At 40.2% G+C, this 111,701-nt stretch overlaps 1 protein-coding gene across 1 annotated transcript; it reads right to left on the bottom strand.

Moving 5' to 3' along the window:
- Nucleotides 1-15,549: 15,549 nt before the first annotated feature.
- On the bottom strand, nucleotides 15,550-97,907 carry tmprss3a (transmembrane serine protease 3a). Its single transcript, XM_041259959.1, has 10 exons — nucleotides 97,502-97,907; nucleotides 96,122-96,238; nucleotides 94,974-95,097; nucleotides 80,328-80,453; nucleotides 60,547-60,593; nucleotides 47,769-47,934; nucleotides 33,119-33,288; nucleotides 18,929-19,024; nucleotides 17,023-17,165; nucleotides 15,550-15,714 (listed from the first exon to the last, which is right to left on the bottom strand). Exons 1-10 carry the CDS (start codon nucleotides 97,905-97,907, stop codon nucleotides 15,550-15,552), a joined length of 1,560 nt encoding a protein of 519 aa, XP_041115893.1.
- Nucleotides 97,908-111,701: the final 13,794 nt, after the last annotated feature.

Here is a 111,701-nt window from a genome sequence, read left to right as displayed (position 1 = left end):
CCTTCCAGTGACAGGCTTCAGTCCTCCTCGAGTCAGCCGTCAGGCATCAACAATCAGACATCAGTCTTCCTTGAGTCAGGCGTCGGGTATCAGGCATCGGTCCTCCGAGTTTTTTTTTTTTTTTTTTAATGGGAGAGTTAGTCCATTTTTACTGTTCTTTGGTTGCATTTAATATGTATATTTTAAGCATTTAAAAAAATGTGTTAAGTTACAATGTGCAATTTAATTATTTGGATTCACTTGGGTTTAAATTGTAGTCAAGTCTTCTCAACATATGACGTCAGACATAACCCCTTTCATTTATCAAATATGAAACCTAGAACTTTAAATAAATTATCCCACAACAAATCAACGTGTACAAATAAAATAACGTACCTTTCTGCAATTCTCCCCTAAGCTTGTAATACTGTTCATTTACTTGATTTAACTTACGTTTTTTCCACTTTTAGGTTGAAAAATAGAAATAAAAACATTATTAAAAATATAAAGTAGATAATGTCCGACCATTGAATGTGCTAGATTAAATGTAACAAAAAAACTGTAAAAATGCATCAACTAATCAGCAGCTACACTGCATTGTTAGCAGCTAGTTTCCATCTTAAATTATACAATCCTATTTTCTTTAATAACTTCTTACTCCCCCACCATGCTAACTTATGCCAACTACTAATGATTCATTGACATTTGTGTCATCCCATGGAAACATTAAATGTTTTTTGATCTTAAAAAAAAAAGAGGACTGACACCTGATGCCTGGTACCTGATGACTGACTCAAGGAGGACTGATGTCTGACACAGGAAGGAGTGATACCTGAGGATGTCCAAAAATGGACTCCATACATAGACATTTTTCAGAAGTATTATAAGCACATGTACTGACCTAATATAAACTCCTCTTTATCACCTTTGTTTTCCTTATGCATTTAACTACTGTGATAGGAAAGTGGTTTTGAAGGGGTACATCAGTAGAACACAAGATAGTAGGAGTAAACATAGCTCGTAGTTCCCCCTTTAGCCAGGAAGAAGCAGAAAAGGGAAACATTACAAATATATACCAGCTAGAGACTACACTTCCCAAAAGCCCTAGTAAAACCAACCACTGCATTATGGGTAACGGCGGCAACTTTAAAGACTGCCAGGTTCAGTGAACTGAGAGGGTGAGAAGAAGCAAAAAGCAGACATTAGAAAAAATACCATTCATGTGCGGGACGTGAGAGGAAAGGAGTACACTGCATTACCAGGGATAGTGACGAAGAATACTAATCAAATAGTCAACCTCAATCACAGCTGTAATTTATGAAGTAAGGTAATGATGGAGCAAACACAGCACTGCTACAAAAGTTGTACAGGTGCAGGGGCTGTAATACATCCATTGGAATACAGAGGGAGGATTCACCAAAAGCTGCAAGGAGTCATAGACGTGGAGCAAAGGTGAAGGACACGGAGCAATCTTCTGTCGTGCATAAATACGTTCTATATGTCGAAGGGTTATACACGGCCCAGAATCCTTCTGGCTAAATTTTTAATGATTAAAGCTTTGAATTTTATGCTTGCAAAAGTGTCCACTTTCAAACAAAACAAACCACAGACAGTGTGAATTTTATTACACAAAACAGATCTCTAGATAATGTTTCAAACATGTTTTAACTAAACATAGGCAACTTTTTCCAAATTAAAAAATATATTTACCATTGATGAAATACAGAAGGTTGAAAAGGTCTGGTTGCAACAATTCAGGTCTAAACTCAGTCAATGACGAATTCCACTTGCGTAGCAAAAATCCCAATGGTTAGCCAAAAGTTTCAAATTTGTTCCAGGTTTTGTCAGTGTCTTTGAAGAAGGAAGTGGTGTTCTTTTTTAATCAAAGTTACTGAATATCCCACATTGATCTTCACTTTTAATTTCACGTTTTTAATAACAGTGCTCCTTATTGTACATAGTACATGAATAAATATAATAACTGTCCAGCTTACGCTACCCAGCAAAGTTACCTTGGCTGACAATATTAAATTAAACACAATTTGTTTTACCTTTTCAGTTTTCAGAGCTTTCAAAGTTTCCTTTAATAGTTCAGTTTTCTTCCAACAGTTTTCAAAAATTTGAGCAGAGTATCCACAGGAAATGGTAGTTTGGTCCTCAAAACAAACGGTCTTAGGTAGATGGATTTTTTTTTTTTTCAGACATCCATCTAGTGCACAAAACCTTTTCTTAAACTTTCGCCAAAGAGGTGTGTGACAGGATATGTCTGAGTGGTGACGTCAAGTCAGATGCCAGAAGAACAACAGACAGGTACTGCAGGCAAAGGAGGCTTGCGGCATCGTTTATTTAAAATAACAAAAAAATATATAAATATATTTAAACAAACAGTGCTCATGGAGCACAGAAACAAAAAGGTGAACAAAAATAATCACAAACACAAATAGGTTGGGCTGGGCAATCGTCTTCACTGTTCCTATATCATTTTTAGTTTTAAATTAATCTCTCGCTCCTCGCTCCCTCTCATTCCTCCTTTGAACACCCCACCCAGAGAGAGGAGAGCTGCTGGGTTAAATACAGGTGACCATTTCTCGATTTAGCAACAAATTAATCATTTAATTCGGGAGATTGCCACCTTCTACACAAGGTTTTTAATCATTCCTGGCAGAGGAGGAGTTTACAAACCTCGCCTCTGCCAGAACATGTTTCAACATAAACAAAACAAATGCACGCACAGCTACGCCGTCATAATAATAACAAACACAACTAGAACTGCCAGGCAGTTTTACGGCTCCCAAGCCCAGTATCAGTACCCGTCTAAGCGAGTTTAGTTCTCAATGTGCCAAGTTTAAAATCAACAACTTCAACTGTTCCACAGAAGAATATTTTGAAAGTTTTTTTTTTCAAAAATGCATCAGGCAGCCATCTTGTTTAACGTGAGTTTCTTAAAAGTCAGTTGTATTGCTACAGTGTCAAGGATGATGCTTGTAAAGTTTCTAGTTAGTCAAGTAAACCCTTTGTCAACTGAGGCAGTTTTAAATTTCAGATGAAAACATACACCTGGTGGCCATCTTGTTTTAATAAACATCACCATTTTGACATAGTTGTATTCCATTGTTACTGGGATAATAACTACCATTTTTGGAGTTTGTTGGTCAAACGGTTTTCAAATAACAACAGTTTGCGGTTAAGGACACATTTCGATAAGATTTGTGGCAGCCATTTTGACATTAAAATTTATTGCAGAAACTTCTGCTTTGCAAACTTGATGCGGGTTTGGATGCTGATGATATATGCCAAGTGTCAGATCAATCGCTTCACCGGTTCCCAAGTAGAAGATTTTGAAAGGTTTCTAAAAAAATGCATCAAACAGTCATTTTCATTTCCAGTCAACACAATTTTTTAAAAGTCAGTTGTATTGATACAGTATCAGGGAAGATGCTTGTGAAGTTTGGAGTTAATCATGTGAATTGTTTGTCAACTGATGCAGGCTTAAATTTCAAATGTAAACATATAAGTGATGGCCATCTTGTTTTATAAAACATCACCATTTTCACATATTTGCATCCCATTGTTACTGGGATGATAACTACCAAGTTTGCAGTTTGTTGGACAAACGGTTTTCAAACAGAAGCAGTTTGTTGTTAGGGGCGTGTTTCGATAAGATTTGTGAAAGCCATTTTGACGTTAAAATTCATCACACCAACTTCTACTCCGCAAACTTGATGTGGGTTTTGATGCTGATGATACATGCCAAGTTTCAGATCAATGATTTCACCCGTTCCCAAGAAGATGATTTCGAAAAATTTTTTATCGAAAAATGCGTCACGACGTCAATTGCAAGGACGCAGCAGCAAAATTTTTTCATCATCTTACAGCCAATGTATACAGCTTGTTACCTGCCAAGTCAGAACCTGATCAGGCACACAGCCTCAAAGCAGCAAAGACCTTGTTCTAAAAATAACCAAACAAATGCATGTACAAGGCTCCTCATCCTGTTACAGGGTGTGTTTGCACTCTCAGCCAATCACTGTCTTTCTCAAAACTCCTGCAGCGAAATTGCTGTGGGGAAAGGTGGTCTCCTGACCTCTCCCCTGTTTTTCATAGCCGGCAGCTCCCTTTGATGGGGCTCCGGCCACACTGACCCCTGCGGCCAAGCAGAGCTGACTGTAACCCTTGACGAAGCAGTTCCAGCGCCCAGGCAATGCGGAGCGGCTGGCAACCCCAGGTGATGCGGAGCGGCTGGCAACCCCAGGCGATGCGGAGCGGCAGGCACCCCAGGAAATGCCAGACAGGCATCCTTGGGCGAAGCGAGGCAGGCATCCTTGGACGAAGTGAGGCAGGCATTCTTGGGCGAAGTGAGGCAGGCATCCTTGGACGACGCGAGGTAGGCATCCTTGGGCGAAGCGAGACAGGCATCCTGGGCGAAGCGAGGCAGGGAGTCAGGACAAGTTGGTGTGCGGGTGTTGGCCCTCTTCTCGGCCACTTTGGCCGGGAGGTTCTTCCCCGTGCTTCCCTCAGCAGCCTAGCAAGCTGCTGAGGACCGCCAGCATCTATTCTTGGTCCTTCTGGTGCAGGAACAGGCAGCTCCTGCTCCTCTCCCCTGATGGTGATGGAGGCAGAGGCAGCTCCAGCTCCTCTCCTCGTGATGGTGGGGGAAGTGATACCAGCAGGCATTCATCCTCTGCTGGTGGGGGAAGTGATACCAGCAGGCATTCATCCTCTGCTGGTGGGGGAAGTGATACAAGCAGGCATTCATCCTCTGCTGGTGGAAAGGGACCCAGCAGGCTTTCACCCTCTGCTGGTGGAGGTGGCGGAGGCAGAGGCAGCTCTTGCTGCTCTGCTCCTGCCAGTGGAGGTGGAGGTGGTGGAGACAGAGGCAGCTCCTGCTGGCTGCTCTGCTCCTGCTGATGGAGGTGGCGGAGGCATGTAGTCTCCTGCTGACGGAGGTGGTGGAGGCATGTAGTCTCCTGGCGATGGATGTGGGGGTGCAGTGTAGTCTCCTAGCGGTGGAAGTGGGAACGGCGTGGACGCACGGGCTCCTCCCACACAGGCATTACTTCCTCCTCTGTATATTGCGTGGGGTAGATGGCCAATGTGTGCCCATACGCCCCACAACTGGGGCACAGCTCCGCCGCGAGGTTCTTTAAAAAAAACCTCCCAACTGCCATCGCTGACCTCTTCCTGCTGTTTCTGTGGCTGCTGCTGCAGATTTTTTCTGCCCCTCCTTCTCCTCACCTTTCTCTCCTGGGCCAGTTCCTCCTCCTCCTCCTCTTGGAAGGGGCAGAGAGCCACCACGTGCCTGTACACCCCACAGACAAGGCACCAGCCTTGGTGCTCCAGATCACTGAGGAGCTCCTCCAGGTCCGTGCAGCCATCATTGCAGCCTTCCATTTTTTTATTTATTTTTTGTTTAAACAAGAAACTACAGTTCCTGCTCTGGTCTGATCTAGGAGGCGCTGGTAGTCCCGGTTTTGACACCATGTGTCACAAAGACAGCTGGAAACAGAAACCCGGAAATAAATGACAGAGAGGTGGAGTTGGGTGGAGCTGAGCACTTGCTTGCGCTCTGCATTTAATGAATTAACAGAACAGTAAATAAAAAGGCTGTTAACAAACAAAAACACAGGACACATTTGCCAAAACAAAAGAGACAAACAAAACAGACTACACAGACAAACATGATGAGCTTCTATTTTACTTTACGTTATTATTGCTGTGCAATCCTCGTGCCTAAATACAAATATACATTTTAAACACTTGTGTTACACAGACCAATTTATATCCCGTGTACCAATGACTATACACCAACATTAACACACAACACATAACACGAAATACACACATGGGCGGGCACTTTGTCACACTATACATCGCCATCTGGTGGGGAACCTGGAAAGAGACACAAGGACCACAGTACAAAGCCAATGCCAGGGAGAAAACGTAGTAAGATAACAACTCACCTGGGGTCGTTGAGCGTGAGTGTCCACTGAAGAGGGGATACGAGCCAGGAACCACTTTTGGACTGTCTTATTGTTGTTTTGAAAATAACTTTAAGAACTTCTGTGTGTTTATTTTGCTTTAGTTTTGGAAAACATTAAACACCTTGTTAATTACATTCCTGGTCTCTGGCACATCTTTCTGCACCAAGTCAGACATAATAGCAAGTCCCACCTATATGTGGAATAGTCTGGTTCACACTACCTAATAATTCATTCTTGCCACCACAACTACCTACACATGTCCTAAAAATGTTTGCATTCCTTATTTTAAAAATAAATCATAAAAATTTAATAAATTCTGTGCCTTAGCAAAGAGGGTATTAAAACAACAAAGCACTTTATGAACACCCACAGTTTGAAGCGTGCATGTAGTCTATTATTATACCTGCTAAACAGTGCAGTCTTAACTTTTTCTATTTTTGGCAGCATTTATCAGATGAATAAAAATATAGTAGGCAACCTAAAGACATTAGGTGAATTGAGAACACATCTAAATCTAAGGTATATGTGTTCTGAGAAGCTGCAAGAATTGTTTGGCTTTCCAGTTTGTGGTTTCTCTTGCACAGCATCACTTGTGATCCAGGCAAACTCAAACTCACACATTCTATGCATAGCATACATAAGGTACAGCAATATAGAAGAGGTACAGCAACTCTTTTCCTGCAAGAGGTGAATTAAAGTCATTTGTATGCCTGTGGACAGCACAAATCTTTCAGTAATGCCCATTATTGTTTAGAAAGCCACCTTAATTATATACATTTTTAATGCATTAAGTAACCACCACAGCATTCTTTCTTTGTTCGGAATACAATCTTTCATATACATTAGTTAATGCCAGTAACCACCACAGGCATGTCGTTGAAACACCTTTACTTGTTAAAATGTTGATCACAACATGTTAAGACAGACAGGTTCCCAGAACAACAGCGTGACTTCAATTTTACACAATACTATTTTAGTGTACAACGTTTTTTCAAGTTAAGATCACGTGTTCACCGTGACATGACTGGCACTGTACTGAACTAAACTTTTTTTTTTTTTTTTTTTTTTTTTTTTAGCTTTATCCCCATTTTTAGTTCTTTGTTTACAAGTTTGCAGTAGGTAGGCTGTTTGGTTGTATAAAGAAAATGTTCTGAACTCAAAACAGTTCATAGTAAACAAATAACAGGAGTTGACAAAGTTAACTTTAACTAATAAGTCAAGCACATCACGAAATCAGGACACAGTTAGAAATTAAATGGAACTAGACTTATGACAGAGAGTATGAGAAAGTTCTCACACAGTGGTGAGGCTTTGGAATGGGTTACCTAGCCATGATGTTGATGCTGAGAATTTTTAGATCAATTAGCTTGAACAATACAAATACATACAATTTACAAAACAATTTGGTATTGTGAAAAAATAAACATGTTTTATAAACGTTGAAGTCGAAGAATAGGTGATGAACATTCAGAAAAGTGCCTCTTCTCTCTGTAAAATAAAAATGTTAGAAAACTGAAAACAAAATCTTAGCCTGCCAATTTAACTGAAACAACTAACTTCCATGTTTTAATTGATTACTAATAAACTATTTGAGTATATTCACCAAGACTTTTTAAATTATTCGTATTCGTCAGTAGTAGTAATCGTCTGTTTCATCTTTCTTTTTAGGCAGGTCAACTAACTTGAAGTACTTTATATGTTAGCTTTCGCAGTTCGGGGGGCATGGAGCTGGGGGTCTCTAATTTCCTGTCAATTAGTACCTATTTTCTATTAAAGCCCTGATCACTTGCACCTTCACTGTCTAGTGGTTTGTTTTGTAGCAAACAATCAGACGCCGTCATTTCGTGCTTCACCGCTAATGTCTAAACTCTGTTGCCTCGTTCCTTTCACTGCAGGTCACTTCTCTGCACAGCGCTGCCAAGATATTATCAGTTATTTTTCTACCTGCTCAGGTGATTCTTCTCATCATTGATTTCCTCTATTCAGCTCCAGGAACTCCAATCTATTCATATGTCCACTCACCCTCTCAATAGTACGAGTCTGGAAATCTGTCTTGATTATGAGTTAAGGAGCTCCACTATTAGGAGAATGACTGGAGTTGTGAAATCCAAATCTCTGAATGCGAGTTCACCTTTTCCATTTCAAGCAGACATGATGGTAGCAAACCGCTGATCGATCCAGTACTAACTAACAAATAAGATGATTGGCATCTCATTTCGTAAATACAGTATAATTGTAAATCTCAAAAAACTACTCACTTCTAAATCTTTTGTAGTCTTTTTTGTATTACTTTAGTATAAATACATGTTAATTTGGATTCATATGTTGTTTTGTTCTGACTTTATGTGAACGAAAAGACACACATTTGGCCGTTTTCCCATTGGAAATAGTGATATTTTGAAATATCACTGTCTTGGTCACAAAAGCAAAGTTTGTGGGGAATAATAGCCATTTTCTATACTTTTGAAGCATAAGCAATTAGGAAATAACACTTACTACCCAGGAACAAAAAAAAAAAAAATGTTACACGGTGTTATTAATGTACAGTCACAGATAACAGTATTGGAACCCTACACTTAATATAAGAGCATTAAAGAAAGTGTCAAATACAAGCATTTAGTGAACATTACCCACTAATAATATGATAAAGACCAAAATACACAATTTCTGGCAGCGTAACAATCTTTATAAAAATAAAAAAATAAAAAAAAGCTGCATTTTAAAGTCAATAGCAAGACAAGGGGTCAATTATTTCAACATCTGTTGAAAAAGAACGTTTTCGTAACACAGCAGATGATGGTCAAGACAAAAGAGTTGGATTCACGTTTGAGAACAGCACTGGTAGCAAACTACAACAAAGGAAATGGCTACAAAACAGTAACAAAGAAATGTGGAATACCAAAATCCACAATCAGAGCAATAACCAAGAAGTACCACAGAACAAATACAACTGAAACGTGGACATCCAAAGAACATTACAGGTACAGCAGGTAAAAGAATAATTTGACAGCTAAAAAAAATCCAAGATTTAATGCAAGGGACTTAAAGAAAGATTTAGAAGCATCAGGCATAATACTGCATGAAAGAACTGTACAGACACATAAGAGCTGTATACACTTAAGCATCACTGCACACCACTTTTAAAGAAAATTCATAAAGAAAACCATCTTAAATAAGAACATAAGAACATAAGAAAGTTTACAAACGAGAGGAGGCCATTCGGCCCATCTTGCTCGTTTGGTTGTTAGTAGCTTATTGATCCCAAAATCTCATCAAGCAGCTTCTTGAAGGATCCCAGGGTGTCAGCTTCAACAACATTACTGGGGAGTTGATTCCAGACCCTCACAATTCTCTGTGTAAAAAAGTGTCTCCTATTTTCTGTTCTGAATGCCCCTTTTTCTAAACTCCATTTGTGACCCCTGGTCCTTGTTTCTTTTTTCAGGCTGAAAAAGTCCCTTGGGTCGACACTGTCAATACCTTTTAGAATTTTGAATGCTTGAATTAGGTCGCCACGTAGTCTTCTTTGTTCAAGACTGAACAGATTCAATTCTTTTAGCCTGTCTGCATATGACATGCCTTTTAAGCCCGGAATAATTCTGGTCGCTCTTCTTTGCACTCTTTCTAGAGCAGCAATATCTTTTTTTATAGCGAGGTGACCAGAACTGCACACAATATTCAAGATGAGGTCTTACAAGTGCATTGTACAGTTTTAACATTACTTCCCTTGATTTAAATTCAACACTTTTCACAATGTATCCGAGTATCTTGTTAGCCTTTTTTATAGCTTCCCCACATTGCCTAGATGAAGACATTTCTGAGTCAACAAAAACTCCTAGGTCTTTTTCATAGATTCCTTCTCCAATTTCAATATCTCCCATATGATATTTATAATGTACATTTTTATTTCCTGCGTGCAGTACCTTACACTTTTCTCTATTAAATGTCATTTGCCATGTATCTGCCCAGTTCTGAATCTTGTCTAGATCATTTTGAATGACCTTTGCTGCTGCAACAGTGTTTGCCACTCCTCCTACTTTTGTGTCGTCTGCAAATTTAACAAGTTTGCTTACTATACCAGAATCTAAATCATTAATGTAGATTAGGAATAGCAGAGGACCTAATACTGATCCCTGTGGTACACCGCTGGTTACCACACTCCATTCTGAGGTTTTTCCTCTAATCAGTACTTTCTGTTTTCTACATGTTAACCACTCCCTAATCCATGTACATGTGTTTCCTTGAATCCCAACTGCGTTCAGTTTGAGAATTAATCTTTTGTGCGGGACTTTGTCAAAAGCTTTCTGGAAATCTAAATAAACCATATCATATGCTTTGCAATTATCCATTATCGATGTTGCATCCTCAAAAAAATCAAGCAAGTTAGTTAGGCACGATCTCCCTTTCCTAAAACCATGTTGACTGTCTCCCAGTACCCTGTTACCATATAGGTAATTTTCCATTTTGGATCTTATTATAGTTTCCATAAGTTTGCATATAATAGAAGTCAGGCTTACTGGTCTGTAGTTACCTGGTTCAGTTTTGTTTCCCTTTTTGTGGATCGGTATTACGTTTGCAATTTTCCAGTCTGTCGGTACCACCCCTGTGTCAAGAGACTGCTGCATGATCTTGGTTAGCGGTTTGTAAATTACTTCTTTCATTTCTTTGAGTACTACTGGGAGGATCTCATCCGGCCCAGGGGATTTGTTTATTTTAAGAGCTCCTAGTCCCTTTAACACTTCTGCCTCAGTTATGCTAAAGTTATTTAAAACTGGATAGGAACTGGATGACATGTGGGGCATGTTGTCAGTATCTTCCTTTGTAAAAACTTGTGAAAAGTAATCATTTAACATATTTGCTATTTTTTTTTCTTCCTCTACGATTTTGCCATTTGTATCTCTTAAACATTTAATCTCCTCTTTGAATGTTCTCTTGCTGTTGTAATATTGGAAAAACATTTTGGAATTGGTTTTAGCTCCCTTAGCAATGTTCATTTCTATTTCTCTCTTGGCCTTTCTAACTTCCTTTTTGACTTGCATTTGCAGTTCTGTGTACTCTTTCTGTGTACTTTCTTTTTGGTCCCTTTTTAATGCTCTGTAAAGTGCCTTTTTTCGCTGAATATTTTTTTTAATTGATCTATTAAACCATTTTGGCAATTTAGTTTTACATTTAGATTTGTCTACTTTAGGGATATAATTGTTTTGCGCCTCTAGTACTACATTTTTGAAGAACAACCATCCTTCTTCTGTGGGTGTTTTCTCTATTTTACTCCAATCTACTTCTGTTAGTCTCTGTTTCATGCCTTCATAGTTTGCTTTTCTAAAATTGTAAACCTTAGCTTTAGTCTTTACTTTTGAGGATTTAAAAAACACTTCAAATGAGACCATGTTGTGGTCTGAGTTTGCCAGTGGTTCTCTGACCTCTGTTTTAGTTATTCTATCTTCGTTATTTGAAAAGACTAAATCAAGGCATGCCTCCCCTCTAGTGGGTGCCTTCACAAATTGTGTTAGGAAGCAGTCATTTGTCATTTCCACCATTTCTATTTCGTCCTTCGCGCTACCCACCGGGTTTTCCCATTTTATTTGGGGGAAGTTGAAATCCCCCATTAGTATGGCTTCTCCTTTGCTACACACATTTCTAATGTCATTGTATAACAGATTATTTTGCTCACCGTCTGAATCTGGCGGTCTATAGCATGCTCCTATTATTATGCCCTTTGAATTTTTGTCTGTTATTCTGACCCATATTGATTCGGTTTTATTTTCTTTGTCCAGGTTTAACACCTGGGCTTCAAGACTGTTTCTTATGTATAGCGCTACCCCTCCTCCTCTTCTGTCCTGCCTGTCTTTCCTATACAGTGTATACCCACAAATATTATATTCGTCCCCATCACTCTCAGATAACCACGTTTCTGTAACACCTATCACATCATAGTTACCTGTTAGTGCAGTAGCTTCAAGTTCTAGAATTTTGTTTCTGATACTTCTAGCATTTAGATAAACACATTTAATGGTTGTCTTACCTGAGTTGTTGTTCTTGTTTTGATGCGGTCTCCCTTCTGTTTTTTTGTTGATTTCTCCCCCCTTCCTTTCTAGTTTAAATGCTTCCGAACCTGCTCGAGGATCTTTTCTCCAAGTAGACTAGTTCCCTTGTTATTTAAATGCAGTCCATCCCGTCTATACAGATAGTCCTCGTTGTAGAATGTGGTCCAATGATCAAGATAGGTGAAGCCTTCCCGTGTGCACCACGTCTTCAACCATTGGTTTTGATTTATTATTTCCAGCTGTCCATATGGTCCTTTGCAAGGTGCGGGTAGTATACCAGAAAATACCACAGTTTTGGTTTTCTCTTTTAATTTCCTTCCTAGCTCTCTGAATTTGTTTTGCAGGGATTTTGGTCTGTCTCTTCCAATGTTGTTTGTACCGATGTGGACGACTACTACCGGGTCGTCTCCTGTTCGTTCTAGGAGCCTGTCCACGTTCTCAGTGATGTGCTTGACCGAGGCTCCCGGAAGGCAGCACACTGTTGTAGTAAGGGGGTCCAAACTGCGAACTGAACTTGCTGTGTTTCTCAATATGGAGTCCCCAACAATCATGACCTCCCTTCTTTTTGCTGTCTGGTCACCACTGTCAATGGGGTCCTGGATGTTGTTCCTTTCATTCTCTTGTTGTTGGTTCTGCTCATCAAAATTCTGAAGTGACTCAAATCTGTTGGTTGTTTTGATTTCTGGTGGTTGTGTTTGACGAAGTTTCTTTTTTTCCCTGCTTCTGCCTACCTGAACCCAGCTGTTCTGACCTTCTATCTCCCTGGTGGCTTTCAGTCTGTTAGGGGTGATGCAGACTTCCATGAATTGTGGGTGTGCCAGTTCCTCAAGATCCTGTTGCTGTCTCACTTCTTCCAGCTCCATTTCTAGCATGCTTACTAGTTTATGCAAATCCTGGATCGCGCGGCACTTTACGCACACTTGGTTTAGCTCCGCTGGGTTTTCTCGGATTTCCCACATCAAGCAGGTGTCACAGATTACTGGCTTGAAGACCATGTTGAGGTTTTTTTTTTTTTTTGAAGTTTAGTTTCTTCTGCAGCCGTCAACCTGCTTTCAAACTGCTTCGAAACTGCTCTGTACTTTTCCACGCCTGTACTTCTCCCACTCGCTGTCGCTTCCACTCGCTGTCGCTGGGAAGACTGCCTCGTTTAACTGCGTTGTTCTGCTGTGCTGTCGGCTCCTCCCCTCGCCCGTGTCTCAAAACGGCGCTGAATTTGAATCAGCTGCTCCGAGTTTCAGCTTGTTTGTTATCACAAAAACACACGCGGCTGCTGCTGTGTTTCCCCAATGTCCTCTGTTTTCTGATTAAAGCAATTCAAGATGCAATTTCTCCTTTCTGCTTCGAAACTGCTCTGTACTTTTCCACGCCTGTACTTCTCCCACTCGCTGTCGCTTCCACTCGCTGTCGCTGGGAAGACTGCCTCGTTTAACTGCGTTGTTCTGCTGTGCTGTCGGCTCCTCCCCTCGCCCGTGTCTCAAAACGGCGCTGAATTTGAATCAGCTGCTCCGAGTTTCAGCTTGTTTGTTATCACAAAAACACACGCGGCTGCTGCTGTGTTTCCCCAATGTCCTCTGTTTTCTGATTAAAGCAATTCAAGATGCAATTTCTCCTTTCTGCTTCGAAACTGCTCTGTACTTTTCCACGCTGTACTTCTCCCACTCGCTGTCGCTTCCACTCGCTGTCGCTGGGAAGACTGCCTCGTTTAACTGCGTTGTTCTGCTGTGCTGTCGGCTCCTCCCCTCGCCCGTGTCTCAAAACGGCGCTGAATTTGAATCAGCTGCTCCGAGTTTCAGCTTGTTTGTTATCACAAAAACACACGCGGCTGCTGCTGTGTTTCCCCAATGTCCTCTGTTTTCTGATTAAAGCAATTCAAGATGCAATTTCTCCTTACTGCTTCGAAACTGCTCTGTACTTTTCCACGCCTGTACTTCTCCCACTCGCTGTCGCTTCCACTCGCTGTCGCTGGGAAGACTGCCTCGTTTAACTGCGTTGTTCTGCTGTGCTGTCGGCTCCTCCCCTCGCCCGTGTCTCAAAACGGCGCTGAATTTGAATCAGCTGCTCCGAGTTTCAGCTTGTTTGTTATCACAAAAACACACGCGGCTGCTGCTGTGTTTCCCCAATGTCCTCTGTTTTCTGATTAAAGCAATTCAAGATGCAATTTCTCCTTTCTGCTTCGAAACTGCTCTGTACTTTTCCACGCCTGTACTTCTCCCACTCGCTGTCGCTTCCACTCGCTGTCGCTGGGAAGACTGCCTCGTTTAACTGCGTTGTTCTGCTGTGCTGTCGGCTCCTCCCCTCGCCCGTGTCTCAAAACGGCGCTGAATTTGAATCAGCTGCTCCGAGTTTCAGCTTGTTTGTTATCACAAAAACACACGCGGCTGCTGCTGTGTTTCCCCAATGTCCTCTGTTTTCTGATTAAAGCAATTCAAGATGCAATTTCTCCTTTCTGCTTCGAAACTGCTCTGTACTTTTCCACGCTGTACTTCTCCCACTCGCTGTCGCTTCCACAATTAAATAAGGCAAGAAACATGAACAAGAATTCTTCAACAACATTCTCTTGTCCAAGGAGTCTAAAATAGAACTTTTCCTTAAAAATTGACATAGTATGTTTGGAGCACAAAGGGGAAATTCTTCAATGAAGAAAACCTTGTACCTATAGTTATTCATAGATGTGTTTTATTCATGATATGGGTTGTTTTAGCAGTTCATGGACTGGAGACATGGATGTGATTGAAGATTGAATTAATACAGCCATGTTTCAAAACATTCTACAAAGTAGATACCCTGTGCTCAGAGCTGATTGGCAGACAGTACCACATGGCATCAATCCAAAGCATACAGCTAAGTCACCATTGTGTCTCCAGTCTGTCTGAGCTAAAGGAAATATGCAAGACACAATGGGTCCAGATATCACCAACAAGATGTAACATAATTCTTAAACAGTATAATAAATGTCTGAAAGCCATAATAAAAACAAAAGAAGGACACATTAAATGCTAAACCAGGGGTGCCAGTACTTTTGTCAGGAACACACATTTGAAATTGCTTTAGTTTTTTTATAGATTGTTTGTTAATCAGAAATTGTGTATTTTGGTATTTTTTCATTTAATTAGTGACTTTTGTCTGTGACTGTCTGCAGTATCAAATATATGATTTATCATCATATCTTTTGCAACTCACAACATACATTTACTATCTTTATAAAGTATCTATGCAGAAATGATAAGGGAATTTCATATGAATTAAACAATTGCAAAGGCCAGTTTCCTGAAAGGAATACAATTAAATAAATGGTATAAAATTAACAAAAAACTACTCAGATCAGTCGTTTCTTGTTCCTTACTACAACTAAGTTTGAAATTGTTTTATTTAAAAAAAAAAAAAAAAAAGCATTTACTCTTGCTTTAAAATAGGGCCCTGTTATTAATATATTTCAATGTTATTGAAGTAGTGTTGAATAAAGTCAGTAGTTAAGTGTGGGGGTTCAAAAGTTACTGGACATGCAAAAGCCACTGAAAATGATCTTTTCCTTCATCCAAAAGCCACCATCATGTTTTTACCTCCATCTGCTCATGAATCCAATCAAGGCATTTAGTGATTCTGGTGTAGACTCCTGGTTTGTTTTTTTCTGCACATCCCAGTCCCCAGCTTGTAGCTCCAACTAACTTCCAGACATTTGAATCTTCGCAAGCCAATGGTCCGCCACTGTCTCCCTTTGTTACACAGAAAAAAAGTGCCTCAAACAGAGGTTGTCTTTCTGCATAATGAATGAGTGCTAACCACGTTTTTAAAATCCTTTAGCACTGGCAATATCATCATTGGCCCCCCTTTCCTTCTGAAGATCTGTGGCTCTTTGCTTGTGTTTTACTTTAATCTGAAATATGATGCATCTTACATTGACAATACCACTAGGTGCTAGATATCAATATTGTACTGTTGCATGCTATCCTTGGGTTACACATTTTGGCATTTTTGTGGCAGGATTGGTCTGCATCATCCTATGAACCAAAACCACAGGTTGTATTTCTGGAATATTTTTGGTAATGAAAATGAGAACAACCACATTGATTGATATACTATACACTTTTATGTTTTAGTTTGTCTTGACCTCAGTAAGGCAGGGTTATTTTTTCTTGTGCAATACTTACCCAAGGTGTATACTAAGTATAGGTCCAACCAAAAAGTGTCGTGTCCGTCCCGTCCTGTCCCCATTTAGTTTTTATTTTAAAGGTAACAATTTATGTATGCACTGAATCTTTGTAAAGAATACATTATCTAATGTTTTATGCCAGTAAAAACAGTTTATTCCAGCCCCAAGCATATTTGTATCTTATTTAATTGACACGTGAAACTGTCTAACCTGAAATTCTGAAGGATTTGTTTGTTCTCCTTGCATAAAATTAATTTAAACTCAACAGTGAAGTTTGACATCAAGTTGTTTGATTTTTAAAAAATCAACACATTAAATTGACAATCGATTTCACTTTAGCAAACCAGCATTTCCCAGTGAAATGGGGACTAAACTTATATGGCACTCAAACTGCATTAAGGGCTTTGTCACATGTTGTACATGAATCATGCAATATGTTTTTGAGAAAATATGCTCGTAGGATGTAGATTTAACTACTACAGGCCGACCAAGAAAAAGACATTGCTTAACAAACAAATATGTCATGCCCAGGAATGAGAAGACTAATATCAGGGTTTAACAGAATGTGATAGGAAGATACATTGATAGAACCAACTCTATTTAAAACAAAAAATGATTTTTTTGGGGGGGGGGGTTGGGTGACAACACTTGCTAACCCTAGCCCATACTTTAAACTCAGTGCAGACCCCAGGTCACAGTTGGAATTAAGTGGGGACTAACTTTACATAGAGAGTGTGGCAAATCATTGGAATACTTAAGACCCAAACTGACCCAAGTTTTTGGATTAATCAACAACTACAATGGCCTTGTATGTTCTTATCTTAAAGATTTTTTGGGTTTCCAAATATTTAAATTATTAAATAAACCATACCTGGCAGGAATCTACACCACCTTCTAAATATCCAGCACAAATCATTGTAGGAGCTATAAAGCCTTGGTACACATCAGGCTGATTGCACTCTTTGTTGGACAGCAGAGGTATCTGGGCATAGTTCATAGCAACTGTACCTTCTCCTATAATGAAAATAATCAAGTATTAATGTGTTGATAGCAGATCAATTCAATGCATCAGTTAGGATACAGTCAAAGCATGCATATGGAAGCATTTGGATTATTTTGAGGCTTGATGGAAGGAAAGCTTTACACAATTATAACACTGTATATCTGAATGTAACAGGGCGAGCAGCCCTGTACAGTGTTTATTTTAGAACGAGGTCTCCCCCTCCGCCCCTGTGTTATTTTGTATTTGTTTATTGATTTATATTTGTAGTTATAGATGACGGCGAACCACCGTGTGTTTTTTGTTTGTTTATTATTTTGTATGACGGCACAGCCGTGCTTTTTTGTGTTATTGTTTTAAAAATGTATTTGTGGATAAATGACGGCGAACCGTCGTGCGTTTTGTTTTGCAGCGTGGATGGGAAGCCCATCCACGTTAATAATTAAAACCCGTGCTGAAGGTGGCAATCTCCCCAATTAAGCGATTAATTTATTGCTAATCGGGAGATGGTCACCTGTATTAAAAGTCTGCAGCTCCATGTTAGGTGTGTGGGTGTTCAGAAGTGGAGAGCGAGTTAAAAAGAATATAAGGATCAGTGAAGGCAGCTGCTCAGCCTGACAATGATCATCAATTTGTATTAAATGTAATTAAGCTGTTTTATCTTTCACCTGAGACATGAGATTATTAGACAATAGGGCTTATTGCTTAATTAACACAATAAAATGTTTTGCTGCACCACAGTGCTCGTTAACACAGATACCAAATTTCCTTTATTTAAACTTTTAAAATTATAATTTTGACTCTAATGTAATACATTTTAAGATGACGGTGTGTAGGACTTAAATAACATAACAGGGCAAAACTCATATTGTTTCACCCCTCTTTATAATGACTGCAATCATTTTGAAGCGTTTTTCTATTAATAACACAGCTACACATGCTGAATATGCCATGTGTAGCTATGTCCTTTCACTTTCATTGAATTTACATTGAACTGTGCAGTGTAGAAAGGGACCAGATTCAGATGTGGGATATGTATTTAACACATTTTCTCAAAACTGGCTAATTAGGACATATTAAGAGCCCAGTCTGTAAGTGTGGAGATAGAAATGCTCTTCCACTGTTTTACAAACATATGCTTTGCTGTGGTTATTGCCAATATTATCCAGCAAGTTTGATATTGTATTAAATCAGACACCTCAACATAATAAACTGAATAGGTAACTGAAGGTAAAGGTAAAAAGGTTGTAGCTGCAATCTGCACGTGTCAGTGCCAAAGGGAAAGCAAACTATTCTGTACTGAGGACTGCTGCCCACCGTAAAGGACAGATATCTGTAATAAAGAAAGTAATATGGCTAATGAGCCACAGCTTTTTGTTTTGAAGTATTGTTTATTTATGTATTTACTTATTTTTCTCATCTAGAAAACTATTAAAGTGCACAGAAAATACTTGCTTGTGTTTGGACTTACATTTTGTGATACCTGCTATCCTGACCATTTACAAAGGCCAATAGAGTCTATACTCTTATTGCTCAGCAGCTTCTCCAACAAGATCAGTAGCACCTTCAAACTAAACCAAGTGTAATCTTTTGGACTTCAATGCATTATTCTGTATAGGGCACTGACTACCATGTTTGAATTGTTTCCCCTTACATGTAGGAACAAATTTAAAATTAAAAGGACACTTGAACATTGATTTAAGTGTATGATTCTTGATTTCAAGGCAATGATTATAATTTTAGTATTTCCATGCTTTGATTTTCTTGATGCTCTTACCTCCATCATACGTTGCACCCCAGCCTGAAATCCAGCACATTTTTCCCTCTGCAAACTCTTCACCATAATTTGGAAGGCATATTGGCTCCACATTACCTTATTTAGGACAACAGATTCACAACTTAGATTAGTACATTGCAATTTTAAATAATTGTTTATTCTTGTTGAAAATAAATTCTGTGCACAATTTATAACTAATGCTGTCCTGTTTGTCAGTTTTTTTTTTGTTTTTTTTTTGCGAAATTAAATAATAGTGTAAAAAATAGCCATTGGTATTAATAGTAAACCCAAACGCACCAAGGAGAGGTTGATCACCTTATTTTGCCCTCAATAAAAACACTAAGGGCCTCATGCACTAAACAGCGGTAACCAGTTTACCACACAGTAAGTCCATTACTGCTTGGTCTATACACCTGCATAACCAGCGGCAAATGACTTTGCACACGTGGAAAAAGATATCGCGTGAGAGCCATTTACATACAATTAATAATGGTAATCCATGGAAATGTATTAAAATGATCTCCCCTAATGCCGCAAGGAAGGGTCTTGATATAAAAAACTACATTTACTTAACACTAGAACTACCAGAGCTGTCTTTCTGGCGCATCATATTTTTTTAAATGCATTTTTCTCCACTGATTTGGCAGCTAGGCACCTGTGCTTTTTTTACTTTTATATATATATTTTTTACTTTTATTTATATATATAGCTGCAGGAGACATTTTCAGACGTGATCAAGGGTTGTAAAAATACTAATTTTCTAGTTAAAATTAATAGACCAATACAACACAGGACCGCACAGCAAGTCTTAGGCGTGATTATATTGAAAAAATAAATACTGTATAATAGTGTACCAAACCAGCTATTGCAAGACTGGAGACATTGCACAGCTAACCGAGTTGAACTCAGGCACAAAATAAAAGGGTAAACAGAAAACACTTGTATCAAAAAGTCAATAATCAGGGTGCAGAGAAAGAGTTCCCAGAAGGCCATGGGGCTGACAAGCCTCCAATTAGGAAATTATCACATGTGCCTGGCTATGACTGCAAATTAGAGCCAAGTGCATGGTTTATAAAGAGTGCAGCCAGTTTGTTCCGGGCTGCTGTGTGGAGAGCCCGCTTGAAACAAAAGGTACTTTGTGAACCTTTTGGTGTTTTGTTTGTATTTATTTAGTGTTTTGATACTGGTAAGCAGCTTAGCTGCCCAGTTTGTTAGCTTAGGTTTTTGTTTCTGTTTTATTTCTTTTGTTATTATAAATATTAAAAATAGTGTGTCAGTGCTGATAAAAAATTCAATTTCAGTGTCCTGCGTCTGCTTAAAGGGGCAACCAACTGCAGAGAGGTGCAGCTCATTTACTATATATATATATATATATATATATATACACACAGCTCTGGAAAAAATTAAGAGACCACTGCAAAATTATCAGTTTCTCTGGTTTACTATTTATAGGTATGTGTTTGGGTAAAATGAACATTTTTGTTTTATTCTATAAACTACTGACAACATTTCTCCCAAATTCCAAATAACAATATTGTCATTTAGAGCATTTATTTGCAGAAAATGACAACTGGTCAAAATAACAAAAAAGATGCAGTGTTGTCAGACCTCGAATAATGCAAAGAAAATAAGTTCAGGTTCCTTTTTAAACAACACAATACTAATGTTTTAACTTAGGAAGAGTTCAGAAATCAATTTTTGGTGGAACACCCCTGATTTTCAATTACAGCTTTCATGCGTCTTGGCATGCTCTCCACCAGTCTTTCACATTGATGTTAGGTGACTTTATGCCACTCCTGGCACAGAAATTCAAGCAGCTCGGCTTTGTTTGATGGCTTGTGACCATCCATCTTCCTCTTGATCACATTCCAGAGGTTTTCAATGGGGTTCAGGTCTGGAGATTGGGCTGGCCATGACAGGGTCTTGATCTGGTGGTCCTCCATCCACACCTTGATTGACCTGGCTGTGTGGCATGGAGCATTGTCCTGCTGGAAAAACCAATCCTCAGAGTTGGGGAACATTGTCAGAGCAGAAGGAAGCAAGTTTTCTTCCAGGACAACCTTGTACTTGGCTTGATTCATGCGCCCTTCACAAAGACAAATCTGCCCGATTCCAGCCTTGCTGAAGCACCCCCAGATAAGTCCAATTTTCAGCTTTGCCCAGCACCTGGTCATCTAATGGTTAGACGGAGACCTGGAAAGGCCTACAAGAAACAGTGTCTCGCACCCACTGTGAAATGTGGTGGAGGATCGTTGATGATCTGGGGGTGCTTCAGCAAGGCTGGAATCGGGCATTTATCGGCAAATGTGTGCAATATCATATAAACACATTGCACAAAAAAAAAGAGTAAACACTTTCTTAACTGGTGTATTGAATCGTCACTGCTACACAGCTCACCTCTCTTAAAAACTTAAGAAAAGTAAACCATGATGGGTAAATCCATTTATTAAGATGGGTATTAAATATGTAATAAAATGATATCTTTCTATTAAATCAAAGGGAGCAGCTTCACAAATAGACTACAGAGAGGCCTATAGAGACCTTAAAAAGCAGACTAGGAGAGTGAAAAGGGAATTAGAGAGACACGTGGCATCAGACAGTAAACTTAATCCAAAAGGGTTTTTTCAATATGTTAATGCGAAAAGGAAACTGAAAGAGGAAGTCAGTAGTTTACGTGACAGCAGTGGTAATTTAGTGACTGAAGACAACCAAATCGCAGATGTACGTAATCAACATTTTGTACAAGCATTTACAAAGGAGGATGTATACAATATAGCAATGTACACAAACATCATTACCAGAGTTTGTTTACAGAAGAGAATGAAGTAAAAAGGGAGCTACTTTAAAATAAACAAATCCTGAGAATCTAACCAGGAGTCCTTACAGAAACTAGAGAACAGATTTTTAAACCAATATGCTATATATTCAATAAATCTATAAATAATGTAGCCATCTCATTGGCAATAAATTTGAATCTGGGAACTAAAGACCTATAAGTTTAACATCAATCATATGTACAATCATGGAAACTATAATAAGGACAAAAATGGAGGAATATTTATATAGTAACATAATATAAGTGACAGCCAACATGGCTTTAGGAAGGGCAGCTCTTGATAAATTTACTAGATTTCTTTCAGGATGTGACTACTAGAGTTGACAAGGATAGTGTGTATGACATCATCTACTTAGATTTTCAAAAGGCATTTGACACTAATGGCTATATCTAAAGATTAAATCAGTAGGAATAAATGGTAGAATTGCAGCATGAATTGATAACAGGTTAAAAAATAGGAAGCAGAGAGTTATAATTAAAGGCCAGGCATCAAACTGGAGTAATGCAACAAGTGGGGTACCACAGGGATCAGTATTGGGACCATTGCTATTCTTCATCTATATAAATGACTTGGACCAAGACATAATCAGCAAACTACAAATTTGCAGACGGCACAAAACTGGGAGGGGAAGCCAACTCCCTATCAGCAACTTTAATAATACAAAGAGATTTAGACAAGATTCAAGCTTGGCTGAAATTTACTGTGAAGAAATGCAAAGTCTTGCACATTGGGTGCAAAACCATTACAGGCAAGTACAGCATGAATAATAATGAAATAGACAGTGCTATGTATGAAAAGGACTTAGGGGTAGTAGTGGATGAATCTCTTAAGCCAACTAGACAGTGCTGAGAAGCTATAAAAAAGGTAAATAGAAAGTTAGGTTATATATTCAAGACAGTTGAATTAAAATCTAGAGAAGTTATATTAAAATTATACAATGCACTGGTATAGAACATTGTGTCCAGTTGTGGTCTCCATATCATAAGAAAGACATTAAGGCAATGGAGAGAGTAGAAGAGAGCAACACGATTAATTCCAGGATTGGAAGGGCATGTCATATAAAGACTGAAAGAGCTGAATCGTATATAGAAACAGAAAGAAGGAGAGCCAGAGGCGTAATAGAGGGATTTAAAATTGTCGAGTACATCTCACATGCCAAGTTTGGTGGGTCTAGCTGGTTGGGAAATAGGTCAAAAAAGCCAGTTAGCTATTTGGTTAGCTATTTATTCACTGCACAGCATCATTATAGGTGCCACAGCAATTAATAGCAAGCTGGAAACACTAACAGCAAGGAAGGAAGGAAGTAGGCAGTGTAAATACCGAAGGCGGAACTATGTTCCATGGTGATGTGGGCTGAGGCAAACCCGAAAAGCTTCCCCTAGATCAAGGATAATATTATACATGTTTTTATATTACTATCCTAGATGTGTCTCTACTTTTTTTGTGATCGGGCACTGCAGATAGTGAATAGTTTACTGGTGCCCTCAAATTCTGTGCATTCAGCCAATAGGAAAGCTTGTGATTCCTGCAAGCAGACATGGAGCCTTCCCAGTGGTGTGGCAACAGCGGTACGAGCTGCCAGTGACTGATCAGGGGGCTGCATGGTCTGCAGCCTCAGTGACAAGCAAGTTACCAGATGAGATAGAGTGGAGTTAGTAAGAGGTGAGTCGCTCATCATTTCCACAATGTCTATATTTTTGTGCACAATATAAACTTAAGCAAAATCAAGTGTTCCTAATTTGGACCACAGATTTTTTTTTTTTTTTTTTTTTATATATATATTATATATATATATATATATATATATATATATATATATATATATATATATATAGATAGATTATATATATCTGCTCGTACATCTCCCCCAAAAGCGAAAGAAAATGAATAGCAAGCTGTAAAAATGAATAGCAAGATGGAAAAAATGAATAGCAAACGGGAATAGCGAACTGCAGGCTGGATTAGCGAGCTGGATTAACGAGAGCTGGAATAGCGAACTGCAAACTGTGAACCGCTTGCTAACTTCACTAATGTTCCATCACCACCCCCAAGCCTTGTGTCAGTGCTCGTGTTGTAACAGGTTTCCCTCACGTGTAACAAGTAGGCTGCAAAAACTGTGTCACAGACAATATCCTGAAGGAAAGCAAACGCTAGTTTACCTACCGTAAACCTGGTTCCCAGAAAGAGAAGATGGCCACCAAACATCGTTATGGGATACACTCCTGCCTAATGGTAGGTGGCACTGAGCTACTATATCAAAGCTGCCAACCTTCCCCCAGTGACCTCCTCGGTCCCGCCTCCCGAGGGTATTTAACCGTCATGCAGGGGAGGATCATCCTCTTTCACGAAGAAACCGTGATGTCGACCGAGCGACCTCGCGGTTGGTGGCCATCTTCTCTTTCAGGGAATCAGGTCTGCGGTAGGTAAACTAGCGTTCCCTTTCAATTCGAAGATGGCCACTGTGACAGGATGACAGAGTGTTGAGGCTCAGAGACACAGTGTAAAGGCAAAATAAAGTTCTTTATTAAATAAAATAATCAAATAAACAGGCACAAGGGCCAACAAAAAGAGGTTCAAAAATAAATAATCAAAATAAACTTACAAAATAAATGGTCAGGTTCCAGGTCTTTAAACAAAATATTCCTTTCTTTTAAAAAATACAAAACTCTCCAACACAAAAGCAATCTCCAAACAAAAGAACACACCCCAAACAGAAAACACACACCCTACTCACTACTCACACTCTACTCTACTCCCAGCCAGGGCCTCTCCCCTGGCTTTTATCCCCTGTGGCTGGAGCCCAATTAATCAATAATTATTCAATTAGGGCTCCAGCCACATTCTCACATGTTTTTCTGGCAGGGAGAAATTTAACCCCCTCCCTGCCAGTTCCAAGCATGTTCATATAGACAGGGAGTTCCCTGTCACAGCCACCAAACAACGTTATGGGAAACGTGTACCAGAGCCGTCGTGAGGGAGAAAAGAATGGCAGCATATGAGGGACTCTAAGTCCTGCCTGACCAAGGTCAGCGACGTGAGCATGCAACCTCGAGGACCCTACTGCCCACAGAGGACAATTAGGGATCTACCACATTCAGGTAGTAGAACATAGGCAAAGGTATGTGGGGTAGCTCAGCTAGCCGCATCGCAAATTTTAGCCATGGAGGCACCTCGGAAGAGGGCCCATAACGTAGCCACACCTCTTATGGAATGTGCGGCTGTCTGCCCAGGTGGGGGTAAGCCAGCACTATTATACGCAGTCGAGACTGTGACCGCAGACTGTCCCAGCGTCCGTGTTCCATGGCACTTGAAGAGCTGGTCAGACTGACGCAGCGCTGTTGTCCTATCCACATAACATCTCAATGCCCGAACTGGACAGACAAGGTTCAACTTTCTATCCTCGTCCGTCGCAAACAGAGGAGGATGGAAGGACACCAGTTCCACGGACTCACGTGAAAGGCTGTAACCACCTTGGGGAGAAAAGTAGGGTTTGCAAGCAGTGACACTATACTACCATCATCCCAAATTTGCATACAGGAGCTATGTACAAATAGTGCCTGCAGCTCACTAACCCGCTTTGCGGAGGTAATAGCCAAGAGAAGGCTGTCTTCATGGACAGGTGCTTCAACTCAATGGCGCTCAAATGGGGCTGTGTGACAGCCTCCAGTACAATCTCAAGACTCCATTCTGGGAGAGTGGTCCTCCTATGAGGGCACAATCGCCGAGCGCCTCGGAGAAATAGGATAGCCAAAAAATGCGTACCTGGGGACACAGCGTCAACAGCGGCATGACAAGCAGAAACAGCCACTAGACAAACCTTCAGTGTGGAAGGTGATCTACCAGCCTCAAGTAGATCTTGCAGAAACTGCAAAATGGCTGGCATGGGACAGGAGATTGGATCATGACCGTTAGAACGGCACCAATCTTGAAACTGTTTCCACTTACAGGCATACAGTGACCTAGTGGAATGCGCCCTAGCATTCTGCAGCCTACCCACGACCGCCTCTGACAGCCCTAAGGCTGACCAGCGGTCCCTTTCAGGGACCAGACCCATAGCTGGAGCCTGCCCAGCTCCGGATGCCAAAGTGTGCCTCTCGCCTGACTGAGAAGATCCTGACAAAGTGGAATTTCCCAGGGCGGGCCATTCAATAGCTGGCACAGGGATGAAAACCAGATTCTCCTGGGCCACCTGGGGGCCACGAGGAGAACTGACGCCTTCTCCAACCAGATCTTCTTGAGAAAAGCCGGGAGCAATAGCAGAGGTGGGAATGCTTAAAGGAGCGCTCTGGGCCATACGTGGGCTAGGCGTCGACGCCGAGTGGACCGCCACAGCAGTGGAGGGAGTACCATAGAGGGCAGTGTGTTGTCTCTGCTGAGGCGAAGAGATCGACCTTCCCGAAATGTTCCCAAATGCGCTCCACCACCTGAGGGTGGAGCCGCCACTCCGAGGGGCATGGGCCCTCCTTCGAGAGGAGGTCCGGAGCTCGATTCTCCACGCCTGGAACATGCATCATCCGAGGGGACAGTAAGTTCTGTTGGGCCCAAATCAGGAGCCTGAAGGCTAGGCGGTACAACCTTGGAGACCGAAGACCACCCTGTGGTTGACATATACCCCCACTGATGTATTGTCTGTGCGGATCAGCACATCTCTGTTCTGCACCACGGGTAGGAAGTACTGGAGGGCAAAAAACCGCTTCCAGCTCCAACCTGTTGATATGCAGGGATGTCCTGCTGCTTGACCAGGGTCCGCTGACTCCGCTGTGTCCCAACCTGAGTTGGAGGCGTCTGTCATCACTACGCTGTGGGTGTAAACTGCGCAGGGCCGCATGCGTAATAAACCCAGCTCGATGGCTGATCGAGAAGTTTTTGGCAAAAAACAAGGGACACCTTCAATCCCTGCTGAAACAGAGAGAGGTGGTGTTGTAAAGCTGCTACCCTGTCGTCCGACAGTTATGCATGCATCGTGGTGGAGTCTAGCCGGAGCCCCACATACATTGGCGTCAGCCGACTCTTGGCATCGTTGATGGTGAGGCCCAGCCTCACTAGATACTCCGTCACTAGTGCCGTGTGGGCCACCGCTCCCTCCCACGACTGGGAACAGATCAACCAGTCATCGAGGTAATTCATCACTCAGACTCCTTGCAGCTGCAAAGGGGTGACATACGGGGAGCTAGGGAGAGGCCGAACAGCAGCACAGAAAACTCATACGCGTTGACCTGAAAGGTAAAGCGGAGATATTTCCTGTCCTGTGGGAACAAAATATGCGTCAGCATGTGGAACCCCTTCTGCTTTAGAAACCGGTTTAGAAACCACAAGTCCAGGATGGGGCGAAAGCCACCATCCTGCTTTGGTACCAGAAAGTGTCTTGAGTAGAAACCCTCTCTGAGAGAGGTAGGATCTACGAGACAAATGGCGTGCTTGTCCAGCAAGGCTGCCACTTCTGTCTGGAGCACCGAGGCCTGAAGCAGGTCCGTTATGAACATAGTCATGACGCTTTGAAAATTAGGGGGTCCCAAATGAAACTGAAGCATGTAACCGTATTGTACGGTTGTGAGCACCGACACATCGGAGGTGCAAGCGTGCTAGTAGTGCAGCTGTTGTGCCGTGAATCGGGTCTGAGGTCACCAGCCTTCAGGGGCCCTGTCGGGACCGCTGAGGCTGGGGCGGGGCTAGCGTGGGCGGGTGTCTAGGGTGGAAACCCTGGAATCGCCATCGCAGTTGTTGCTGCGTTGGCTGGCTATGGCCACGTCCACTACACTGAGGGAGGGTTCTGCCTCTCGCCTGAGATTAGGCTTGTAGGCGGTGCCTAAGGTCACCTGGCGGTGCTGTGGGAACCGGCACTGTCCAGGTGACCATACATGGCTGCGCCGGGTGCCAGCGGCTCGACCTCACCTGCGTCGGAGCGGGGGTAGGGAGTAATGCGCCTACCAGCCTCGACTCCTCGCTTTCTCGAAGACTCTGCCGAAGGATCTCCTCCACTGCTGGACCAAAGGTGTTGCCTGGAGATATGGGCTCTTCCAAAAGCGTGGCCTTATCAGAGTCAGGCACCCGCGCCTGCGACAGCCACAGCTGTCTGTGCGACCACTAGGCCCGCCAGGCTTCGACTCAGGGTCTGACACTGCAGGCCAGAGATCTGGAGCAACGTGTGCGACAGAAGTCGCAGTTCCGTAGCCACCGACTGTAGTAGTGGGGCATCACGCAAAACTCCGTCCAGGTATGCAGTGAGCATGCTGGATGTGTTCGCTAGGTGGGTACTTTGAGCTCCCGCCACATATGCTCTACGGACGTGTGTCTCCGTTATCCTGCACTGCAGGTTAGGGCACACGGGGTCCTTGGGCATACCTCCCACCGGCGGAGCCTTAACCAAGGCTGCAATGGTGGAGTCCACAGGGGGAAACCCGGCCAGGACCAGCTTCTCTGCCCCTTCCAGTGAGGCCAGAGGAGAACTATGTCTCAATTGTGCTGGCACTGTAGAAGGGGGGTTCCAAGAGGAATGCACCTCCTCCATAAAATCGGGGAATGCTGGGAAAGGTTAAACTCGGGGAGCCACGTCATGCGGTCAAAAGACGGAACGGCGTGGCTCTGTTTGTGCTGTCCAGGGGACCTGCAGGTATGCCTCTACGTGCGCCATAAGCTTAACAGCACAGAGTACGAAGTGCATGGAGTACCGTGCAATAATAAAACCGCAGGTTAGAAAACACTGCGCTTTAACACCGTGTGCGCCTCATGCACGGAGCACTGTGGGCACCGGGGGTAACGTGGCACTTGGTAAAAAACACAGAGTACAGTGCAATAATAACACCATGTGCATCGAGCACCACGGGTTACCACTTGCACCGCACGCACCGAGCCGCACTGGCGCGCTAGCCTATTTATTGGTACAGCGACAATGTGTACCGAAGTAGCACGGGCAGAGTCTTACGCATCGTGGTATTAAAAAACACCGGGGCAGCTAGGCATGGTGCCTACTCTGACCACGTGGTCTCACGTCTGAGCAGCGCATAGTGTACAACAGGGGGACAGGGCCGAAGCCACGGTGGGTTGCAGTCAATAAGCACTGTGCGCACCGTGGTACCATAGTAGCACGGGCAGAGTCTTACGCACCGTAATATTAAAAAACACAGAGGCAGCTAGGCGTGGTGCATAAAGAAGCAGCCTGACATGTGGAGTGCAGGTGCTGAAAGTCAGAAAAAGGCTACGATTTATTAAACTACTGATTCCGGAAAAGCGGCGATGCCAGCTTTCAGCACAAAGTGCAGGGGTACTAGCAGTTGCTTATGTGGCACTTTTTGTAAGAAGACAGGGCTCAATGGAACACAGAGGTCTTACCTTACCAGTGTGAGAAGCGAAAGAGAATGATACTTCCCCTGCATGACGGTTAAGTACCCTGGGGAGGCGGGACCGAGGACGTCACTGGGGGAAGGGGGGCTATCAGCAGCTTTGACATAGGAGCTCAGTGACACCTACCAGTAGGCAGGAGTGTATCCCATAACAATGTTTAGTGGCCATCTTCAAATTGAAAGGGAACAATAACACCAAAACATCTGATTTACAAAGAAATTATGGGAAAATACAAGTGAGGAAATCAGAAGGTAAGCAATATGTTTGGTATGTTAAAATAAACACACTGTTTTGACTACATTTAACACAGAACAATTTCGCAGCGTGCAACGTAAAAAAGTCCTCTGCGGTAGTTCTAGGTATGTAAGCATGCCCAGTAGTTCTATTGTTAAAGATGCTAACTTTCCTAAGTGTCTCAGTGCGTGTTAAGTTTACCGCTTATTGAAACCAGGCGGTGTCTGTCTAAATCACAATATAAAAAGAGCCGACCACAAGTAGTGCTGCGTGGGAAACAAGATAAACACATATATCTGCTCAGGTACTGTATAAAATTTTTCCCAGGATAAACAATTGCCTGTGTTCCACAAAACACTACAAATAAAATGTAAAATATAGGCTACAAAGGATGTACAGGTAGTGGACACAAAAATTAAAACACCTAGGTAAATGAGGGACACCAAGTATACTGAAAGCATGGGCTTCCACACAGGTATGACTCATGAGTTAATTAAGCAAATAACATCCCAGCATGCTTAGGATCATATATAAAAATGCTGGACAGGCCTGGTTGCCTATAATTAGGGCTAGCTTGGCCTATCCTGTTCTCCACTCACCGAACGCACAATCCCGAGTATGTGAAAACATGCTGCTTTTATGCAGCTGTACCGAGACTCAACCTCTAATCAATCATTCAATTGGAGTCGCGGTACAACTGCATGTGAATTAATAAAGTTTTCCCCGTGCTCACATATTACATTTTACTTGCATGTGAAGTGCTGTGCAATCCTCATGCCTAAATACAAATATACATTTTAAACACTCGTGTCACACAGACCCATTTATATCCCGTGGACCAATGACTATACACCAACATTTAACACACTACACGCAACATATAACAGAAAATACACACAGGGCGGGCACTTTGTCACAGGGGGTGATTGTTGAGGCACGTTTGGCAGGAGCTTCAGTGACCAAGACAGCTCAACTTGCTGATGTTTCACGAGCAATGGTGTCTAAGGGGATGTCGGCATGGAACTCCGAGGGAAAGATATCATCAGCAAATGGCAGCAGTAGGTGGAAGCGCATACTCCAGGATTGTGATATCTGTGCATTAATTCAAAGTGCAAGGCAAAACAAGCGAGCAACTGCAGATCAATTGACTGCAAATTTCAACCTGGGGCGCGAGCAATCAGTTTCATCAAAAACAGTCCATCGAGAACTCTACAGAGCGGGATACCATAGTCGGGTTGCAGTGCACAAACAGCTCATCACACCTGGCAATGCACATTTGCGAGTCCAGTGGTGCAAAGAGCACAGACAATGGACTACCGAGCAGTGGAGAAACGTGATATGGTCAGATGAATCATCCTTCACCACGTTCTCAACAAAGGAACGAATGCACATGTGGCACTAACCTAAAGAACTCTACAGCCCTGAGTGCTTGGTTCCAACAGTGAAGGGTTCTGGTGGTTCCATAATGTTGTGGTGTGCATTTTCCATGGTTTGGGTGCACGCATTCCTTACAAGGCAAGGTCAATGCTAATTGCTACTTAATGGTACTGAGTGATCATCTTCACCCCATGTTGTAGCATTTCTTTCCTGCCGGGGGGTGGGGGTGTCTTCCAGGATGACAAAGCCCCCATCCGCAGAGCACGTGTCGCCCAGTGGTTTGATGGGCATGACGTTATCCATATGTCATGGCCTTCTCAGTCACCAGATGTGAACCCAATCGAGCATTTATGGAATATTCTGGAACGACGCCTGAGACAGCGTTTTCTACCTCCATCAACCAGATTTTGATTGAATTTCTCGTGGAAGAATGGTGCCGCTTCCCTCCTGCAGAATTCCAGAGGCTTGTAGACTGTATGCCACGCCGCGCACAGGCTGTACTGGCCGCACGTGGAGGCCCAACGCCCTATTAAGTGACTTTACATTGGTGTTTCCATTTTTTTGTCCACTACCTATATTTCGTTGGTTTTGTGGATTAAGAGCAATATTTTTACATACGGTTTTGTATTACTTTACATACTGATATGATTCTGAAAGTGCAACTGTACGTGAACTGTATTGCATAATCATTTCCTTTATTCTGATTCCAAATATGTTGCTAATGCAAGATGCCTTGTAGGAATAGACAGTGCTGTAGAAAATCCCACGAGGTACTGCATTCTTTTCCATTATTACGTTGTACATGAATTACACTGAATTATTTCGGCCCTGAAAACATTAGCATTTTTGTCATGGAAAAGACCAAAGGGAGATAAAGGTGAACAAACAAATATTTGTTTTAATTTAATTATTTTCTGTTTCTCCACTTTGACCTTCAAAGCAAAACATTTCCGGTGTTACAAAGAATTCTGTATCTCTGCATGAGTCCATGCCTTTGCAGATGCAGTTTTTCAAGGCTGGACGTGGATGTGTAATATTCTTGTGCCAGAGTCCCGTTGTGTTCTTAAGCACTGCCATTGAGTTCTGCCGCACAATAAAACACAATAAAACAGTAGCACAATAAAACAGCATATTTCGACAGTACGCTCAGCCTCCTGCGTTGCTCAATACATGAATCCCTTGATTACAAGTAATCTTATAAAACTGTATTTTTCTTTTAAAACACATTAAAATGTTATTACATGTAAATACTGTTCAGAAACATTAAGCGTTCACGTATTGAGATCTTGACCTACGCAGGCGTCAAAACTAAGGGGATTCCCCTCATCCTACGAAGACCCCACTGAAGATGTAGTTGGTGCCGGCTTCTGTCTCCTTGGTCGCTGTCATACTAAAATAAATGGTGTGTAACGCGTGCAGCATTCCGTGCGTTATGATAGCTGGCAAATGAACCATTTAGCTCGCTTTATTCGTGTATATTATTATATCAGTGAATAGAGCAGTCACGCCTTCCTTTTTGTGTGCCGTATGCGGTTTTCTTACCACGCAGTATTTCAAGTAATTTAACACTGTTTGGTGCATGAGGCCCTAAATTGTAACGCACAAATAGAAAAAACTCCAGAAACTACAATAGTTTACACCAAAACATTAAGTATTGTAATTACTGCGGTTGATGTAGTTTAACTTGTATTTCTTTCTTTTTTTCTTTAACTCTTGAAAAGAACAGACAGACAGGTGCAACTCTCCGTGGAGCCTTTTTTAAAGCACTCCGTGACACACTAACGGTCCCTGTTTGGGCCAGGACCACACCATCAAAAAAAGAAAACCCACTAAGAAAAACCTCAATTCTATCCTGAGGCTCCGGCTGTCATTTTTCTATCCTCTCTCCTGTATTCCCGCTTGCAGTAACCCACAGTTACCAGATAACTGTCCAACTTTTTTCTTGTTATCTCTCTCAGTCGATCTTCCTCTCACCATCTCTTTTCACTCACCCCCCTCCTTCCCCCAAAACACTTCCTCCTCCCCCAACCAGACCACTGTGCCTGCCCCCCCAGCTTCCTCCCACCAATCACTGTGCTGTGCCGGTCCCCGTCATGTCACGTCTATACCCCCCCCCAGTCTAGGCACCTCAATCTCTCACACATTCCCACACCCAAGCACCTAGAGACATCCACACCCACACACGACTTCCACTATGGCTCTCCCATCTGAAACTCTCCCAGAGCCTCCCCATAGCTAACTAACACCCCCACCCCCTAGATGGTGTAGCCCGTGCACCTTACAATAACAGCAAACAATAACAGTGACGCAACAGCAATAACAGTGTCCCTCTGGAGCGCTAGTGCCCATACCGCGATCTCTAGGCCAGGTAGTTACAGTATGATGGAATAAGATGACTTACCATCAAATGTAAGTGGTGTAGTCAGCTTCATTAGGGCAATGTCATAATGTAAAGTTTTGGGTCTGTACTTTTTATGATGCATTATCTTCTTTACAGTATAAGCCATGATCCCTGTCACAGGTTGGTCAGTGATACCAACATGTACTGTCCAAGAAGAAGGGAAAGCAAATCTGAAAGGAATATCACAAAAATAATTATTAGTACGACTCATGAGGAATTCTTCATTTTTATTTATTCTACAAATATTACTTAATTTTGAGTGATATTACCTAAAGCATGTTGGCCATACTCTGAAATTCTTAGCTCCCAAATAAATTCATCTGACAGCCACTTTGTGGTCCCGTCACAGTCGCCAATTCTGTAAGAACTTCCGCTATAATGTTTAAATAATTTTCCGGAATGAGGTTTATAATAAGGCACAAATTTATAATAAATTATAATATCATTGTAATTCAGGAAAGGTTTAGACACAACACAAGTCACCAAGGTTCAGAAATAGATTTATTATCTCGTCTTGTGAGCCTAGTACACACTTGGAAAACGCTCGTTTAGCTTCATGGCTCTGACTCTTTGGAACTCTCTCCCAGCTTTGGTTTCTGATGCTCCCACCGTTGCTTGCTTTAAATCAACTCTCAAGACCCAGCTGTTCTCTTTTGCTTTCCATGCTCTTTAAGCCTGATATCTACTATTAGCTGTTATGTTGCCGCTACTATTTAATGTATTATCCTACTGTCATGCGCGTTCCACTGTATTTAAAGTATTATGGATTTTCTTGTTGTTGCTTCATCTTGTAAAGTGCTTTGTGATGGTGGTCCGCTATGAAAGGCGTTATATAAAATAAAGATTGTTTGATTGATTGATAGTCCATTTGTCACTTTTAGAGATCCTATTTCTACAGTGGCTAACCAGTTAAGTGAGGTGTGGGAATAATAGCAACAGATTGAGAAGATAAAGCTCCTATGAAAGGATTACAGTATCAATCTCGCTAGTATGGGACAACCAAAAACCAGGGACAAATGCTTAGACTCCCCAGCCATTGTGGAGTTGTGTGTCTCCATGTAGCACTGGCTTACCATTCCTTTGAAAAATAATTTCTGAAAATGCACACATAATCCAATCAGTGTAAATAATTTCAAATGCCAGTAAAGAAAAATCATGTTATGTTTCTTTGTTATGCTCCCCTGTAACTTCATTGCTGGAATTCGGCTCACCAATTCCCCAGAATCAGAAACATGACAACTGAAGACAGAGCGTTTCGTTTAAAAAAAAAAAAAAAACTTTCAACAGCTTACATCACCTGCCAATTGTTGTCTGCTTTCACTAACCTTGCAGCTTGCTGCATGCATGTTCTATCATTTCCTCTGCTTTTTGCAACTGCTGTGAAAAGTAAAAAATTAAGAGAAGGAAGAACGTGATCCTCCAGTGAGACCTAGCTCTGCTGCCTGCTGCTGTTGACTCAAAGACTCTGGGAGATCTCGGCATGCCCACTCACTGTTCACGGCCTAGTGCCCCTACAGGTTGTGAATTACTATTGTTTTTTCATTACTGCTTACAGTAAAAAAATAAAATAAAAACTACATGCTTCCTCTATTAGGCCTGGTCCTACTGTTGAGCAGACCCTACGCTCATTCAAACCACTCACCCATAAAAGCGGTGTGTAGGTCCAATATTAATAATGTAAGCTGCACTGTAAGCTTCACTCTGCACTGGTTGTGTGACTGCACTGCAGCTGTCTGAAGGCTACGCTCCACACCGTTGCAAGCTATGCGCTGTTCCTGGTTGTGTGACTGCAAGCAGCCCAGACAAAGACACACAGCTCAGTGCCTTGGTGCTTCGGCCTCAGTGTCTAGGCCTCAATGCCTGTGGTACCCTGGGGTCCTCAGTGCCTCAGTGCATCAGTGCCTTGGCATCCTCAGTGTCTCGAGGACTATATGCCTCGGCGCTTTGACGCCTCAAGGCTTTTTGAGACCTGTGCAGCAGCGCCTTTGGTGCCACACTGCCCCAGAGCCTTGGTACCTCGGTGCTTCGACACCCTCGGTGCCTTCGAGGCTTTTAAGTCCTGCGCATCTGCGCCCTCGATGGCCTTGGTAGCTCGACACCTGCTGACATCGCAACTGCTCTAGATCTCCCTCGAGGGGTAGGAAGCAAAAAAAATGCGGACCAGGCGAGGGACATTTCTGAATTAAAGGGCCAGATAGCCCAAATAGCTCTTGGCAGGCAGCAGGCTCTCTTCCTTGCACCTGCCACAGCCCACCACCAGCGCCTGCCCCACAGGAGACCCTGGCTCTGCTGGTGGTAGCTTCAGACATTTCAGAGCAGGACATGGTCATGAGCGAGGAGGAACAGGACGTACTTTCTTTAGTGGCTTCCTGGGATGAGCTTGCCTCAGAGCCTGAGATTCCAGTGCCCTCGAGCTTGGTTCGAGCACTTATGGAGTGAGCGGCTAACTTCCTCCCAGTTCCCTAGAAGTCAGTCTCTGACCAGCGCAGGTCTGTATTTAGACCAGTGCAGACATCGACCCCCCAGCCTTTTACGGTGTTCCCGGACTTTCTGGAGGAGTTCAAATCCTGGCAACGCCCGGCCTCAGCACCCAGTGTGTCCAAGAGCGTGGCCGCACTTTCCTCCATGGAAGGTGCAGAGGTGACAGGGCTAGCACAGTTCCCTCCGGTGCACTCCACCATAGCGGCCCTAGTGCGAGCTCCCCTAGTAGATGGTCTGTCCAAGGATCCTGTATGCCATAACGGCCACTGCAGGATCACGGAAGCCCACCTGAAAAAGGCTTACCTGCAGCGCAGGTGATGCTCCTTGCCAACACAGGAGGCCTCTTGACCTGGTCGGGCCACTGGACATCCCTGCACATAAAAGCACCAGAGCTGAAAGCGATTCACCTTGCACTGCAACATTTCCTCCCAACATGTCCTTGTCCACACGGACAACATTTCTGTAGTTGCGTACGTAAACCACCAGGGTGGACTTCTGTCCCTGGGATTACACCGCATAGCCCTTCAGCTGTTGATCTGGGCACAGAGACACTTTCTGTCCCTCCGGGCTGTACATTTCCCGGAGTGGTGAACTGGGCAGCAGACCTCCACTCCAGGGAGGGTCCTCACCTGTCAGAATGGCGACTACACCCTCAAGTGGTGCAGCGCATATATGAATGCTTTGTGGAAGCCCAGGACAATCTCTTTGCCATGGCAGAGGCGACCCATTGCCCCTTGTGGTTCTCCCTCTGCAGCTGAGGAGGTCCACTAGTTATCGACGCCCTAGCCCATGAATGGCCCAAAGCACTTTTGTATGCTTTTCCGCCTATACCGCTGCTCCCTGCCTTACTCAAGAAGGTCAGGAGAGACGCGGTGACAGTTTTCCTGGTGGCCCTCACATGGCCCAGGACATCTGGTTTTTGAACCTCTACCAGCTGCTGCGAAGACAGCCTTGCGAGATTCCTCTGTGCATGGATCTCCTCAGTCAGACAAAAGGTACCCTCTGGCACCCAGAACCGGGCAGACTCCAAATGTGGGTCTGGCCCCTGAACGGCACTGTCTGTCCGCCTTAGAGCTCTCAGATGCAGTAGTCAGTACACTGCAGAATGCTAGGGCTTCTTCCACAAGAGTGTTGCATGCCTACAAGTGGAATTTTTTCAAAATTGGTGCATGGCAGAGGCCATCATCCCATTTAATGCCCTATAGCAATTATTTTACAGTTTCTAAAAGATCTGCTAGAGGCGGGTAAATCCCCCTCTGCGTTGAAGTGTACCTAGCAGCCATATCTGCATGCCATGTTCTCATTCATTCAGTATCTCTGGGCGCTCATATACTGGCGACCCATTTTCTAAAGGGTGCTCAGCCGCTCGTCCTCATAGAAAGGACGTCCTCCCCGAGTGGAGTCTAGACGTGGAGTCTAGGTTATGTGGATAGAATTAGAGCGCTGCGTCAGTCTGACCAGATCTTCATCTGTCATGGTGAAAGGACCTGAGGTCAAGCTCTCTCTAAGTAGTGACTGTCCCATTCGATTTTGGTCTAATGCTGGCCTGCCCACACCTGAGAAGGTGGCTGCACACTCTACCAGAGGTGTGGCTACGTCACGGGCCCTCTTTAGAGGTGTCTTGTTGACCGATATTTGTACTGAGGCTAGCTGGGCTACTCCGCATACATTCACCAAGTTCTACTCACTTAATGTCGTAGATCCCTCTATGCCTTCAATAGGCACTAGGGTCCTCGAGGTTGCACGCTCACACCACCAACACTAGATGGTGGTAGTGAGATGTCCCTCATATGCTGTCCACTCATTCACCCTCGTGACGGCTTTGGTATACTTTCCCAAAAGTACTGTTTTGGTGGTCATCTACAAATTGAAAGGGAACGATAGGATACAGATGTAAACCCGCTTCCCTGAAAGAGAAGATGATGGCAACCTTGTGAGATCGCATCATTCGCATTCGCGGGTTCAATGTAAAAGAGACTGAAGTCTCTATGCAGTGACTATTCATGCTCAGTGAGGCGGGGCCGAGGACATCTTGGAGGGGCTTATCGGCAGCTTTGATATAAAATGCTCAGTGAATACCGGACAAGCAGACATATTTGGTGGTCATCTTCTCTTTCAGGGGACCGGGGTTACATCTGTAACCTATCATTTGTATTTGTGTGTTTTGGTGGCTGCCATCATTACTGTAATAAAAAAGAAAGGTCCTGAAATTTTATGGCCATATTCATCAGGCATGTGCAAATTGGAGTTAAGCATGTTTGACTAAAAGGGCTTTCAACAAAACTTCAACTGGTATTCATAAAATGTGTCAGTCACACTTTTAGCTACTGGTATGCAAATGCAAGTAGTATTCACCAGCTGCCAGATACTGTCTAAGATCCATCAAATCAGTCTGTATAAATTCCATTTCTAGGCTATCCAGCATATTTCCAAGAACAATCTGTGGGAAAAGCATTGCAAGCTGGAAAATGTCTCCCGAGCTTGTTGTGCTTTGGCTACTTGGTTGAAGAATGCGTACTACAGAATATATATATATATATATAGTGAGATAGCAGGGAGGGGGTGAAAATCCTTCCCTGCTAAAACATGTGAGAATGCACATTTGGGTGTTATTGGGCTAATTGTTTAATTGTTTTATTGTTTAGTAATCCCCTGCACCTGGTGGTAATTGTAAATTAGAGCCAGGTGCAGGGTATTTAATAGAGACAGTCAGTTTGTTTGTGGTGGCTGAGCGAAAGGAACAGAAAGTGTGCTTTGGTTCTGAGCAGCCGTGTTCAACTGTGTGGATTTTTGTGTTTGGGTACTGGTAAACAGCTTAGCTGTCCAGGATAGTAGTTAGGGAATCCTGTCTGTATAGTTAGTGCTCCAAGAAGGAGCTAGGTGTTTGTTTGTTTTGTTTAATTTTTGATTTTGTGTTTATTAAAAGTGCGCGTCATCGCTGAAAAAAATCAATTTCTGTTTCCTGGGTCTTCTTAAAGGGGCAACGAACCGTGAGAGTGAAAGGATCTTTCACAATATATATATATATATATATATATATATATATATATATATATATATATATATATTGCCTATAGAAAGTCTATATCCCCTTTCACCCCCTTTGTTGTCTTATAGCCTGGAATTAAAATGCATTAACATAGTTTTTTTTTTCATTTATCTACAGGATAAATTCAGCAGGTCCTGTAGGTTCCCTCTGCTGGTTAATGCTTTCAAAAGAACTCCGGGACAAAGTTGTTGAAAGGCACAGATCAGGACATGGGTATAAAAAAATATCTAAGGCGGCGAATATCCCTTGGAGCACGGTCAAGACGAGAAACGTGTATGTCACCACCAAGCCCCTGCCTAGATCAGGCCGTCCCTCCAAACTGGATGACCAAGCAAGAAGTAGACTGATCAGACAGGCTACCAAGAAGCCAATGGCAACTTTGCAAGAGCTACAGGCCTTTATGGACAAGACTGGTCAAAGTGTGCATGTGACAGCAATATCTCAAGCACTCCACAAATCTGGCCTGTATGGTAGAGTGGCAAGAAGGAAGCCATTACTCAAGAAAGACCACCTTGAATCCGGTTTGAAGTATGCATAAAAACACTCAGGAGATTCTGTAGCCCTGTGGCAAAAAAAAGTTGTGGTCTGATGAAACTAAAATGAAACTTTTTGGCCTAAATGCAAAGCGTTATGTTTGTGGCAAACCCAACACAGTGCATCACCCAAAGAACACAATCCCTACTGTGAAGCTTGGTGGTGGCAGCATCAAGTTATGGGGCTGTTTCTCATCAGCAGGGACTGGGGCACTTGTCAGGATAGAAGGGAAAATGAATGGAGCAAAGTACAGAGTCAAGTCCTTGAGGAAAACCTGCTGCCCTCTGCAAGAAAGCTGAAACTGGGACGGAAGTTCACCTTTCTGCATGACAACGACCCAAAGCACACAGCCAAAGTTACACTGAAATGGCTAAGGAACAAAAAGTTAAATGGCCTTGAGTGGCTCAGTCAGAGCCCTGACCTAAATCCAATCGAAAATTTGTGGCATGACTTGAAGATTGCTGTCCATCAATGCTCCCCAAGGAACTTGACAGAGCTTGAACAGTTTTGTAAAGACATAAAATATTGCCAAATCTAGGTGTGCAAAGTTGGTAGAGACCTAATCCAACAAACTCACATCTGTGATTGCTGCCAAAGGTGCTTCCACCAAGGTGCTTTCCTCCTTGCCTGACTCCTCAATTTGGATGGATGGTCTGATCTATGCAGTGTCTGGCTGGTACAATGCACCTTCCATTTCTTGATGATTGAGTAGACTGTGCTCACAGAGATATTCAGAGACTTCGATATTTTTTTGTACCCTGCTCCTGTTCTGTGCTTTTCAATGACTTTATCTCTGACTTCCTTTGAAAGCTCCTTGGTCTTCATGGTTGAGTCTTTGCTTGAAATTCACTACCTGACCAAGGAACCTCACAGAGACAGGTGTTTTTATTCTGAACCTAAATAACACAGATGGTTAAAGATTATTATTATTATTTATTATTATTATTATTATTATTATATTATTATTATTATTACTACTACTACACAATGCACTTTAAAATGACCTTTTTGTAATTTTTGTTTATCTTGCTTAATCTGCATTGATTGCAGGTTTATACGCGACCTTTTGAAGCAGGAATTGATCACCGTGCCTTCTTTTTTGTAACCAGATATTTGTATGACATATTTTTGTTTTTGATTAAGTTAGCAATTTAAGTTGTGCTGCATTTTTAAGCAGGGTATGCTTAAAATAAGAATTTAACAAATGTTGTTAAATTCTTTTTAACCAGCGCTCTAGTTTTAACCTCTACACTCAGCCCTATTTCTTCTTGTTTTTCACTGTTTTCATTTACAGTGCCTATAGAAAGTCTACACCCCCTTGAACTTTTTTCACATTTTGTTGTGTCAGCGCCTCAGAGTTTCATACATTAAAATGAGGATTTTGAAGGGTCTGAATACTTTTGCAAGGCACAGTATATATATATATATATATATATATATATATATATATATATATATATATATATATATATATATATATATATATATAATGCCTATAGAAAGTCTACACCCCCTTTATTTCACTTTTTGTTGTGTCAGTGCCTCAGAGTTTCATACATTTAAATGATGATTTATTTCCACTTATCTACACACCATACTTCACACTGTTAAGGGGAAAAATGTTTTTATTGAGAAAAAACATATATGTTAAAAATACAAAACTGAAAGGTCATAATTGGATAAGTCTCCACCCTCCTGAGTTAATACTTGGTGGAAGCACCTTTGACAGCAATTAGAGCGCTGAGTCTGCTGGAATAGGTCTCTACCAACTTTGTTCACCTAGATTTGACAATATTTCTTCTTTACAAAACTGTTCAAGCTCTGTCAAGTTCCTTGGAGAGTGTTGATGGACAGCAATCTTCAAGTCATGCCACAAATTTTCGATTGGATTTAGGTCAGGGCTCTGACTGAGCCACTCAAGGACATTTACCTTTTTGTTCCTTAGCCACTCCAGTGTAGCTTTGGCTGTGTGCTTTGGGTCGTTGAACTTCCATCCCAGTTTCAGCTTTCTTGTAGAGGGTAGCAGGTTTTCCTCAAGGACTTTTCTTCTACAAATTTCTAGAATATTTTTTTCACTTGTAAGTTGTGGGGTAGGATGTGTAGATACTTGAAAATAAAAACTATTTTAATGCATTTTAATTTCAGGCTATAAGACAACAAAAGGTAAAAATTTTGAAAGGGGGTGTAGACTTTCTATAGGCTGTATGTATGTTTAACTACTGGATAGTTTGTACTGCATGCATGTAACATATCAAATGAAACAACATTTCCTTCAGGATCAGACATACTATTTGGTAGAGATAAGAATATATGTAAAAAAGTAATTTTTTCATTTATTTTCAAAAAGTTTTTTTGCTTGGCCACTGCGGTGACGATATATTATATATATATATATATATATATATATATATATATATATATATATATAGTTCAAATATGGCTAAAAAAAAAAAACAAAACACTGCACCATTGAACCTCAATATGAACTCGATAAGAAGCTTTCCAATGACACCACCCCTTTCAGACTAGCTGATACAATGATGGAGCAATAGACTCAAAACGAAACCTAAGCTGTCAACTCTGTTACAGGAGGAAAGGCTTAACTTCACGCGATCATAGTTCCGGCTAGGATTACTGCATACACACACTGAATACGTATTTGGAAAACTTTTAAAGCCAACGTAGTTCAGGGGGCGTGCAGCTGGGGGTTTCCAATTTCCTGTCAATTAGTACCTATTTTCTATTTAAGCCCTGATCACTTGCACCTTCGCTGTCTAGTGTTTCGTTTTTGTAGCAAAGACTCAGACGCCGTCTTTTCATGCTTCACCGCTAATCTACACTTCGTTGCCTTTCACTGGAGGTCAATTCTCTGCGCAGCGCTCCCAAGATATTATCAATAATTTTCCTACCTGCTCCAGTGATTCTTCTCATCATTCAGCTTCTCTATTCAGCTGCAGAAGCTCCAGCGTTAATCTTTCCAGCTTCCAGCCCAGCAACAGCACTGTCCAAACCACTGCTTCATTACTCAACTTGTCCGCGTCTTTATTAGACAGACTGGCCCTCCACTAAAACCTCCAAAGCTCCTTCAACAAGACATTGACATTCCCGTCGTCAGCGTTTGCCTTGCCATAGCTTCTCTATTTAAATCCACCACAAAACTCTGTCAGCTGAATCTTTCTTTACTCTTCGCTTGCAATCAAGCGCCCCTCCCCTGCTCCCACAGCCAGCACAATTTCCCATTCCTTCAGAAGATCCTGCCCTGGATTTCTATTAGCTGCGTTCAACGTTTCAAAGACCTATCCAGCCCATTTCATACTCCATTTCAACCTGTGGCAGCTCGTGCTTTCGACTGGTCACAACATGCTCCAACGACACTGCTGCCTGCAACTTTTCCACCTGCGCCTTTCAGTCCATGGCTACCACGGCAACGCCCTCATTGAGTGACTGCGGGGAGTGGTAAGTTGCCATGGTGACCAGGCAGCTTCATCTGGCACTACAAGCTCCGTGCCTCAGTACTTCAATTTTCTGGCTTGCTGCTGCGCTTTCACAATCTGTGAGGGCTTGTTCAACTCGCCAAATTGTGACATCTAAATACTGTGTTAACGTATTTATATACATGACTAACTGTCCTAAAACATGTAACAAAGATATTCAAATCTAAAAGAATACACAATTGTTGTTCTACACCGACAAGGATTTTAATCACAATAACCAAATATTCTACCCGGCCTGGCTCAAGCTCATGGTTAATTCCAATCATAACCGCTAGATGACAGTATAACACCACAAATTCTATACAATCTTTAAGCTGGTTTGCTATCACTGTGAAGCTTGCACACTCCAGTTTTTCTATACATTCCTGCCGTTTGTTATCACGCTGAGGGATTCTCAGGAGTCCCCCTCCTCCTCAACCTTTTGTAGCAACTGACATTCTCCAATTTCAACTATTCCCCTCTTCAAGGACCTGGTCATGAAGCAACCTTACTCAGCTACTTTTGAGATGCTCAGTATCTACCATCACAGTAACGTCCAGCTTCCCTGCATCAGGCATCCATTCCTGCGAATTATTCCTGTTACCAGATTCATGTTTCCTCATCTGGCGCTGCTCCTCCAATATGACCAGCTTCATCAATGAAACTTATTCAACTTTCAAAGTCATCATTTCATCAACGTGAGCCGCCAGTCAGTCACGAAACCATGTCCTACGATTATCAACATTCCAGTCACGGTCCTCCTACCCCCAGTAGACAATACTCTCAAACTGCTCCCGATCAATCAATAGGTTTTGCAGACGCCTCAGAGGAACACATTCTTCATCCTCTCGGGTTCTGCAGTGGTCTCAGATCTCTGCATTTTTCATCTCTCCCAAAAGCAGCCCCATCTCTAACACCATCTAAATCTGCCTTAACACTGAAAGACCAATATCTACTGCATTCAGCAGATCCCTACTCTCTGCAGAAGACCTCCGCACTCTACCGATGGTAGTCCTCTGTTCTCTATTGCAGATCTCTGGTCTCTACAGCTGGGCCTCTGCACACTACTGACAGCACTCCATTGTTTTCTTCCTCAGACCTCTGCTCTGTTCAGCAGATCCCGCCCTCTACTGTTAATCGCTCCTCACTACAGTAGATCTCCACTCCCTCTTCAGATCTGCTCACTACTGCAGCATGCAAAATTAGCTCTAGTTTACTGTTTAAATCTGCAACTGCACTTCTCCAGAGCCTCCAATGCTCCAGCTTTTCTCCAATACGCAGATCGTGGCAGTATTCCCAAAATCAAGGCTAACGTGAATCCTCATCTAATCAAAATATGGGGCACTTCCTCAGCAATCTTATTCATATCTCCTCTAATCCTCTCAAATGTTACAACAGTTCCATACTCTGCCTCAATTTGGGACGTAGCTATTCCGTGCTCGAGTCCCATACTAACCTCTAAGCCTTGTTCTTATTTCAGGTCTCAAGCAGTGTGAAGTCTCAGCCAATTGGAGGTCTAACAATGCCCCTTTACAGAAGTCTCAGACGCTGGGTACCTCTCCCTCTCTATCTCCTTTCGTGTCCCAGTCTTCCGGGACCGTCTTCCTTCCTTGGGTCGGCTCCCCCAGTCATAACCCTCGTATGTGTTTTCGGTTGCTGGGTCCTTTGCCCCTGCGTTGTGTAGGGATCGCCGCTCTCAGTCAGTGACCATCTCTCTATCCGATTTCGGTTGCTGGGTCCTCTGCCCCTGTGATGTGTCGGCATTGCCACCCTGAGTCAATGACTACCTTCTATCCTAGCTTCCTTGTCCAGCTTCGCTGGTCTGCTACTAGAGTGGGCCTCGCCCGCTCTTCTATCCTAGGTCCGGTCCTTTCTAGCCGGCACTCTGTCCTACTTACCGCTCTCTTCTGCTTCTTCTGCCCTATCCTTACACCCCCATTTCATGCCCCGTGAAACTCGCCATAAACCAGGTAGGTGGCTTTTACGGTGCCTGAGTAATATGTGCGTAACCTTCAGTGCATTGACGCCACAAAATGAATGGGGCTGAGTTTTAAGGGTTAAAGTGAAAGTCACTGCTTGCAAAACAACACCTAGATAGACTTAATATTGTCTTTTTTTCAAAACTGTTTACTTACTGCAGTGTACTGAGTTTCTATAATGCTTAAAGATAGCAGCTGAGAATCACATATGAGAGAATAAAGTCTTGCAGCACTTAAAATACCCAGCACTACTTTTATTTATTTATTTACTTTAACCAGAACTAATCAGAATGTGGCTCACAGTGCTTTTGTCACTGACACCCTCTTCTTTAGACCGTTGTAGCATTTCAGGCATTCTAAATTGGGTGAAAAACACTGTAGCTTGGTGTTTTAAAATACCTCTGCTGGATTTTACCGCACTGAAAGTTGCAGATATGCCAGAGCAACTTGGAAAATGCGCAATTCCTGCAATCCTGCGCTGAAATTCAAGCCATGGTTGACATTGTGTAGGCTACATTTTATAGGTCGAAATTATAATACGCAATGTTTGACAGTAAGTGGATATACAAGTTAATGTGTTATTTTTGTGTGACTGTTATTAAACATTTAATAAACTCATGCAGATTGTGGCTGAGGGGTAATAGAATAATTACGAGCTAGTTAAATCCCTCGGCCAAGGTATAAAAAGCCTGCAGTTCTACATGTTCCGAGTGGAGGAACGAGAGTGAGCAAGGAAAGAGAGAAGAAATTTAAAAACAAAACTTAAAGGAACCGTGAAGGTACTGCCCAGTCAGACCTTAAGTGATTTCTGTGTTTGTGACTTGTTTTGTTTATTATTTTATTTTGCTCTGTGAGCAGTGTTTTTTGTTCTAATATTTTATTTATTTTTGTTTGTGTTTAATAAACTGCGCACCACGCGTCTTGCACCAGAGTACTGTCTTTGATATTCTTCCTGCATCTGGCCTGACGTCACCACACACGTCCGTCCTGTCACACACACACATATACGTGTTAACATACGCGATCAAAACGTATAATATGAAATACAGATTTGTTAAGGTATCTCATGGTCAACAAATACATAATATATATTGAGCATCAAAACAACCATATTATATTTGAGCATCAGAACAACCGTATTATATTTGAGCATCAAAAGAAACGTATCACTTATATTTGGATAAAATTCACTAGATGTGATCGAAAAATGACAAAGTCTGTTTTAGAGCAAGTGCAGTGACTTTTTATTGTGCTGATTAACAATTGACATCACAAAGTTGCTGTAAAATGATCTGTCGATCTTAGGCAGGTGTTGTGACTCTTGGTCTCCCAGTTCATGGCTTGTCATTGACAGAGTGTGTCTGGTTATACCGGCTCACCAGGTTTGAAATTGCTGGCTGTGAGCACCCAAGACAGCGAGTTGGAGTATGCTGCCCTAGTCCAGCCTCCAACATGCCAGTTGCACGAAGGCACTGTTCTCTTGACAGACGTGGCATATTGTTTTTTTTTTTCTGTGATTTTCTTTATTGCTTTTATTCAAGCTTGCAATTCAACAGCTGAAATCACTCCATATCCAGGGCCCAATCAACTGTCTCACTAATTAGGTGATTAGTGCATATGCTTCAGTCATAGTCACTGAAGCGTGTCATGGTCAGGGATGAACGATTGGGTGATTAAAAAGAAACCAAAAACATTTCATCAAGGTCCATCATTTATATACTTTATTATTTTCAAAAATAAATGTGTTATAATAGTGATAAGTTACTTTTGATGCTCGGTATGTTTAGCAAGGAGTGCAAAGTTTTTTAGCAGGTATCTAAATAAATAGATTACCGCAGGCTTGTTTCTTAACAGTAAAACAAACGTGGTCATGCAAACCTTTACATGCTACTTTCTCTTACCTGTTTATTTTAGAACGGGGTACCCCTCCGCCCCTGTGCAGTTTAGTATTTTGTGGCTATTATGATTTATTATTTGTATATATGACGGCGCAGCCATGTTGGTTTGTTATTGTTTTATTAAATGTGACGCCGAAGAGCCGAATGTTTTGTATTGTTTTGCAGCGTGGATGGGAAGCCACAGCCACATTAAAAACCTGTGCAGAATGTGACCGAGGGATTTTCAGATAATTGATAGCTAGTTAATCCCTCGGTCACTAATATAAAAGCCTGAGGTTCTCGCTGCTCTGGGTGGGCATTCAAAGGAGAGCGAGAGTGAGAGGAGTAGCAGTTTAAAATCCAAACTAAATATAGGGTCAGTGAAAGTGATTGCCCAGCCTGAGCTGTGTTTTTGTTCGAGATTTGTGTTTGTTTAATATTTATTTTGCTCTGTGAGCACTGTGTTTTTTGTTAAAATATTTTATTTATTTTTTTGTATTTAAAATAAAAACAGCGCACGCTGCGCCTTTTGGCCCGCAGTATTTTTCCTTTGTTTTTCTTCCTGCACCTGGCCTGACGTAACCACATGGCTACCCTGTCACATGTTCCCTTCTGTTTTCCTTTCCCATAGCCACAGAAAGTGAGTTCTAATTAAAGTTAACCACCGTTTAAGAAAAAAAAAAGTTAATACACAACATCACGTCGCTACACTGAGGACATTAAAAAAAATTGGCAGCTTTATTTTTTCAGAGTAAAAGTAAGGGGGCCAAACTATATACTTGCCTTGCCTCGCCCCCACCACCCCATTGGAAAAGTGCAGGAGCCATGGCCGCCCTGGTGGCGGTGCCCCTGCAAGTTGGTATACTGTAGATGTTTTATATAAAGTTTAAAACTACTTTCATTTTTTACATTTTAAAAGGTAAGGTTTTGCTGTGATCAAAATATGGCCTTAATATTTAAACATTATAGGGGAAATTGTTATGATATAATTCCAAAATCCTTTATGTGTAAAGCCTATATTTTGGCATAACAAATTGCTAAGAAAAAAACAAACAAATCTTTGTCCCTCTCTATTTTGCATATTAGGGGTCAGATCACCTAACTACATAATTCAAAGGGCCCATTGGGGTTGTCTGGTATAGGTGCCCCTTTTTAATGTCGGCCCCCATGAAGTTATTTATAAGGCCTTCTTTAGAATTGCTACTAAGCTAAAGTATAGCAGGACAACATGCAGAGTTAAGTAAAAATAATTCTTACCCGTAAACACAGTGAGCTGCTGTTAGTATCCATCGCGATGTTATGATTGAACCTCCACAAAGGTGCTCTCTCTCAAAGTGCAGACTAACTTGCCATGGGAACTGCCCCACTTTGGATTCATTGCCTCCAACAATCCGAGGGCTGTATCTGGGCCTTGAACCGCACTCTGCAAGGATTCAAAAAGTTACATATTCACACATTACAGAATAATATTGGTGTTTTTATACAATATTTATATACATAGCACATTTTCTGGAACCATCTCAAAGCACTGTAAACATGATTACGCTAAGAAAGCCTTAGCAAAAAAGCTTTAAGTCTTGATTTAAAGATCATAGAAGAATGTGAAAATTCCGCAAGCGGCACAGTGAATAAAGGCTCTGCAACCAAATTTTCAAGCACATTTTCAAGCAAGCCTAATGAGTATAGAAGTGTGCTGCTTATGATTACAACGACTTGTGGCACCCAGAATGGAACTTCTTTTTGTAGAATTTCAACAAATCTAAATAATGTCAAAACAGGTTAAGCTGCTTATACTGTACATTTTTTTACATATAAATTATAACTTATATGTACAAATTGATATACATGCCTCCAGACTGTGGCTGACAAATCATTGAAACCACAGCAAGGAGCTGAGCTCTACGTTTAGATCAAGCATTAAACCCTTAACTTATATAGCATAGCATAGAATTGAATCCCACTGTTGAAAAATACTACTCTCATAATAATTCCAGTTAGTTATAGCCTTTCTTTGAAAATTAACCCTGTGAAGCCTTGCATAAAAAATATTTAATCAAGTTGTGTAATATCATCCCCAAAAGCCTGTTGCATCGTTGCGGATACATTTTTTCTTCCATCTTGTGGATTATCGGTGAATTGCAGACACTGCTTTGTTTTTACCGTACTTGTAATGGCTGCTTCTGTCAGAAAGGCAAGCAAGAATTTTTGAGGAAAATTTTAGTGATTTTGAGAAAGTTAGGATACGAACAGAATTAATATTGTTAGTATTGTCTGAATATGAGTAAATAACAAATTTAAATAGCTAATTATAGAAAATTGAGTAGTTTGCATTATAATAATATCGTGGTGAAAATGTATGTATCAGATTTGCAGGTATTAAGTCTCACAGCAGATTTATCAATAAATCGTCATAGTAGTGAATTTTACAACCATTTCTAATTGTTTTTAAAGTTGTATAATGTTTTCTTAATTTAATAAAATTATTTTAAAATTGTATTTGGATTTTTGTTTAGATTTGAAGCACCTCAAACTGCTGAAAAACAATTCTAATACCGGTAAGTTATATTGACAGTTTAAGTGGAGATATTTGGAAATAACAAAACATAATATCAAAATGCCTTTATGGGTTTACAATAATCAGTTTTTGGTGTGTATTGTTTAGATGCCAGACAAGTTAAATGTCCAGGAAGTTCCCAGTCAACTTTTAGATGGCAATTCAAGTGACACCAAGCTGCAGGAGAAGATGAGGATGTGAAGAATGTGTGCCTAATGTGTCAGGTGAAAGCTCAGATAGAAGCAGTGATGAGAAAGACTTGCTTAATGAAGTGAAACTCAGACCTGTGCAGAACTAGATGATACAACAACAGATCCTCTGCAGAAAGCAGCTAGGGGCAAACAGAAAAGGAAAGTATAGGTGCAGAAAAGTAGAGGGGCGCTACAAATTTAGCTTCAAGTCTCAGAGATGGTATATGTACATTTGGTGGCACACTGTCAAAGTGGCACTCATCAATGCAAGGAGCATCTATAGGAGACTCCAGAAGAAATTAGAGCCCCAGAAGAAACCCATGGCCCTGCAAAGGTTTCAGACTTCTGTTGCTGCCTCTCTGACAAGTGCTGGTAAAGGCAAAAAGAATCGTGGTAGACGAGCAGCCTCCGGAGAAGCAACCACAAGGGCTACACCTAGCATGTGAGAAATGATGGCTGTGGTCATTTGCCAACATGGGGAAGCAGACAGATGCATGTATTGCGCAGGCACTTATTTCTCAAATGTGTACTCTGATAAATGTAGTCACTTGCCGGAAAAGGAGATGTCACTAGCTGGAAAAGGACATGTCACTTGCCGTAAAAGGAGATGTCACTTGCCGGAAAAGAAAAACAGCAGCTACCTGTCTCGAGCTTGCAATTTCAAAACCGATCAAAACATTTTTTTTGAGAAACAGAACTTATATATTCAGAGAGATTCTGAATGTCATTAATAGGCAGGAACACAGTGACACAAACTGTTGAAATGGAATTTAAAGCTATTTACTCTTAACACTTTGAATCCCAGCTTTGTTTTTCACTCTTATTCTCCAAGATTCTACTTAATACAACATACACTGACTGCATCTCAATATAAATTGAAAAAAAAACTTTGAACTAGGGATTTGAGGTATTCTAAATTACACTGTAATGTCTTATCTCTCACTGCTGCATGTGACGTCAGGAAGACTGCAGCCTTGCTGTCTATAATTTAGCCCAGGGAAACACTGAAGAATAGGTGTCACTCACTTTTATTGGGTCCACCGTGCTGCTACCTGACTGGAAAGAATAAGACCTTGATTCCAGGACATGAGAAACAATGTAATCACTGGAACCATGCTTCAGGATAGATAGAAGAGCAGCAGTATCCTTTTTGTAGCAAGGTGGCCAGAACTGAACACAATACCCTTGGTGAGGTCTTACTAATGCATTGTACAGTTTTAACATTACTTCCCTTAATTAAAATTCAACACTTTTCACTATATGTCCGAGCATCTTGTTGACCTTTTTTATAGCTTCCCCACATTGTCTAGATGAAGACATTTCTGAGTCAACAAAAATTCCTAGGTCTTTTTCATAGATTCCTTCTTCAATTTCAGTATCTCCCATATGATATTTATAATGCACATTTTTATTTCCTGCATGCAGTACCTTACACTTTTCTCTATTAAATGTCATTTCCACGTGTCTGCCCAGTTCTGAATGTTGTCTAGATCATTTTGAATCACCTTTGCTGCTACAACAGTGTTTGCCACTCTTCCTATTTTTGCATCGTCTGCAAATTTAATGAGTTTGCTTTCTATACCAGAATCTAAGTCATTAATGTAGATTAGGAATAGCAAAGGACCTAGTACTGATCCCCGTGGTACCCCACTGGTTACCTCGCTCAATTGTAAGGTTTCTCCTCTAATCAGTACTTTCTGTTTCCTACATGTTAACCACTTCCTAATCCATGTGCATGCATTTCTTTGAATCCCTACTGCGTTCAATTTGAGAATTAATATTTTATGCTGGAGTATATCAAAATATTTCTGGAAATCTAATTAAATCATGTGATATGCTTTGCAGTTATCGATTGTCGATGTTGCACCCTCAAAAAAGTCAAGCAGATTAGTTAGACATGTCCTCCCTTTCTTAAAACCATGCTGACTGTCTTCCAGGATAATTTTTCATTTTGGATCTTGTCATATGCATATCATATGCAGACAGGCTTAAATAATTGAATGTTTTTACACAGAGAATTGTGAAGGTCTGGAACCAACTCCCCAGTAATGTTGTTGAAGCTGACACCCTGGGATCCTTCAAGAAGCTGCTTGATAAGATTCTGGGATCAATAAGCTACTAACAAGCAAACAAGCAAGATGGGCTGAAAGGCCTCCTCTCATTTGTAAACTTTATGTTCTTATGTTCATCATACAAGACTTAGTTCTTGACTTCACTTTAAGTACTGTAGAACAACAGCTATATTCGGAAGCAGTCGACTGTGCGTGACCACTTAAATGTGCTTTCTTAATATAAACAATCATTGGGCACACTTAACTGTTGTTTCTAAATATGGCCATTAGTGATTGACTCAGCCTCTTAGACCAGACACTGGCTGTGTTTCCATTGGAGATTTTAATTAGTTTAAAGGAAATGTTTAAATGAAAAAAAGTGTGATTAGTCCAATGGAAACAGGATTCATTCTCATAAATTTAGCTATTATGCAAATTTCAAAAAAAGTATTTTGGAAATTCAGTTAGCTAGTTCGTCCGAATTAAGACACATAAATTCAATGGAAATGAGAATATTCGCTTTTTTTTTTTTCATAGCCACCCTGTCTCCCACTGTTAATAAGCCGTCTTAAAACAGTATATATAAAACTAAAAGGCTATGTTAAATTAGGTTAAAAGGGAATTAACATACAATTTAAAGCAGCATACTTAAAGCAAATAGAAAGGTAAAAAACCCTTTGTACATTACAATACTGAAACCAAATTTTTTAAATATTAAATATGGTGTGTGTACAGCTATGCCAAACGTTTTGCATCACCCTATAAAATTAACACATTTTGTTAAATAATGTTACGTGAACATATTGCATTACATACCGGCTTATTGTTTTCTATATTCTTATCATAAAACTTTTAAAAAATTGAAAAATATGACATCGAAACATTGAAATCTAACTTGAAATACCGTACTACTATTATGGCTATCCTTTTGTAGTTTAATTGTTTACAGGATTTTTCCTGAAGAATCATCCATTTGTCTGTTTGTAACAAGTTTGATTCATTCATTTACCATAGTAGAAGGATGTGCTATCACTGAATAAACATCATGTTGAATTTGGTATGGGGTCTGTGAACAGGATGACATCACTGGCAAGCGATATTAACCAGGAAGAGACTAAAACACACGAAAGCTGCAGGTGTAAACGCAAATGCACACATTAATCAAAACTACAATCCAATAAACAAAACACAGGAACAAAACAAACCTACACAGCAGCCCAAAGTGGTTTATATCACTTATAACAAGGTTTCCTGTCATTTGTGGGAAGAAAAGTAATTAAAATTATTAAAACACATTTAAATGACGACAAAACTGGAAACTTTTATTGTGTATACATCCGCAGTGTCCCAAATTTAATTTAATTTAATTAATTGTTCGCTTATTAAAAATAAATTGCACACACTCGTTTATTGTGAATTTCTGCATCAAAAGTGCCATCTCACTAGAAACTGGAGGACTAAATACAAGCTGTGATGATGGGCAGTTTCAAATGAGACTAGGAAGTAAAAGGAGCAGCTGCAATAGAGACTGAAACTGGACCTTGAAGTGAGTTTGTGAACTCGTTATATGCAAGGCACACATATTCTAATATGTTTTCATCCTTTTGGATCACAAAATATGTTTTTGTTAGTTGTCGGACACCCTCACATTCAAGTCGTGCCAGATCTTATGCATCAATCCAACCGCGGTATCAAGGGACAGTACCTCAGTTTCCCGCAGACACTTCAAATCCAGGCCGGTAATTCGGTGGGTCGTGTCTGGCCTTGTCTTTACCTGCTTTTCTAAGAGTTTTCCTGACTGACAGTTATACATTTTTGCTAGTTTTAAACTCGTTGTTAAACATTACTGCTAAAATATGTATTTAGTCCAGCTCAGCATTATAAAACTGGAGACTGAATACTGGTCCTCAGTTGAACGTCTTGCACTGGCATAAAATTCCCATATGTCTGTTCAATTTTTTGGATAAAAATGAATGCCCACATTTTTTTCTTGCATTTATTTATTTTTTTTATTTGTTTGTGTTTTTTTTCAATCTTTTTTTCCTATATTTCATTTAGCTGCTCCTCATCTACTGTTATGTGTCTACTCTAGCTGGTGCACTTATTTATTTTTTTCAGATGGACTGCTGTCTTCATTCAGAAAGTTGGTGTTGTACCAGTTATGTGGAATTTCATCCCCAAATATATTAAAGGAAATAGATGAAATGACACTCATTTTTGGCTGTTTCTCACTGATAATTTACCCTTTCTCAGTCAAAACGGCAAGTTTCTCAGTATCTAAAAAGCTTAGAGAGAACGATGCTGATCTGTGTGGATCTAGAGCAGTCCCTGTTACAACAGCGCCAGAAAGTGATGGTGGATTTCTTCTGGGATGGACTACACTGGCTGAGGCAGAGTGTCGTGCAGCTGCCCCTGGAAGAGCGTGGGCAGGGCATCATCCATATCACTAGCCGTACTGCTGCCTTTTGTTTACAGGCCCTGCAAAAACTCCTTTATTGCCCCGTGCCCCTCCTGGAGAGAGCAAGCTCTGTCTACTCTGCCAAGCTGGAAGCCTGGGTCTGGACAGACACAAACAAGATGAACTGTTCTGGCTTATCAGAATACTACAGGGGGATAGCGAGGGCATGGAAAAGTTACAGGCAGAGCAAAGTAAATGAACAATGGACTTTTATTCTGTGTTTGAGGAACCCATTGTTTGTTTGTTTTTTTATTTAGCTGTCACCAATTATTATTTTTTTTATTATTTTCTACCCAATTTAGTCATGTCCAATTATTAATTTTTTTAGGCTCAGCTCACCGCTACCACCCCTGTGCTGACCTGGGAGGGGCGAAGATGAACACACACTAAGTGTGTGCTGTCAGCCGCCCTAATCTTTACACAATACAGATTCAACATGCAGCAACCAAGAGTGGCCAGAGACAGACTCGATTTTAACTTTTATTCTATGATGCACAACTTGGTGTATGGGTAGGGTTGTGTTTATAACTGAGGAGGAAATGCTAAAATTTTCTTTTTTTTTAAATGTGCTTTCTTTACATTTTAGGGTGATAAGATAATTGAATTACATGTTATATCAGATTTTTGGTAATAGTAACATGAATGTGTTTTGTTTTTTCTATTTTTCTTTTGATATTTGTTAAAATAAAGTATATTTTTAAAAAGTTAAAAAAAAAAGTATATCTCTATCTCTGTCTATCTATATCTATATTGATATAGATATACAAGAGGGAAATTCTCAACAAAAAAGTGCAGGTACTTGTATGCACAGCTTGGGGGTAAACATTTTTAAAATGTAGACAATTCGAGTGCCAATGAATAAATACTTTTAAAACATATACATATTGGTACACAATACATTTTTTAATACAAAATAAGCTTTAAAAAATAACTGATAAAATATAACCAATTCACCAAAAACAAAGAAGCTGAAAATACTGAAAGCTTTGTACTCGCTGCATGTATCACTCAGTCATGTACTGTAATATAACACTTAAGCTAAACCTTAAAATGACAAGCACTAAGAAATATTACACCATGCAGTAACTGCTGAACAAAGGAGTTTTGTTTCAAGATATCCTAAAAAAGGAAAGTTATAAAAAATAGTATTAAAATAATTATGTGCAATGAAAAAATGATTTGGCATTGTACAAAGAAAAAACCTCACCTCACCGTTTTTGTTTATTAGTCTTCATACTGGGATCACAACAAAACCAAACGTTGATCACAATACTTAAACTGTATTTTGCAAGTTGGGCCCGTGTTTGAAAAGCGTGAAGCACACCTAGATCTGTATCCCGATTCTGAAGCAGCACTTTGTGGATCCTGTTTTTTTAATGTTAATCCCTACTGTCCCACACATCACTTGCCATTTTAGAAACTTTCGTGCAAATTCTGTCAAGGTAGTAAATCAGTGCAAGCCAAACTGCATTATGATAACTATTTCTAATAACTATGTAATTTATGGTGGAAACTGACGTGGATGTCAGTCTCTCACATTGATTTTGAGGAAATTTGCTTCAACTCGGTGACATTTGAGGGCTTCCTTGCATTGACAGCTCGCTTCAGGTCCTGCCACAACATGTCAATGGGGTTTAGATCCGGACTTTGATGAGGCCATTCTAAAATGTGGAATTTCTTTTTCTGCAGCCATTCTTTTGTAGATCTGCCTGTATGTTTGTGTTCATTGTCTTTCTGCATGACCCACTTTCGGTTCAGCTTCAGCTCATGGACAGATGGCCTGACATTCTCCTCTAGAGATACAATGCAGAGTTCATGGTTGTGTCAATGATAACAAGCTGTCCAGGTCCTGAGGCAGCAAAGCAGCCCCAAACCATCACACTCCCACAACCATGCTTGACGGTTGGAATGAGGTTCTTCTGTTCGAACGCAGTGTTTAGTTTTCACCAAACAATGTTTCTCATTGAGGCCAAAAAGTTCATCTATGTGCTCTTTGGCGAACTTCAAACGGGCAGCAATATTCTTTTTAAAGAGTAGTGGTTTCCTCCTGGCTATCCTTCCATGAACACCGTTGTTGTTCAGTCTTTTTCTGATAGTTGAGTCATGAACACTCACATTAGCCAAGGCGAGGGTGGACTGCAGATGCTTGGATGTTACTCTGGGGTTCTTTGCATAATGCAAAACCCAAAAAAAAAAACGTTTAATTTTTCAGCAATAGCAGTTACATAGAGCGCAAGCAAAGGCACGACAGCAGGACAAGAAGGCAAGAAATAAAGAGGCAAAACGGATCTGTTAAACTCGAGCCTCAGCCCACTACAAGCCTGCATGGAGGCAAATGGTTGTCAGTCTTATGAACTGTTTATCAGCAGTCAGCCAAATACTGTACATACTTTCATCAAATACTGTTTTGCTATGTTTTAGTCACAAGATCTATAGTAAGGTACTGTACACACCTGTTTATGTTTTACTGTTTTAGTGTACTGTTTTACAATTACTTAGTTTATGCGGGCTGTTATGTACTGTGCATTATTTTACTTTTCATAGTGTGTGTTGCCAGAGAATAGTGTTCTTTGCACTGAGCTTATAATGAATTGCTTTATTTTTCTGAACTTGTTCAGTATTTTAAGTTACCTGTAATAAAAACTAGTCATATACACAAGTGAAGCTATTGTCATTGTATCCCATTGTATTCCCTCACTCCTGTTAAGTGCATGACCTCACACCGGTCCCGAGCCCATGCAATATATATATATATATATATATATATATATATATAATAATATATATATATATATATATATATATATATATGTGTGTGTGTTTTAGGAACCTAAGCCAAAATACTACCCCATCAGGATCAAAGTGAGACACTTTCAATTACCGATCTGAGTTCCCTTTCAATTCGAAGACGACCCCCAGAGACATTACATATGGGATATGCCTGCTCATTGGGTAGGTATTGCTGAGCTATCTACACCAGAGCTGCCGATAGGCCCCTTCCTGGGATGATACGCTCAGTCCCGCCCACCAAGGGAATAAAACTGTCATCCCAAGGAAGCCATTTCTCTTTTCTCTTCTCAAGACGGTATGGAAGACCTCTGTGCTCTCAAAGCCCAGATAGCCCAGGTCCTGGAGCTCTTGGCCAAACAGGCACCTGCAGCCCTGTAGTCCAGACTCTGTTGCAACCCCAATTGCCATACCCTCCTCCCCCAGGGGAGTTCAGGGTGGATGGTAAGAGTTGTCCCAGCTGGTGCAAGAGGATACTCTTTGTATAGCGGCCTCTGAGGAGGGGGCCTCCTTCTCCTCTGACATGCAGGTAGACGAACCCCCTGCTGAGGAAGAACCTGGCTTCGAGGTAGCCTCGATAGCCAGTGCTCCCCTGTTGTCTAGCTCAGTTTCGGCACTTTTGGGGCATGCTGCAGCCTTCCTGCAGGTCCCCTGGGTGCCAGCGGCAGAACCATGCCGGTCCGTTTTCCGGATGCAGGTGATGGCTCCTCACCCTCAAAAGTTCCCGGCCTTCCCAGATTTCATGGAGATCGTCCGGTCTCAGGTCCTAGTGTGCTAAAGCAGGCTGCACCACTTGCCTCTCTAGAAGGCGCGGAAAAGCTTGGCTTAGCGTGGTTCCCCCCCAGTAGACTCCACCATTGCGGCCTGGTTAAGGCCCTGCCGGAGGGTGGGTTGGCTAGAGACCCTCAATGCAAGGTGACAGAAATGCACCTCAAGTGGACGTATGCAACAGAGGCACAGGCAACTCTCATGTCATATGCAGACAGGCTAAAAGAATTGAATCTATTCAGTCTTGAACAAAGAAGACTACGTGGCGATCTGACTCAAGCATTCAAAATTCTAAAAGGTATTGACAATGTTGACCCAAGGGACTTTTTCAGCCTGAAAAAAAAGAAACAAGGACCAGGGGTCACAAATGGAGATTAGACAAAGGGGCATTCAGAACAGAAAATAGGAGACACTTTTTTACACAGAGAATCGTGAGGGTCTGGAATCAACTCCCCAGTTGTTGAAGCTGACACCCTGGGATCCTTCAAGAAGGTGTTTGATGAGATTCTGGGATCAATAAGCTACTAAGAACCAAACAAGCAAGATGGACTGAATGGCCTCCTCTCGTTTGTAAACTTTCTTATCAAACACAGAGAGTGTGCTCACAGCTTATATGGACGGTGTACTGCGCAAGGCCCTGCTCCATGAGCAGGTGGCCATGGAGCTACATCTCCTGTCCAGCACACTACTGCAGATCCCCGGTCTCCAAGGGCAAGTCCTTGGCTGGAGCCTGGCTAGCTTGGTTGTGACTCACAGACAGCTGTGGGTGTCAAATTCTCGGAGCAGTAAACTGGGCAGTGGACCTTTTCTCCAGGAAGGGTCCGCATCCACCAGAGTGGCGACTCCACCCTCAGATAGTGGAGCGCATTTGGGAAGGCTCAGGTTGATCTTTTCACCTCGGCAGAGACGACTCATTGCCCCCTGTGGTACTCCCTCCACCGCTTAGGTGGTCCACTCAATGTAGATGCCCTAGTGCACAATGACCCAAAGCTTTATAAACACTGCTTTCTATACGGCTGCTCCTGGCCTTTCTCAAAAAGGTCCGGTTAGAGGAAGCATCAGTTCTCCTAGTGGCCCCCAAGTGACCCAGGAGAATCTGGTTTTCGAACCTGTGCCAGCTGTTGCATGGCCAGCCCTGGGAGATCCCAATGTGCATGGATCTCCTCAGTCAGACGAAAGGCTCTCTTTGGCATCCCGAACCGGGCAGGTTCTGGCTATGGGTTTAGCCCCAGAAAGAGACCGCTGGTTAGCCCTAGGACTATCAGATGTGGTTGTGGGTATGTTGCAGAGTGCTAGCGCATACTCCACTAGGTCCTTGTACACCTAGTTTGGTGTCTGGCTAGAAGCCATGACCCCATATCTTACCTCATGCCAGTCATCTTACAGTTTCTGCAAGTACTGCTTGATGCTGGTAGGTCACCTTCCACGCTGAAGGTGTATTTAGTGGCTATCTCTGCATGCAATGCCCCCATAGATTCAGTACCTCAAGGAGCGCATTTCTTGGCTGCCCGATTTCTTAAAGGCGCTCGGCGATTACGCCCTCCCATGGAGGACTGTTCTCCCTGAATGGAGCCTTAATATTGTACTGGAGGCTCTCACAAATGAGCCCATACACTCCATAGAGTTGAAGTACCTGTCTATTAAGAAAGCCTTCCTCATGGCTATCACCTCTGATAAGCGGGTCAGTGAACTACAGGTGCTGTCTGTGCACAGCTCCTGCATGCGTATTTGGCAGCAGGGTGTCTCTGCACACCAACACTGCTTTCCTCCCCAAGGTGATCACAGCCTTCCACATGAATCAATCTGCAGAACTGGATTCCTACCATCCATCCACCTCTGCTTGCTTCAATCGAAGATGAGAGACTGAATTTCCTCTACCCGGTGCGGGCATTGAGATGCTACGTGCATAGAACAAGAGCTCTGCGTCAATCTGACCAGCTGTTCGTCTGTCATGGGACACGGATCCTAGGACAGCCCCTCTCTAAGCAGCGTCTGTCACATTGGATTGTGGACACAGTCTTGACTGTGTGTAATGGTGCTGGCTTATTGAGAAGAGCTTTGCAACAGAATTAAAACTTATAAGTGTAAAAAGTTGTCAAGATGTTAACAATGAAAAGAAAAAGGACAAATATGTTATTTAAACCATTATAGCAACAAGTGGGGAAGTGTAACATCACCTCCTCTTCCTTCTTATTCAGAAACATCTGACTGATTATATAGAGCTTACAAATGTTATGTAACTTTTGTGTTGCCGGTGACATACACCTTAAGTTTATTGAAAGATCTGAAAACGTACAATCTAGTGTTAAAAAGTTCAATTGTACAGAAACATTGTAAGTACAAGTGGCATTGTCAAAACCTATGTACTGCAGTTTACTAACAGGCTGAGCCTCTGTCTGGAACAAGCAGCAGTGTTTGTGTCTGAACAAAATTGTTTCAAGAGCAAAGCAAGACTCCGAGGTGAACTCTTTGATTTTCTCAAAACATTTAAATGCTGTTTTGGTATTGGGAAAAGACTTTTGGTTGATGGTGCTCATCTGGGGAAAACATGTGCCTCCTCAATGTTGTTTAGAGCTACAATCTCAATAAGTTCTGGTAAAGTTTGCATTTTTTTTTAATTTATTTTTTTCTAAACAAAATTGATACATCTAATATTATGCTATGGCTTCATTTTGTAATCTGGCTATTCATTTTACAGTTTTAATTTGTGAGAATACAAGTGCAATCTCAAAATATAATTTTCATTTATTCCTGAAAACTGTTGCTCCCCCCAGCTATCCCCCACCCCCCACACACTTTGGAAAGGCTTTGGCGTCATTGTCAAAGATTCAGCTATACATATCTTGTATCATTTTGCACAAATATATTTCAGAAATGAACACATAACTATTTTGCAGCTTTCCATTTGACTTTAAAACACTGATATTTTAAAGATAATTATGTTCTTCTCAAAACAAACACACAGGATTGCTTTCACATCCATTTATTTCTTGTTTGCAGGAATATGTGCAGATCCCTCAAGTCAGATTTTTTTCTTTCTTTTTGAAGCAAAACAGAGACATTAACTTGTTGCTTTGAAGTTTACCTACCTTTGGATCACAAGATAAAATTAGCATTCAGAGTTAATAATTCACTGTGCATTCCAAGTGTCAGTGCTTTTAACATGGTGAGATGCTGGGGACCTGCAGACAGGGTTTCAAGTGAAAAAAAAATGTAAATAACTTACCTAAACATTTTAATGACGTCACTTTGCCAGAGGTACAATGGGTCCTGCTGGATACAAAAAAAAGTGTTTAATAAGAATTTACTGTTAACATAAAACAGGTGTAATATCATAAATTCAAACACTCATATAATTCAATGAAACTAATGCTAAAAGGAGTTTTCTTTTATTATCATACTTACAGACCATTGAATTAAACATTTAATGTAGAATGATAGCAATTATGATAGTAATTCTCATATATCCATGTAATTTATTTTATTGGCTTCCAATTCTCTCATGGTTATATTTAATCATATTACATCATTAAATTGATTTATTTTTAATTTAGGCTCACCAAAATTCAAAGCCACATATAACCTACTCTTGAAGACCAATCAGCTATGCAGGCCTGCTGACAATGTATTGTTATGTGCTGTTCCAGTTACTTTTTTAAAAATGTTTTTATTTATTTATTTATTTATTTTATTTAGGTGTGACATCCTTAATATCAATTAATAATTGATAATTTAATATCTGGATGATTAGTTCTCTTACCAACAATATTTCAATTGACATGTTCTAAAGATCGAGGATTTACTATGAATAACATTCACTCGCAGACATAAGGAATGGTTAATAAATAGTATTTTATTAAGTACACAAATAATGAACATAAATCAGAAAAGTTAGAATGTAAATCTTAGTCTCTAAGCACAAAACACACCACCTGTCTCCTAACACCTCAGCAGCAAGCAAGCAGGCTGTGATGTAGCTAGTCGCTTACACACACACACCCACATCCAATGCACAGAGTACATCTGAGAATACAGACAATCTTAAGAATATATCACATTAAACTTATTAGTGTTACATAGATTAAGTATATGGCAAGTTTACTTTTAAAGAAATTCTTCGTATAATAATATGAGGTAGGTTACTTATAGTTACTTCATCAACTTTCACTAAAACTTATGCCACACGCAAAGTGTGCAAACTAAATAATTAACAATTCAATTCTATTTGAATGTGTTACAATTAATTAATTTAGTTTCATGAATTGAAAATACAACTGGAATTATACTCAATGGTTCCTTGAAACGCTTAGACATTTGGTCCATTGGTTTGGAAACTCAATCCATTGAAGTGTCCAGTACAAAACTCTCCTCTCAGCAACAAAGTCTTCAATCCCACTTTCGATCAAACTCTGCAACAAAGTTTCAATTCTCAATAGACTCAACAAACAGCTGCAACAAATTCTCCAGTCCTCAGTATAGGATCCACAACAGCGCCCGTCCGCTCTGCCCTCTTCGCTGAATCTTTAGCTACGCAAAGAGCAGAGCCCCTTTAAACTCCAAGTCCTTTGATGTTTTAATGACCTTTTCCACCAGGACATCGTTAGCTTATATCTTCCTTGCATCAAAATGATTGTTCTTGCACGTGTGAATTATCTTACATAATTCAATTGTCCGCTCAGCTTAATCCATTTCTCAAGACACACAGTTTCATTAATGAATTCAGTTACATTTCTAATACACATTCATGTATTATTATCAAATTCAGTGAATATTTCCTACAATACCATACCAGTTATATTTATATTCTTTACATCTAATAAGAATTTTTTTTTCTTATTAGATGTAAAGAATATAAATATAAACCCAGAGGGATTAGAATGCAAGGCTGACTGTACATAGTATGGAGCCTGTGTTGTTTTTCAGGCACGCTTTGTATAAAAGCCAAGATAAACAGCAGTTTATCTGAGCTACATTTTCATCACTGAGATGCTTGTGTATTTAAAATCAAAGAGAGATCAAAAAACATACACAGTAAACTGCATTTTTCAATCTTTAACACGCTCCTCATAACATTTGTGGAGCTTGATCAGTTGTATTTTGGTGACATTGAAATTACTACTGTAGTGGACTTTCGCGTCAGGATGGAAGTCCACTTGTACACCAACACAAGAAAGCAATACAAAAACATGTGGTGACGCAGTCTGCATTTGAACGCACTTTTATCGTTCTCAAATAATAACACAACCAAAAGTAAAACAAAAACCTAGCTCTTCTTCACACCCTTACTTGAACAACAAAAATAACTTGTTTCTAACTAGTCCTTCTACTCCACCGACAAAAGTACAATTATGGTATGCAAATCTTAAACTGAGTCCAATACCCAAACAAAGGTAAAAATCTAGACAGACAATTTAACCTCACCCCAACTGTGAGGGTGCAGGAACAGTGTGCCCTATAGTGGATGGTCTGGCAGTTCACTCCAGGGTCAGTCGGAAGCCAGCCATCCAGGAAGGGGGCGGAGTCACAATGCCTGAAGTCATCGCCTTAGTAAGGTAAGCGATGTGTCAGTCATGGATTGGAGGATATGTGATTGCACTAGCTATCGAAGGGGACATGACTGAAGGGATTTCGGTGGATGTGACGAAGCAATCTGTTCCTTTTTTTTTGGTTACTGCAAGGACCTGTAAAGGCTAACACTAACTGGGAGCTGTGGCTACAAGCCAGCATGGAATTACACTGCACCACTGTTTCACGATCATTGTCTTGCACCATACTTGCACAAAGAGCACTCACTGTCTGGAGAAGTGACTGTGTCTGTGTTGTGTGTTGTTACTATTAGTGTCTTATTATTTCAGGACTGAAACCCTTATTTTGCACAGAGCAATACACATGTCTGTGTAGAGCCTGTGCTTATTCTTTAAGTGTTGTTGACATGCAACCCAGCCAAATAAAGAGCTGTTTAATTGTGAACTGTCTTGGGTTTGTCATTTCCTGCACACTGCATAATCACTGCACCTGCACACTGCAAACCACACGCTGACAGTGCTTATAATAAAATTAATCAGTTTGGAATTCATTATTTCCCATAGATATGAAGTATAAGCTTTATTTCATAAAACAGTTTTTATTTAAATGAAAGCTATCTTTTTAAAAGCAGCAATAAGTTTATCAAGCTGGGTCATCACATATATCCTTGTCATGTGATCTACTAGACATATAAAGCTGTGTGAGTAATGGAAAAGCAGAAGGATCTCATATACTTCAAAAGGTACATGATAGTGGGTGCCTGAGCAACCTGCTTGCCCCTCAGCTCAGTGGCTCCATTGACAAATGTATCCATCAAGACAGTCTTCCTGGAATGGTAACACTGGCAAAAAAATACCACCGGAAAGCAAAACTCCAGTTGCAAGTACGTCAAGAATCAATTCGTTATATTTGAAAATACCAGGTGAATGATATTTTGCACCCAAGTGTAAAGAGTTAATGAAAAAATTATAAGTACAAAAGTGCAGCTGTGCAAAGTATGCTGTTATCTGGCTGCTATTAGGGAAATAATGTAGGAATTGTTGCTGACACACAGAGATAAGCTAGCAACTAAGCTTTGCACGTAAAGGGTGTACAAACTGTATAAAACTGCAGGCACTTGAGAAGCACAAAGCAGCACTGCATTTGAGAAGCACAAAGCAGCACTGCATTTGAAAAGCACACAGCAGCACTGTGTCCAATTGCTTCTTCCAGAAATTGGTAACTAATTTAATTGCTTAATTTGTGTTAATAACTAGTGGCCTCATTATTTTGTATAATGATAATGATTACACTGCAAAAGTATAACTTTTGATTATTGGGATGAATAAAGAAAATTTGTTATATGCTGCATAAAACCTTGTTGTGTGCGTTCCTTCACAGTGAAATACATACGTAAATAATTTAGTTTTCTTACATAATGGAGACCATGAAGGGACATCCTTTTAAAACAGATTTATATCTTGGGGTCCCGAACTTTTGATTCCATAATCGAATAGTTGCATGGTTATAATAATTAGGATCACAACCTAAATTATTACTACTTGGTAAAGGATCTAGACGTAGCTTGAGATAGGATGTCTGGGTTCATTTTGAACCCCCTAGTTCAGGACATGAGGGAGGATGATTTTACAGAACTTAGTTTTGTAATTTAAGACAGATGTCCAAGGATATGGTAACAGTACGATCCATAAATAAATCAGAGAAATAAAACCAGAGTGAAATCTGGTCAAACAAAAGTCAGAGACAAACAGTAGCACTTGAAATTTAAGCTGTGTAATTGAGTCTCATTTCAGCACCATGTGGATCGTACTTCTGTTGCTAGGGCTCCTGGCCAGAGCCTCTGCTTCATCCTGTCTGGACTACGTACTAAGTCATGAAAATTGTCTTTTGTTAAATAAGATTCTTGGCACTGTTGTGAATAATGTGATCTATGACCTGGTTGCCTAGTTACTCTAAACTTTTCATCCTGGGATCTCTCACAGGATAAGAAATATGGTAAGACTACAGCAGCAAAGTTTATTGTTGTAAAATATGTTGCAGATCACGGAGTGGGTGATTTTGCGATGGACGCAATTCAAAAAGCTGACCCTTGGTCATACATTTTCAAATACCACATTTCCATCAACCACATAACCCGGGTATGTGCTCCATGTCCAGCGTTTCTTTTCCTGTTCTGCATACCAGTCTGCCAAATGTACATGTAATGCGTAAGCATCTCTAGATGGATTTATCTTTTAAATTGCTGACAGCCGACTGCAGTGAATTCACGTCTTGACTTTTAATTCGCAAGTATTTCTGGGGAAAATCGGTAGTATTTCCTGCCCAACTATGTGATAACTTGGGTAATTTGGAAAAAGCATGGAAACACCACCTTTTTCTCAAACTCATGTTGGCCATCAACTCAAGTTCTGGGAGAATTCAGGCCAATTGGAGAACATTCGAGTTGACTGTCCATCGAACAAGGCAAAAGACAAAAGAAAAGAGGGATGATGATGTAAGGATTGCATACAGTCTGCAATGCATACAAATTAAATTGGACCTATAAAAATAACTTATAAAACTAAATAAAAAAAAAGACACATAATACCATCAAAGATGGTTTTAATTCTAATTGAACTCTCAATTACTTAACTAAGCCTTTAATTAAACTAATAATTTGCTTTATTAGACCTTTTTAATTGTTCTCAACTCCTAAAGCAGATTTCAAGCTACTTATACGATTTTACAGTTAACTTGAACTCTCCAGCTGTTTAACAGCTGAAAACAATTACAAAGTCTAATTAAGGAAATTATTAGTTCAATTAAAATGGTCTAATTAAAGTAATTGAGAGAGCTCAGTTGGAATGAAAACCAGTAGACAGAGGGGGTCCTATCACGGAGTGACCCTAAAACCCTTCCGTTACACAAGGTGCGAGAACCTTTTTTGAGCGAAAGGTACATGCGGCCGAGATGTCTGACTCTTTGATAGAAACAGTTAGATTTATTTTAAGTCTTCCCACTGACAATGGGAATGGGAATGTAGAGATGGGAGCCCAGCTAACAAGATTTAGGTTTTTGTAGGTATCAAGTGAAGGTCCTGGTCCCACACCTCTGATGTAAAACGTTGGATGCACAGGCCTGTCATGTTCGCAGAACCAGCCCGAGCTGAGCCTAGTGCAGAGTTTGAATCCTGCTGGGAATGTGCTGAGTTATTAGACATGAATTGGATGATTTAAACTAGCCTGTATTGATTGAAATAATATGATATTCTCTCTGTCAATAATTATATTAATACTGTATATACTCCTTTCAAATAGGTCGTAAAACCAGTAGAAAATATTATTAGCAGATCTGTGAAAGCACCTTGGAAGGATTCAAACTTGGCAGGCTCTTATCATAAGGCCTTGTTAACATATTCCAGTTTTATGAGAAAAGGTAGCCATTTTCTTTCATTACTTCACTTTCATTACTTCATGTCTCATATTAATCAACACCAAAAAAATGGCAAAAGGCTAGGATGTCTTAAAACCTGCTTCAACTGGATTTTGTGTGAATAGAAAAAGGGGTCAGACTTAAATCCGTAAATTAATATTAGCAACTGTTATACTGAAGTAACTGAATTAGAAATACATGTTACAAAATAATTTAAATTTAAGCTGTTATACAAATAACATTATTATTGTTGAGAAACATATTACAGTTACAAACGAAAGAAGTTCAGTACAACTGACACTGTCTAAACACGGAAGCTCGATATTGGAGACGGATGCAGGAAATTAACGACACAAATAAGCAAAGTAAGTAAAGCAAACGGTACTGTGGTAATAACCAATACAAATGTGCTGTCAATCAGATGTATTTCATTCTTTTAACACTCTCTTATGTAAGACGCCAAGGAATATTGGACGGATGGTTTCAGAAACAATGCGTAAGGACACCCCCACTTCTGACAAGGCAAAATAATAACCACACATGACAGGCACTTGATCTGAGTTGCTTTCCTTCGCTGGGAGTGGGGCATATCTACAAATGTGATATGTTAAATCCTTGTTGTGTGCGAAATAAATAATTTTTCCCTGTACAAGACACCTGCGAAGTGTGATTGCACCTCTAAAACTGTGTTTCAGATTTTCCGCATCTAGTTCATATACCATTTATTGTGGTTTATTTAACTAACCACATAAATCATTTTTCACACAGACATTTTAAGTTTAATAGTAATGTGTATTTTAAAAGGCAAATGCTAAATGCTCCCATGGTATTCATATAAGATGTTTGAAGGTGCATATGACTTGTCTCAGGAAGGAAGCACGTGTACATACATACTTAGATGTGTACATGTATTGTATTGTGACAAGCAACAGACATGCTACAGTTTCTTTGTACTTGTGTTAATTAACATATCACTATAGATCAGTGGTTTCAACCTTTTTTTAAAAATAACCTTTCTGTCTAGAGGTGTGAGCACCCCTTTACAATTTTTGCTCTACTGAATGGTATTAAAGCTGCAATAAAAAGTTGAATAATCTGATTAACAATTACTCTTTTTTTCTGCAATTAAGAATCTATTTTTTGACTCAAGAAACGGTACACGGGATAATTTAGATGTACAGTACAAACATCGAAAACAAATTTAACCAGCTACTATTGTTGTTACTAAAATGCCTAATAAATAAAACAAAAACCATCAAAATATTGTGATTATTATTTATGCTTATCGGAGCATACTTCTAAATAATGCAGAAAGATTGTGCTTTACTGATTTGTATTTAATTATACAATGAGTTAAAAACTGCAAAGTTCATGAGCAGCACAAAGCACTCTGGGCAGAGCTCTCCATAGGCAGACGTCTGCTTAACCCATCTGGGTGGAAATCCACTTAATCTAAACCATGCATGCTTACAGGTGGATGATAATTTTGAAATTATTTCTGTGACACTGCCCTTTGATCTTTTGATTGATTAATCAACCACCGGTTAAACGAGCACCCCCCTAAAAAATCCCAGGGGTCACAAGAGGGGTTAAAAAAGAGCACCCCTTTACAAAATCCCAGGGATCATAAGAGGGGGTAAACAAGCACCCCCTTAAAAAATCCTAGCGGTCACAAGAGAGGTTAAACAGGCACCCCCTTACAAAAACCCAGGGGTCACAAGAGGGGTTAAAACGGGCAGCCCTAACAGAAGACCCTAGCTGAAGAAGGCGGCGAAGGGACCACATCCACCACAATCCCGACCAACACCTGTTTCCCGACCCAGAGAGTCAGAGCCCTTAACCCAGGCTCCCAGACACCTGGCATTTGTGTCCTGACCCCTGGTCACTGGGTCTAGCTCCTGGGTCGTTGCATCTCCAGGCAGTCGGTCGCCTGGTCTCCTGCTCCAAGGTCGCTGCGGCTTGCACCTCTGCTAGGGGGAAGCACCAGAGTCAGGACCAATCCACCCTCCAACCCATTCACAAGAATCCAGAGGGGAAAAGATGGACAATGTGGAAGGGGGTTGGTGTTTCCGGGGGGTAACCGGTTATGGCCATGTTTGCTGCGCACGAGGGCAGAAGCACTGTCAGTGTAAATAGTGTGATGTTGTGAATGTAAGTTTGGCAGGGATGGGGTTTAAATCCCTCCATGCCAATGATCACTGGTTGAATGTGGCCATTTCCTAATTAGGATTGTGGAAGAGCAAAGCTCTGCCCTTTTTAAATTGGCAGGGATGGGGTTAACTTCCCCTACCTGCCTTGGTTCATTGTGTTCAGGTGGCTGGGCGCTGATTGATCGTTAATTAAACTAATCATCTAATCAACCCCAGCCACCTGAACACAATGAACCAAGGTAGGTAGGGGAAGTTAACCCCCTCCCTGCCAATTTAAAAAGGGCAGAGCTTTGCTCTTCCACAAGGATATTGAGAGCTAAATGGGGATTGGTCACACTTTGGCAGATGGTGTTTGGAGGAGAGAAGATAGTGAAGGCGTTGCTTAGTTTATTTGTATACGTTCCTTATGGTGATTTTTTTTTGTTTAACTCTTTATTTTGGTTCTCATGCCCTGTTTGTTAGGGGTTTTGGTCTGATTGTAAATAAGTGCGCTCTAGTGCTTGAACTGCAGAGTCTCCCTTCTTGACGGAACATCTTGGGCCACAGCGCTATCCTGCTACACAGTGTAACAGATTTCAAATACAGTGCTGTGAAAAAGTATTTGCTCCCTGTCTGATTTTCTGCATTTCTGCATATTTTTGACATTGAATGTTATTAGATCTTCAACCAAAATCTAATATTAGATAAAAGGGACCCTGAGTGAACAAATAACACAACATTTTGATACTTAATTTATTTATTAAAGAAAGTTATGCAGCACCCATGCCCATGTGAAAAAGTAATCGCCCACTTAGACTCAATAACTGGTTGTGCCACCTTTAGCAGCAATAACTGCAACCAAACACTTCCTGTAGTTATTGATCAGTCTCTCACAGCGCCATGGAGGAATTTTGGCCCACTCCTTCATGCAGAACTGCTTCAACTCGATGACATTTGTGGGTTTTCGAGCAAAAACTTCTCGTTTCGAGCATAAACTTCTGCCACAACATCTCAAGGGTGTTTAGGTTTAGACTTTGAGTAGGCCATTCCAAAACTTTAAATTTCTTGTTCTTCAACCATTCTGATGTAGACTTGCTTGTGTGTTTCGGATCATTGTCTTTCTGCATGACCCAGCTGTGCTTCAGCTTCAGCGCACGGACAGATGGCTTGACATTCTCCTGTAGAATTCTCTGATACAGATCAGAATTCATGGTTCCTTCAATGATGGCAAGTCGTCCAGGTCCTGATGCAGCAAAGCATCCCCAAATCATGACACAATCACCACCGTGCTTGACCGCTGGTATGAGGCTCTTACTGTGGAATGCAGTGTTTGGTTTTCGCCAGACATAACGGGGCCCATGTTGGCCAAAAAGTTCCTCTTTTGACTCATCTGTCCATAGAACACTGTTCCAGAACTCTTGAGGATCATCCAGGTACTTTTTACAAACTTGAGATGAGCATTCATGTTCTTCTTAGTGAGCAGTGGTTTCCACCTTGCTACTCTGCCACGAATCTCATTTTTGCCCAGTGTCTTTCTTATGGTGGAGTCATTAACACTGACCTTAGCCAAGGCAAGCGAGACCTGCAGATCCCTGGATGTTATTCTAGGGCTCTTTGTGACTTCCTGGACGATTTTACGCCTTGCTCTTGGAAAGATTTTGGCAGGACGGCCACTCCTGGGAAGAAGAAGATTCACTACTGTCCCAAACTTTCTCCATTTGGACAATATGGCTCTGACTGTGGTTTCGTGGAGCCCCAGAGCCTTAGAAATGGCTTTGTAACCCTTTCCATACTAATAGGTATCAACAACTTTTTTTTCCCCCCAAGGTCTTCAGAAATTTCTTTTGATCGTGGCATGATGTGCCTCTAGAACTGACAACTTCACTTTGATGGGAAGTGCCAAAGTTAAACAGATTTATATTAGGCAGGGCCTTGCCCAAATCAGGCCTGATTTTTAACCAAAGTATTCAAACAGGTGACCCTAATTATCCCTTTAATTGGGTTGAGTTAACTAGGGGCAATAACTTTTTCACACCTGAAGATTGCATGTTTGATTACCTTGCACACCAAACAAATGAAAGAAGCACCAAACTTTGGTGTCATTTTTTCTCTCAGACTCCCTTTATATACTACGACAACTCACAAAAAGATCTGACCAAATTCAATGTGAAAAAATGTGCAAAAATGCAAATACTTTTTCACGGCACTGTACATACAAATTGAAAACGTAATACCGATCCACAAAAAGGGAAACAAAACTGAACCAGGTAACTACAGACCAGTAAGCCTGACTTCTATTATATGCAAACTTATGGAAACTATAATAAGATCCAAAATGGAAAATTACCTATATGGTAACAGAGTACTGGGAGACAGTCAACATGGTTTTAGGAAAGGGAGATCGTGCCTAACTAACTTGCTTGATTTTTTTTGCAACATCGATAATGGATAATTGCAAAGCACCATGGTTTATTTAGATTTCCAGAAAGCTTTTGACAAAGTCCCGCACAAAAGATTAATTCTCAAACTGAACGCAGTAGGGATTCAAGGAAACACATGTACATGGATTAGGGAGTGGTTAACATGTAGAAAACAGAAAGTACTGATTAGAGGAAAAACCTCAGAATGGAGTGTGGTAACCAGCGGTGTACCACAGGGATCAGTATTAGGTCCTCTGCTATTCCTAATCTACATTAATGATTTAGATTCTGGTATAGTAAGCAAACTTGTTAAATTTGCAGACGACACAAAAGTAGGAGGAGTGGCAAACACTGTTGCAGCAGCAAAGGTCATTCAAAATGATCTAGACAAGATTCAGAACTGGGCAGACACATGGCAAATGACATTTAATAGAGAAAAGTGTAAGGTACTGCACGCAGGAAATAAAAATGTACATTATAAATATCATATGGGAGATATTGAAATTGGAGAAGGAATCTATGAAAAAGACCTAGGAGTTTTTGTTGACTCAGAAATGTCTTCATCTAGGCAATGTGGGGAAGCTATAAAAAAGGCTAACAAGATACTCGGATACATTGTGAAAAGTGTTGAATTTAAATCAAGGGAAGTAATGTTAAAACTGTACAATGCACTTGTAAGACCTCATCTTGAATATTGTGTGCAGTTCTGGTCACCTCGCTATAAAAAAGATATTGCTGCTCTAGAAAGAGTGCAAAGAAGAGCGACCAGAATTATTCCGGGCTTAAAAGGCATGTCATATGCAGACAGGCTAAAAGAATTGAATCTGTTCAGTCTTGAACAAAGAAGACTACGTGGCGACCTAATTCAAGCATTCAAAATTCTAAAAGGTATTGACAGTGTCGACCCAAGGGACTTTTTCAGCCTGAAAAAAGAAACAAGGACCAGGGGTCACAAATGGAGTTTAGAAAAAGGGGCATTCAGAACAGAAAATAGGAGACACTTTTTTACACAGAGAAGTGTTTTAAAGAATTTTCCGATATCAGTTACACCAGTATATGTGCGTTTAAGCTGACACCCTGGGATCCTTTCCTTCAAGAAGGCTGCTTTGATGAGATTTGGGATCATTTCCCTGACTACTACCCAAAGTAAAGATGGTAACCCTATGAAAAAAATGGCCCTCTGTAACACTCATCTTCGTTTGTAAACTTCTAAATGGACACTTCAAAAAGACTTGCAGACCCTTACCTTGACAAGAATTAAGCGGTTTTCAGGCTTATTGAAAATACAAGGTTCAAAAAAGGACTTGCGATTTCATTTTAGCATTTCATATTTAGCAAAAGTAATAATTATTCATTAGCCTAATGAAAAAAAGTTTTCATAATTACAAATGGTGACAAAGCTTATTTATTTACAGTATAACTTTGAACACAGTTCTGGGTTCTTAACACTGTCTTTGGTGGATAAAGCACAACAACAAAGGATGGTACCTGTATGTTTATTAGTGGGATCACGCATGACTTCTTTTAACAAACAATACAAAACAAAAATAAATCCTAGCTCCTGTTTTGCAGCACTAACTCAATTTAACAGGATGCTAATCTGGCTTACTGACTTTAAATATATTATTCACAAATCACAGATTTAATATACTTTGTGATAATATACAACATATTCAGGTCTATACACAGGTCCTTACTTTCATTCAGACAGCTATTGTCTTTGAAACCTGTTATTTTACAACTACCTGATTTGTTAAATTAGCTTAACTGATTGCCAGTAAATCAGTGCTCTTCATGTCTTGGGCAAATTTACTGCTGAAGACTTCAAATAAATAACAACACAGTATATACCAGGCACTGGACAAACCATTTGAAAAAGTACCCAATTTATATTAAAGTTTCAATTTTTTGTTCTTAATATTTTTGTAGAGTAATTATTAGTAACAAAGTGCTATGTTTGCATGCCTTTTTTTCTAAAAAATACATCATATAAAACTAGCAGTAAATATACAGTTTTTTTCCTTTTTAGTAAAAAAAAATGGTGCGCTATAACTTTGAACACGTAAACATAAACTTTTCAACTTGTGTTTTCCACTGAAAAAAAAAACATTTACATTGCTTAGCAGGGAAAATCATTAAAAAATAACTGCATTCAATGACGTAATCACAATTGGGTCACGTGGTATGGTTGAGTCACTTCTTGCAGGCCTGTTTGAGATGAGGCTTTGACAGTGCGCCAACGGAAGTTTTGAAAAAATGACTCAATTAAAGGGTTAACTATTCTTATGCAACTGCATGGTTTCAGGGAGCACTCTGATTGGCTAGCAGATTAATCTCTGGTGGACTACAATTATTTTTTTGTTTATATCTTTTTATTATCAGCTTTTAGTTTAGAACAGAAAAGAAAATAATGCTAAACATATGTAAGTATGGTAAGGATAGTACCTAGGTAAGGATCATACATGTATAATTACATTCAATAAATCATAAGAAGATGATACAACAATACTCCTTGACTCGTGAGGAAAAGAAAGAGTAAATAAAATAAGTAAATAGAATTAAAATAAATAGATTTAAAAAAAGGGGGGACATATAGACACAAGAGATATGTTGACCTATGTTCAAGTTTGGATATGTAAGTTCTCAAAGTATTCCATGGAGGGCAACCATACCTTGTGAAACTTGTCTTTGGAACATCTTAATGTAAACTTAATTTTCTCCAATTTCAGATGTTGCATAATCTTCCTGATCCACTGTGTGTGAGAGGGTGGGTCAGCTTGCTTCCAATTTAAAAGTATCAGGCGCCTCACCAGTAGGGACGAAAAAGCTATGGCATCAGACTAGGTTTTTTGTAGGGCTGTGTCTATGGGTAGAACTCCAAAGATTGCAATAAGCGGGTTGGGATCAATACTTAAATGAAAAATTAGGGAGAATGTTTCAAAAATAGAGGTCCATTCTGGGACAGGACCAGAACATGTGGATTAAAGAGGCAGGAGTTTGTTTGCATCTATTACAGGCTGGGTCAGTATCTGGATATATTTTAGCTAGCTTTTCTTTAGTCAGATGAGTACGATGTAGAATTTTAAATTGGATAAGCCTGTATCTAACACAAGAGGAAGAAGAATGCACATGAGCTAGAATAGACTCCCATTGGTCATCTGAAAAAGTGATGACTGTGGTTTCGTGGAGCCCCAGAGCCTTGTGGAGCCCCAGATCCTGCTCCCAGAGTGTCTTCATTTTGTTGCTAATGACTGAGGACTCAAGCCAGAAATAATATTGTAGATTTTAGATCTCAGATCTCCACCATTGGGGTTCAGCTCCAGCAAACTGTCAATAGGGGTTAGAGGAGGCAAGGATGGAAATTGACTAAATAATTTTTTGGTAAAATGTCTAATTTGTAAATTGCAAAAAAAGTGTGAACGAGGTAAATTAAATTTCAGGGAGAGCTGATCAAATGAGACAAACACATTATCGAAAATATAAGTCTCTAATTGCATTGGCCCCGTTTGAACGCCAAATTTGAAAAGCTGAATCCATTTGAGAGGGTATGAATAAGTGGTTTAGAGTGGTTGGAATAAGTATGGAGACTCTCTGTAGGCCAAAATGTTGTCTAAATTGAGACCAGATTTTAAGAGTGTGCTGGACTATGGGACTGGAGCTAGATTGACTTGCACATACAGGGATGGAAGAGCAAGCCAAGGCAGATAAGGAGGATGATCGACAGGAGGAGGCTTCCAGATCCACCCAGACTGGGCTTCTGTTATCTGAGTTGTGTTCTGTCCAATACATGATTTTATGAATATTGGCTGACCAATAATAAAATAGAAAATTTGGTAAAGCCATACCGCCCAAATGTTTCGGTCTTTGAAGAAACACTTTTCGAGGAACTTTATTTCCCAATAAAAATGAAGAGATCATTTTGTCAAACAAGTTGTAGAAACTTTTGGTAATGAAAATTGAGATATTCTGGAAGAGACACAGCAATCTGGGAAGCATGCTCATTTTAATCAGGTTGGTACGACCAGCAAGTGACAAGGCAGAGCAAACCAGCAGGCTTGTGTCGACTGCGTTCAAGCAATGGTGTGAAATTAGCCTTAATGAGAGAGGAAAACACAGGTGTGACTGATATGCCTAAATATTTGAAACTACCAGACACCTTCTTAAAGGGGCAGAGTGTCGAGGGTAGGTGCAAGGCGGATGTGTTAATAAGGAATAGTTCACTTTTATGTAAGTTTAGTTTATAACCAGAGAGTGTCCCAAATGGTCCAAAATTGACAAAACATGTGGAAGGGAAGAGATTGTGTTTGTAATAATATAGGAAGAGGTCATCTGCATATAAAGATACTTTGTGCTCTTGATCTCCCTGTATGATTCCTTAAAATCCTTGAGAGTGATGCAGAGAGATGGACAGAGGTTCAATAGCAACAGCAAACAGTAGTGGAGAAAGAGGGCAGCCTTTTCTTGTCCCCCGATGGAGTGGGAAGTACTCTGACTGTGTATTATTAGTACAAACAGACGCGGACGGGGATGCATATAGCAGTTTAATCCATGATATAAAATTATGGCCAAAGCCAAATTTTTCAAGTGTGGCAAAGAGGTAATTCCATTCGATGCGGTCAAATGCTTTTTCAGCATTAAGAGACACAAGGACTTGTGGGGGCAATTTGGATGAGGAGGAGTAAATTATATTGAATAGTCTGCATAAATTAAAGATTTTCTTCCTATATAAAATCAGTTCGATCTAATGAGATTAAAGAGGGAAGGACCTGTTCAAGACGGGAATTAGAGAGGATTTTAAAATCAGCGTTGAGGAGAGAGATCGGCTTATATGAACTGCAATGTAGGGGATCCTTGTCTTTCTTCAGTAGAAGAAATATAGAAGCTTAAGAAAGTGTAGGGGGGAGGAGTCCTGAAGAAAATGAATCTCTGAAAACAGAATAAAGTAGCGGGGAAAGAGAAGCAGAGAATTTCTTGTCAAATTCCACAGGAAATCCATCCGGACAAGGGAATTTGCCTTTTGTATAGATCTGATGGCTTGTTCTATCTCTGGAAGAGAGAATGGTTCCTCCAGAGCAGTTTTGGACTGTTTGGTCGAAAGTAGGAATATTAAGGTTATGAAAGAAAGAATTAAATAAAGAAGGATCATCAGCAGATTCAGATGTATTAAGTTCAGTATAGAATTTTACAAATTCTTCATTTATGTCTTGTGGACTGACCGGTGAGGGGCCTGCAGAGGTGTTAAATTGGGTAATTAAGCATGTGGCAGCAGATTGGTGAGCCTAATGGGCTAAGAGTTTACTGGCTTTGTCTCCAAATTCATATACAGTGTGATGGGACTTGAGAAGCAGCTGCTCAGCATATTTAGTTGACAGCAGGTCATCTGTAATTGAAGATGCTCCTTATAGAGGCCAGGTGTAGGGGAAGAAGCATAACGCTTATCGAGTTGTAAAATAAGGTCAGTAAGTTCAGTAAGTCTGGCAGAGTCTTACTTTCTTACTCTAGAGTTATAACAGATTATTTGCCCAGGCAGATATGCTTTGAAGGCTTCCCGTAAGGTGGAATTGGAGATCTTGGGGCTGGAGTTAGTTTCAAGGGAAAAAAATATTTCAGAAGAAATAAACCAGACAAATTCTCCATTGGAAAGCAAGAGGGGGTTAAGCCGCCAGGTCTTACAAGAAAAAGAACAGTTAGGGAATGATAGCTCTACTAATACAGGGGCATGGTCAGAGATCACAATGCTGTGATAGGAGCAGGTTTTAACCAATGAAAGAAGCCTATTGTCCAGCAGGAAATAGTCTATGCGGGAGAAAGGGGACAGGAGTGGTGGACAGGAGAAAAAAAAGAGTAGTCCCAAGCGGTAGGAAACATAAATCTTCATGGGTCTGATACCCTATACTAGTCAAGAAAGGAATGTAAGGCTAAGGCTGATTTAGAAAGAGAGGCTGGTTTTGTAGATGAACGATCAAGACCAGGGTTAAGCACACAATTAAAATCACCTCCAATGTTGGCCAGAATCACTGGGGTATTACAGAGATTGCCTATCATGAACACATACCTTCCATTAGAGTCAGCGATTACTTGGTTAACAGTAAAAAGGATATTTTTATGAATTAATATTGCTGTCCCTCTGGATTTGGAATGAAATTTGGAGTGGAACAGCTGCCCCACCCATCCCGTACAAATACGAAATTGATCAATGTGTTTCCTGGAGGAAAGCTATGCTCACCTTTAGATGTAAAAGTTGGCTTAGTACTTTTACTTCTTTTAACTGGATAGTTGAGCCCTTTAACATTCCAGGTGATAAAGTTAATAGGGCGCTCGCCCGCGGGAACCCTTCTATTTACCATTCACTATTAAGGGTGAAAAATAAATAAATATTGGATAAGAGCACATATACCCCCCTTTGGAGTACTGAAAAGTTGCAAAACGCAAAGACGTATAGGTGTTTGTGTGAAGAAAAAATAAATTAAAAAACAAATTAAATAAAAAATAATAAGTAATAATAATAATAATAATAATAATAATAATAATAATAATAATAATAATAATAATAATAATAATAATTCCATGACAACCTCAAGACTGGTTGTTCATTGTACCCCAGCTCCTATGGAAGAGGAGCCTCTCACCCTCTTAACACCTCCCCAAACGAGATGTACACACACCCAAAAAACTGCAATATCAGAACTGTGCATCTTACACAAGTTGAGTACCACTCAGATACTCATGCTCCTACATACACAATAAGCAGACCTAGGAAACACATATATAAAGCTTTAGTTATACACGTGTACATATACATACACACATACACATACATACATACATACAGACATATACATATACACTCACATATACATACACATATGCATACATATATATATATACACATACATACACATATATGTAAAAATATCATTGTAAAAAGAAACAGCCTCCTCAGGAGTGTTGAATGTGAATCTGGATCCGTTAAAGGTGATCTGGAGACATGCAGGATGTAGCAGACCAGATTGTATCCCCGCTTCACAAAACTGAGACTTAACCCTTCTAAAAGCTGCTCTGTGTTTCCAAACCTGAGAGCTGAAATCAGGAAAGATGTGTACGCTCTTTCATTTGACAGTGATGGATTCTGGCAGGTTGTAGCTTTGGAGCAAGGGACCGGTGTGCTCTATCTAGTGTCGGAGGGGTATCAAACTTCTCTTTCCCAAAAAGTTCTATAAAAAAGTTAGTCATAAAAGCTGTTGGTTGTTGCCCTTCACTGCCCTCCGGTATCCCAATCACACGTAGATTCTGTCTATGGCTCCTTCATTCCAAATCGTCCAATTTAGATTTTATGGGTGTATTTTTGGTGGTGAGGGTGGAGCATATTTTTTCCAAGGCAGCAACCCTGCTGTCAACATCACCGAGAGATTTCTCCACTTCTTGCAGTCGGCTGCCGTAGCCTTCAATCGTGGTTTGTAGGAGGGAAATGGAGGATCGGGTCTCGATTCGGAAAGATTCAATCAGGCCGTGGATACTAGACATCGAGGCTGCCAGCGAGGTCAGGGACGAATCACCACCATCTTTAGCTGCGTGGTCTGGCCTGCGTTCAGCCGTGCCGACTCGTTCAGTTTCCGAGGTCTCTGCAGCTTGAGCTTGCTTGGTCTTGATTTTTGACATTTTAAAAAGTGCTAATAACTTTAATGAACTACATCTGAAATAACTAATACAGTAGGTTTGCATTAATTAAGAAATTATTTTGTAGGAGCTAGCTTGAGACGTGTCTACTCACTTACTCACATGCTAAACAGCTCCCCCTGCCGCACTACAATTCTATATATATTCGTATGAGCTTAACATGCAGCCTACAGCACTCAGTATTCCCAGGTGGTCTCCCATCCAAGTACTAACCAAGCCCAACATTGCTTTGCTTAAGCATTGCATGGTAAGTTCGATTTGAAGAGCTTTTTGCTGTCAGAGACATTGCCCAAGGGTCACTACAAGGAAGTAGCTCTTCTTGACCCCCTACAATTCTATGAACATAATAAAAAAAAAAAAAAATCAATTTAAAGCAATGCTTTCAATTTACCTCTACAGAGTACTGTTGACCTGTTGTATGTAGTTGTAAGTTTAACATGGTTTGCTAGCATACCACCGTTTCCTAGTTTTCCAAAATGTTTATAAATAAAAGAATACTGAAATTAACATTTAACTTCAGTCAGGTCGAATTAAAACTGACACAAGACAGGAGTGCTTGCCTCCTGGAAGGACATGCTGTGTAACTGAGTCAGAGCACCACTGGCTCCCATATAGTGGACAACATAACTTTAAATGAAGCTTTGTAGTTGGTAGCCAAGATATTAAAGGGAATGGGACAATCTACAACTGCTAAAGTAGGAAAGTAACTAGCATTTAGATTGATAAAAAAAACACTACAGGCTACAACTAGTTTCGCTAGATTTACAAATAGCTCTTCTCACATTTCTATTAGTGGTGTCAACTATTTTGCACTTCAATATTGTTTTCATAGATCCTGTATGATGTGGATATTGTGCAAGAAATACTGAAAGTAAATGATAAACTTCCTGTTCTCAGTAGCAGCCAGAATTTCTCCTCAAACCATTATGTGACAGAAATACAATGAATCTTGGTTGTAAATCTCCCTTCCGACCTGCGAGGGCGCTAAGCAGTAAGAATAGAGTTCTTTGGACGGGCTGACCTGACAGTTCTTTCCCAGGGTTGGGAAGTCATCCAGTCCAGAAGGCGGCAAGACTCTGTTGCAAGAACATATTGACCCAGAAGGGAAACAAAGCAGCAGCCGTAGATTGCAGAGGCGGTTGCACTTGTTTACCAAGGGTCATGTTTGACAGCATAAAAGAGGACAGAGAATTGTAATCTGTTCCTTCGCTTTGGTTTTGCATTTGAACCTATAAGGACTGTGAGAAACTCGAGAGAATGTAACATTTTCGTGAGTTTTTTGTTTGTTTTTGTGTCTGTTATTAATTTGTCTTATTTGTGAATTACTAGACGGCTAACACATTTCCAGAGCTGTCACCTTGGGTCAGCACAAAGCTGGAACAACACTTCACCACTGTCACGAAATAAACTTGTATCACCCACCACAAGCACTACTGCATGCACCTGTGACTGGTGACCTTGTTTGTACTATTGTGGGGAGGATATTATATGTTTATTATTTGAAACTGCAATCCTATTATTATTTACCCCGTGTAGTACACATTGTTGTGTATTGCTGGGGCATTTTCTTTTGGTCACCAGACCTGGATACAATAAATAAAACCTTTCCAAACCAGATAATAATCGTTTCTTTCTGTTTCATTTCTGCACTGCATCACCTCTGCACATGTATCCACTCAGCTAGATTGTCACACATTTTCATGAACGTCACATGAAAAGCTCTTAAAACCTGATAGGTGGATACTGTCTCAAGGGTTTATGAATGAATTAAACTTTAATTTATTCATAACAAACACATCAAATGATAACCTGCTGTCTTGTTGCGCTTAATGATGTGTCCTTACCTTATATGTGTCACATTGTGAATCTTGAAAATATGGCCAGCAGGCTGGCTTAAACTGATTGATATTAAGTCCTGTTGGAACTGGAACTCAATTTCAGATACAGGAAGGGAACTGGAATTTCCGTATCTGTGAAAATAAAAATATAAAGTTCATATTAGTTAAAGCTTGGAACACTGAAAACTGGAATACTGGAACATAAGTTTGGGATTTCCCTGGTACATTTTGTGTAGCTGTACCTAAGTAAAATAGATAACATGCTGTTTTTAAAACAATAATAATGAATGTCCTTCAATTTGAATAGTAATGGAGGCAGCAAGTTGCTAATAAGTCACAATACTGTTTGTTGTCAAATTGTTTATTTTACAGTATAAATAAATTTAGATTTTGCTGATTTTATGGAGTAGGCTACTTTTATGAAAAATGCTGAGCTACCTGTGCCATTTGAAAACTCCTTTCAGAGTTGCTTATAGCTCGAGAAGCTTTTCAGAGAGTAAATAATAGGTCATACAGCCTTATTTTAACAATACAGACAGATAAGTAATCTACACAAGCAATTTTTATTGTCAATTCTAATTTGACAGCAAAACGTGCCACACATACACTTGAAGATTGATTATTTCTGATTATTTTAAGCAATTTTAAGATGGTGCCTGTTTGCAGTAAATGTGTTTCAGCAGTTACTATAGTAATTGGAATAATTGTGAAAAGACTTTGGGCTTCATTCACTAAACAGTGGTAACGTGCTTTGCACGCAGTAAGCCCCTTTACTGAGCACTATTATTATTATTATTATTATTATTATTATTATTATTATTATTATTATTATTATTATTATTATTATTATTATCTAGGGTGACTTACAATTGTTACAAAATATCACAGTACAGTATCACATTACAAAATATCATATTGTAAAGCATCATATTTCAAAATATCACATTACAAATAAGAGTAGTAGTACAAAAAAATCAGTAGCAAATAAGATCAAATTCAAATAAGAGCAAAAAATAGAGAATACAGTAAATAATTACATGTAAGAGCAGTTAACTTAGATGAAAACTATTTGCTTATACCAGTAAAGTCCAGTATCAGCACATAGTAAGTACGATGAATGGATGAGAATGATTTTACAAGAGCAATTACAAGAAACATGAATATGGATACCTATAAGAGTAAGTCATATACAAGATACAGGAAGTATTAAGAGCAGGAATATGGCAAGGTATGGAGCAGTTCTGGAGGGATGATCAAGGGAGGGTTTTTTTAAGATGGGGGTGATGCAGGCCTTTTTAAAGGCAGAGGGGAAACAGCCAGAGAGCAGAGAGGTGTTGAGAAGAGAGGAGATGAAAGGGAGTGGGGCAGGTGCTGCAGCCTGGAAGAGGTGAGTGGGGAGTGGGTCCAGAGCACACGTGGTGGATTAATGGCTCTGGAGCAGGGAGCAAAGGTCAGAGCCCGAGAGGGCGAGAAGGAGGAGAATGAGGGTAGAACAGTAGGGGTTGCCTAGGGTGATGGGGAGTGGGTGAGCAGAGGACAGGGGGTGGGTGGGGAAGGAGGTGAGGTAGTGAAGAGTTTGTGCATGTGTGTTATTCTGGATGAGAAGGCAACCTAGCGCATGGAAAATAATGTTAATGGGTGGAAATGTATCCAAATTACATCACAAAATGTCGCCTGGGAGGTATTTGATATGCAAACTCTATTCACTTAAGGGTGCTAACTTTACTAGATGCCTTAGCATGTCTTAAAAGTACCACTTATTGAAACCAGGCGGTGTCACAGAACCAGCAGATTAGAGTGAGAAGAGTTTTTCGGACCAAGCAGACATTACAGGACTGTGTGAGGAGGAGGTAATAAGTACATACAGACTGAGCACAGATCATACTACCTTATATTTAGCGCCCTGAAAAATTCATGATATCACGAATTTTAAAGAAATAGTGTATTTGACTGCCTACCATGAAAAATATGCATTTTATTTTCCTTACAGTATTTTATACTACTCTTCACCTCCTCGATTCATTTTATCAAGTAGAAGCAGTGCTACAGTAGCTTGTGATGGAAATATAATGAGTTCTGGTTGGAAATCTCTCTCCCGACCTGTGAGGGCATGAAGTAGTGAAAGGGAAAGTCTTTGGATGGGCTGGCCTGACAGTTCATTTCCAGGGTCGGGAAGTCGGTCAGCCTGGATGAAGGTGAGACTCTGTTGCAGGATTGTATTGACCTGGAAGTGTGCCCTGCTCCTTTGGTTCCACTGCTGATTATTTCTACCACTTCTGAATGCATTGCAATGGACATAGTGGGCCCTTTGCTACCTTCTGACTCTGGGTATACGCATATATTAGTAGTGGTAAATTATGTAACGCGATACCCAGAGGCAATTCCATTGAGATACACTAGTGCCACTGCAATAGCCACCGACTTAGTACGGATTATGGCTGAGACGGTTTGTAACACAAGAGCAAAAACATCGGGCATTGCTTCTTCCCTACCTCCTTTTTGCAGTGAAAGAGGTTCCACAGAGTTCGACAGGGTTCTCCCCCTTCGAGCTCTGGTATGGCCGACAGCCTCGCGGCATCCTCGTTCTGTTGAGAGAGTGGTGGGAGAAGCACAGAGGCTCGTCCAAAAATGTAGTGAAGCATGTGCTCCTACCAAGGGATTGCCTAGATTTGGTCGGTCGTTTGGCCCAGGACAACCTCATATCGGCCCAGCACCGACAACAGCAGCATTACAACAAAAATGCAGTAATTCAAACCTTTCGACCAGGAGACAAGGTAATGTTGCTACTTCCCGCATAGGAATCAAAGCTGTATGCTAAATGGTAGGGGCCATATGAAGTGATTTGGGCTATAGGAAAGGTGAATTATGAAGTTAGACAACCTGATCGCCGTAATGAATGTGAAATTTATCATACAAATTTATTAAAGACCTGGCAGGCACTGGAGGTCTTGTTTATAGCCCCAGGCAATACAAAGGATGATTTAGGCTCCCGTCCAAAGACTCCTAGCACAAAAATCTTTTCGTTGGGGGAAGAATTGGTTCCAGATCAGCAATGGGAGCTGCGTAAGCTTATTGAGGAGTTCAGTAATATTTTTTCTTACTTGCCCAGCAGAACTAATCTGGTTGAATATGACATTATCTCTCCAAATGTTGTCACCATGCGAGAGAGACTGTACCGGAACCCAGAAAGTCAACGAAGTGGCGTTCACAAAGAGGTATGAGACATGCTGGAGCATGGAGTGATTGAGCCTTCCAGGAGCAAGTGGTGCAGTCCTACTTTCATAATGGCCAAGAAAGACAGCACCAACTACTTCTGTGTAGATTTCAGGAAGGTAAACGCTATTGCAAAGTTCGATGCGTAGCCTATGCCTCGGGTCAACAAACTTCTAGATAGACTGGGAAAAGCGAGGTTTATCTCCATTCTAGACCTGACAAAGGGATACTGGCAGATCCCCTTAACCTGCAGTTCTAGAGAGAAAACTGCATTTTCAACACCAGAAGGGCTGTTTCACTTTAAAACCATGCCGTTTGGGCTACATGGTGTGCCCTCTGCCTTTCAAAGACTACTGGACCAGGTTTTATGCTCAGATCATCAATATGCAGCAGCATATATTGATGACGTGATTATTTACAGCTCCACCTGGTAAGAGCATTTGGCTAGGATTGCGGCCGTCCTTTAGTCTCTAAGGGTAGCCCGACTGACAGCTAACTTGAGAAAATGTGCGTTTGCCAAAACAAAGACTCAGTATTTGGGATTTTTAATGGGGAATGGAAGGGTGAGACTCATAGTCACCAAAATCAAGGCTTTGGTTGACACGGCGATCCCCAAAACCAAGAGGTCACTAATGGGATTAGCCAGTTATTACCGCCACTTTATCCCCGAGTATGCCACCATGGTTAACCCTTTAGCTGACCTCACCAAAAAGAGTGCTCCAAATTTAATTAAGTGGTCAGCTGAGTGTCAGAGGGCATTTGATACTATTATGCGTAGATTTCACCAAGAGATTCATCCTCCATACTGACACATCGGATGTAGGTTTGGGTGCTGTCTTGTCCCAAAAGGTAGCTGGAGTAGAACACCTGATACTGTACATGAGTAAAAAAATGCTACCTTGGGAGCGCAACTACTGTGTAGTCGAAAAGGAGTATTTGGCCATTAAATGGGCTAGTCACTCTTTACGATACTACCTGCAGGGGCACTCATTTGATCTTGTCACAGACCACGCCCCACTCAAATGGTTAAGCACAATGGACAGCAATGCCCGAATAACTCAGTGGTAATTGGCATTGCAGCCCTTCATGTACCACATGGTACATCGTGTGGGGAAGGACCATCAAAATGCAGTTTATTTTTCCCAGGAGGGGGGAGTAATGGGAAAGATAGATTTAGCCGAGTGTTCCTTTGACTCCACTCTGAGCGGTGGGCAAGCTCCCTCCCAAGCTGTGAAGGCACAAAGTAGTGAAAGGAAAAATCTTTGGATGGGCTGGCCTGACAGTTCATTTCCAGGGTCGGTCAGCCTGGATGAAGGTGAGACTTCATTGCAGGAATGTACTGACCTGGAAGGTAAACGAGGTAGCAGCTGCAAGCAATAAAGGCAGCTGCAATCATTTACTACGGGGTCATGAGTGATAGTATAAAGGGGCCAGAGAATCGTTAATCTTTTCCTTCGCTTGGGTTTGTTCATTGACCTGGAAGGACTGTGAGAGCCGCAGTAGTTACTTCACGTGAACTGTTTTGTATGAAAAGAATATTCATGAGTGTTTGTTTGTTTTTCTATGTTGTTAGTAATTGCCTTGTTTGTTAAATCACCAGACAGCTAAAACACAATTCCAGAGCTGTTGCTTTTGGGCCAGCACAAGCCAGAACAGCACCTCACAACAGTCACTAAAATTACATGTTATCACCCACCACGAGCACTAATACACACGCCCCGAACTGGTGACCATTATTGTGCGACGAATAAAGATTATTGTTTGGGACTGTAAACCTGTTGGTTTTTGGATCTGCGCAGTTCATATTGTTGTGTATTGCTGGGGCATTTTCTTTTGGTCACCAGACCTGGATTACAATAAAGCTTTCCAAACTGGATTACAATTGTCTGTGATTACTCCTGCACTGCATCACCTCTAAACCTGTTCACAATCACCAGCCACTTTGCCACATAGCTGTACACATTCCAGCGTCAAATTCATGGATTTGGTTACTACAGCAATGGGGTCAAACAAATACTGGCTTCATGATTGGTGAATTCCTCATACTGTACAATGATGTAACATGCGAGGCGGGAATGGTTTAAAATGGTTGTTTAGATATTGTGAGTATGCAGTGTATGCTTAACATTAAAAATGCAGACAGCTGACAAATAAAGGAAAAGATCAATTCATTTCAACAGACCTACAAAAAGGAAATTTGGCATGCAGATGGTGTGGGATTCTGTTTTGCTCAACTTGTAATGTGTTTTTGGATCATCTAAGAAAAGGTACTATTGACAAGCATCCTGACAGTGCAGTTCACAAAAACAAGAAAATCTAAGCCTTTAGTGCAGCGAACATACAACAACTGGTCAATAAAATATTATGTTTTTCAATGGAAAAAATCCTGAATTGTTGAGCCGTGCCTAACAGTGACACACTGATATGATATCTCCCTAAAGTGTATGCAGCACACAAAGAATAGTTAAATGAAAACATGAACAATTCTGTTTGTGTTGTATGCGACAGGGCCACTGATGATCAAGGCAACTGTCTTCCAAAGTTGTTCTCACAGTGTCACCCATGTATATTTATTTAAGAAGCGGGCAAACATGGCACAGATAGCAAGTTGGCATGTTATCCAATTAATGCAAATTGAATAACTGGGGTATTTCAGAGGTTAAATCATTTTGGGCCACTTATTTCAAAGTTGATTCTCACAGAGGGGTAACCGCTCTCCGTCACCCATATGTATATATCCTGGATCAAAATGTATTTTGATGCACTACTAATACTTAAAGTTACCAACTTTCCAAAGCCTAAATCCAGGAGTCATAATTTGCACTCATTCAGTCTGCAGTACCGAGATGTGTACTCAAACCTAATTGTATTTAATATATAGGGCATTCTAAAAACAATGACAACTTTCTTTCAATGAAAACTTCCTCACCAGGGTTTAATAATATTTTATGGGCGGATTGTCTAGATGAGCCACTGCGAGCTGACTGGCAGGAACCAGAAGTTTTTTTTGAAGTTGCAATAAGTGCAGTTGATCTGCACTGTGTGCTGAAGTCAACTAATATTTAGTCTCTCAAGTTGTTGTTCTGCATTTTATTCTATATATTTGAGCTCCCAAAGAAAGTAATAATTAAATAAAAAGATTCAATGTGCATTTTACTATTGTCATGCTGCCTCGTGGTAATTAAACAACACTATCAATGTAGTAAAGGTTTAACGCTTAATGTACTGATTCATTTCTTTCAGTTAAGGGTCAGTTTTATAAACGTTGTCCTGTCTTAGTGTCTCGGGGATTATGGGGCCAGTTGGCTTTAGATTTGCCTCTGTTGATCCTATGGCTGGACGTTCAGCCAAAAGCAGGACAAAAATAAGATTTGACTAAACTCGTGGGGAAACTGGAACCTAAAAAGAGGGCTGTCCTGGGAAAATAAGGAGGGTTGGTAGCATTACTACTACCATTGCTACTCCTGCTACTAGTAATAATAGTAATAATAATAATAATAATAATAATAATAATAATAATAATAATAATAATAATAATAATAATAATAATAACAACTTTTGAATATTTGTGAATATTGTATTTTCTATTATAATTCTTGTAATTTGCCTTGGATAAAGGTGACGGCTAAATTAATAAATAGATATATATAGATTAATAAATGGCAATCATTTTAAAAGGAGAAGGCTTAGAATAGGAAATGAGGCAGAATTTACACTATATAGATAGAGGAGAAGACACTACTGGAACTCTGGATTCCCATGATGCACTGCTTAGGCACGGACAGAAGTTCCAACGTTAAATCAGTGGAGTTGACCATGTTGTGTCTATAGAAGATCTTTGATCAGAATCACACTTTTGGAGATGCCACTCCTTGTGGGCAGACGCGATTGACTTTAACCACTGCATCTGCGAATGCACTAATTTAATCAGTATAGAGACCTAAGAAAGCAGTGAGACTAAACAATATCCCAAATGAAACAAATCATAGCAATCATTTATACCAAATGAAAGGTACATTTTATAGGAATATATAAATAAAACTTGATATAAACTAGGGCTGATATGGAAAGTTATATTACTTATAAAAAATTACAAGCACTTATTTTTAAGATCATTTTTAAATTCATTCAGACACGAAGGAGACTGTGCTTAGCACCTTTAACACAAGGACACGGGCGTGTCAACTCTGATATGAAATAGCCAATCAGTTTTATTTAGTCACTAAATTTAGTCACTAAAATTTGTCATCAAAAATGCCTTCCAAACATTACTGTTGTACCACAGCCTTGCTTATTAAGGTTACCTAAAAAGAGAGGCGAGCCATGATATAGAGTTTAAATCTGTGCATGCATGTGATTAAATAACAAATATCTTATCGTATATATGTTACTTTAAGAAGCTGTTGTAGAAATGATTAAGGTACCTCTAATGTGACTGCTTCCAGAATAATCTGATGTGTCCACAGGAAACTATAAAGCTATTGTAATTTTGCTAACATATGGTATTCAGCGAAGTCATTTTAGAGAATGTTTTATATGTAATGCTATAGTACTGAAAAATACCTTAGAAATCAAATAGTTCAGGAATGAAGCATTGCTTTTCGAGATCCAACACTTAATGATTGCTTTTTGATTGTTTGTTTATGGGGAACTAGGGAACAGCCCTCATTGCAATTACATGGATTTGACAAATCTTTTATAAGCATTCTATAAGCTGTTTTGACTAATTACTGGAATACTGTTATTGTTTGTTTTGACTAATTACTGGAATACTGTTATTGTTGGTTTTGCCATTTTGTATGAATAAATCAATAGCTGTTTAAACAAACGGAATAGTTTCAATTGTAAGCTTGCTTATTTATATTAACCTCAGGTTAATATAAATAACCTCAGACCAGAGTTCATAGCCTATTTGTTATCAAACAATCAATCTTTATTTTATATAGTGCCATCACAAAGCGATTTACAAGATGCAATATATTATAGCATATAAATCTGATATTATTTTCAGAGGATAACATCACAAAGTATTTATATACTGTAATGAATAATAATTGTTAATTAGAATATTAAATATAGCTATAGAACCCACTTAACATAACACAAATGCTGGATGTCTGGCTGACTGTAAAGAATATTGTACTTAATATTGTACTTACTAGCATATATATATATATATATATATATATATATATATATATATATATCTATATAATTATATATATAAGTAAATCAGGTCAATACATATACATATCTGTTTTAGATTTAGCAGTTCTGTTTTGTTATAGAAATAACTTGAAAATACATACTACTTGGGCTTGCTACTTTTGCTACTTTTCGATTTTAATTGGTAAAGCTTGTTTAACTTCAAATTCCCCAAAAATATGAGTTTGACTGAAATTTACATGGGATAAATATCTGCAAAACCACTTGCTATTTTTTATTTTCTTACCAATAATAATAAGAATTTAGAAATAATCTAGTTTGTGTATTTTTTGTACTTGCTGGTCTCCGTTCCCTGCTGAATGGGCAGGGGTACCTGTAGTAATCTCAGTGGTCCCTTAGTAGGCTCCTGTAGTTTCACTGTTGGTCATTTTATCCTGTTCTGACAGATCACATTGACCGAAGCAGTGGTAGAATGTTCTCATTCGTTTAAAAGGCTGTGAATCATCAAGAACTACTAACTAATTAGTGGTTTAAGGTGTAGGTAAACTGTTGCTATAGGTATATGGTGACAGTTACTAGCTTGATTTGAAAATGGGGTGCAAGAGGAAAATACAATGAGTATTGTGCACAATATCCTGACTGATGTCTGAAGTCTCTGCGGCAGGACAAAGCAGGCCTGTCTGCCTTGCCTTCCAGTAAGTCCAGCTGTGCTGAAGCAGGAGAGGGGCGCAGCTCGACTCTGAATAATAAGTGCATGTTAGTTCTGCTCAACTATCTTGTTTTGTTCTGTGCATATTATTTTACTCATAAATGTATGCTATAGGTTTTTATAATGTTGCGTTTTCTACAGTTTATTTTAGACAATTTTAAAATTTGTGTAGGATCTTTATCTTTACAAGGTATAGCTCCACTGTGACCAAACGTTATTTCAATTAGAATGTTGGTAACCACGGTTTTGTTGCATGTTGAATATGACAAACGGGTTCGAGACATTTTTCAATAGCATAAAAGTCCTTTTTTTAAAAGCATAAAAGTTGATTTCACCCATTCTCTGCTTGAATTGAAAAATAAAGACCGGAAAAAAACCCCAGTAAATTCTTTGTAAAAGAAACGTTGATATTAATCATTACAATTTTCCCTTTCCAGTCGAATGTCGGACAGGGTCCGACAGCATCAAAAAGATGTAAAGCACAGGTCTCTACTTATTTTTTCTCCAGAAAAAGCCAAGAAAACCTTGCAATGGCCAAGTGAGACCGATAGGAGCCGAATGAAATGGAAAAAAGGGTGTATCTCATAGCCCTAACAACAGAGATAACACGGACATAACAAAGGAGGTGGCTGCTTCCGTATCCAGCGCTCAACGAACATCACAGACATTGCAGAGCTTTTTTTAGATGTTACAGTAATAAAATAATGACTTGGATTGCATTACTGATGGTGATAAAACGAGTGATCAGGAGAGGATTTAAAAAACAGTGCATGTAAAATAAAAAGCGTGTGTGAAAGTAAATTGGACCTGACATGCCTGACAAGCACTGAATAAATGGACTGCTAAGGGTTCAAATCTAATAGTAGCAAACCTAATGATAATGCTTAAAACAGACTAACAATAAATATAATTCAAAGAACATAAGAACATGAAAGACGGTTACAAAATGAGAGGATGACATTCCACTCATCAGTAGCGGCTGAGTTCCTATTAGCTAACTGATCCACTACCAGTGGGGTTCTTGAAATCTCAATGAATAAATAGACAATGCATGGCTTGGCAATATCATTTTTACATACATCCACCACTTTCTGTTTGAAAAAAGTGCCTCCTACCCTTTTTTTCTGAATATCTCCATTCAAGTTGCAAATGTTTTCATCTGTACTCAAACCAAGCATTCTGTTCCCTGCTGGGGAAGCATATCCCAATAACTTTGACAAAGTGGAGACGTCCTTTGGCACATCTTCTATTTCACATATCTAGGTGTATGTGAAGGCTGTCTGTCTGTCTGGAAGTCCATGGTGGTCGACTTTTCAAACTACTCAGCTAGAAATGCAATGGTTATGATTTTCCCAAACCGAAACCGACATTTGTATAAAATTCCATGAAAAATCATTGTTGCCCATTGTGACAGACAGGGAGAAGATCTGAGCTGTAAATCTCCTTCCCGACACAAGAGGGCGCTAAGCAGAGGTACTTGCACGCCTGTACTGAGACGGGCCAGCTTGGAGAGAGGGGCGGAAAAGGAAGTCGGCCATCTTGGTGCAGGGTGGAATGACCATATTAGGGGACAAGATTACTGTGATCAGCTGTACTGCATTAGACAACTGGCAAGTGTGCTGAGTTGCGCTGATCATGGGGTGGAGTCTCCTGGTATATAAGGGCTTTCATTTTGCAAGTGCAGGGCTTTTGGAGGTAACATGGAACCTGGGTTGCTGAGCCGTTTGTTTGTTTGCTATGTGTTTTTGGTTTGTTTATTGTCAGGACAAGGAGCTGCCGCACTATTGCCAGCACTTTCACCTTGGACACCACACACCCAATACTATTTATGTCTTAGTTCTTCCCAATGCTATTTATGTAATTTAATTGGGACGTCACTTCAATTCATTGGGATACAGTATTTTCAAATGATGATCAATGGAGATCGCTTTACAGAGCAAGAGAGGTTCGAGTAGCACAGTACAGTGAGTATGTGATTAAGCTGTAACTTTCATAAATTGCATAAAACACGTTGAACTCTTGAAGGAGCTGGAGTCTCCTGTGGTTTCATAGGCTGCTGTTACAAAGAAAGTGTCAACATCGCAGTTGCCTTGCCTAGTCATAAGATGTGATTTCATTAGTTTTCATTTCATGTAGAAATAAAAAACAGCAATTAATTGTTTATGAATAAAAAAAAATTGACTCATATTTTAAATTATGTATTTAAAATTTCACCATAAATGTGATGTGATTTCATTCTTTTTCTTTTTATTTAGAAACAAAAATGTGACTAAGGTCCACTCAAATGCCTCTCATGTAATTGGGACAGCTGCTTATTCTGGATATTTTTACTGCTCCCAAGGTGTCCCGATAAAGTGGCACTGACCAGTGGCGAAGGAAGAGAAAGATGGACCCCAGTGCAGGACCTTATTGTGAGCCCCCTTTCCCAAACGTTAATTTAATGATTATTTCTAAACATAAAACATACCAAATCAAGTGTTCAATATTGAACTATATTTAATTGTCACAATGTTAGCATGTATGAAACAGTAGGTAATAAGAACGTTTTCCACTCACCTACTTTATTTTATTTTGCGTACATCTTTATATCCAACACTACACTATTTTGTAATCATAAACAAACAGGTTTAATCACTAACCCTACCAGGATTCCCCAATTCTGCGATCACAGAAATTACTACAGAATTCACAATTGGTCTCACATAGGAAACAGTTTGTTTATTACTATTCAGAAATACAGGCATGTTGATTTGCTGTAGTTTATTTTGGAACCCGCAGCAGCATCCAATAGCTTCCGTTTAAATTACAGGATGAATCGTGTACACAGAATATAACTGCAAATGGCAATGCTGAATAGTACCCCAAAACCTTCCAATGAAGCCGTGCCTTGTACCAGCCTCCGGGGGGAAAAAAGTTAGGATAATTAAGACAATAACGTTGTAATAAGGGAGGATAGAATCTGAATTACTGGCACCACACACCGGCAGCTACAGTGATACAAATGTGTAACATCTGTAATTATAAATGTGAAGGATATTATCATTGTTCAAAAATAAATAAATAAGAACTTTTGAACCCCTCTGGGGCCTTCTGAGTGCGTGGGCCCAAGTGCAGTTGCATTTGCTGCCACTGGCGACAACTGTAATTAAAAAAAATCTTCTATTACATGAAGCAGTTCTTCAGTTCCAGCACCTCATATACAAAACCGAACATGGTTTCTGAACTGTTTGCAAAACGTGTAGAAGTACAGCTAACTTTTATTATTTTTAAATTTGGATTTGACTTTGTGTATAAGTTTCAGTATTTAAGTACTGTCGTAACATTTCTTAGGTAAATACATTTTTTTTTTTAAAGTTGTAGTAATTACAAATATCTAGTTGTCTACAGTATGTGTTAATCCTGATTGTGCTGTTTGTTCAGTAACTTGTTCACAGAATGTGTTCAAAAACATCAAAGCCTCCTTCCTGGATTTAGAGAAGTGCTGTGCCTGTGTTGTAACTTTAATATACTAAAATAAAGTTGCTTAATCCAGTTGCTTTTGTGGTTACTGTATTGCCACTGACAGCAAACACTATTCTTGATTTTTAAAATGTGTTTTTGATTTTTTGTTTTTTAACTTTATTTGCTATACTAAATTTAAATAGATAGACTGGACAGCGAGGAAGTAGAATAGTCTTCATTGATAGACACAATTCAGAGGGCCTGTACAAGAATGGAGATTTTCTTTCAACAAGCAGTTTACGGGCGGGAGCTAGGGCTGCGTGAAGAATATGGGTTAGAATTTAGAGGCTTAGTCTCGAGGGAATGATGATGGCCTGAGGGCCAGGAGTGTTTGTTTTGAACTGTTAGTGGCCTACTGGCCAGGGAAGGTTTGAGCTGTTAATGGCCTTCCGGCCAGGGCAAAGGACCTCGTACTGCGGAGGTCGGCCCCATGGACTCCCCTTAAAAAAACATATAAATCCTCTGACTCTGCGGAAAATCCTGGAGGCGCTGCCTCGTGGACCAGGCCATGCCCCCAGAGCACAGAAAGAAGGAAAGAGAATCCCTGTCTCCAGAAGCCGCCATCAAAGGGGTGAGGCGAGTCCGTTTTGTTTGAGAGTTTGTTAGTATTTGGATTTCAGTATTTAAGGATTGTAGATGACTACAGCTCTTACTGGTACAGTGAGATAGAAACAATGGAGTCTCTGGGTGAGACAAGACAATAGCGCATGAGCTGCGAAAGAGCAGTGTGGCTGGTGGTCCCCTCTGACTCATTGCATCAAGGACCCTCCTTTGAACAAAGGCATGAGTAGCTGCAGCTTTGAAGCCAGGGAAGTGAGACTCACCAACCCCCCAAAAGGATGGACCACCTGCTCCCCGCAAGAACCACACCTGTGAAGACAAACAAAAGACTGTGTGCCAGTGCGCAACATAAAACAGGTAAGAGGGACAAATGAGAACAAAGAGAGATAGTTAGTAAAACAGGTTATGTGAAACCCTCTGTTTGGTGAAGATGAAAAAACCCTCTGTTAGAAGGAAACCTCCTGCCGGAAAGGATGCCCCCAGTCTGGGCATACTAGCAATTGATTGGTGAGCTGCTGAGATGTTTGCAGAAAGAGAACAAATGTAGGAGTAGGCTGCTGCTGATGACCAGCGACCCATAGTTTTTATAAGGTGATGAGGCGATCCTGAATGAGTGCGGGGTATAGAACTGGGGAGAGAGACCTGCTTTGGAGATAAAAGAAGAAAGGTGAGTTGTGAACCAATGTCTTGTAATGACATACGGGAACAATCAATAAACAAGACATCTAGGGGACTGAAGGGTTTTTGACAGATAGGAACCTTGACAAGGAAGCATAAGGGCAGAGATGGGAGTTTATCTTGTATAATTGAATACATTGTCCTTGACGAAACTAGTCAGTATTGGATGAGCAAAGGAACAGAATGAAATGATTATCAGGAATTATTGAAAGATCACAAGAACAAATACCCATGGCTGAGAAACTGGATAGTGATAGTACTGAGACTTCTGTACTTATAAATATGAACAAAGCTGATAGCCATGAATAGTCTGGATGAAGATGATGGGGAAGGCTCTTAAGATTTATCTGTCAGAGATTTAAGCCCATGTATTGACCAATCAGTTTAAAGAAATTCTCCACTACATTTTTTAATGTCTGTTATGCTCACATGAACATTATCCTCTCTGAAGAAATCACATTCCAGAAACTTTCAAAAATGTATTACATTACATGATTATATAATCATATCTTTGTTGAATGATTTTAGTTTAAGTGAATTTAAGGCGGTAAAGACTTAGCTTAATGACATTTTGGATTAACTTAAAACTTTTTACAATTTTAACTTTTTTATATAAATTAATTTGAGAATTAATTTATTAATCTAGATTAAATCATAAAGTGTTTATCAGCACAAGTTTAAAAAGATGATTGTAATGACAGTCCCGTTTTCAACCTGTGCTGATCCTACCTTAATAAGTAGTGTGAATCAGGTATTAGACACCAACAATGTGGTGTACATCAGTGATGCAATACTAAACTATTGTTATTCTTTGTTCAATTCACCTGGAATATCCCAGCTGCCTGCAGGCTGTATTTCCATATGTTTCATTCCAGTCTTCTGAACAAACAGTTTTCCATGATCCACCAGTATAAATCTGGAGCACTGAATTTCTTCCACTGAGTCTGACTGGTAAACAAAGTGATATAAGCAAAATGACAAATGAATGTTCTTCATTAAGACTTCACCAGTAAGTGTTGTTAATACAATAGAACAAAAAAACTGTATAGATGTCTCAAGCACATACCACAAGTTTGTGATTTTTTAATTTATGCTATAGTTTATATATTTTTTACTCTCATTTACACAATAATGTATTTGTCATATAGAGTTGAGTCTAAGTTTATAATGTCCATGAATCTAATCTAAAAGTTTGCATAAAGCAATATACATTATATATATATATTGTATACTTGAATACATACAATTTAGTTTAAAGTGTTTCCCTGTGTATTGCTTGCAATAAAGATTATGAGTTAAGAGCAATTTCTGAATTCAGCTCAAAACTCCTTAAACATAGTTAGCACATTTTAAAAAATAAAAATTAATAAAACAGTATTTGAGTAAATATTGCAACAAGAATCCTTCAAAATGATTAAAAACATTATAAAAGGTAAGGGAACAATACCAATAAAAAAAATACATATTTATTCATTAACCTTATATAATTGATCAGTATTTCTGAATATCTCTGAACTTTGTCAATCCCTCCATTGATTTGTCTTCCAGTATCTTACCCCAGTCTTGTAACATTTTTCAAGCTCTGAACAGCTACCTTTCTAAAGTTCTAAACCAGGGTTTTAGATGTTGTTGGTTTACTTTTGTAACATGTTTAAATTTGGTCATGTTGTGGTCACTAATGCTGTAAAAATATGAATGGTTAAACCATCTCTGTACACACTTTATTGTTTAAAACAGCATAACATTTTCAATGAAAAAGTAAACTTGATTTAGTATTTATAGTTTACTTTTGTATATATTACCAGTTTTACATTGATTTCCATACTGCATACACACAATGACAGTGGTTTATAATATATCACGATACATAAATAGTGAAACTTTTTTCGGAATGTGAAAATCAATACAAGGTAAAATAGTACATTTTCCTGAACTTTAGTCAATTAACATTTTTGTAAATGACGTTCCTTACCACATCTAAACTCATCCTCTCCATGGTCACAGTCTGTCACCCCATCACATCGGGCTCTCTTTCTGACACATTGGGAAGATGTTCCACACCTAAACTTTCCTACACAACTGTAGGTCACTGCCAAAAATGTAAAGTTTAAAAAAAAAAATTAAACAAAAACTATACACACACATATATATATATATATATATATATATATATATATATATATATATATATATATATATATGGACGAGCTTTAGCATTTCGCGTATCCTTCATTTGTTTTTATTATAGCTTACAGACATGTATGATAATTCTTAACAAGTAGCCTCATTTGGCCACCAACATTTTTTGTTTGTTTGTTTGTTTTTTTCTTTTATTAAAATTTAGTCGTTGCCAATTATTTTTTATTTTCTCCCAATTTGAAAAGGCCAATTATTATTTAGGCTCAGCTCACTGCTACCACCCCTGCACTGACTCGGGAGCGACGAAGGTTAACACACGCTGTCCTCCAAAACATGTGCCGTCACCCGACCATTTCTCTACACACTGCGGATTCACCATGCAGCCATCCCGGAGATACAGCGTGGGAGGACAACGCAGCTCCTGGGCAGCTATCAGGCAAGCCCTCACTTTGAATAAATGTTGTCACTTAAATCAAAATAAATAAATACTGAACGAAAGGTCTCTAAAGCCCTTGTACTACATGCTTATTTTTTCCTATTTGGTCAAAGTGCTTGCCAGGGCAACTTCCAACAAGGCCCATGGCCTTTAGCTATAGTAGAAAGTTGGGTACATCACAAACAGGATCTTCAGTGTTGAAGTCTCGTGAGCATAAGGTACGGCTTTTGGACACATTTATGCAAAAATAAAAAAAAATTAAAACTAGTTTTTCCTTGGCTTTTTAGTGTGAGAAGGCGATTCACCCAGCAGTACCATGGTTTGGCCGCACACTTCCTATAGCATGAGGACTGTGCATGACATGTGTGTGCTATGTCACATTGTCATGACAATAGAGAGAGCATTTGGAGTTTCTTAACTGCATAGAAACCCCGCCAATGGTCAAATTTGGGTGAAAAGTCTTATTTTAGATATCATTTTGTTGAGGAATGCTTCAGATTCCTGTTCATATTTCTAGGCTTATTTAAGGCGGTTTGTTTTATACATTTTCTTTAAACATTTTCTTGCAGTGAGTTCTGTGGCAGGGTTTTGATGCAGTTTAGAAACTCCAGATTCACTCTCCACTGCAGTGACAATGTGACACAGCTCAGTCCTCCTGCTATAGGAAGTGTTGCTTCCAACAATTTGTTCAAAAAGACAAATACAGGGCTTAACATCAGCTCGCTGCTAGACTTATATAACAAAGTTAAAAAAATGCAAGGATGGATAACCATCTACTGAGAAATTGGTGGTGATTTGCCCCTTCCAAGAAGAGGAGAGGAACTGGCCCAGGAGAGGAAGTTGGGGACAAGGAGCAAAGGGAGATGTGTGGAGAGAGGAGAGAAGTGAGGTGTTCGTGAGGCGCTTCGTGGCGGAGTTGTGCCCAAGACTGGGGGAGCACCAGCGTCCAGCGCCCAGACTGGGGAGCATGAGCGTCCAGCATCCAGAATGGGGGGAGTACGAGTGTCACGCCCCCAGACAGGGGGGAGCATGAGCATCCAGTGCCCACCAGCAGAGAAAGATTATCTGCTGCTCCCACCTCCACCACTAGAGGAACACTGCATGTTACTTCCATCTCCATCACCAGGGGGAGAAGTCGAGCTCCCGATGTTGCCTTATTGACCGGGGGCTCCCCTCCTGCCATCGCCTTATGAGGCTCTGCTGCTGCTATCACCGATGCAGGGACCACTCCTGCCCTGTCCCGCATCAGCTGGGGTTACCTGTCCCACACAGCCTGGGTTGCCTGTCCTGCACCTGGGGGTTGCCTGCCCCACAATGCCTAGGACAGCTGAGCCTGCAACCCCTAGGGCTGCTCAGCCTGCATGCCAGTTCGCCATTGCCCGGGGATGCCTCCACGACACCACCCTGGGATGCCTCCATGACACCGCACCAAGATGCCTCCATGACACCGCCTGGAGATGCCTCCAAGACACCGCCTAGGGATGCCTCCAAGATATAGCCTGGGGATACAGAACACGAGGGAGAAGTGCAGCTCCCACTGCCGCTTCATGGCCAGAGGCTCCCCTCCCGTGTTCACTACCCGAGGGTCCGGAGCTGCTGCTGGTCGCATGGGGTCACCTGCTCTGCCTTGACTGGGGTCGCCAGATCTGCCTCATCTGGGGTTGCCGGCTCTGCTCCGCCTCGGGTCACCTGCTCGTCGTTGCCTGGGGACGTCTGCACACCATCGCCAGGGAATGCTGTCTGCATGCCATTGTCCAGGTTGCCATTTGTGGGCCTTTGGAAGCCGCTGTTCCCATCCCTGAATGTGGACTTGGACTTTTGGCATTTTAGGGGGGAGGTGGCTGTTGGGCCATTTGTGCTGTGCACAAGGGGGACAAGTGTGACAGGGTGCCCTCCCCTTGTGGATATTCATTTATGTATGTATGTTCATTTATATTATTTGTATTGTTGTTGTTGTTGTTATGTGTTTATGTGCGGGTGTACGAAAGCCGCCTGTTTTTGTTATTTGTGGTTTTAGACCAGCGAAAAAGCCAGTTTTATAAGGTGTGGTTGGCATGGGGTTAAATCCCCATCCTGAGTAGCTTCCGGGAATGTGGTTGGAGCCTTAATAAGGTAATTGTTTAAATAGATTACTAATTATTCAGCGATACCCAAATAGTCCACTCCAGCTAACATGAGGAGAGTGTTAGAGGAGATAAGGGCAAGAGTGAATGCTCCCCGGACCAGACGAAGTCCTAGGTGTACTTGTTTTCATAAAATAATTTTAGTTTGTGTTTGTTACCTTTGGCTATTGCGCCTCAGTTTATACATTTTGTGCTTTGGTTCATTTCCTGTGTTAATGGGTTATTCCCCAGTATCAAATAAATAACCCTTGGTAGGCTAACCTATTGTAATGCCATCATGTGTGACGTATGCAACCGTTTGCCATCTTAACAGAAACTGAAACCAGTATAGTGTATAAAGATGTTCAATTCAATTTGGGTGTTTCTTCATTATTTTGATACAGCAAATTGCCAAACCCTATTACAGTGAACACCCTGATATAACAAACATTTCTCCAGGTCCCATGGGGGTTTGTTATAATGAAGTTAGACTGTATATATATATAAATTTTTAATTCTGCTAATTCCGCTACTCCGCTAGGGATTGCTCATTGAGAAGCTCTTACTGTACCATGGGTTTCTAATACTTCCAATTTACATTGTTACGTACAGATAGCTTTCTTTGACTGATGTGACACGAGTTTTTTATCAGTATAGCCTGACTTGATTGACTATACACGCTGATACACCCATGAATCTGCGTGTAGCTTTCATTTCTGTTCAGTTAGTATCAATATAAAATATCAATAAAACAAGATTTCTTTTGATTAGGAGGTTTATTACTGTCTCATCTTCTGTCACAGTAGTTCCATCCTCATATGTCTACCTAACTCGCCTTGAAGCCCTTTGAAATCGTTAAATGAGGGTCACCGCCACGTTTTTCTCTCTTTCCCATGACCAGACAAGAGAGGGATTACATTTAAAGAAATCTATGTAAAAATTTAAAACTATTGTTTTGTTGAACTATGCAAGATACGCAAACTACGTATCTTCCTTTTGTAGATTTAGAGCCTTTTTTTATTCCTTCGCCGTCCTGTGTGCATTAAAACATCCAAAATAACATTTACATCTACTTAGGTTTATTTAATGTTTAAACAGGTCTGCGAAATGTCCGCGAAATCCTAATTTTATTCCGCAACCTACCAGTGAAAAATACGTAAATTTACTGCGATTTAAGTAGACCCCTACTCATTCAGTCATATCACCTTTTTTTGTGTGATAGATTTCAAAGCAGACGCCCTTTAAGCTCTTATCAATGCTAATATCTTTATCTAGTACACATAAATCAGAAATCTTGCGTTGCAAATACTGTATCTTCCACAGTTTCAGGTACGGGTTTATATTGCTGTTATATGCATTATTATCTGTGAAGCGTATGTACGATTAATTAAATCGGTCGTTTTGACCAGTACCAATCCCGACAAGTTTTCCTTACAACCCCCTTTAACACCAACAAAGAAATAAATCTCATCTCATTCTCTAGATGCAGACGTCCGTTTTTTATCTCAGCTGTGTTATCTACAGATGAGCAGGTCTGTCAAGCACATTTCTTAGGGCCTGCTGCCATCTGCCAGGGAAAAACAAAACGTCAGACAATTGTACTATTTAGCCTACTAGACTCAGCTTATTTATTCACTGAAGCACTTCAAAAAGACATGTTAAACTTTTCAACGCACATATAACCCCCTGCACACTATTCTCACAGATGTGACAAATTTGGACTGGCTTGCACTCCATAGTGGGATAAGCAGCTGGGTAGTTAATTGACGATTTTATGGACAAAACATAACAGGCATTTTGAGACCTTGTGAAATTAACCTTAAGTCTTGTCCACTAAAACCTGTTTAAACTGACAAAGGGGTACTACATTATGTTAAGTCACATATTTTGGCCAGTGTGAGCCCACCTTAAGAGACCCTTCATTTCTTACCTTACAATTATGCATCATAGATTTCATAAACTATGTAGATACAAACAATCAACATTGTTTTACTATTTTGCTAGAATTGCTGAGTTTGCACTTACTGCATTAACATGTCTAATAAAATGTGGTAAAATGCAGCAGTCACAGCGCCACAGAAGTGGTGTAGTTTATAATGAAAATAAAAACATCCTCAAAAGGCAAGGAAATTAAACTCAAAAACCAATGTCAATGCAGTGTTAGGGTTGAAAAGCAAGGAAATGTGGAGTTAAGGTTTTTAACACTAGAAGGACGGAAGACATACTTATACCTAGAAACCCTGCAGCAGTCTTTCTGACATCTGTATTCAAAACACACACATTACATGTAAATAAATAAACATCCGAACAGACATCGGTTTACAACATACTGTACATATTTATAAAACTGAAACAATAGCAATACATTTTTTTATTTTCAACAGCAATCAGTTTATTATCAGATGAGCAAAAGCAACTGAACGACGAAGATAAATAAATAAAAAAAAACATTTTACAGAAGAGCACAGCACAAGAAGTTATTAAACAAAGTCTAATTTCTTTTCTTTTCTTTACCTTGAGTCTAAGGCTGTTCAAAATCAACACAGATAATGTACTTCTCCACGCTGCCTTTCTGCACAGGGCACAGTTGTCCGAAGTTTTATTTTTATTGCACTTGCCAACCTTGCGAAGTTCCTGTGCTAACTGTAAAATATATTCTCTCCTTGGTAAGTTCTTCTCTGTGCATTATTTGTAAAGTACACAGGAGTTGATGGCTGCTAGGTCCAATACATTGTAAAACACCTGAACAGACCATCATCGGAAGCCAGCTTTCATGGAATACTTCCGTGCCATCTAATCAAAAACACTGATGCTATATTTTGTTGCATAGTAAAACTCCACAGACACTGGTATTTATTTTCACTAGTCCCGATGCTAATCGACTGACCTTCAAAAGGCTGATTGAAAGCATTAGACTGTCAGTCATTCACTCAGGCAGAGAGTAGAGACTAATTTGATTACAGCTAAACACATTACAGACTGGTAAATAAAAATAATAAAGTAGAACACCGTTCTGTATAATCAAAATACAATTGTTTTCTGTGTGGTCGTCAATGTGACTGCTCCCGGGGCTTTTAGGTATAATGTAATATATCTCCTTTATGTCTGTACTCCCGCGTTTCATGCGTTATGAGAATATTTAATACATATGGACACAAGGTACATGAACAAGCAGCCCCTTAGGTGTTACAAGAATGAAGAAAATTACATTTTAAAACCAAAAACTGCCACAATGACTGCCATGGGGCTTCTAGTGTTAACCCTAACTTGCCATCCCATCTCCACAAAAGCAGTCAAAGGAACCAGACAACACAAGCAACCACAGATGCCGTCATCAGGTAAGACATAGAACATGCAACTCTTTCCAGAGGACACAAGAGACATCCATCATCATGGTCCACCAGTGCTGTAGCAATGGATATACACATACAATACCGTGAAAAAGTATTTGCCCCGTCTGATTTTCTGCATTTTTGCATATTTTTGACAGTGAATGTTATCAGATCATCAACCAAAATCTAATATTAGATAGAAGGGACCCTGAGTGAACAAATAACACAACATTTTGATACTTATTTCATTTATTATTATAGAAAGTTATGCAACACCCAATGCTCCTGTGTGAAAAAGTAATCACCCCCTTAGACTCAATAACTGGTTACGCCACCTTTAGCAGCAATAACTGCAACCAAACACTTCCTGTAGTTATTGATCCGTCTCTCACAGCGCCGTGGAGGAATTTTGGCTTAAACTGCTTCAACTTCAATATTGGACTGGCCCAAATCAGGCCTGCTTGTTAACCACAGTATTCAAACAGCTGACCCTAATTATCCCTTTAATTGGGTTGAGTTAACTGGGGGAGGGGGGGGCAATAACTTTTTCACACCTGAAGATTACATGTTTGATTACCTTGCACACCAAACAAATGATAGAAGCACCAAACTTTTGTGTCATTTTTTCTCTCAGACTCCCTCTATATACTACCACAACCCACAAAAAGATCTGAACAAATTCAATGTGAAAAATGTGCACTTTAGGCTGCAGAACCTTATCAACTTTACAAAAATAGAACTACAACCTTGAGAACGCGGAGGTAACCAGTGTTGCTGGTCATGCCAGCCTCCATTTTTTTTTCTTTCTTTTTATAGTAAAAAAAAAAATTCTCAAAACTAAAAAAATTGTACCCGCAATACTTCTACCGGCATGGGTACGTGGAGGCCCCAGTACGACACCACATGTGACAGGATAGTCGAGTGGTGACGTCACAGACCAGGAAGTTGACACACATAAGGTACTATGGGTGAGTCGCAAATGCACACTTTCTTTAATAATTATAAATAAATGGTTTAAGCAAAGCAAAACTAAAATAATTTTAGAAACAAAACGGCACAGTGCCCAAAATATATATAAATGACCATCTCCAAATTGGTAATAAATTAATCTGGAGGTGGCCCCATCCATGCTGTAAAACAATAATAACAAACATTGTGTTTTTAAACACTGAACAATACATTTAAATAATAATAATAATACAACACAAAATACAAATAATAACACAGAGGGGTGCGGTTTGCCCCATCACATGGCCTTAATTTTAAGGTACCGGTAATATTTTATGATAAGCATTTGCTATCTCTCAGTTTTAAAACTTACCTATGATTCACAACATAACAGTGGAATAATAACAGTATCATGTAATTGTAGGACAATATCGCCACATGTGAAATATAAAGCCAAAACAAAAATGCTTTAATTTGCTTAGAAGTAATTTCAAACTGGTTAATAGACTAGCAAGTACTGGTAAAACCAACTCTGTTTCTATGGTGCAGAACAAATTTATTTTATCATTTTGTTTTGTTTATGGACTTTGCAATACCTACACTATGGTTGTCTTCAGTAATAGTAGTATCTACCATGTATTGACAATAACAATCAACCATTTTGTTACAGACTTTTTAACAAGTTGGCATGAACAATTTTGGATGTTACTGAATCAAATCCTTGCAAAAAAAAAAAAAAAAAGAACACACAAATGCTTAACATGAAAAGAGCAGTCCTACTGCAGCAGTAGATGCAGTTTACACTGCCTCTGGGTTTTAGATCGCATCAGATCAATTCCAGATTTATTAAAATCCTTTTATGGAAATGTCTGGTCTACTTTTCATGTTTTCAAGCAAATTGGCTTAATCACTGCCATTCTCATATCCACTTTGACATCTGACACATTATTTCCCTTGTCCAGAGCTTCTTTAACATGTTCTTCATACCAGTCTGCTGAGGGCGGAGTCACTACGAGCACTGTATGCAACCGTCTGATTGGTGTAAGTATAATTTTAATACCGTCTGCAGCAAATTCACATCTTGACACTTAACTCGGAGTATTTCTGGGAAAAATCTGTAGTATTTCCTGCCTAACTCATGTGTTAAGTCAGGTAACTCAGAAAAGTATGGAAATGCCACCCTTTTCACTAACTCGAGTTCTGGGAGAGTTCAGGCCTATTCTAGCACACTCAAGTCAACTTGAGTTGGCTGTCCATGGAAACTAGGTAAGACTTCAAAATGTGACGTTGAGACCAGTCTCAGACTGCATCTCTAATTGAAACCCTGTTTATGTGTACATAACTCTTCTGTATTCTGTGTCCTTTGTTCAGTTCTTTCATGCAGTATTATGTCTGATGCTTCAAAATCTTTTTTTAAGTCCTTGGCATTTAATCTTGGATTTTTTTCAGCTGCTGAATTTGGTATTCTTTGGATGTCCACTTCTTTCTGTGGTACTTCTTGATTATTGCCCTGATTGTGGATTTTGGTATTCCATATTTCTTTGTCCCTTTCGTGCCTATAAATCGTCATACTTTCTTTGCATAATATATCATAGCTTTTGCATTTTGATACCAAAAGGCCAAAAACACAACACAGTTCATTGTAGTTCACCAAATGGTTTTTGAATGAAGACGTTTTATAGTTAGCATGAATACATACTCTCACTGACAATTTAAGTTTCATCTTTTAACTAAATATTCATTCAGAAAATCATTATGCATCAAATCAGTAGCCCATCAGGACCACGACATGTATACTGATGCATATTGTGATACATATTGTATTGTGACATTAGTTCATCAAACTTATAATAAGGTTGCTGAATGAATAATTACATACCAAACACTGTTACAAGAAACAAAATTGTGTTAAATAAATTTCCATGATAATTTCAGATACAAAACATGCTTATTTCAACCAGTTTTTAATAAACACACAGACACTTATAACAATAATGTCTTGAGAAGAATGGGGTTGTTATACATGTATTTGAAGATGAATTGTACTTACCACTTACTCCAGTTGCTATGGATAGGATCAATAGAACTAGCACACAGCAGGCAACAAGGAGAGCCGCCTTATAGGCAAGAATATAGCACTTTAATGTCTTTTTCGCATCTATTCCTGTTTAAATAAGAAAAAAAAAAAGATGTAATTAGGAAAAAAAAAATTTGCAGTTCTTCTGCATCCTTTTCAAAAAAGTTGGGAATGACACTAAAGACCGAATCACATTTGATTTGCTTTTGCAATGAACGAAATTGAGCTCTCTTCATAGTCCCAGTGGAAGAGTTTTTATTTTCACACTGCAACTGAAAGCAATCTATGTTCTACTTCTAATTAAGAATAATGATATCATCACTGGTCCCCCTTTTTTCAGTTTTGAAAATGCAGATATTTTAAAGACATTGCAATAGATGATAATTTGTTATTGCCTCATGGTATCTTCTGATACCAGGATGCTGTAAAGCTCTTTCACAATGATCTAGACAGCATTCAGAACTGGGCAGACACATGGAAAATTACATTTATTAGAGAAAAGTGTGATGTACTGCATGCAGGCAATAGAAAATGTACATTATAAATACCATATGGGAGATCCTGAAATTGAAGGAATCTACAAAAAATACCTAGGAGTTTATGTTGACTCAGAAATGTCTTCAACTAGACAATGTGGGGAAGCTGTAAGAAAGGCCAACACAATGCTTGGACATATTGTGAAAAGTGTTGAATTTAAATCAAGGGAAACAATGTTAAAACTTTAAAATGCATGAGTATGACCTCATTTAGAATATTGTGTTCAGTTTAGGGTTACCTCGCCACAAAAATGATATTGCTCCTGTAGAAAGAGTGCAAAGAAGAGCAACCAGAATTATTTTGGGTTTAAAAGGCATATCATATGCAGACAGGCTAAAAGAAATTAATTTATTCAGTCTTGAACAAAACTAAAGGTGCAGGAACCCCCTCGGCCTCCCATCGAAACAAATGTTAATAATATTTAATTGATGTGTTACAAAGATCGAGGATTTACTATGAACACACATTCACGCGTAGACACAAGGAATGTTTACTCAATAGCTGTATTTTATTAATTACACAAATAATAAACAGAAATCAGAAAAGACAGAAAGTAAATCTCTTAGTCTCTAAGCACAATTCACTCACTCACTCACTGCACTCATGCTTGACTAGCAGGCAATTGAACTATGACACCGCCTGTCTCCTGACACCTCAGCAGCAAGCAAGCAGGCAAGCAGGCTGTGACGTAGATAGTCACTCGCTCACACAGTATTTCAGTATATGGCAAGATTACTTTTAAACAAGTTCTTCATACAACCATATGAAGTAGATTACATATAGTTACTTCATAAAGTTTCACTAAAAGTTATTTCACACGCAAAGTGTGCAAATTAAATAATTAACAGTTCAATTCTATGTGAATGTGTTACAATTAATTAATTTAGTTCCATGAAAGGAAAATGCAACTGGAATTATACTCAGTGGTTCCTTGAAGCTTAGATTTTTGGTCTGATGGTTTGGAAACTCAATCTGTTGAAATGTCCAGTACAAAACTCTCCTCTCTGCATGTCTTCAATCCAACATTGCATCAAACTCGGCAACAAAGCTTGCAATTTTCGATAGAATCAACAAACAGCTGCGACACAGTCGTCAGTCCTCGGACAGACCCAGACTGGTTTGTTTTACGGCAGTCCTGCAGCCAGGACTCAGTCTCGTTGTTTGTGATAGTGACAGCACCTTGTTTAGCATTCGATGTGGAGCACCAAATGTTAAATTTCGCTTTGATATTCAAGATTTGTCCTTTGTCTGCTTCCTTTCATCCAGCAGCTTGTTGTCGCAGTTGGGACTTGTTGACATCTATATTTTATGTCTTCCTTGCACCAAACCGCTTGTGTTTGCAGTTTTGCAGTCTCATCACTGTCCTTTCTGCCTCACCCAGTCCAGATGCCCCCTCCCTGGTCATCTTCAGTTCGATATTCCTGCCAGGAACAAAGGGGCCCTTTCCTAAGAAACAGCAGTGTGCTTTTTTTTTCCTTAATTAGTCCAGCTATATCATTAATACAGTTCATGTATTATCATATTCCAGCATTATGTCCTACACCACTTCCTCGCCCTCATCTCCCGCCGAGACACTGCTTGGCGGGAGCCTCTCCAACCCCCGGAGGGCAAGAGTCCTCAGTGAGAAGCCCTGTACTCCCCACTAGTCCCGAGAGGAGCTGGGAACCTAGGATGGAGAGTCTTCCACAGAGCCATCACGTCAGGAGAGTTCCTGTGTCACTTTACCAACTCGGACACCGCATGACCTTTCTACAGTCTGTCCGAGTCAGTAGTTCATATTTTTTATGCATCAGACTGCAGCCATTTTTCCTTCTTTTAAAAGAACCTCCTGCTGCAGTTCTGGCTGCATTTTTCCCCAAACCTCTTTAATTTTTGGGCACGCTGTTCGTGGCTCCACCAAGTCGAGAGACCACCTGGTGAATCTCTCCTGGCTCTTGCTAGACTGGCCATCTACAAGACCAGGAAGCGCAAGATCACCAGGGGGGGGGGGGGGGGTCTCTTTGAGCCATCTTCAGGGCCCTGGTCAGGTCTCGGGTTAAGTTAGAGCACACCAATGCAGAGTCTGTTGGCAACATGATGGCTTTTATCAACCAGTGGGCTCTAAATGGCGTGCTCTGTACCACCCCCCCCTTAATCAGTTTTTTTCATTTAAAATTAGCTAAATGGTCGTCTTTTAGTAAATGTCTGCTCTTTTTTTAAGGATGCTAATTTAGTGATCTGTCACCTCATAGGACAGACACTGGAGTATATATATATATATATATATATATATATATATCTATATATAATATATATATATAATATATATAGATCTAGTGGATGTTAATTCACCCAGGTCTTTCAAGCTGATGTTAAGCAAGTATTTGTTTTTGAACAAATTTTTTTTTTTTTCATGTTTATAGCTAAGGGAGAGAAAAGTTTAAGCTTAAAGCAATCAGCTATTTGATCACCAAACAGCTTTGTTATTTTATTTATTTCTCTATTTATTGCCAATAGCTGTATTTTTTTTATCTGTAGTAGCTTCAGTATTTTATAACCTTGCTTATAAAACAACCAAACTATAAAGCAGTTCAATGGCAATAATTTGAAACTTTGAATAAATGGTGTCACATAATGGAGGTCTCTAAATCTTACTGTACGTTTATTTTTTCGTACTTGTTCAAAGAACCTTGTTATGGCTAGTTCCAGCAGATCTCGGATAATAAAGGATTGCTTGGTACAGACTTTACTAGGAGTAGAAAATTGCGCAAGGTTACGTCACAAACAGGATTTTCAGTGCTTAACCCTTTGCGGTCCATTTATTCTGCGCTTGTCAGGCACGTCAGGTCCGATTTATTTTCACATGTATGTTTATTTTACACGCACTGGTTAAATTTTTTTTCAGAGTAAAACAAGTTTAAAAAGGCACTGAATTGCAAAAGGACATTCAGTACTGTATCTCCAGCCAAGCCCCACCCCTTCTTCGTGGTATTTTTCACATTTATAGTCGTGCATACTGATAAATCCTCTCCTGATCACTTGTTTTCTCACCAAACTCCTCAATAATGCTTTCCCTCATTATTTTATTACTATAACGTCTCAAAAAGCTCTGTAAATGTCTGTAATATTCTTTGAGCACTGCATGCAGAAGCAGCCATCTCCTTTGTTTGTTTCCATGTTATCTCAGTGGTGCATGGGGCTATCAGATATGACCTTTTTTTGTCTTCATTCGGCTCCTATCGGTCTCACCCAGCCATTGAAAGGTTCTCTCAGCTTTTTCCGGAATAAAAACAACTACAGACCCATGCTTTACATCTTTTTCATGATGTCGGACAGGGTCCGACATCGGACTGGAAAGAGAAAATTGTATTGTCGGACCTGGTCTGACATAGGACCGCAAAGGGTTAAGTCTTGTCAGCATAAGTTTTTGGTCAATTGTAGGGTTTTTTAGCGTGAGAAGATGATTTACTAACCCTTTAAAGTCGAACTATGCTTTAGATGTACACATCCTATAGTGTGTGGAATATTAGTGGTATGTGCGTGCCATGGCACATAACTAGGTTTGCTACTTTTCCATCTTAAAAAAGCTCCTTAAACATCGAATTCCCCAAAAATATGACTAAAATTTATAAATTTCTAAATTTCTGAATTTCTTGCTTTTCAGTTTGTGGTTACCACACAGACTTGCAAATCCAACAAATAATCCACCGGAAAAACTTTGAACGAAAGTTGCCTGTCCTGCATCTCCTCCATTTGATAATGCTGCTGCTTTAACCTCTGCTTATACAGCTGTGCCTGCTGCCATTCCTGTTCGCCACTCTAAACGCATTAGACGTTGGGTGACTTTACAAAGCAACTATTTTTTCCAGAGATTGGCCCATCGACAAACTCATGACAGCTCTTTTCAAAATAGGATTGCCCATTGAAGAAGGGAGCCATCAGGCTGCTTCATTTGTTTAATTTTAAATCCAAATCATCCAAGCCTGTCTTTCCTCCTCAAAAGTCTAAGCAAATACAAACTAGTCAGTTCATGCTCCGCCCATCTACAATGAAGCACCACTCACCTCTGATTCAGCGAATACAATTGAAGGTAACAATGTTAATTTAGTCACTATTCTTATTGAAAACTCAGAGTTTCTGGATCACAGGGTAGTTGACTGTGGTGATCTGTCTGCTACTCTAAAATCTCGGGATCCTCGGCTCTGTAAAAAACACACTCTTGGAGAATTTGTGCTTGCATTTTTTTATTTTTCGCAATGTCCTTTGCTAAGTATATGCTTACCGATGTCACTTGACTGATTTTTTTTAACATCGTTGATCTCTCGGTCAGATATAGCAGCATCATTTTTTTATGAGTGTCATAAAGCTTTTTCAGTCAAAGCAGTATCTCGGTTAGCATTGGACAATACACTGATTGACTGGTCTCAACCTGATCATGTGCTCTTTAATAGATTCTTCAGTGGTCTCCATGCTAACACTTGCAGAGTTTGTGCTTCCACCACACATTCTACCTCTCTTCAGTCTCCTTCAGCCTCAAATTATTCTTCCCCTGCTCTCAACAGCACTCCTTTTTTTTAGGACTCGTGCCTCTGCGGTTTCTCGTATTTATTCTTCAGCTCCGCCTGCTTTTTGAACAAGCAAAGATTGTCATGGAAGACTGTGGCAATGTGCCCTGCCCCTGTGTGTACTTGTATGTTTTGTGTTGCGTGTGGTGGGTTAATGTTGGTGTATAGTCATTGGTACAAGGGATATAAATGGGTCTGTGTAACACAAGGGATTTAAAATATATTTGTATTTAGGCATGAGGATTGCACATCACTCCACATGCAGATTAAAAAGTATATAGTGTGTGGACACGGGATGGCACTAATTTAATTCACATGCAGTTGTACCGAGATTCCAATTGAATGATTGATTAGCAATCGAGTCTCTGTACAGTTGCATAAAAGCATACATGTTTCACTCACATGGGGTTGTGTGTTCGGTGAGTGGAGAACGGGTGGGGCGAGGAGAGAATTAAAAACAAAGAAGTAAAAGTAAATAATTGATTTCACTCACCGTGTTTGTTCGTTTACTGTTTGTTAGTGTCTGTTTCGTTTAGTGTTAATTTGTTTTGTTTGTCTGTTTATTTTGGCCTCAAGTGCCATGTGCTGTTTTTGTTCAACTTGTTCTGTTTGTTTATTTATTAAATGCTGAGTGCCAGCAAGCGCTCAGCTTCACCAAACTCCACGTCTCTATCTATTCTCTGTTTCTGGTCTGACGTCACCCACTACAGCCATCTTTGTGACACATGGTGTGATCGTGGGATTACCAGCACCTCCTAGATGCAGACCAGAGTGGGAACCGCAGGTATTTTTGGGGGGAAAAAAGGGACTGTTGGGGTTTTTTTGTGTAGGGGAAAAAAGTGTTTTTGGATTACAAAAAAAAAACTAAAATAAAAAATAATAAAATGGGATGGAAGGAGGATAAAGAGGTGAAGGACAGGGAGGAGTGTCACCTAATGGCCCCTGTGCGACCAAGACCATCTGTTTGCCCATGAGTCCAGCGCCCAGATGGGGGGATCGCAAGATTCCAGCACACAAATTGGGAGACCACGGGAATCCGAAGCCTGAGAGGCAGCTGTTCCCATATCCACCAGTAGAGGAAGAATGTCTTCTGACCCCGTCATCGCTCGGGGATGCCTGCAGGACATCGCCCAATGATGCCTGCTTGGCTCCGCCCAAGGATGCCTGCCTCGCATCACCTGAAGTCTTCTGCTCCACATCGTCTGGGGTTGCCTGCTGGTCTGCATCACCTGTGTTTGCCTGCTGCTCTGCATTGCTCTCTTTCCGCTGTCAGCAAGGGAGCCTCTGGTTGTGACGAGGGTGGAGGAGGTCCAGAGACCACCAACCCCAGCAGCAGTTTCGCTGCTAGCGATCTTGGGGGAGGTCAGGAGACCTGCTCTCACGGCAGCATTTTCGCTGCAGGAAGCACTGTGGCCAGAGCCCCACAAGAGGGAGCTG

Source organism: Polyodon spathula, chromosome 9 (genome assembly GCF_017654505.1).
Source record: "Polyodon spathula isolate WHYD16114869_AA chromosome 9, ASM1765450v1, whole genome shotgun sequence".
In the NCBI taxonomy this organism is placed as follows: Eukaryota; Metazoa; Chordata; class Actinopteri; order Acipenseriformes; family Polyodontidae; genus Polyodon; species Polyodon spathula.
Note: the sequence above shows the minus strand (reverse complement) of the source record. Positions and strands in the feature narration are given on the sequence as shown.

What these genes read in the sequence shown, in the direction of transcription:
- tmprss3a (XM_041259959.1), bottom strand. Translation starts at nt 97,907, where the DNA reads ATGGCAGGAGGGGAGCCCCCGGTCAATAAGGCAACATCGGGAGCTCGA. An exon ending in AGAGGATGAGTTTAGATGTG is followed by an intron (nt 95,098 to 96,121) that starts GTAAGGAACGTC and finishes TTTGTTTACCAG; the next exon opens with TCAGACTCAGTGGAAGAAAT. An exon ending in GGGTGCAACGTATGATGGAG is followed by an intron (nt 17,166 to 18,928) that starts GTAAGAGCATCA and finishes TTTTCATTATAG; the next exon opens with GAGAAGGTACAGTTGCTATG.